We start from the raw sequence: 144179 nt of genomic DNA on the forward strand, positions 1-144179 counted from the left end.
ACTCACCCCTGAGCAGCCTGCATCCCATCCAAACTCACCTCTGAGTAGCCTGCATCCCCATCTGAACTCACCCCTAAGCAGCCTGCATCCCCATCCGAACTCACCTCTGAGTAGCCTGCATCCCCATCTGAACTCACCTCTGAGCAGCCTGCAGTCCCATCCAAACTGACCTCTGAGTATCCTGCATCCTACAGGTGGACCATTTCCATCCCCTTTCTGTAAGCAGCACCCTTTTCCTTCCCCTCACTTTTCTCAGTGGAAGAAGAGGGTTTTGGGGGGAATTTCACACACACACACACACACACACACACACACATATACACACACGCGAGCGTGAATGGGATAAACAAGCAGTAAGAAGGAAACAAATGCCACTTTCTGTCACAAATAAGCACATTCCTCAGCTGCTGAGGAACCAGCGCGCCTCTGCGGACATTGTATTTGTATTATTTCCAGTTACTTGGAAACCTGAGGTAAATCTCACCTTAGACGGCTCAGGTCACAGACACCAACGGTTCCTGTTGCTCCTCCCATCCCTCAAGGCAGTGCCAGATACATAATTTGTGGGGCTCAGTGCAAAATGAAAATGTTGGCTCCCCTTGCTCAAAAAGCAGGGAAAATGTGCCAATAAAAGTACTGAAATATTAAGCCTTTTCTTTTCTTCCACAGTCTCTCTACTTGAGATGGTATTCTTTTTATTTGCTTGCTATTTAATGCTGTTCTAAGTAAAGGCAAATTAAAAATTTAAATTATCATGAATTTTACTTTCCATATTTTAAAATGTTAGTTTTAAATGAAAATAGAATATTTAATTCATATTTGGGATCATTGCAATTACTCAATTTATATTTCGTGGCTCATGCATGCATATATATTTTGTTCTTATTGGAAGTGTGAAAACGCTGCGAAAACCCAACTTAACTTTTTTTATTTTACTTCTTGTTGCATACACATTCTCCCAACACTCTGTGAAAGCCAGTGGCTCCCATAATGTGACCACTTTGAACTTGCTTTGACTTTCACTGAACTCCCACATATTTGGGTAGGTCCGCTGGAGTGCTGTGCTCATGGGATATGGAAAAGGGTAACAAGGAATGGTGGCAGACATGCAGATTACACGTATCTTCCCTTCTCACCTGCATGCTTAAGCAGAAGCTGAAAGAGAAAATTATCAAGAATTTCCAGATAGCGTCAGCAGCAGCAGAGCACTAACCCAGGTTCAAGGCCCTTCTGACCTGGGGCCCCGTGTCACTGCACAGGTCACAAGCCCGTGAAGCCAAATTTACCTCAAGGACAACTAATATCTTACACCAAGACAACGGCCTTCTCTGGAAGTCACAAGGCCTGGTTCTTATGTTCCCCAGCCCCTCATATGTTTCTATGCATCAAAAGTTAGTAGAAGCTGGGCGCAATGGCATACACTGTAGTCCCAGCTACTCCCAGGGCTGAGGTAGGAAGATCACTTGAGGCCAGGAGTTGGAGGTTGCAGTGTGCTGTGATCATACCTGGGAAAAGCCACTGCCAGTCCTGCCTGGGAAACAAAGCAAGACCCTGTATCCTCAAAAAAAAAAAAAAAAAAAAGGTTAGTGTGTTCCCTTATCAGTATACACAAGCCCATTTGTCTTTGTGCAAAGAGGATACTCCAGAATTTGCCTCAATTTCCAGTCATGAGTATACTCTTGGGAACTGAGGTCTCAGGATAAGTTGCTTCCCCTTGGCCTTCAGGCGGCTCAGGCAAGCTCCTGCACTGCCCTCTGCTGGCACCAGCGCAGCAAGTTTAAGTAAAACTTAAAGCCTTGGATTAGGTCAGTGCTTCTCAAACTCTAACTTGTCAGCAAATCACCTGGGGATCTTGTGAAAATGCAGACTTTGAATCAGTAGGTCTGGGGTGGGAACCAGCTTGTCTCAACAGCCAGCATGAGGTTACACATGGAAGGTTGACAAGGCCAGGAGCTCCTGTGGACTAAGAGAAAGTAACCCTCATATCTGGCTTTGCACAAATAAACAGCTTGGATTGGGCCCTTGTGTTGGGACCAGGTAGGGGTACATATAAATAGACCTGGCCCCTCAGATCAGTGAGTTCATTCATTTACCACCTATATTTACCAAGTGCTTACCTATGCTAGGGGTCCCATGCTGGAAGCCACTTATTAAGAACAAACACTGACTACCACGTATGTCCCAGGCTCTGTGCTGAGCTCATTACCTGAAAGGCTTTCTTTTTTTTTTTTTTTTTTTGAGAAGGAGTGTTGCTCTGTCACCCAGGCTGGAGTGCAGTGGCTCGATCTCGGCTCACTGCAAGCTCCGCCTCCCAGGTTCATGCCATTCTCCTGCCTCACCCTCCCAAGTAGCTGGGACTACAGGCGCCCGCCACCACGCCCAGCTAAATTTTTTGGCATTTTTTTAGTAGAGACAGGGTTTCACCATGTTAGCCAGGATGGTCTCGATCTCCTGACCTCGTGATCCGCCGGTCTCGGCCTCCCAAAGTGCTGGGATTACAAGTGTGAGCCACTGCGCCCGGCCATGGCTTTCTTTAAGGAACAGGGCTGTGGGTTTTTTAGAGTGGAAGTGTTTCCAAAAGTCTTCATTGAGGATTTGGACTTTAAATGGTTTCTTTGGCCAAGATAATTTTACACAACTGTTGGTATGATCAAAGCAGCCTTAGAAATGTTCCATCTCTCATTGTCCCTTCTTGTCCAGGAATAAAAAGATCAAGCTCCTCCACAGTGTTCTTGGGCTATCTTCAAGTGCGTTTGTTAAAGTGGCAGCTCCTGCACCTGGAGAGTGTGCTCTCTCTTCCCCACAATTCTTTCTACTCCTCCTCCCCCATCTCTAACCTCCTTAGAAGACTGCATGGTGGGGCAGAGGATGGATTTAGCCCAGAGCCACCTGCACCAGCTGGCAAATGCTAACCACAGGCTCTATTCTCTTTCGCCAGCTGCTCTGCCCAGCCCTTTGCCCCAGTTGAGTGAGTGAGAGCCCACTCCTTTTGCCTGGTCCCCTCCCCCAACTCCAGCCTGCCTGTCTTTCCTCCTGTCTCCTCCACCATCTTCTCCTCCTACAAATTTTTGTCACCATCATGTTCTATTCCCATCATCTTTCCATCTCTCATTTTTCTGTTCCTCTGTCTCACCCCATCCTGCTGATTATTTTTTTTCATAACTCCCACTTTTCACCCAGACCTCACCATGCCAATTCTGCCTCTGATGTTCCAGCTGCCCATGAGGGTCTGCACATCCCCTGACAGGCAGTGCCTTGGTTTGTTTCCTTCCTCCTTTACTGACATAGGAAACACAGTCCCCTCAACAAGTGTCTCCTATCCCCGTGACTAACTTGGTCAGAGACTTCTAAGGAGCCGACAACGCAGCAAACACATTGGTTGGTTCTCTCAACAGATATTTGCAATAGCATTTCCAAAGGCACTTTTCCTAATGCCTCATATTTAGAGCTAGGACAAAAAGACTTCACATTCTAGAAAGCTGCAAATAAATTGGGGCAGCACCACCTCTAGGGCTTAGGAAGGGGTGACTGAACTGGTTCTACTACCCCAGTGTTATTCACCCCCACTCTATATAAACAGAGGACTAGGGAGAGAAGAGAGAAAGAGGATCATCAGGATCAAAAGTGTTGGAGTTTGGGGAATCCTGCAGCTTTCCCCTTCCCTTCCTATGGGTAAGGTTCTCCACCCATAGTGCCACATGAAAGAGACCTCCAAGAGTGCCACGTGAGAGGTTCAAGGTATGCAAAAGAAAGGGAGACTAAGGTCTCAATTCTCGGTTGGGTAGTGGATCTGTTGATTTTCTTCATGGTAGAAACATGACATTGCAGCAAGATCGGGAGCAGCCTGCATACTCACTGTTTGGCATGGCAAAGATGTAGTGGTTTCCACAGTGGACGCTGCAGGCATAGTCAGGCTTCACTTGTCTTGCCACCCTGGCCACCAGGTAAGCAGATCTCCAGCAGCAAGAGGTTTTATTGATACATCATTGGTGGGAGCTGAGTGGGAGGAGGGCCGGAAGAGGCCAAGCCAGAGATCTCCCACATCAGCGCACTACTCAGTGGAGAGTTCCCCACCCCCACCCTGAAAGCCGTTACACCTGTGCTCTACAAAAAACGGAGACAACCACCAGCAGCCAGGTAACTAAGACACAGTTTGTTCCCCTCCTCCTGGTCCTATATGATTTGAGAAGCTGGAACTAGATGAGGTAAAATAGAAGGGGAAAGATCAGACCACACCCTCTTCCCTATTACAGATTTTTAGATCATGAGACAAGCTTGGGCTGAAGTGACAGGAACAAGTAAAAGGGGAGTTTTACATCTGAGCCGTACTGTTAAGTTACTGGAAGTGATAGAAATGAAAGTGAATGATTTTCCCAAAGCCTCCTTAAGTGATAGGAGGCAGATTTGACACAGTCCTCATGTGAATGGGGGAAAATAGTTCTTTGATGTTAGCTCCCAACACACCAAGTTCAGACTGTTCAAAAAACTGGTTAGATGTATTCATTGAGCAGCTGCTATGAGTCAAACGCCTTTCCAAATTTAACACTGAGAATGGCAGGGATAGTTCTTGTCTTCCTACATGTTTCATTCTGGTCTGGAAGATAGTCATAAGGAAAATTAGTAATTTAATCCCAATGATGTCAATGGCTGCATGTGTCAAATATGACAATTGCTAGATGGAAGAACTATTTCAGACTGAGATAAGTCAGGAAGATTGAATCTTCTTTTGAGGGTCAGATTCCTTTTGGAATCGAGACTGAAAAAGGAGAGGTGTTAGATAGCTCAGAGGAGTATGTGTGGAAAAGCCTTCAAGGAGGAGGAAGTAGGAGAATGCAAGGATAGCCGAGAAGGACAAAACAATCTGGCTGCTGGAAAGATTTGCATAAAAAGGTATCTAAATAAAGCTGTTGCCTAATTTCTAGACGGTAAATAGCTATCTTGACTAGTGGCTCTGGAAAAGTAAACCAGTTCTCAAAGTATGAAATATTATTTGTCATAATAATTCTGGGGTTATGATTTCACAAAATCAGAGTCATATTAATGAGAGAAATCTCTTTTCCTAACGTAACTGAGGCCTGCTTATTTATTTAGAAACCTAGTGAGAAAATCTCACCGGTAGGGAGATTCAGCTAGAATGCAGTGGACCCATCTTCTCCCTAATCCTTTACACCCGTGTTTACCTTTCCCCAGTTTAAAATCAGCTTTGAGTGAGCAAAGGAGAATTTCACTTAGCATCTGGCCAAAGATGAGGCATTTGCATTTGTAAAAGATGAGAAAGGATGAAAAGGACAGAAACTGTGCCTCCTATATCAGCTGGTTGTATGCAAGATACCCAGATAAATACAGGTGGGGAAGAATTTTATGGGAAAGGTTTTGTAGTAACTTGAAGAATCAAGAGAAAAGCTAAATATTAGCATCTAGATAGCAAGATTTAATGTGCAAAACTTTAGAATTCTTCATCAAGCTGAATCAGCCCCAATTGTTTTCCAGGCTTGTGATACTATGCTTCATTATGCAAATTTTTATAACCTTTGTTCTTTCTCAAGTTCCCTGTTCTTTTGAGATCTACTGAACAATTCAGTAAAGAACCTTATATATATATTCATGCTAAAGTGGGGTGTATTTTTTTCTAAGGAAAAACTAGTAAGGCAAGAGACACTGAAAAAGGTCAGTGATCCCTCCCCAGTCTCTTGCAAGGGCTTTGGAGGGGTAAAACTGGAGAATAGTCAGCTCTATTCTTTTGCAAATTTCCAGGTAAAGTCAAAGATAGTTACTGGTAGCACTGGCCAGGTCCTCAGGCCATATATACGTACACAACATAGCCACTTCATTATTATTATTATTGTGTGTATACATTTAGTTTTATTGTAACAAAGAAATCTGTACACTTTTAATGTTTAAAACTGAGCATCATCTTTCCTTTCCAGTGAAACAAAAAGAAAATTTAAAAATAAACATGCCAAAGGAGAAGCCATGTTGTTAAAATGCCCACTTAACCCACCCAAACATCTCATACCCACCCTTTGATGACTTTCTATAACCTCATTTTTTACAGGTTTTTTTTTTCTTTTTTTAAACAAGAGAAAGTAGACAGATACATGTTGATAAATGATGGTCCATATTCACACAGAGACACACTGTACTCTCTGAACCCAATATACAGAGAAAGGAGAAAAGAAGCTAGAATTCTATGCACTGCTACACAGGGGTCTGGCACTCTCCAGCTTCCAGCAGAGCAAAGGGAGAAGGTTTTTCTTTTCTCCCACAGAGCTTGGTGGTGTTGATTCCATACAGTTTTTGTTCAGACAGGAAGAGATAAGAATGAATTCTGAAGAGAAAGGGGTAGAGAATCTTTTCCCATTGTATTATGCTCAAGGCATTTCCCCCCAAATAAGTTGAAAACCATGGTGTAGAGAAAAGAGACCTCAAGAACAGCGCGACTGAGCACAAGAGGGGAAAAAAAGAAAAAAGACTGCAACTTGCTCCCAGGGACTGGAGAAAATTTTAAAAAAAATTGTTCAGAACATCAGTGTTCTGTTAGTCATCTTCTCCTTCATCCTCCTCTCCTTCCTCAACTTCATCATCATCTTCCTCTTCTTTGCCTTCATCCTCATCCCCTTCTTCATCAATATCTTATAATCCTTCCTCTTCTTCATCATCATCATCATCTTGTTCTTCTCCTTCTTCTTCATCATCCACATTGGGAACCAAGCAGCACTGTTATGGGTTTGGCCAAGTACTACCTGTGATGACCTCTCATAACTCACCAGCACCTGCATCAGAATGGTCAGTAAAGCAGGTCAAGAAGCTCTCTGGTGCCTCAGGCTGCCTCTTCCTACTGGCTTTATTCTTCGTTCGACTTGAACGATTCGTTACATCCTTTCAAGATTTCCATTTGATTTCAGTGGACTTTGAAGATGGATCGCCACTCTCATTTAGATGAAATTCTTTGGAGAGGAGTTTATTTTCAAAGTAAGGATGTTCATCAAAATAAAAATCTATTCTGTAACCTGATTTAGTATCTTCAAATTATGTCACTTCAACTCTGGTCAAATAATGCAGTGCCTCTTCATCCTCCTCCACAAGCAGTGCAGACACTCGTGGGTGGTTGACAAATGATGTTACCCAAAAATGTGGGATTTGGGCAATCAATGATCAATTCTGACCTCTTCTGAAAAAATGATTGGCAGAGTTTGTTCTATTTCTGTTCTACTTTCAAATTCTCCTCACTGGCTTGTTCATGAAGTCTGTTTCATTTTGTACTTCACCAATGTGTTCAATTGCTGCTTGCTATTCTTTTTCTGAGGTCTCGTCTGCCCGGTTGCGGTTGGAGTTGAGCTCCTTTCTACTGACTTTAGCCGTTGGCACAGACTTGGTGCTGCTCGGAGTCGGGGGGCGGGGGGCGGGGGGCGGGGTGTGGTGGTGGGGGAGAGAAACGGGAACGGGGAGAGAAGGAATGGGGAAGCGGGTCGGGGGTAGGCGGCTTCCCCTAACTCCACACTCGCTGGCGCTCGCTCGGTCAGGCCGCCTCCGCTCCCCATTCACTCGCTCTCCCAGCGCTTGCTTGCGTGTGCTGCCCTGGCATATCATACATAAAATGTATATAAAAGACAATATAAGTATAGTTTTTGTTTGTAATTTTTTTCTCTTATCTGATTTAAAAGACAATTTTATAGAACAATAATTATAAATCTGTGTTAATGACACATGTATAAAGATGTAATTTGTATGACAATAACAGCAAAAAATGTGGGCAGGAGAAAAAGCTGTGTGAGAACAAAGTATTATATTATTGCAATTAAGATCATTGTAATCTCCAAACCAACTATGAAGAAAATAAATACAGTAAAAAAAAAAGACAAGGAAACTTAAGTGTACAGTAGAAAAAATATATTTAATACAAAAGAGGGCACTAATAAAGAAAGAGAAGAACACACACACAAAAAAAACCTATAGAAAACTAATAGGAAAATGGCAAACATAAATCCTACCATATCAGAAATTACATTAAATATAAAGGGATTAAACATTACAAATAAAAGGCAGAGGTTATTAGAGTGGATTAAAAAAAATGGGTCCACTATATGTTTTGTACAAAGGACACAGTTTAGATTCAAATACACCTATAGGTTGAAAGTAAAAGGTGGAAAAAGGTATATTATGTTATGGAAGCAATAACCAAAAGAGAGCTGGGTTTAGAAACTGAGATCAGTCAAAATATGATTTAAGACAAAAATTGTTGTAAAGACAAAGAAGGACATTTTATAATAATAAGAGTTAATGCATCAAGAAGATATAACAATTATTAATATATATGCACAGAGCCCCAAAATACATGAAGCAAAAACCTACTGAATTGAAGGGATAAATAGACAATTCAACAATAATAACTGGGGAATTCAATATCCCATTTTCAATAATGGATTGAACAACTATACATAAAATCAACAAGGAAATAGAAGACTTAAACAACATTATAAACCAACTAAACTTAACCAAAGTCTATAGGACACTTTACCCAACAGCAGCAGAATATGTGTTTGTTGTTCTCAAATGCACATGGAACATTCTCCAGGATAGACTATATGTTGGGCTATAAAACAAGTCTCAACAAATATGAAATGACTAAAATTACAGAAATGTCAAAAGTATGTTTTTAACCACAATGGAGTGAAATTATAGATCAATCACAGAAGGATATTTGGAAAATTCATCAAGCTACATACTTCTAAATCAAGCTACATACTTCTAAAACAATGAGTCAAAGAATAAATCATAGGGGAAATTACAAAATACTTTGAGATGAACAAAACTAAAAATATTACATATCAAAAACTTATGAGATGCAGGAAATCAATGCTTAGAGAAACTTTTATAGCTGTAAATGCCTAAATTAAAACAGAAAGATCTCAAATCAATAATCTAACCTTCTACCTTAAGAAACTATAGGCTGGGATTAGTGGCTCATTCTTGTAACCCTAACACTTTGAGAAGCTGAGGCAGGAGGATCACTTGACCTCAGGAGTTCAAGACCAGCAACGTAGTGAGACCTTGTTTCTACAAAAAAATTTTAAAAATTAGCCAGGTGTGGTGGCTCATGCCTGTAGTCCCAGCTACTTTGGTGGCTGAGGTAGGAGGATTGCTTGAACCTAGGAGATCAAGGCTGCAGTGAGCTGTGATTGTGCCACTGTACTCCAGCCTGAGTGACACAGTGAGACCCTGTCTTAAAAGAAAGAAAGAAAGAAAGAAAGAAAGAAAGAAAGAAAGAAAGAAAGAAAGAAAGAAAGAAAAAATAAACTATAAAAAGAAGAACTAAGTTCATTAAGAAACTATAAAAAGAAGAATACACTAAGCTCAAAGCAAGCAAGAGGGAGAAAATAATAAAGATAAAAATGGAAAGAAATGAAGGAGAGAATACAAAAATAAGAGAAAAACAAATTTAAAATTTGGTTATTTGAAAAGATCAGCAAAACTGACAAATGTTTAGGTAGACTGATAAAATGAAAAACGGAGAAGACTCAAAGGACCAAAATCAAGAATTAAAAGGGGATATTGCTGTTGACTTTAAAGGAATAAAAATGATTACAGGGGGGATAGTATGAACAACTGTATGGAAATAAATTAGATGAAATGGAAAAATTTCAAGAATCACACAGACTACCAAAACTGACTAGAGAAGACAGATGCGATAGATCAGATAGATAAAGGGAGGGTTCTTGCTTGCAATAGAATGCCAAATATGGAGTGAGGTGCTAAAGTGAAGAAAGTTATTATTTTGCAACTGTCACAATTAAGACAGGCTCAGGCAAAAATTATCAATGGATGCTAAATCTCAGAGGAAATTTTGATGAGGAGTAAGATGTCTGCATGGCCTTCCACTGTATGCCAACACATAGTTATTAGTTAAAATCAAAAAAGAAAAAGTAACTATACAATAGAGAAATCTGGCAATGTGTTAGCAATATATTGGCCAGGTGATTAAAATTAACATTATCGATGAGAAGACATCAAGGGTCTCTAGATGTGATACCTTGAGGGTACAACGTCACTTGTGTAGTACCTAGTCTGGGAATGCATAATGTGAATCTAATCATAAGGAAATACCAAAAAACCCCAAGTGAGGAATTTGCTATTAAAAAAGGCTGTAATCCCAGGACTTTGGGAGGCTGAGGCAGGCGGATCATGAGGTCAGGAATTTGAGACCAGCCTGACCAACATGGTGAAACCCCATCTCTACTAAAAATACAAATACAAAAAAATTAGCTGGGTGTGGTGGTGCATGCCAGCTACTCAGGAGGCTGAGGCAGGAGAATCGCTTGAACCCGGGAGGTGGAGATTGCAGTGAGCCGAGATTGCACCACTGCACTCCAGCCTGGGTGACAGAGCAAGACTCCATCTCAAAAAAAAAAAAAAAAAAAAAAAAAAAAAAAAAAGAAAGGGTGGGAAGACTGCATTCTTCAAATATATCCATGTCATAAAGGAGAAGATATAGCTGTGGAAATGTTACAGTTGAAGGATACTAAAGAGATACAACAACTAAATGCAATACCTGATACTGGACTGGATTGTGACCTGGAGGGAAAAATATGGTTACAAAGGGTCAACCGACAAAATTGAAATGCAAACAGTAGGTTAGACAAGAATATTGTTATCAATGTAAAATTTACTTAAGTGATAACTATATTGTAGTTGTGTCAGAAATTATCCTAATTCTTTACACTGATGTATTTAAGATAAAGAGCCATGACATATGCAACCTACCCTATAATAGTTCAAATAGAGACAGAAAGAGAGAGAGAGAGCTAGCTAATATTAAAGCAAAATGGGCAAAACATTACAGAGAGGTATTCACAGTCACAGCCAACTTGTAGCCCCCTCCCTACAGGATATTTATAAGCGTGTTCTTTGTACTATTATTAATAATAATTTTTTCTTGCAGCTCTTTTGACATTATTTTCAAATAAAAAGTTAACTACACAGATTAATGAAAGGTCTGCAATACTTATTTCCCCTTGATGGTCCTTCAAGATGCTGAGGGTCTGTTCTGCATTTACCACATCCTCTTCTTTCCTTGTATAGGCCTCTCCTTTTATAGACCTGTGAGTTCTTAGAGTACATTATCATTTTCAACCTTGAATTCCCATTGAATCCCTTGAATTCCCATTGAATCATCTGCCAAAGACGACAGTTTATTTTTCTGTTGATCCAATCAAGAAAAGGAGAAAGCTTCCATGAATAACAAACAGATGGGGACTACAAGTTCCTGTGACTCTGCCGGGCTCTGCCCAATGTGTCTCTTCATTCTGGCTCCCAGGCTGCAGGAGCACAGCCTCTGTCAGTCTTGCTATCTCTGGCAGAGGACAGCAACACAGAGCAGAAGGACCTCTTTAAAGCCTAGGTTTAATAATGACAACATTTTCATGCTTAAATCCTTCAAGGATAGGCTCGTTGGAGAGCCTACAGGGTTCTACTGATCCTTATGTGGCTTGGTTTCTGTGATTTTCTCCTGTCCAATTTCTAGTTTGGCCCCTCCTTTGCACTGAATGCTGCAACCTTCCTGAACTGCTAGCAATTCCCCGAATTTGCTCAAGCTTTTACACTTCCTGGAATCCCCTCCCACTCCTCGTTGACCTAACAAACTCCCACTCATTTGTTAAGACTCAAACCAACTGTTGCCTCTCCAAAGTCCAAGAACCACTTCTTAGGAATAGGACTCTCTCCCTGGTCCATAATCACCGTTTCCCACCCTCTTTGTGATAGGAATGATTATTACAAAGAAGACTTAGAAATCGTCAGAAGGGAAGCCCATAAAATTTGCATTTCCTAATTTTCTGTAATCTTGGTGGAGGACAGGAAGGAAGTGGCCAGGCCAAGGCCATCTGGCAAGTTACCAGCAGGGCTGAGGCTGGAAGTCAAATACACGTTCTCGTTTCTTTGTTGATACTACTGGGTACTCCCTGGGGCTTGACCCATTGCCATTCTTATGTTCGAAAGTGTCTTCTGGACTCTGTCAAACCCTAGACAACTCAATTTTGCAGGACCTTCTAGGGGGGCAATGTTGGAGGGCTTTTTGGCTCCTAGAGAGAGCACTGGAATGAGCATGTTTGGTTGGTCTTCAAGCTTATACCTAGTACCCAGAACCACATTTCAAGCTTCTGGGAGGTTGCGTGGTATAGGGGAAGGAGCATGACCTTTGGAGCCAGACAGCCTTGAGTTTGAGTTCCAGAACCATCATTTACCAGCTTCTGAACCTCAGGAAAAGTAAACTTTCTAAACCTCGGTTTCCATATGTGGATGATTTTTAAAATCAGGATTAAATGAGATAACCTCAATAAATCATTCCACATAAAGTCTGCCATACAGTAAGTGCTCAATAAGTATTAGTTGCCTTCCTCTGTCCCAAACTTCTCCTTCCTCTCTTCTGGGCTGGAAACTCTAATTTTAATGAATTAAGACAAGATCTCTTAGCCTAAGTTTCCCCAAGTGTAAAATAAGAGGGAAATGATTGTATAACTCATATGACCCAGATCACGGCTTCTTTCTATTTTGCTTTTATCAATCTTCTCAATCAGGTCTGTGTACTGAGCACAAAGGCTGCCCATGGGTGTGACATGAACAACGGAGGTTTTGCTCTCAGAGGAAGTGGAGAGGGGTTGGGAGGTACCTGGGGAAATGCAAATTTCATGGCTAAGTAGGACTTCCCTAGGTCTGCTGACTTCCAAGATGCTTCTGAAGTATAATTCCAGTGATGATGTGAAGATGTGGGGCCAGTTCTACCCCCACCAAAAAAGGCCACAATCAGTATATTCATTCCACAAACATTTTTAGCACTTGCTGTATGCCAGGCATTGTTAGATTGGGGAACCATGAAGGTAAATAGAGCATAATGAAACTCAATCAGGATATGGGTGGATTGACCTAAACCCAAGAGATTTGGTTTCTGGTTACGGCTTTTCAAAAACTAGCCATATGGTAAGTCCCTTAGAAGTTTTAGTCTCTAAGTATTAGCTTTCTTGGGGTGAAATGAAGGAGTTGAAAATATGACTTCTAAATTTGTTTGCTTTCCTTCAGATTATACTTCTCCTCTCAAAGTCAGCTCTGTGTTTTCAAATAGCCCCTGGAAATCTCCATATGCATGAACCGTAAACATTTAAACTGACCATATCCCAAGCCAACAAATAATCTTATACCCCTTGCTCTCAATTTTGCCCCTAAGTTATCTCCACCTCTTATATTTCCTTTCTTAGAGAATGGCATTGCCATCTACTGGGAAACTGAACTGGAAGTTTAAAGGCCATAGTATATAGGCCACTCTCCTTCACAGCCCACATTCAATTAGTCACCAAACCCTGAAAAATCCACCTATGAGATAACTCTCCAATGGACCTCCTTCTCTCCCACCTCATTGCCACTTCTCCAGTTAAAGACCCATCATTTCTTCAAATCTCTTCCTAGCCTGTAGGTCTACCTAAATTTCTCTCACACTAAGGCCAAAGTAATCTTTTCTTTTCTTTCTTTTTTTTTTTTTTTTTTTTTTTTTTGACAGATTTTCACTCTTGTTGCCCCAGGCTGGAGTGCAATGGTGCAATCTTGGCTTACTGCAACCTCCGCCTCCCAGGTTCAAGTGATTCTCCCATCTCAGGCTCCCAAGTAGTGGGATTACAGGCACATGCTACCAGGCCTGGCTAATTTTTGTATTTTTAGTAGAGATGGGGCTTCATCATATTGGTCAGGCTGGTCTCAAACTCCTGAACTCAGATGATCTGCCCACCTCAGCCTCCCAAAGTGCTGGGATTACAGGTATGTAATCCCACCACATCCAGGCAAGGTAATCTTTCCAAAGAAAAAATATGAACAGGTCACTCAGCTGCTTAAGACTTTTGGTGGCTTCCATCAAAGAATGAATGGCTTTCCAAGAATGTGTTTAATTATTTGTGCGCAAAAAGGAGTTTGGATCAGGTGAAAGGGGAGACACTGCCTCCTATGGAAAGTCCTGGGTTGTGTATCCTTGCAGGAATGAAAGAAAAACAGATCAAAACAATGAGGAAGAGAAGAGAATAGCAAATATTGAGTGTTCACAATATAGCAAATACTGTACTTTATATACACTGCTGTTTTAACATTCAAAAGGCATATTAGGTATCTTTGCTCAGGTTTTCAAAAATCAGACTCTGAGATGGAGATTTGGGTGTGAAAAGTTTATGGAGGAGTGCCCATGAAATAATCAATACCTGTGAGGGAGTGAGGGAAGTAAGAGTGAGCAGAGGAAGAAGTTGAGCTGTGGATGCAGTTGCAACAAAGTCCTCAGCTGACTCAGTGAGGAGCCCTGGAGCTGGAATGACCCTCAGAGCTGTTGCAAATTGAGGCAAAAGGGGACTGGACTTTTATATCCTTTCATCAACCAGTTGGCCCAGTTGTTTGATGTGGGTTCCTCAGGGAAGGAACTGGCTAAGGGCAGTTCCTGGGGAGGAACTCAGCTGAGAGCTGTCAGCCACCAATACTTCCTGCATGGGGAATGACTGCTTTGGTCTTGAGGGGGAGATCTGAACAGCACATCATAGCATCCACTATGTGAGATAACTTGTAGTGCATTATTTTATAGATAAGAAAACTGATTTTCACCAACACCATGACTTATCCAAAGTCGTACAAGTAATGAGTGAAATCCCTGTGGTTCTAATTCATATTTGTCTTCATGTTCCTTTAGCTACTGTAGAGGTGAGTTGCCCCTACACACCTGTGGGTCTTTCTCGTAAGGTGGAACGAGAGACTTAGGAAAGAAAAAGACACAGAGACAAAGTATAGAGAAAGAAATAAGGGGACCCGGGGAACCAGCGTTCAGCATATGGAGGATCCCGCCAGCCTCTGAGTTCCCTTAGTATTTATTGATCATTCGTGGGTGCTTCTCGAAAAGGGGGTTGTGTCAGGGTCACAAGACAATAGTGGGGAGAGGGTCAGCAGACAAACACGTGAACAAAGGTCTTTGCATCATAGACAATGTAAAGGATTAAGTGCTGTGCTTTTAGATATGCATACACATAAACATCTCAATGCTTTACAAAGCAGTATTGCTGCCCGCAGGTCCCACCTCCAGCCCTAAGGCGGTTTTTCCCTATCTCAGTAGATGGAGCATACAATCGGGTTTTATACCGCGACATTCCATTGCCCAGGGACAGGCAGGAGACAGATGCCTTCCTCTTGTCTCAACTGCAAGAGGCATGCCTTCCTCTTATACTAATCCTCCTCAGCACAGACCCTTTACGGGTGTCGGGCTGGGGGACGGTCAGGTCTTTCCCTTCCCATGAGGCCATATTTCAGACTATCACATGGGGAGAAACCTTGGACAATACCTGGCTTTCCTAGGCAGAGGTCCCTGCGGCCTTCCGCAGTTTTTGTGTCCCTAGGTACTTGAGATTAGGGAGTGGTGATGACTCTTAAGGAGCATGCTGCCTTCAAGCATCTGTTTAACAAAGCACATCTTGCACCGCCCTTAATCCATTTAACTCTGAGTTGACACAGCACATGTTTCAGAGAGCAGGGGGTTGGGGGTAAGGTTATAGATTAACAGAATCTCAAGGCAGAGGAATTTTTCTTAGTACAGAACAAAATGGAGTCTCCTATGTCTACTTCTTTCTATACAGACACAGCAACAATCTGATCTCTCTTGCTTTTCCCCACAGCTACATATAACCATGCAATGATAACCTTTTTTGATGAAGCTAGCAGAAGAAAAGAAATAACTAAAATCAGAGCAAAAATAAATGAACCTGAGACAAAAAAAAAAAAAACCTCACACAAAGGATCAAAAAAATAAAGTTGGTTGTTTGAGAGGATGAATAAGATTGATAGACTGCTAACTAGAATAACCAAGAAAAAAAAAAAAGAAAAGATCCCAAATAAGCACAATCAGAAATGACAAAGGTGACATTACAATTAATATTGCAGAAATACAAAAGATCCTCAGAGACCACTATGAACAGCTCTATGCACACAAACTAGAAAATCTAAAGGAAATGGATAAATTCCTGGAAACCCATAATCTCCTAAGATTGATCCAGGAAGAAACTGAAATTATTAACAGACCAATAATGAGTTGCAAAACTGAATCAGTAATAAAAAAAAAACTACCAACCAAAAAATGCCCAGAACTAGACGGACTCACAGTGGAAATCTACCAGATGTACAAAGAACAGCTGGTACCAATCTTACTAAAACTATTCCAAGAAATTGAGGAGGAGGGATTCTTCCTCAATTCATTCTATAAAGCCAGTATCATCCTCATATCAAAGTCTGGCAAGGGCACGACAGATAAAGAAAACTACAAGTTAATACTCCTGATGAACATAGATGCAAAAACCCTCAACAAAATACTAGCAAACTGAATTCAGCAGCACATCAAAAAGACAATTCATCAGGATTAAGTTGGCTTTACTTCTGGGATGCAGACATAATTCAGCATACACAAATCAATAAATGTGATTCACCACATAAACAGAATTAAAAACAAAAACCATATGATCATCTCAATAAATGCAGAAAAAGCATTCAATAAAATTCAACATCTCTTCATGAGAAAAACCCTCAACAAACTAGGCACTAAAGGAACATACCTCAAAATAATAACAATCCATGACAAAAACCACAGCTAACATCCTATAGAATGGGCAAAATTTATAAGCATTCCCCTTAAGAATTGGAACAAGACAAGGATGTCCACTTTCACCACTTGTATTTAATTTAGTACTGGAAACCCTAGTCAGAACAATCAGGCAAGAAAAAGAAATAAAAGGCATTCAAATAGGAAAAAATAAAGTCAAATTATCTCTGTTCACTGACAACATGATCCTGTACCTAGAAGGCCCTAAAGATTATTCTAAAAGGCTCCTAGACCTGATAAAGAACCTCAGTAAAGGTTCAGGATACAAAATCAACATACAAAAATCAGTAGCATTTCTATACACCAATCACATTCAAGCTGAGAACCAAATCAATAACTCAATCCCATTTACAATAGCCACAAAATATAAAATACCTAAGAATACATTTGACTAACGAGGTGAAAGATCTCTATGAGGAGAGCTACAATACATGGATGACAGAAATCACAGATGAGACAGCAAATGGAAAAACAGTCCATGCTCATGGATTGGAAGAGTCAATATCATTTAAATGACCATGCTTCCCAAAACAATCTATGAATTAACAGAATTCTTATCAAATTACCATCATTTTTCACAGAATTAGAAAAAAAACAATTCTAAAATTCACATGGAACCAAAATGAGCCTGGCTAGCCAAAGCAATCCTAAGCAAAAGAACAAAGCCAGAGGTACCACATTACCCAACTTCAAACTATACTACAAGGTCATAGTAACCCAAACAGCATGGTACTGGTACAAAAATGAACACATAGATCAATAGAACAGAACATGAAACCCAGAAATAAAGCCATAAACCTACAACCAACTGATCTTTGACAAAGTCGACAAAAGTGAACAATTGGGCGAGGACACTCTATTCAATAAATGGTTCTGGGAAAGCAGTCTAGTCATGTGCAGAAGAATGAAAGTGAACCCCTACCCCTCCCCATATACAAAAATTAAGTCAAGATGAATTAAAGACTTAAATGTTAGACTTCAAACTATAATAATCCTAGAAGAAAAGCTAGGAAAAACTCTTCTAGACATTAATCTAGGCAAAGAATTTATGACTAATATCTCAAACACAAATACAGCAAAAACAAAAATTGACAAATGGGAGTTAATTAAACTAAAGAGCTCCTGCACAGCAAAAGAAAAAAAAAATCAACAGAGTAAATACAACCTACAGAAAGGGGGAAAATATTTGCAAACTATGCATCCACCAAAGGACTAATATCCAGAATCTGTAAGGAACTTAAGCAAATCAACAAGAAAGAAACAAATAACCCCATGGTGTTAGTCCATTTTGCATTGCTATGAAAGAATGCCTGAGACTGGGTAATTTATAAAGAAAAGAGGTTTTTTTTGGCTGATAGTTCTGCAGGCCGTACAAACATGGCACCAGCATCTGGTGAGGCCTCAGGAAGCTTACAATCATAGTAGAAGGTGATGGGAAGCAGGCATGTCACATGGCAAGAGAGGGAGTGAGAGAGATGCCATGCTCTTTTACACAACCAGCTCTTCCATGAACTCATTATTGTGGGGCAGACACCAAGCCATTCATGAGTGATCTGCCTCTACGACCCAAACACCTCCCGCTAGGCTCCACCTCCAACACTGGGAATTACATTTCAACATTTGGAGGTGAAAAACATCCATTTATATCAACCATTAAGAAGTGGGCAAAAGACATGAAGAGACACTTCTCAAAAGAAGTTAGCAAATGGCCAACAAACATATGAAAAAGGCTCAGTATCACTAATAATCAGAGAAATGCAAATTAAAACCACAATGAAATACCATCTCACACATGCTAGAGTGGCTATTCTTAAAAAGTGAAAAAATAACAAATGTTGGCAAGGATGTGGAGAAAAAGGGACACTATACACTGTTGGTGGGAATGTAAATAAGTTCAACCCCTATGGAAAACAGTATGGAGATTTTTCAAAGTTATTTTAGAACTACCACTTGATTCAGCAATTCCACTACTGGGCATCTACTGAAAGGAAAAGAAGTAGTTTTATCAAAAAGACACCTGTACTCATATGTTTATTGCAGCACTACTCACAATAGCAAAGTCATGGAATCAATTTAGGTGCCCATCAACAGTGGGGTGGATAAAGAAAATGTGGTATGTGTACACAGTGGAATACTATGCAGCTGTAAAAAAGAATGAAATCATATCTTCTGCAGCAACATGGATGCAGCTTGAGGCCATTATCCTAAGTAAATTAACACAAAAACAGAAAATTAATGATCACATGTCCTCACTTGCAAGTGGGAGCTAAATAATGGGTACATACAGACATAAAGACGGAAACAATAGACAGACACTGGGGACCCCAAGAGTGAGGAGCAAGGGAGTAGGGTAAGGGTTGGAAACTACCTATTGGGTATTATATTCACTATGTGAGTGATGGGTTCAATAGAAGTCCAAATCCCAGCATTGCACAATATACCCATGTAACAAATCTACACTTGCACCCCTTGAATCTAAAACATAAAAAGAAGAAACTTACTTGGCATAAAAATTTTATTAGCATAAGGTCAAACTTGAACCCTCAGGTTCTTTGGGTGGCAGTATAAATTGTCCAAACATTAATCATTCAAGGAAGAGCAGAACTGGGCAATAGTGGAGCCAAATATCTAAGATCCCAAATAGAGAGCCATGAGTCTGTCAAATAGTGGAAGTAAAGTAGGAGGTGGGACTTGACTCTGGAAGCAGGGCTCAGACACAGGACCAAGTTGAGGACTAGCTGAAACAGGGCTGGAGTGGAAGCAGTTTTCCATAAGACAAACCCACCAGTGTACCATGTCAGTTTACCATTGCTATGGCAACACTCAGAAATTACCGCCCCTTTCCCTGGCAATGACCTGACAACCAGGAAGTTACCACCCTTTTCCTAAAAATTTCTGCATAAATTGCCCCTTAATTTGCATATAATTAAAAGTGGGTATAAATGTGAGTGCATAACTGCCTCTGACCTGCTACTCTGGGCACACAGCCTATGGGGTAGGCTTGCTCTGCAAGGAACAGTATATGTCCTGCTGCTGCACACTGTCACTTCGTAAAAGTTGTTGTTTAACACCACCAGCTCACGCTTGAATTCTTTCTTGGGCAAAGCCAAGAGGCTTCCTGGGCTAAGCCCCAATTTTGGATCTCACCTGTCTTGCATCAGAAATATCAAGGCCTGTGGAGCCTCAGTGTATAACTCAGGATAAGAAGAGCAGAATCATGCTTACGGCAGGCCCCTGGTGAGTCTGTTTGTTGACCTAGGCCAGTGGCAAGAAATCTCCTGGGAGCTAGACAGGTCAAAGGGCGGAAAGGAGTGGGGAGAAAGAGAGCGCCCCAGGCCAAGGCTGGAGCAGTTTCTAAGAAGACGGGAGAGACTAAAGGAAGTCAAGAGTTAAAAATTCTTAATGATAAGTAGATTAGGATATGGGGCAAGAGCTTAGAAGGAATGTCATAAAGGGAGGGCATAGGACCACTGCTATTCTCTTTCCCTGGTCTCTCCTTATCTGGCCTTCTTGCCCCTAGATATGAAGGACTCCGATAATGGCTTTGCTAAACAGCATGTATCCTGGGCCAGTGTGGTAAGAGGCAGTAGAGATTATATCCAAGTACTGCGTCTGCTATTTATTTACTGCGTCACCTCAAGCAAGTTATTTAACTCTCTAAGCTTCAGTTTCCTCATCTGTGAATTACCTGTGGATTATAGTAAGGTTAAACCTGGTGCTGAGCTCTTGGAAAAGTTCAGCTGTACTGCTGTAGAATTCTCATCTTCTTGTAGTCCCATGACATACCATACTTCTGTGAGCAAGCCAAATTAAGGACCCATGTTCTTAAAACAGATTCTTGTGTTTTAAAGAGTTCAGTAAACAATATAGGAAGCAACGGTAATTGCTTGTCTTTCTCCCAGCCCTCTGTTCCAGGGAAGGATTTTCTCATGGAGTGGGAGTCTCATCCAGGAGAAATAGTAGATATTCTAAGCTGCAGGGGAAATGTCTCCACAGAAACTTTTGCTGGAGGTTCTGGCTGGAGGGAAATCCAAGAAGGACGGCTGGGTCTCAAAATGCCATCTGAGCATGCAGCACAATATCCCAGCCAGTTGGGGCCCAGACAAGACCAGAGTTCATGTTAATAGTCTTTATCCAGGTTCCGTCATCAGAACTGGGCACCATGAGCCGTCCTTCTTAAAGACAAATACAACAGAAAAAGAGGCTGCCTCTTAACTGACTTATTCACCTCTGGGAAAATTTCTTAAGATAAAACGTACTCCTTGTTGTTTTAACTCTATTGTCTTGCTCAACAAAGCAAAATTTAGAAACAATAAAACTAAAGAAGGAAGTGTCTATCTCTGAGTATGATCTTTACTTCTTTTACTCCATAGAACGCTTTTCAAAATTTGACATTTTAAACAATCTCATGATCTTCATTTGTTCTTTTTTCAAGGAGAGATAATGAACACAATGTTCTTTAAGAAATTGTTCTTCATTAAACTAGGCAACAACATGTGAGTCATTGTAACGTATTATGTTAAATTTAAAAAAATACAAAACTATGTGCAACCCAGTGACTGTAGTTACAAATGTTCTTCTGGAATGAATAGCCCACTGAGGCAAGAAAAAACTTCACTTAAGCCGCTGCTTAGTAAAAGGCACTTGGTGTCTATCCCAGGCACCAGAATCTTAACTGTAATTATTATTTGAGATTAGCCTATCAGATGTTTACTTACGATGATACCCAGAGGCATTTTTTACTTGAAATTGTATAATAAAGCAAAAAGATAAATTGAAGCGACGAAGCCCACCATACAGAATGAGAACCTCAGAGGTATTTTATACAATGAAAATCAACACTAACTGCATTTACTGTACTGTGTGATTTTGGTATTGTCTTCCAATCCCTCCACACGTGTATTCTGTGAAACTGCATTAGGTGTGGCCAAGGGTTCAGTTCACATTTTCATTCTGTTTCACATTTTCTGTTCTGATTCATAGTCTACATATATAACTCTTCCTGTTACATATTATACACTGATATTTTCTTTATGAAATGTGATAGTCTATGCTGAGAAATTTCAGTTTTTTTATAACAGGACTTTAAAACACTTATCACATCAAATCCATCTCTCTCTTCAATTGCTAAAAGGTCTTAATAGTCTATAGTGTGTTTTTGTCCCTAATTTATGTTGCAAAGTTATTGTTGCCTCCAATAGAGATGCCCAGGAATGACATTCGTTTGTAGGGTGCCTGAAGCATTCTGCTCCATGTCTCTGAGGAGTGTCCTTGATCTTGACCACACAGCAGAACTTCCTGTGCATCCCCAGCTCCAGCTTTATGGGGTTCGTCATTTAATTAATCATGACCACCTCGGGAAACCATAAAAAGTGATAGACACCAAATGCAAAATGGCTTTCACATGTCAGGCGCTGCAATGAACATCTTACTTGTATTTATGCCATTTACTTCTCCCAACAATCCTATGAGATTTTTTTTCATCTTAACTCTGTTACTGATGAGGCAAGTGTGGCTTAGAGAGATTAAATAACTTACCTAACATGGGATGATTTATAAATAACAGAATGGGGACGTGGGCCCAGGACTATCTGACCATGTAGCCAGAGTTCTAAACTCGTCTGCTGCCTTATAAAGAAAGGTTTGGAAAATTGCAAACTTGAAAGCAGTTGTGATGGTTAAAAAATGATGGCAGATTTTCCTTTCTTTCTTTTTTTTTTTTGACAGGGTCTCACTATGTCACCTAGGCTGGACTGCATGGTACAAACATAGCTCACTGTAATCTTGAACTTCCGGGCTCAAGCAATTCTCCCATCTCTGCCTCCTAAGTAGCTGGGACTACAGGCATGTGCCACCATGCTTGGCTAATTAAAAAAAAATTTTTTTTTGTAGAGCTGGGGTCTCATTATGTTGCCCAGGCTGATCTTAAACTCTTGGCCTCAAATGATCCTCCTGCTTTGGCCTCCCAAAGTGTTAGGAGTACAGGCATAAGCCACCATACCTGGATCACATTTTATTTTCTTTCTTTTAAAGACATTTCCTTCAGTGCTATATTACATTTGTGATTTTTAAAAGAGGAGATGAATATTAGTTAGGGTTCTCCAGAGAAACAGAATCAACAGGATATATATACATAAAAAGATTTATTATGAGGAATTGGCTCATGTGATTATGGAGACTGAGAAGTTTCATGACCTGCTGTCTGCAAGCTGGAGATCCAGGAAAGCCAGTGGTGTAATTCCAGTTCGAGTTTGAAGGCCTGAGAACCAGGGGAGCTGATGGTGTAAATCCCAGTACAAGGGCTCAACAGGCAGGCAGGAAGCAAAAGGGACAAATTCCTCTTTCTGCCTTTTTGTTCTAGTCAGGCCCTCAATGAATTGGATGATGCCCACCACATTGAGGAGGGCAATCTACTTTCCTGAGTCCATGATTCAAATGCTAATCTCATCCAGAACACCCTCACAGACACATTCAGAAATACTGCTTAATCTGGCCACTTCGTAATGCCATCTAGTTGACACATAAAATTAACCATTGGAGGATGGAGCCGTAAAGTCAAAAAAAGACTACAATTCCTAAATATTTTTCTCTTAACTAGCAGTGCTATCTGATAAAGTCATTAAGTGGTAGACAATTAGATTAGTTACTCCTTGTAAGTATATATATATATCATTAAAGGATGTTTAGAATCACTATATTTTAAACCAATGAAATGGTTTTCTCATGGTCAGTGCTGGGGCAGGCAGGTAGATGGAGAAGAGGGGGGTGGATGGAGTAGAAGTAAGTGGATGGAGAAGCAGGTGGACTGGGCTTCCACCACTCGGCTTCATCTGGAGTTACCTTCCACAATTCACCTCTCTCTCCAGTGGTCCCAGTTAGAATTCTTCATTGAAGATTTCTACCCTATAGCTAGCTTTTCCAAGCAGCTTAAGTGTCCTAGCTCTCCCCTCTTTCCTGGACTCACTTCAGGTCAGCCCACCTCTTTGGTGTGACGGTGCAGGAATCGCTGCTCTGGACTGCATAAATGGCCCATGAGTATCTCAGAGGGTCATTAAATGACTTCATGGAGCACACAGCCCCCATTTCCCCAGCTGTCTCTGTTTCTCAGGGAGGTCATTGGTTAGTTAAGGACCAGAACTATTCAGAGACAGAAATGAATTCTGCTTCCAATAGTGGTTATCCAGGGTTTCCAGGGTACTTTGCAAATTATCTTCTATCTACCACTCTGTCTAAGAATGCAGACCAGGGTTATGGGAGGCAGTTTTTGGAGCACAGAAAAGATCTGAGGCTGGTGACTCAATAGCCACTGTCACCAGTTCCTGAACCCTATTCCTTCCTAGAGGAGTAGAGTGGCATGGGCATTTCCCTTTCTTTAACAATGTATGCCAGTAAAAAGCAGGCTAGCAAATTACATGACTGCCGCATGAGGTCATTTGAAAGGTAGTAGGAAGCACCCCATTCCTACCATGAATGCTTCTAAAAATGCTGTGGAGAGAGTCTGTGAAGCAGTGACTCTTTCTCAGTCACAGTCACCCCTTAAGGGACATGAAGAATTCAGAGTCAGTTCAGCGCAGGCCCCAGGAAGGCAGGGATCCCCACATATTGGGTCTGGGGTCTGGAAGGATGGAGGAGCATCAGTGGAAATGACAGCAGTTTGAGAGGAAGTCCTCAGATGGCAAAGACCCTCAGATGTCTCTCCACTTCCAGACTCCAGTTCCCTAAAGCAGGTCTGAACTGCTGGAGGAGGTACTGATGTGAGACACCTGGTGAGGGCCTTGCAGTGGGCAATCCCAGCACCATAGACAGGATATGGGGAAGAAGGCACTGCCAGTGGGATTTTCAGCCCTCCTCCCCAGGCCTGATCACTCAGCTCATCCATCTGGCCAGGGAGCTGATGGCAGGCATGAACATTCAGCATAAAGGAGCTGAGTAGAGCCTGGGCCTGGATCTGGGCTAGAGCCACTTCAAAGCCCAGTTTTCTTTCCACTCTCCCCTCAACCCTAACAGCCCCAGCGCCACAACAGGGCTATCTGGTTGACTAGTCTGCTCAGCCTCCATATCAGCCATCTGCCCTGTGCGCTTCCTCATCTTACCCAGCAGGGCGGACCCCAGGGTGTTTTTTCCCAGTGCTTTCCCCAGGCCAGTTTTAGACTCTTCAGTCAGGTCTACTAGGAGAGGTTTCGGAGTTTGGGGAAATTCTGTATTTTCATTTTGGTATTGCAGGTTTTTTTTTTTTCCTTATCCAGATAAATGTGCTCATGATGAGCTCCATGTGGCCAGGTTATCTGGCCTTAGTGGCCCTTCTCTGTGGGGTCAGTTCATGCTATAGGGGACCTCTGGTCAGATGCTGTGATGATGATGACCTTTGGCTGGGAAGCCAAGACACTCAGGAGCAGTCCAGACCAGACACTGTCAGGCAGGTGACGTTGGTGCCCGTAGCGACAGCGTCAGGAGAGAGAGTGGCAAGGCTTAGGGACACATTGAAGAGTTTAAGAGGTAGGAGATGGCTTCCATGCATAACCCACTTAAGGTTTTTTGGGGAAGGCTATTTTCTACAGAAATATAGTCCTCCTCATTCTCAGGTTGGGGCTCTGCATCACCAAAGGGAAAGAATGGTGCTGAGCCACAGACACGGGAGGCCAGGATGGGAAATAGTGCTCACCTAGGATTCTCCTACTGCCCACGCTGTGGCCTGTGCCAGAAGGAACGTTTCACAGATAATGAGCCATTGGCCAATAAGAGCCTGAAGACTGTCTAAGATTCTTGCTTGGTGAAGGGGTGGCCTGCCCCTCCACACCTGTGGGTGTTTCTCGTCGGGTGGAATGAGAGACTTGAGAAAAGAAAGAGACACAGAGACAAAGTATAGAGAAAGAAAAGTGGGCCCAGGGGACCGGCGCTCAGCATACGGAGGACCCGCACCAGCACCAATCTCTGAGTTCCCTTAGTATTTATTGATCATTATCGGGTGTTTCTCAGAGAGGGGAATGTGGCAGGACAATAGGGTAATAGTGGAGACAGGGCCAGCAGGAAAACATGTGAACAAATGTCTCTGCATCATAAACAAGGTAAAGAAAAAAGCGCTGTGCTTTTGAGGTGCATATACATAAACATCTCAATGCCTTAAAGACCAGTATTGCCTCCAGCATGTCTCACCTCCAGCCCTAAGGTGGCTTTCTCCTATCTCAGTAGATGGAATATACAATCAGCTTTTACACCGAGACATTCCATTGCCCAGGGACGAGCAGGAGACACATGCTTTTCTCTTATCTCAACTGCAAAGAGGCCTTCCTCTTTTACTAATCCTCCTCAGCACAGACCCTTTACAGGTGTCACGCTGGGGGATGGTCAGGTCTTTCCCTTCCCGCAAGGCCATATTTCAGACTATCACTTGGGGAGAAACCTTGAACAATACCTGGCTTTCCTAGGCAGAGGTCCCTGCGGGCTTCCGCAGTGTACTGTGTCTCTGGGTACTTGAGAGTAGGGAGTGGTGACGACTTTCAACAAGCATGCTGCCTTCTAGCATTTGTTTAACAAAGCACATCCTGCACAGCCCTTAATCCATTTAACCTTGAGTTGACACAGCACGTGTTTCAGCGAGCACAGGGTTGGGGGTAGGGTTACAGATTAACAGCATCTCAAGGCAGAAGAATTTTTCTTAGTACAGAACAAAATGGAGTCTCTTATGTCTACTTCTTTCTACATAGACACAGTAACAGTCTGATCTCTCTTTCTTTTCCCCACACTTGGTATAATGCAAGTGGTATGGTGAATGGATAGAGCACAGACTCTGGAGTCAGATAATCCAGGGTTTGAATCCAACTCTTGCATTTTTTTTGGCTCTGAGCCATTGAGCAAGTTATTTAGCAGCACTGTACTTCAATTTGTAAAATGGGGATAACTACTCCTGCTTCTTACTGCTACCAAGATTAATGAAGTAACACTGTGGAAACCCCAGGCATCCAGGGAGTTCAATAGCAAGATTTCCTTCCTCCTTATTCTCTTGAGTATTCATGGTGATACTCACCAGGAAAAAGGAAAGAGCTCTGATCAGTGTCAGGATTCCCAAGTTTGGTTCAGATCCTGCCTTACAAACACCACCAGCTCCTTTGCAGGGCTGTTAGGAGGATCAAATAAGGCTGTGAATGTGAAGGCTTTTGAAAATGGCTTTGTAACTACAAGGCACTATCATCTGTGTATCTTCTGTTGTTGGTCTGTTGACATCTGCTCTTAATAGCTGAAGGAAGAAGCTCAGTATACTAAAATGTACTAACTGCAAATCTCTGGTTAGTCACATTGCCCCTCAGGTCCTGTATTAGTTTCCTGTGGCTGCTGTAAAAAATTATCACAAGCCTGATGACTTAAAACAACAGAAATTCATTCTCCCACCGTTCTGTAGGCCCAAGGTCTAAAATTAACATATTGGCAGGACCTGCTCCTTCTGAAAGCTCCAGGGGAGAGTCTTTCTCTGCCTCTTCCACCGTCTGGTGGTCTCTGGTGTTCCTTGAATTGTGGCTGCATAGCTCTAGTCTCTGCTTTGTCTTTTCACATAGCCATCTTCTTTGTGTCTCTGTGTGTCCTTTTTCTATTTCTTATAAAGATGCACTACTCTCATTGGATTTGGGGATCACTCTGATTCACCCAGTATAATCTCATCTCAATTCTTACCTTAATTACATCTGAAAGATCCTGATTCCAAATAAGGCCACATTCTGACGTTCCAGGTGAAGAAGAATTTGGGGGCAGGGAGGACTCTATATAGAATCCACTCTAGAACCTCAGAACCTTCATCTAAACCATTTCTGACCCTCATCCAATGTATGTTTTTATTTAGTTCTAGATTGCACCAAACAGGAAAACTCTTCAGATAGTGCCTAGCATTAGCTCAGTTATCTGTGTAGAGGGGATCCAGGAGATCAGAGTGGAGAGGCCTCATGGCGAGGCTAGAGAAGGTCTAATTCTGGAAATGAGAGGAAGGGCAAAGTAAACAAGAGAATAAGTGTCTGTCTTTGAGAGAGAAAGGTTTGACATGAATAGACAGCATGCATTCCAGGAGCCGTGCAGCTTGAGGAGAGAACACCAGTCTTGAAATCAGACCTGGATCATTGGTTTCCCATTTTTACAGGATGCCAATATTCTCACATCATTTAGTTATTTCAACTGATATTTTATGAATACGTAGACAGTATTCCGTTCACTCCACCATTTGGATTCTCAGTTATTGTAACAGTGGTGTGTTGGTAAATGGTTAAGAGCCAGATCTCTGAAAAATAATATATGCATATATGTAAATGAGCTTGTTATAAATTTTGCTTATACGAAGAACGTGTAACACTCAATTTATAAAATAAAATTTATTGTATTTTAATAAAATGTACAATCCTCTTTATTGTAAATTCCATATAGCCACAGATCTCACAGGCTGTTTGCTTTCATATTGGCTTAATTCATATCCACAGCCAAACTGTGTTTACAAGTGACAAAGGAATGTAGTTCCAACATGAATGTTGGTTAATGTCTTTTTTGAAGTTAAAGAAATGTGAAACAACAAAAACATATGTTGGAACATCACTTGCTCATCAGTGACACTAGTGACTTTTTGCTGAATCAGATGATAGTTTTTGAATACTGGAAAAATGTTTCCTCAATTTTTTATGCTAATCCTAATGTAAGGGCCATAGTCATGGCACACGTTTAAGTTTACTCTGCATCACTATGTTTTCTCTATTACTTTCTTACATTTAGACAATCAACAAAACAGTAAAGTTCTGATTTATATTGCTTGCTGATTTCCATGGCATAAACTCTCACCATGGCCAGTTTCAAGCTCCCAACACTATGCCATTGAATGCAGAGTGGGGAAGAGAGGTCCAGAAGCACCAATGTTCCAGTATTTAATTTCCACTGTAGACACATAAGAGATGTCAATTACCTCAAGAACACAGATATCAGTAATGTCATAAAATAATTAAGAAACAATGAGCTTTGAGATTTTATTCCCTCTATTTAATATAATTTATTTAGTTGTGAAGTTTTTTTTAAAGGCAGGGCTTTGCTCTGTTGCCCAGGCTGGAGTGCAGTGGCTATTCACAGGTGTATTAGTCCACTCTCACACTGCTATAAAGATACTACCCAAGACTGGGTAATTTATAAAGGAAAAAGGTTTAATCGACTTGCAGTTCCACATGGCTAAGGAGGCCCCAGGAAACTTACAATCATGGTGGAAGGCAAAGGAGAAGCAAGGACCTTCTTCACATCACAGTAGGAGAGAGAAGAGCAGCCAAGAGCAGAAAATACTGCCTTATAAAAACCATCCAATCTTGTGAGAACTCACTCACTGTCTTAAGACCGGCATGGAGGGGAAACTGCCCCCATGATCCAATCACCTCCCACCTTGTCCCTTTCTCAACACTTGGGGATTATGGGGATTACAATTCGAGATAAAATTTGGGTTGGGACACAGCGGCAAACCACACCAACAGGCATGATCATGATAGTCCGTTTTCACACTGCTATAAAGATACTACAGCCTCAAACTCTTGGGCTCAAGGGGTCCTCATGCTTCAGCCTCTCGAGTAGCTGGGACTACAGGCATGTACCACCATGCCCAGCTTAACTGTAAGTTTATATAATTTAATTTAATTTTGTATGTTTAATAATGGCCATGTTCATCAAGCACCTCACAAGATTCCTGAAAATCTATTTTTTATTTTTATCAAAAAAAATTGTTTGTAGACATGAGGTCTCACTCTATTGCCCAGACTATTTTCAAACTCTTGGCCTCAAAAATTCTCCCACCTAGGCCTCCACAAATGGTGGGGTTACAGGCGTGCCACTGTGCCCATCCAGATTCCTGAAAATTTAACAATTTTATGAGTTGGTACATGCTGACTCGAGCACACACCACTGGGAATAGTTGTGAGGAGGACAGTTGAGTGCTGGGGAAAGGAAGGAAGAAAACAGTAAGGATAAAGTTCACATATCTCACCAGCTTTCATTACCTGATCCCCATGGGGAGGCCCATCAGAGAGTGCCTATGACCTGTTACAATGGACTCTAAAAACACTTCCCTACTCTTTCAAGTCTCCCTGTGAGCATTGGTTACACTTCCAGTATCCCATTCTTATAGTTTAACTCATGAAAAAGGGCGGGATCCTCCTTCTGCCAATACTAGTTCCTTCTCCTCAATGAAAAGTTAGACACAAACTCCAAAATAAAGGCAACTCCCAGAATACAACACAGCCCCAATTAAATTAAAATGGCTTTTATCCAAAAGACAGGTAATAACAAATGCTGACAAGGATGTGGAGAAAAGGTACCCTTGTACGCTGTTGTTGGGAATATAAATTAGTACAACCACTGTGGAGAATGGTTTGAAGTTTCCTCAAAAAACTAAAAATAGAGCTACCATATGATCCACAATCTCACTGGTAGGTATACACCTAAAAGAAAAGAAATCAGTATATTGAAGAGATATCTGTACTCCCATGTTTATTACAGCACTATTCACAATAGCCAAGGTTGGAAGCGACCTAAGTGTCTATCACCGATGAGTGGATAAAGAAAATGTGGTATATATACACAATGAAGTACTATTCAGCTACAAAAGAATTAGATCCTGTCATTCACAATGACATGGATGGAACTGAAGATCATTATGTTACGTGAAATAAGCCAGGCACAGACAGACAAACTTTGCACGTTCTCACTTGCTTGTGAGAGGTAAAAATTAAAACAATTGAACTTGTGGGCACAGAGAATAGAAGGATGGTTACCAGAGGCTGAAGGGTAGTGGGGGTTGGGGAAGAAGTGGGGATGGTTAATGGGTACAAAAAAATAGAAAGAATGAATAAGAACTAGTATTTGATAACACAACAGTGTGACTATAGTCAATAATAATTTAATTGCACATTTAAAAATAAAAATATAATTGCACTGTTTGTAACACAAAGGATAAATATTTGAGGTGATGGATATCCCATTTACCCTGTGTGATTATTACATATTGCATGCCTCTATCAACATATCTCATATACCCCATACATATATATGCATACCCCATACATATATATATACATATATATACACACACACACACACATATATATATGTATACGTACTATGTACCCACAGACGTTAAAAATTAGAGGAAAAAAACACACACACAACAAGGAGACTGAGCTGGAAGGATGGAGCTCTGGGATAGATTTGTCCTACATCCCTGCCTGGGAGGGAATCCACACACATGCAAGAAGACAAACTAGGAGCATGGGCTACTAAATTATACCACATTGCACTCATCGGGGTCACAGGGTTTCTTCCAAGTGACCCGCACTTGCCCTTCCCATCTCTCTGTGACAGTGGCACCTGCACCAGACTGCATGTTGAGGTGTCATCTGAAATTATGAAATAAAACAGAAGTAAGAGGTCTATTAGCTCATCAAAATGCAGTTATCTAAGTTCAGCTGTGAACTACCAAATTTGAGGAGTGATCCGATGAAACATCTTTTCTTTGCAATCCAAGAAGACTTACCGGAGAGAACTGCTCAGAGAATCTGCAACATCCGGTTCCTGGAGACAGCTAAGGAAAGAAGCTGGGGCGCATGTTTCTGCCCAAAGCCGGGTTTTGGCCGAGGTGACTACACACCCCCTTTCCTGGCTCCCATAGGCTAAGTGCCTGGCTTCTTGAGAACAAAAAAAGTGATTTAAAGCCTCATGGGAGATGAGCAATCCTCAAGACACAAGCAGAAAAAGTCCCAGTGATACAGGAAGCGGGTTCAGGAACCTGCTGGTTCCTGATACATAAATCAGACAGCCTCTGCTGCATGACACGAAGCTTGCTTCTGCCTGGCGTCTGTGAGTAGCTGCCAGGCTCTGGCCAGGATCCCTTCCTTCTCCTCACTGGCTGATGGATCCCAAGGGGCTCCTCTCCTTGATCTTCATGCTGTTTCTCTCCCTGGCTTTTGGGGCAAGCTACGGAACAGGTGAGTGTTCATCTGCCTGATGGTTTGAGTCCCATGTTAGCTGCCAGGAATCAGCGTATCTTCATGGATGGAGAGAAGGTGCAGGGCTGGATATTGTGTTTGGTCACTCTTCCTTAGGGACTGGCTGTCAGTTTCAACTGCCTCTTTCAAAGAGGAAGGAACATTGTAAGTTCCTGGGCCCTTGGGTTTCCAAGACTCAGCCCCACCAACCCCAGTTTCCAAGGAAATGAGGGGCTATAAGCCAAAGGCTCCAGTCACTTTTCTGACCAGTCTTAGGGTGACAGGCCCTGGTAGAAGTCTTGCTTGAGTGGTTGGTTTTACATGGGCATCTTCTGGCAAAGACCCAGCCTAGAGAGACTGAGCTGGATGGACTGAGCTCTGGGAGGTGATTTGCCCTACATCCCTGCCCTGAGAGGGAATCTGTGCACATGCAGGCTGACAAACCAGGAGCATGGGTCAACAGAAAGCATTGGCTAGAGTGGTAAGAGAGTAGAAGTGAAAACTCCAGGCTTTTGGCTGAGAACCAGCAGTGGCCACAGTGCGGTCATACTGGTGTGTATTTTCTTGGAAGAGAAGGTCCAAGAAAGCAAGAGGGAAGAAGTTGGGATTTCTGAAGGCTAGGGCTGGTTACAGTATGTGGGAAATGCAAATTGGGAACCCTCAGAGAGTAGCTCCAGCAGGAAGGCCAGACAAGAGCTACCTTTGGATCTGGACTCTGTTCCTGTCTTTCTGGCTATCTTCTTCCCAAGGCAGGCTATTGCTTTCTGTTTAGAAGTATCAGGGCTATGAGAAAAGGTATTTGAGAAAGAAAAAGCCAAGCAAGAAGTGGACTTTGGACTGCCTGTGTGAGTGGGGTGAGAATCTCCTTCTGCTTATTTGTTTAGACTGTGGGAGGTAGCATGGAGTAGAAGAGGTGGCATTACGGACACGGGGGGAAATCCTGAGGCCCAGGGTGTTTTAAGCTTGGGGTTTTCAAGACCGCAAATCCAATATGGACTTTTCCAGGAAAAGCACCGTGATATGCCAGGGATGTGGGGGTGCTGCACAATGGATGTGTCTTTTACCAGACAGCCAGATGAACAGGGCTTGCTCAGCCCACTTTCTTTTGGAATCTGCAGATCCATGGCTCGTACTTCCCAAGGTCTAGGAGAGGAAGAACTGAGCTCAGGGCTCAGAAAACCAAATCGAGCCACTTTAAGTGGTCACAGGGAAAGCCAAGCCTCCGTTGTTGCAACCAATTTGTGACTGCACCATTTTTGGAGCACCTCTTGGTGACTGTAAGGAGTGATGGAGTGATGGTGCTGAACTGTGAACTGGACTTTTCCAACTCTGTCCTTGCTAGCCTCTTGGCCAGCCTGGCCCATAGCATCTTAGGCACTGCTGACCAATAGCTCATCTTACTGAGGCTTTGGAAGTCGCCGGTCAGGGAGAAGCAGCCCAGCCCCACAAGGCAAGTCTATCCAATCGGAGGCTGCTCACTTCATTGCATGTTTTCTTCTTTGAATCTTCACAAAAGTTTTTCAGTGTTTTTATTTTTAAATACACACCCTTTTGTGAAGCCCCAATAAAACACAGACAGAAATGCTTTGCAAATGGGGCAGGTTAGTCATGACAGATTTGCCCAAGCAAGAAGCTTGATTCTTGTAAAACTGGCATCCACTCCCATTCTCATTTCTACTCAGCTCAACTTCTAATTCCCAGTCAGAATTGTAAAAATCAAAAAGTCCACATGTCCCTTCCCCAAGTAAAGTGAATTTTTCATTTCCCCCAATGAGATTTGTTTTAATAGACTTTATTTTTTAGGGCAGTTTTAGGTTCACAGCAAAGTTGGGCAGAAAGAACAGAGATTTCCCATACATACATAGCCCTCTGCCCCATACATACATAGCCTCCCCTATTATCAATATCCCCCACCAGGATGGTACATTTGTTATAACTGATGACCTTATGTCAATGAGGATTTTTTATTCCTCCATGCAGGTCCTCTGCACCCCCTTCACACACTTTGGGGGAAGGTGAGGGACAAGTGCGTGGGTTCTAGACTTGGCCTAACCTTGCGTGTTCAGTGGCCCATTCTATCCCAAGATGTCAATCTAGGCACTTCTATTTCTCAAAAATGTTAATACTGTGATGTGATGCTGTCACTTTCACTGTCTCCCTCACTGGACTGGAAATCAGAGTATCAGGGCTAATTGGTTTAATCCATAGATTTGACTTTGAATGATCCCATTCAGCAACTATTAAGGACACATGATGTGGCAGCCACTGTGCAAGGGTGCAAGGTGTGGGGAAAACAAAATGAACAACAGCCACTGCCCAGCACCTGACACTGTGTCTGTACTGAGAGCCTGTCCACAAATATTTGTTGAGTGAATAATACTGGTATATACTGCATACTTGCTATATACCAGGCACTGTTCTAAATGCTTTATATGTGTCAGTCATTTCATTTTCACACCAACCCTATAAGAAATGTATGTATTATTGGTACCATTACAACTTTATAAATGAGGAAAGGGGCACAGAGTAGTTTAGCAATTTCTCTGCGCTCACATAGCCACCTGACTCCAGAGGCCTCAATGAGTAAAACTGGACAAGCCTATGTTTGGGAAGCAGGGGTGGAGAGAATGCCAAAATTTGTATCCAGCTCCCATGGTAAAAATTAGAATGTGCTGTCTATAATTGAAAAATATGAGTTGAATTGAATTGGAATAAATTGAAGTATAGAAATGTTCAAAAGGTGAGAGACTGATGAAAATCACAGAAGAACGTAGAGGGCATATAAGAAGTATTTGACCTGGAATTTGGAAAATGAAAACTTTTTTTCATCATGCAAATGTTCATTTAATTTTTTTTGTTAACTAGTTTGTTTATTGATTATCACATCTATAAAACATGTCATGTCTATGAAACTTCAACAGTACACAAGAGTATTTAGTGAAGACTAATTTCCCTTCCATACCTCATGCCGGAGGCAACCACTGTGACCAGTTTCTTGTGTGTCTTTCCAAATGTATAGGTCTTCGTGTTTGATAGATCAGTAGGGTGACTATAGTTAACAATAATCTGTTGTACATATCAAAATAACTGGAAGAGAATAATTCAAATGTTCTTAGCATAAAGAAAAGAGAAATACTCAAGGTGATACATATCCCAATTACCCCGATTTGATCTTTACACAACATGTGAGTGTATCAGATAGCACATGTGCCCTGAAAATATGTACATCTATTATGTATCAATTTTTTAACATGGCAGAGAAGAAATCAGAGATAAAGAGGGTGGGGAAATAAAACTTCTCTGGACTTTTCAGTGTCCTGGTGAAGAGCACTAGCTTCCTGACACTTTTTCATACCATAAGAATTAAATCTGTAGTTATTTGTATAGGTAATTGCTCTGATCCAAACGAATAATAAAATTTTTCCTGAGAGGAGCAAATGGTTATAGCCTGAACAAGGTCCCTAGGTAGAGCGCCCAGGGTGCCATGAAGCCTGGAGTCACTATCTTCCTAAGCAGGCCAGCATAAGTTTGTGCCATCATTATGCAACATGCAAGAAGGAATGAGCCCCAGAACTTGGAGTCAAGTCCCAGGACTTGCCATAAAAGCCAAGACATGTAACGGACTATCTGGCTCCTGGAGAGATTTATTTACCTACCAAAGTGTTGGAATAAGGAGCAGACCTTTAAGAAGGGGAGGGGGGATAGCTGCCTCCTTCCTCTTTTATAGGTAGGGAAAATAATTTGTCCTTGTTTCTTACCTATGGAGTGTCTGTTTACTCACATAGAGCAATTGACCTTGCTCTTATCACATCATCCTAGGGGGAAGGGGGGGCCAAAGCATTTACTATTTAATGTGAGTCATTTAATAAGAAATTTAACTCTAATCCAGTATATCTCATGTGCACATTTGGGATAAAGTTAATAAAAATGAATATTAAAAACTTAGCCCCAAATAAATGGGTCCGATGGGCTTGATTTTTATGGAACTTGAGAAGGAGCGTTCTAGAAGGAGGCACAAATGCAGAGGTAAAGGGTTGCAAGTGTTCCTGGCAAGTTGTCTGTTGTACCTGAAACCTAGGGTTTATATTTAAGGCACTTCCATGTCCTCAGCTGGCAAGTGGGGAAAAGGGTCCCCACCACTTTCCTCCATAATATACCTCTTAGGGATACTATAAAGGCAAATCAGAGTACATTCTGCTTTTAGAGGGAGGAGAACTTGGACTCTGTGTTGTCATTTGCTCATTTTTCATTCATCCCATTCTGTTTTATTAATTCACTTGGGCAACAAGGATTTACTGAGCTCCTACTATGTCCCAGGTGGGTGTTAGGGATACTGTAGTGAATAAAACAGACACAGTCCCTACTCTTGGAAGCTTATAAGAGTGGGGGATTACAGGCATTGAACCAGAGTTGAACACGTGATGAATGATATGAAGGAGTATGTTCATTGTCCATTGGAAGCCTGTGACAGGAAAACCCAACCTAAGTCAGGAGTCAGGAAATTCTTCCCTATGAAAGAGATGTCAAAATGGAGACCAGAAAGATGGAAGTTGTTAGCTAGGCAAATAAAGAGTGGTTATAGCCTCTAAGGCTAGGAAAGGTACATACTAATAGTCTAAGATAGAAAGACCCAGCAGTGCCAAATAATAAAAATAGGACTTTGACTGATGGGGATACAGTTTAAAAAGCAAACACAGACAAGATGTCTTTTCTTTCTGAGCCTAAATTTACCAAAAGAACTGTGGGGTCTATAAGTTCTGTTCCTTCTGTACCTGAAAGAATACTGTAGCAAGATGCTAAAAGCACATATGAAAGTGTCAGGGCTAGGCAAAAAAATATAATGCAATAAAACAAAAAGAGTTATCATTAGGTAGAAGCCCATCTTGTGAGAGGGTTGGCTAAATCCTACTATTAATAATTTTTGACCAAACTCCATAGGCCCATGTGAATCACTCATTTTTCGAAGTAGAATTACCCATGAAGGAAAGTGAGTTGGTGTTAACAGCTACAAATGTTTCCTCCCAGACTCTTTTAGTAAATAAGGGCTGGCTGAATCACAGACACACTGGAAAACACTCATCAGGCAGCAGGATGTTTCAGGAGCAGGGACGCCACTCGAGGGGTTTTATGAACCACTTTAAAGCCCCCACTTATTTTTCCACCTTGTGCTTATGTGAGGGTGATCTCAAGTACCCCCTCCAGACCCCAACACTCACACACTCAGGTATTGCGTCATCATTCTTTATGTGGGTTGTGGGGTATAAGGGTCTCTTCCTGATGAAGTTTTGGTTCCACTCTTCATGACTGAGTGTGCATCAACCACTCAGCCTCTCTCATCTACCCCTCCCTTTTCCTCTTCCTCTTTCTCCTTCTATGTTCTTTCGTTTATTTTTTATTTTTATTTTTATTTTTGGTTATTCCCTACCTCTCTTATATCCCTCTTTCTCCTCCCCCAATCAACTCCAAGTTCTGAAAGCAACCATGGCGCAAAGAGTATGCAAGGTTAGGTGGGGAAGGGGTGCATGGGAGCCATTTTGGGGAGTGGTGGCAATGGGTTATGGCCTGAAAATGGGATTTTTTATTCTTTTTTTCTCCCTATCAAAGTTGGCCTTTAAAAATCAACACTATGCTAGCAATTTTTAATCTTGTTTTGAATCTCAGATCCCTTTAAGAGATGGCATTTATGGATGTGCTCCCAGAAAAATATGTATACGCTCATCTACACAGCTTTTTATACAAAAGTCTGGAAGTTCATACTTGCACATATGGCTTTAAATTTTTTCCAATTTCTTTATACACAGAAGTTTAGGTTCAGGATTCAAGAAGTTACTCTCTTAGGTACTGTGCCTACAATTCAGGTATGTGGCCACCAAAGGGGTCACATTATCTAGACAGTCAGGCATCCATAAGTGTGGTGGAAGAAAATCCAACATGCTTCCCAGTATATTAATGTAAAAACAACCACCACCACCACAATAACTATAGTGTTCCTCATGTCATCAAGCAGCAGGGGAGAGCACTCTGTTTTAAGCTTAATATATTCGCAATATTTTAAAAGACAAATGCCTAATTGCCTTTCTCACTTTTCCTCAACAATTACGAATTTCAATCACTCTAGTCCAGATTTTAGCCCAGATAGACTTCTTTTTCTTCTTCCTCAATCACTGAATCTCTAGTCTACTATTAGCTGAGCCCTTTACTGAGCAACATGGGGATTTCGGGGTATTTTGGTGACAAGAATATTTGGGCCAGTGTGTCCAATTTTCCAATAGCTCATCTTAGCCACAAGTCAGTTGTGAAAGAGTCTCTTCTAGGTAGCTGCATTACTTAAGCTGATGGTTCTATTTTACTCTCTGACTTTCTTATCAGCTAGAATAATCTATGCTCTCTTTGAGTCATGGGCTCCTTCTTTTATGAACACTAGCTTATGGTTAAGTTCAGATATATATATATGAGTGTGTATATATATATATATATATATATATATATATATATATATATGACAAACCTAATAACCTAAATAAGAGGCTTTGGTCAGGTATTATGGTTTTCAGCATTCATACATTGAACAGATATTTATTAAATGCCTCCTATATGCTAAGCACATAGCACCTGTTGGTAGGTCTTGGGGTCAAAATAGTGAACAAAATGAAGTTCTTCCTCTTGAGGCTTTTGCATTCTAGTGGGAGAGACAAAAATAAAACAAACAAATATACAGTATAATATAATGCAGTGATAAGTGCAGAAAGAAACACAAAGCTATTTTAGATAGATGGTCAGAGGAGGCCTCTTGGAGGAGAAACTGTTTTGAGCAGATACCTAAAATAAAGTGAAAGAATGAGCTACCCAGGTATGGAAGGGAAGAAATTCTTCAGAGAGAGGAACAGCAAAAGCAAAAGTTCTGAGACAGGAATGTTCTTGGTGGGTTTAAGAAACAGCCAGGAGCCAGTGTGGCCGTAGCACAGTGAGCAAAGAGGAGGGCAGGAAATGGAGTTGGAACAGTGCCACGGACTGGGCATGCAGGGCCTTTGAAGCCATATCAATAATGGACTATGGTTTTATTCTATCGGTGCTAGAAAGCCACAGAAATTTAAAAGCAGGAGAGAGACAAAATAGGACATGGTTTTTAAAGATGATTCTATCTATTGTATGAATGCAGGGAGATCAGCTGGAAGAAGACGGCAGCACCCAGGCCTGGGATGATGGTGGTGGAAATGCAGGAGGTGCAAAGGGTTCAGATACCAGACATATTTTGAAGTCAGAGCCAGGAGGATTTGCTGTTAAAATGAGTGTGGAGTATGGCTGGGCACAGTGGCTCATGCCTGTAATCCCAGCACTTTGGGAGGCCGAGGCGGGCAGATCACTTGAGGTCAGGAGTTCGAAACCAGCCTGGCCAACATGGTGAAACCCCGTCTTTACTAAAAATACAAAAAATTAGCAGGGCATGGTGGCAGGCACCTGTAATCCCAGCTACCCAGGAGACTGAGGCAGGGGACTTGCTTGAGCCTGGGAGGCAGAGGTTGCAGTGAGCCGAGATCGCAACATTGCACTCCAGCCTGGGCGACAGCACAAGACTCCGTCTCAAAAAAAAAAACTGAGTTTGGAGTATGCGAGAAAGAAAGGAGTCAAGGATGTTTCCAGTGTTTTGGCCTGACAAATTGGCTGAATTATAATGTTTGCAGAAGGTGTTCTGGAACCAAGAGTTTGTTTGCTAAGTTTGAAATACCCTTTAGACCTCCAAGTCCTGTCTTGTGTAGGCAGTTGGGAGTGCAGTGAAGGGTTTGGTTGGGAGATATAACCCTGTAGCATCCCAGAAATATGTCAGACTGTGCAATTGGGTGAGAAACTGGATGAGTGTGGATGAGAATGAGAACTCCGAGTACTGAGATGCTCCAGTATTTAGAAGTCCAGAAGAGCAGAAGGCTCCTGCCAAGAAAACTGAGCAGAGGCAACCTATAGGATAGGAGAAAAACCTGGAGAGTATGTTGTTCCCTGAGCCAAATGATGACAGCGTTTGAAGGAGGGATGGATGAACTATGTCAAGTACCCCTGAGAAAGCAAGTAAGATAAGAACTTTGACTTGGCTTAGTGGAGTAGACAGTGACCTTGACAAAGGTGGTTCCAACGAGCAGTGGGGAAGAACACCTGTTTATAGTGGGTCCAAGGAAAAATGGGTCTGGAAATGGGAAAAGAAACTATAAACACACATTAAAGCACTTTGCTGTAAAGGAAAACAGAAATGGAGAGGTATCTGGGGATGGACCTGGGATCAGGGGAGATAGTTTTAATATAAGGAAACTACAAGTTTATATGTTGTGTATTGATGGAAATAACCTAGTTAAAAAAACCTGATAATGTGAGGGACAGAGGCAATTGCCAAAACAAAGCCTTGAAGTAGGTGAGTGCTCCGTGGAGGAAGAGGCTCGACTTAAGTGGGAATGCAGACCATCCATCCAGGTAGGTAGGTTGATTTAGTGGTGGTAATAAGTGGAAGTTCTCTTTTTGTGTTTTCTATTTTATACTTCAGTGAAACAAAAAGCAAAGTTGTCACATGAGAGAGGAGGGGGAAAGGCAGGTTGTGGGTTTGAGGAGAGAGGAGGTGTGAAATAATCAGCAGCAGGAACCCTCATAGTGGTTTGAAAGGCTCTTGGTATTTTTTTTTTTTTTAACCTTGTTGTTGGCTCAGCTTTTTTGGAAAAGAGAAATACAGTAATATCTCACTGTCGACATTATTAACTATCTCAGGGTGTTTGGAGAGAGAGGATTCCACAGTTTGAACACTGGGCTTATCACTTCCTGACTGCACATTCCTCAGATTTTTCTGTTTTCCTCATGATCTGAAATGCTTCCTGGGCTCATGAGCTCAGAATCACTTTCATTTGCTCTCCGTCCTTCATCCTGTATATTCAATGGTGGAAAAAACCCTGGTAGAGGAATTAGCAGAACTGAATTCTAATCCTGACTCTGCCACTTACTAGTTAGGGAAGCCATTTAACTTCTCTGTGCTTTTTAGATGCCTGAACAATAAATCTGAGTTGTTAAAGACCCAGTACTCTAGTTAATCTATACAACTCTATCCTAAGTAATTTGAAGATTTCTATTGACAGTTTTGAAGTATTGAGAATATAGTGGGGATCCTCAAGGCAGTTCTTATAGACCACGAAGGACTTGGCAACCCCAGGGATAGCCAAAGAGGAAGAGGGAGAGCCTCCAGTCTGTCCTTCCTGATCTGCTGACACGATGTTGTCTAAAGGCCTTAATAATAAGGGACTCTCTTCTCCTCCCTCCCACAGGTGGGCGCATGATGAACTGCCCAAAGATTCTCCGGCAGTTGGGAAGCAAAGTGCTGCTGCCCCTGACATATGAAAGGATAAATAAGAGCATGAACAAAAGTATCCACATTGTCGTCACAATGGCAAAATCACTGGAGAACAGTGTCGAGAACAAAATAGTGTCTCTTGATCCATCCGAAGCAGGCCCTCCACGTTATCTAGGAGATCGCTACAAGTTTTATCTGGAGAATCTCACCCTGGGGATACGGGAAAGCAGGAAGGAGGATGAGGGATGGTACCTTATGACCCTGGAGAAAAATGTTTCAGTTCAGCGCTTTTGCCTGCAGTTGAGGCTTTATGGTAATAATGGCGGCTTCCCCAGTCCACACTAAAGGGCCAAGGTGCTCCTTTGACCAAGAATTTAGGTCTCTCCTAAAAGCAAAGGGTATTCAGAATTAGAAGTAACTAGAATGATCTTCTAGTTTGGGGGTATTTAAACCTGCTGCGTGGAAGACGTTTTAAAGGTTGACATTGTTTTTTCCAAATTGCATATTGATGGTAGCTGATTAAGCATTAGTTACTCTTACTCCCATTTCCCAAAGGAAAGGGGCACAGCTCCTTGTGGGCTGGAGGGCCGATAGCCCCAAGGATCTTGGTTTGCAAGTAATATTTTATTTGAAAATAGGATTTTTTTCTGATTAAAAGAAGTTGAATACCACAGATCAAACCCAGTCTCTCCTACATGAGGACAGTGAAATCTAACCAGAAGCGGTTAGCACATTTACACACATTTGTGTAGGTGTTTCACTGCACTGGGGGTTCTGGATAAAGACGGCTAAAATTCAGCCCACACACCACTTGTTAAGCCCTGCATTCCGGCACCAGATCACACCTACTTGGTGGAAGAAGTGCCTTTTGGCATTTAAACAAAGGCTTTGGTTATAAAGTCTTTTAGTTGCTGTACTTAAACTAGGAACCAAGTCCACCTGAATCCAAGGCCAGTGCTTTTTTGAGCCTCTTTAACTACCAGTCCCTCTTGAGTGCACCCAGGGATTGTGTCTCTTAGGCCCAGAGGCTCATCTGAATTCCCAGGGATCCTGATAGCCACATGGGGCTTTCCTGCTTCTTCAAAATGACTTCCTTATCTCTGGGGATGCGACAGGAATTCCCACCTAACCAGCATTTCTTTGAAATTCTCAAATGTCTAGAGGGAAGGCAGCAATACTCTCACCAATCCTCCCTCAACCCAGCATTCCCTTTCCTTCAAACAGTGCCTGCGGAATTCCCATGGCCCTCCCCCAGGTACCTGAGAGTCATTTCCAGCAGTGGCTCCAGGCACGATTGCCATGAGCATGGAGGCTGCACATGATGCATTTTCCAAAACGGTGTGGATGCCAGACATTCTGTCCTTTGGTTCCTATGTTTCCTGTTTTTGTCACATCTTGTGATCAAATTCTTACTTTGGAAAATGTGGTCTCTGCAACCATGGCATTTTTCTCAAGCCAAAGGAAGAGTTTGGATTTTGAAGTCAGACAGACCTAGGTTCAGATCTTAACTTGGCCACTTAGAAGCTGTGAGATGTAAGACATTCCACCTCCCTGGGACTTGGCTTTCTCATCTATAAAATGGGGAATAATGACAACTAGAGTTATAATTGTTGAGAAGATTAAAAAAGATGATGAGGCTGGGCACGGTGGCTCACGCCTGTAATCTCAGCACTTTGGGAGGTCGAGGCGGGCGGATCACGAGGTCAGGAGATCGAGACCATCCTGGCTATGGCAGTGAAACCCCATCTCTACTAAAAATACAAAAAAAAAAAAAAAGAAAAGCTCAGCATGGTGGTGGGCACCTGTAGTCCCAGCTACTCGGGAGGCTGAGGCAGGAGAATGGCATGAACCCAGGAGGTGGAGCTTGCAGTGAGCTGAGATTGTGCCACTGCACTCCAGCTTAGGTGACAGAGCGAGACTCTGTCTCAAAAAAAAAAAAAAAGATGATGAATGTGAAACACCAGCATTGTGCTTGTCCTATAATAGTTGCTAAATAAGCAAGAATTTACCTTTTATGTGGCCTATTTCATGGCCTTAGAGTGGGATAGATTGATGAGGCCTATGGTTATAATTTAGGACCTATCACTATCTCAGACACACAAAAGCACTTACTACACACCCACCCACTCACTCACCCATGCGCCCGTGTACATGCGTGCATGCGCGCGCGCACACACACACACACACACCCTCCCACACACATCACGATAGATGAAATCCCACCACTAAAAAGCCATTCTTTTAGGTCTAGGAAGTAACAACGTAAGCCAACTAAAAACCATGGTGGATTTGTTGACAGCAAACTCCACTGATAGGAGACAGGAGAATAGCAACTTAGGTCAAGGACATCAGGAAGGGCGAGTGGAGCCCTAACAATATTGGTAGAAGAGGCCTAAAAAGCAAATTCTTATTTTCTATTTTATCCCAAGGTGGTCTTAGAAAGGATGTAGTGGGGCATGATGGACAGTGTGAAGCAATAGATTCCCCACTAGAAATAAATCACATTGAGGGGGAGGGAAAATGCCATTAGGCTGTACTTTGTTCTAACAAAAAGGTCAAGTGAGAATTCCCAGGGGTTCACTCAGTGATGGCTCCCTTCCTCCCACTCCTGACAGAGCAGGTCTCCACGCCAGAAATTAAAGTTTTAAACAAGACCCAGGAGAACGGGACCTGCACCTTGATACTGGGCTGCACAGTGGAGAAGGGGGACCACGTGGCTTACAGCTGGAGTGAAAAGGCGGGCACCCACCCACTGAACCCAGCCAACAGCTCCCACCTCCTGTCCCTCACCCTCGGCCCCCAGCATGCTGACAATATCTACATCTGCACCGTGAGCAACCCTATCAGCAACAATTCCCAGACCTTCAGCCCGTGGCCCGGATGCAGGACAGACCCCTCAGGTGAGTACACTGGTGGCAGCCTGTGTGCCACCTTAATGAGCATGGGCTCAGTCTTCACATGGTCCAATTGCTCCCCAGCCATGGCATTCACCTTAGTAACAATACTTTACATTTTCTTTACAGTTTGCAAAAGTTTACCATGTGCATTTAGTGAGCTCACTCTCATATTGACCAGGGTGGCATTTTTATGCTCAGTTCACAGTTGACGAAACCAACAGGAGGTGATAGAGCCAGACCCAGAGCCTAAGTCTCCAAGGCGTAGCCTTCTCTGCCTCTTGCCTTGACTCCAACCTGCAAGGTTGGCTGGGTGAGGGATTGCAGGTGGGAGGGCCTGGCTCCCAAGTCTATGCTCCACTAATGCTGGGGCAGTTCTACACCGTCAATTAGTATTTACTGATCACCTACCTAGTAAGAAATTGTGAATAAATATGATATGTGATCTCTCCTCTCTAACGATTCATTGTAAAGATAAGACGTAAAACATTGCTAATAATGAAACACAGGATATAGTGAAGGGCCTCGTTTTATGGAATGGACTGTGAATCCCATACCAGGGCCAGGGGAGTCAGAAAGAGAGACTAAGACCTGGACTGTGAAGTTTGAGGAATAATGATAAATTGCATAGCGCTTCATCATTAGCAAAGCACTCTCAACTGTGTAATCTCTTTTGATCCTCACAATAACCTTGCCAGATAGGTGTTATTATACTTTCATTTTACAGATGAGGAAATTGACGTTCATACCATTTAAGTACCCTCTTCAAGTTTCTTTGGCATGTAAATAGTGGAGTTAACCCCTAAACCTACATCTTCTGACTGTTCTTCCTCTAGAAAGAAAAGCATCATTATTCTGTCAGCAAAAGGAAGACAGAACTTATTAAGTAAGCCCATTTAACCACTTGGATACAGGACAGAACACAGGCCCTTTTCACTAACAGATCTTGTGTCCCTGACTCAAGCAGGTTCAGGGACTGTAGGACCAGGGTGTTGCTCTGCAAGGCATCGCTTACACCCTGACATTCTCCTCTCTGCATCCACTGGGGGGACATAGGAATCATTCCAATGGGTCTTCTGCCTACAGTAGCCATGGTGTCCATGTGGAAGGCTTTCCCAGGTGGTCATGGTTGAGGGACAGGGGAACTCAGCCAAGTAATGCCCTTCCACATAGCACTGCCTGTCACAGAGACTCCCCTGGAGTATTCCCAGATGGACTGCTGGGAAAATCCCACCTGGCCTCCAGTGTGCCCCTGGGAGTTCTTGAATGAGTCTAACCCCCTGCATGTTTCCTCCTCAGACATTTCATAGCCAGAGTCCCCCGTCCTCTCACTTACTGGCTATGTCTGGCTGCTTGCCCACCTTGCATACAAACCACATTCAGAGGCTACCCCCCAGTTCAGAGCGCTCTCCCCACCCACAGTCATTTAGAAGGTGCTGGCAGGACAAGCAAGCCCTGCAGCATAGTGGGTAGCTTACAGAATGTGGCCCCAGAAGTCCTAGAGCCAATGCTGCCCTTTCTACTTACAAGGGCAAGTCCCTCAATCCCTCTGAGATTTAGATTCTTCATCTCTAAATAACAGCAACTGGTGGGTCATCATGGTTTACTATGTGCCAGTTATGTGGCATCTCAGTTAATCCTCACAGCAACAAAATAATATTGATAGTATCCCCACTTCACAGATGAGGAAACAAAGCTATAACATGGTTAAGTAAGGTCACACACAGAGCAAGTGATGGAGCTAGGCTTTCTGATTCTGGAAGCCTCATAGGTATTAGTGAAAGAGATATAGTACTTAAAATGCCTTATAAACCATAATAAAAATGTAATTTTTATTATAAAAGCTATAAAAATATAATGTATTTTTTAATTGTAAATGAGGAAGCAGTAACCCTTACCTCAGCACAGCCCTCTCTGGGTATAGCTGCCCTATTAGAGTACAAAAACAGGGCACTGAATATTTTACCCTGGCCTAACCCAAAAAAGGGGCAGAACTTTCTTCATGCTCCTCAATGTAGTTTAAAAAGAATTTAGTTAGGGCATACCAAAGTGTTGGTGGGCCATAAAGCTTATACTAAGGGCACTCAGCTCAGGACGTTCTAAGAAAACATGTGAAGATGGACTTACCCATCTAAGCCACTCTGAGGACCAAGAATGCACCAGTGGGAACCAGATTTACTGAGTAGGAAGCAGGTTCTTGTGAGGAGTGGAGGGACAGGAAGCAGTAGAAACCTGGCACCACAGGAAGGGCCCTGTCAGGATCTCGGCTCAGTTTGTAAGAGAACTGTCCAGCCGTTTCCCTCTCTTGGGTCTCTGTTTCATCCCCAGTAAAATGAAAAGGGCGAACAAATTAAGTCCCTCCCAGAGTAGACAGTCCTTGATTCAGTGTATGTGTGTGTCAATAAGAACTGCAAATAGAGGCTTGCCACTGTGTATGAGTTTGCTAAGGCTGCTGTAACAAAGGACGACACACTGAGTGGCTTAAACAATCAAAATGTATTGGCTCTCAGTTCTGGAGGCTAGAAGTCTAAAGTCAAGGTGTCAGCAGGATTGTTTTTCTCTGAGGGCTGTCAGAGAAGGATCTCTCCCAGGCGCCTCTCCCTGGCTTGTAAATGGCTGTCTTCTCCTTGTCTCTTCATATCATCTTCTCTCTACGTGTATTTCTGTGTCCAAATTTCCTCTTCTCATAAGGACAACAGTCATATTGGATTAGGGCCCACCTGTCTCAGTTTGCTAGGGCTGCCATAAAAAAGTACAACAGATTGGGTAGTTTAAATAACAGAAATTTATTTTTCTCCTAGTTCTGGAGGCTAGAAGTTTGAGGTCAAGGTGTTGGCAGGTTTGGTGTCTTCTGAGGTCTCTCTCCTTAGCTTGCATATGGCTACCTTCTCACTGTGTTCTCACCTGGTCTTTCCTTTGTGTACTCACACCCTGATCTCTCTCTCTCTCTCTTTCTTTTTCCTGGTGTCTCTTTGTGTGTCCAGATTTCCTCTTCTTATAAGGACACCAGTTAGGTTAGATTAGGGGCCACCCTAATGACCTCATTTTAACTTAATAACCTTTAAAGACCTTGCCTCCAAATACGGTCATATTCTGAGGTCCTTGGGGTTAGAGCTTCAACATAGAAATTTGGGGGAGGGGAGACAAAATTCAGCCCATAACATCACCCTAATGACCTCAGTTTTACTCAATTAACTCTGTGAAGATGCTACGTCCAAATAAGGAAATCAACATACGAATTTGGGAAAACACAATTCAACATGTAATAAAAGTAGAGATGCTCCTCCCCACCCTGCCAGCCTGCAGGGATAGGGGACCAGACCTTCCCTGCCTCAGAACCAGATCACACAGCTGGTTTGTGGCCTGCCCTTCACAGTATACCAGATTGCCTAAATACTGAAAACAGAATTGTATTAGTACCTTGATTTGTGTTTGCGCATGAGTAATGAATACTACCTGTTCTTAAAACACTGCACTTAGTTTGACAAAACATTTACCGAGGCTCTACTATATTCCAGCATTGTGCTAGGGGCCAGTACACAAAGATAAAAAAGACATGATCCTTGCCTTAAGGCAGAAGACAGCTGTATAAGTAAACAATGATCCGAGATTAGACAGTGTGACGGATGTAAAATGGAAATATATGCAAGGCAACAAACAGGAGGGAATTATTAACACTGTCTCGCGGGATTAGAGAGAGCATCCCAGAGAATGTGACATAAACTGGGTTTTAAAAATAAGTAGAAATTACCCAAGTTGATGAAAGACATTCCAGGCAGAGGGAGGAGCAGATACAGCTGGGTCTTGCTCTGTATTATCTTGTAGGTGATAGGAACTAATAAAGAGTTTTAGATAGAGGAGTGACACCATCAGTCTTGCTTTTCAAAGAGGAACTCCAGTAGTATAGAGAACAGACTGGGGCAGGGAAGTGGGGAAGAAAGAGAAACTAGTTCCTGGGGGCCATTATTGCAGTCATCCATCAAAATGATTCGACCCGAGCCAAAGCAGCAACTGTCAGTTAACAAATATTTTTTTCCTAGGGCATACAAAGGAAAACCCCAGCCTTGGGATGAAAGGGTGGGGTCCGAGGGTTTATTAGAGGTTGCTTTGCCATCTGTCATCAGGACAGTGATTTTAAGACATTTTTCATTTTCATTAATGAAAACCTCACAGCGGTTAATGATGTGATGAGACGGAATGCAATGTGATGTGAGCACTGAATCTTGACAGGACTCACTTAAGCGAAACTGTGCAAAAACTTATATGTTTCTTGAAATCTTTTTCTTTAGGTGACATTTGTTCAGGTCATGTATTCATCCTTGTTCCAATTGCCATTTCAGTGTGTTAATGTCTATCATAATGAAGCATCTTTATTGCAAAGTCCAATTCTTAGGGTGCTATGAAGTACTCTGGCTAGGTCATGTGAAGCCAGTGGATGTGGGTCAGCTCTGGACAGTGTGTGACTTGCTGCCATCCTCCATGACTGTATTCTGAAATAGATATGGCTGTGCTAGAATGAAGGAATCTAGAAAGGAATGCCCCTGGAAGCTCATCTTGAGGAGAGGATCTTTTTCAGCAGATCAGCAAAACGCTGGCTCAGCACCTCTGAGTTAGCTCAGTGAAAGAAAAGGCTGACGCCTGCCAGTGAGCTCCGGAGGCTTCCCCTTTCTAACAAGGTCATTTCTTCAAATAGGGAGTTCCCATTGTTTCAGAGTCACTTAGATGTTCCAGGCACAAAGACAGGTCTCTTTCTAGGGTCTTCCCAATTTAGCGAGCGTAACAACAATGGTGGAAAGAAAAAACCTGGAAACTTTGCACAGCCCAGAGCCTGGTCATGGGCCACACCCGCTATAAGGGAAGCTGAGACACATAGCTCCTAGCTGAGCAGCTACATGCCCAGAAAAGACTCGTATTACCACGAAAGCATGAGCGCAATCGCACTGGAGCTAGTAGCCTCTGCAATGCTGGGTGGGATAGGCAGGTTGTAAGTAATTTTTCTGGAAGCTGTGAACTCCGTAAAAATGTTTACTTGGATGGTCCCAGAACTTAATTTGTATATGGTTCATGAGCATCCTTCCCCACCCCCAGTTCTGAATGGAAACTGCCACGAACAAGAATGTATCTCTTGAAGATGGCAGCCTTTGCTGACAGAACCACATGAAAGGCAGGAAGGAGATCCGGCACGCTCCCACCGTTACGCTAACATCGCAGTATCTCTTGGGTGAACTGCATTTGTTTCTCAGATTCTTTTTAGTTTTCTTTTTCATCTTCCCTAAAAAAATATTAATAATAAGATTTTGGGACTTGAGAAGAGAGAGAGAGAGAGAGAGACACGCTTCTGTGTTTCTGTGACAACACTTTCAGAGACAAGAAAAAAAAAGCTCTCTGGCTTTTTCCTTGGATGTGTGACTGTCTGCCAAGTTATCACGTTTAAACCACAGCCAATAGGTGGGGAGGGCCCAGGGTGGAGACTCGAGCAAAGCACTCTTCCCAAAGCGCATGTGAGTTCTTGACCAGCCTGCTCGGCCGCCTCTAAGAGCCTCGGGAGTAGGGGGAGTTCCAAACCTCTGGTTCAGAAATGTTCAGGTACCATTTCTTTGTGAATGAAGGAGTCAGGAGCTTGTAGACCCCAAGACAACTTTGATTTCTCAGCATCACCATCCAGAGAGGCCTCACTACATGACTGAGCAAAGAGAAGAAGAGCTGGAGCTTCTGCCACAGGAAACGGTGGTTTGAAAATGGGAGCACAGGTGAAGCGCCGATGGCACAGACACACACTTGCCTCCTGGCTCCATCTTGTTATTGTAAAGTATAAGCCAAGCGGGTCACTGCTCCTTCCCTTTGATTCCTGGCTTGGGCCATTCAGCAGGTGACCCTGCATTCCTTCTGGTAATTTTTAAACAGAAAGCTACGTGACAGTCTTTTTCTAGATCCATTTTTGTGGACTCTCATTTAATTTAACTTAGTTCATCGAGTGCATATTGAGTGCCCTCCTGCCCTATATTGTTTCCGTTGGAATGGAGGATACAAATAAAGAGTAAGGTACAGGGCCTACCTTCATGGAATTTGCAATCAAAGTGGGACTTCTACATCTTACTAGGTAGAAAAATATAATATTTAAAGAAACATATTATAATCAAGGAACTGCTACTAGAATTCCTCTTTGAAAAGGAATTGTATTTGTTTATGATAGTACCTTAATAAATGCTAGAAGGCAGGTGGAGACCCCCGAGGAATCTGGGTGTGGGTTGGATGGTTCTGTATGAGAATGGAGGAAGATGATACTTGTGCAGAAACGGGAAGAGAAAGAGAGAGTCTGAACCTGCTAGGTGGTGAAAGCTGCCTGGTTCACAATGGAATTTGCTCCCTGGGACCCTTCAATCTTCAGTAGAGAACTTAAACCCACAAAATTATTGGTGTAAGTTTTTAAAAAAAAGTTTTTTTGGTTTGTTTGTGGAAACTGATTGTATTAGTCCGCTCTCATCCTGCCAATAAAGACATACCTGAGACTGGGTGATTTATAAAGGAAAGAGGTTTAATTGACTCATAGTTCCACATGGCTGGAGAGGCCTCACAATCATGGTTGAAGGCGAATGAGGAGCAAAATCATGTCTTACGTGGCAGCAGGCAAGAGAGTTTGTGCAGGGGAGCTCCCATTTATAAAACCATCAGATCTTGTGAGACTTATTCACTCCCATGAGAACAACATGGGGGAAACCACCCCATGATTCAATTATCTCCACCTGGCCCCACCCTTGACACATGGGGATTATTACAAATCAAGGTGAGATTTGGGTGGGGGCGTGGCCAAACCATATCACTGATGAAGGGACTAAACCTTGCACCCAAGGAAGCACAGAGTAGAGCAAGCAGAGTTATAGGAGCAAAGACTTAGAGAACCATAAGGAAATTACTCCCAGAAATTACAGAAATCATGTGCAGCTTGACCTGAACAAACTGTAATAGTAGCACTTTTTTCATATTTATCCAAATTTCTAAGAGCATGGGGTCTCTGACATTTGATTTCCATCTAAATATAATTAAAGAATAGCAACAAATGAATGAGCACCAAGTGTAAAAATACTTGGGCCTACTATACACATAGGGAAACTAAGCCATAAGTAATGAACGGATAGGACTGAAGCATCTCTGGACACTGGTGAAGAGACTCCTTTGGACTTAAGATCAAACTCATTTTCTTGTTTTTCCAATCAATCAACAAGAATTTACTGAGACTCTATTATGTACTGAGTACTAAGAGAGCTGTTAAAGTAGTGTAAGAGATGGTCTCTGGCCTCCTAGAACCTAGCAACTATTTGGAGAATTGAGGCTAGCAGAAGTAATTGACACTTACTGACCACATGATGGATTCCAGATATTGCTCTGGGCACTTTCCATACATTACTGTATGGGTTTCTCAGAACAACACTGTGAACTTATTGTTATGCTCATTTTACAGATGAGGAAGTTGAAGCCACAGAGGGTATGAGTAGCTTATCTGTAGTCACAGAGCTATCAAGTGGTAGACCCAGAATTTGAACCTATCTATCTGGCTCTAAATACCATCACTGAAAATGGTCTGCATGGTAAAGATGATGTTGCCAAAACTCAGGTTCTAAGATACATGACATAAACCACAGGTGCTGCAGGAGTCCAAGGGACAGGGAAGAACAAGAGCTGGGATGGTCAGGAAAGGTGACACAAAGAAAGGAAGATTGGCCTGGGCATCAAGGCTAGGCAGGCATGGTGGACAGCTTAGGGTGCAGCAGGAAGGAGAGTATGGAGTGGAGCCTGGGGCCAGGAATGAGCATGTGTTGGATGGAGGATGATGAAGGATGGGTTGGCTGCTCAGAGGGCTTTTGACTCAAAAGGTTTGAGTCAAAAGGGCTTTGACATCACTATTGCCTTCTTTATGGGGACCGCATCTCCAGAGGCTAAAGCACAAACCACAAAATCTGCAGTTCCCATCTTATCCAGCTCTGCCACTGACTTTTTCTATGACTCTGGATACTCCTGAGTCTCAGTGTCCTCAAAATAAAATTAGTGGGTTGGGTGAAATAAGCACTATACTATAGTTCCCTTAAGGTTAAAAAGGTCTATGGTTCATATTTGTATCCAAAGATTAGGAAAAAAATTAGAGTTTATGAAATATCTTTCAGGACCATGGCCAACTTGTCTCTCAGATCTAGATGGACTGGCAGAAGCTTGTCATAGGACAAAGGTAGCAGATTGCTTTCATCCTCTAGAGACCCTAGAAAAGATAGAGAGGGCCAGCGTTGTCATGTCCTGAAGCCTTGGTGCTGCACCCAGTCATCGTTAGTTTCTGTGAGTTGGTGGGCAGCAGAGCAACCGGCGTCGGGCGCGAGGGAGAGGAGGCTGACTCACCAGGCATTACTGATGCAGTTTTGTCTTTTATTTTCCAGTTCAGAGGTACTACTTTGTCTGTTGGTTTTATTTTTTTAATCTCAAGTGAAATTGGAGAGAAATATTATCTTTTAAAATGATATAAATGGTGGGGGTGTTTCTTCTCAAATCAACTGTTGTACTGGAAGTTCCCAAAGTATCTATGATAGAAGAAGAAAGAGGAACTAGTCAAAATAGTAAGTGCTACTATAATGGTTTGCTGGATCAGTTCCATAGGCTGACGAAACACAAAGTTCAGGCTATTGGCTTTGCTTCTTATCCTAGTATTAGAGTGATTTCTCCACTGGTTCCTAGTGTCGATATCATAAACCTTGAATGACTCAATCTGTCTCAAACACACACATACACACATACACACACACACACACACATACACACACACACACACACACACACTCCTGCACAGAGGGTTCTCAGTGACCATAAGTCACTCAGAGTGGAGCTGCTCCTTCCTCCAGCATCAGCAATGATTCAAAATGTCATGCTTTACACAAATTCAGAACTCTCTGCCTGCCTCCTAATTTTTTTTTTTAATCAGAGCATAAGACTGTTGAAGTTGGTATCTGGCAAAATTAAAACATTTAATTTAGGGGATAGAACCTATAACCAAGGTGTTTGCAAAGTCAGTTCAGTGAGATTCCTTGGGCTAACTTGATGTGTGAAAGGCCTAAGGAGAAAAAGAATCTTTTCAAACCCAGAAGGCAACTTCTTGTCAGCTATCAGGCTGGAGGCCCCTTTGGATCTTGTGGGCTGCATTTTATGAATTCATTGAGACTGTCTGTATCTTTGGTCAACTCTGTAAACATCTGATTGTGTCCACCATGATTCTTTCCTTTGGAACCCAACTATTTTTCTTTCAATTTCTGCCCCACAAATTCCTCACAGGTTCAACAACAGGCAGGCTTATTCCACAATCATCCTTATAAGTTTCCCTTACACATTAATGTTAACATCTGGTGTTACTCTATTTAGAACCTTAGTGCGAATATTCTACTTAGAACCCTAGGGCTTCAGCTTGGTCCCCACTGTTCATTACCCCGGTATAACTTTTTCCAAGCCCATAAGTCTCTCTAACTCTCCAAGAAGTCTGTCTTTAGTATTCAGCCACATTTCTACTACTAAACCAAGCTCTAGTTCTTGAGGTTCTCCAGGCTGTTTTGCTTCTCCATAAAATGAGAATAATGAGTGTACCTACCTTGTAAGATTATTGTGAGGATTAAATATGTTAGTACACATGATGCACTAAAAATATGTGGCCCATTGCAAATGCTCAATAATTGTTCATTATTATCTTATTGAGCTACTTGTCTTGTTTACTGGGGGTGATAGTTCTCATTCACTGTTTGTCAAAGTGTTGCTCCTAATTCAAAAGGATTTGATAAAGTGGGTAAAGGAGAGAAAACAATAAAAGTTTTCTCCTGATTTTGAGCCTTGATGATTAGTTCTCGGGCTAATTTTAAACATGAAGATGATTTAGAGGAAAGACTAAATACTTTCCTTTCAGTTCAGGTCTGCTGGGTTCAACCCAGTTATTTGCATGAAAGGACAACAATAGCACTATTATGTTTATTTTTAAAAAAGATAAGTACATCTTTCTTCCTCCCAGTGTCTCATGAGAATAGTGTGAATTCACAGGGACAGCACATGGAACCATTATATTCTCTTTACCCAAAATGGATACAGGACACATTAGCAATCTTAAGATGGAGAAACTGGGCAGAGAGATTGACTTAGGAGAGATGAAGATAATTTAATGTTAGACATGTGGTAGTTGAGTTAAAAATAAAGAATTTTGATAGAAAAATCTTCATGAAATTAAGAATGTGAAAGTATAGTGAGAGAAATTAGAATAAGAAAACAGATACAAAAATTTTCAGTGGTCTAAAGCTGACCTCTAAAACCATGAAAACAAACGTCTCCCTTGGGAGAGAATGCAGAAATAGAACATGAGGCTCCATTATCCCACTTTCATGTAAGATGTTTTAAAGCTCAGAATACTTTTGAGATTGCTCTTTGACTTCTTTTTTTTTCCAGAAACAAAACCATGGGCAGTGTATGCTGGGCTGTTAGGGGGTGTCATCATGATTCTCATCATGGTGGTAATACTACAGTTGAGAAGAAGAGGTAGGTGTCTGGTAATAAATAGATTCTTATCACACTCTCTGTGGTAAGCAGGGGACCTCTCTCCACAGGCTTGGACTTGCTCTCACCACTTTGGCTTTCTGCATGGGGCCACCTTTGCAAAAATAGTAGATAAACATATCCTGGGACCTTGCTTAATTCAGTCTAATTCAACATGTCTTGATCCCCTCTACTAGGCTATGGAAAGAAATAGAAGAGCCACAGGTTTCTAATGTGAGAGACATTATTCAGATAATTTCAGTTTAGTGTGACTAGCACTGCCAACAGGGTAAACACAGGATGCTGAAGAAGTGTACAAGAGGTTTAAGAGTATTCACTGGGAACAGAATTCAGAAAATTATTGGATCTCATCCAAAAAGTCACCAGGGTTAGAATGAAACCAATAAGGCACAATTATTCCCCTGCAGTTGAAGTGCCTAGAGGTACCATCACCTGTTCTCTCTTCCAAATTTCCCTATGATTCAATATCTCAGGGCATTGTGCTCCCCTCAGCCACCTTGACTACTACCAACCAATACTGGAGTCAAAATGTCCTGACCCAAGACCAGGAGAGATGCTCCGGCTGCCTTCCCATGGTAAGGATAGAACTTGATCCTCATAACACTGAGCTGATGACTGATTTCATTCTCAAGTAGATCAATGTCATCTACACGCAACCTTCTTAGAAAAGCCCTTACCTCAGCACTCTGATGTTGGTTTTGCTTATATAAAAAAAATCTAGATCATAGCACAGCGACCTACTTGTGTCTCATTTCCTCCATCTAAGAGTTAGCCAGGTGGGAGGGATGGGTGATTCAGATAGAAATTAGGTTGACAGCCTATGGGGCTGGGGATAGGGCAATCACATTTAGCTCATACTATAAGGAAATAGTGAGATACCCAGGATGAGAAAACTGAACTTAACCTATCCACATTAACCTACCTAGTAAAATTGCTGGGATCCTACACCATACTCTTTCCTCAACCACACTTGGCTTATCACATGGTTGTGCTCTAAGGGAATAGTGCTCCCCATCCCACAATTCCCCATTACCTTCCCCGACACACATACCCATCCTCACCTCAACCCCATTCACCATTTGTCCCTTGTAAGTTAGCAACACACAAAACTCTGCCTCAAACTTGCGGTAAAATTTATATTTAGTTGCTGCACCTTTCACAAAACCTTGCTAAAGAAATTATATTGGCAGCTTCTAATGCTATAATCATCAGAATGCAGCCTGACGCTGAAGGCTTTTCAATGGACTCTTCAGCAATTTCATGTCCAGGAGAATACACTGATAAAGAATGTGGGTATAGGCATTAGACAAACTTACATTCAGATGTAGATTTTGCTACTGACAAGCTGTGTGGTCAAATGACTTAACTTCTCATCTGCAAAACAGGGGTAATACTATGTACTTCATGGTATTGTGGTGGAGATTGGTATCAATACACAGAAAACACTGAACACAGTGGTTCCCATCGATGGGTGATAGATAGATAGGTACATGGACAGATAGATACATAGACAGATAGACAAATCTCCTAGTGTAGATGAATTAAAAGGGCACTGTTTAAGTGCTATGGCCAGGAGAAGCTGCACTGGAAGCATCTGGAAACAATACCTAGAACAGATTGAAAATATTTTAAGTCATGGTAACATAAGACTTTATGCTTCAGGTAAAAGCTGAAAAGGATATTAGATACTCTATGCCCTCATTTTACAGTTATGGTAAGAGAAAAGACCCATTGAGATGACGTGATTTGTCCAATGCCACACAGCTAATGATGGCTACAATGTAGATGTCCTAATTTTAAGGCCAAGACTTTTTCCTTAGAGCCTAAGACCTTGCTGACTTGGAGCCGAGTTAAGCTTACTCCTAAAAACCTGTTCTTGCACTGGGGAAAATAACCTGAGACTAAATTATCTTGGTCCAATGGTCCTTTTAAGCAGCAACAATCAACCTCACCTCTTCCATCTGTCTGACCATTTAGGACTGTCCTTCCAGTTCTACATTTAACTCTGAGCTGACCTGCAAGACTGAAAGTCTTTGAGGACTGTAGTCTGTTCTCTACTCTATTTGTAGCCACTACAGCACCTAGGAGAGTGCTGGGCAGGCATGTCTTACTTTGCAAACACTCGTGGGGACTAACTTGAACCTCCTCTGCTACCTCCAACTGCTTCTTGAGTCCTCTCCTCCATTTTACACACACACACACACACACACACGCACTCATGCACACTCCTCAGTCAGGATCAACTCTGACCAAAAAAGCGAAGTTGAAACCACTAGGCACACCGTGCTCATACCCACACATAAAAAATCCCATGTTGACTTTCCTTGAATTCCTGGAACTTCATCAGTGTCTGCCCCCATTTCCTCCCCAAGACTCACACCCTCACGCAGCACATTCCACCATGCTCACCACATACACACTGGGCCTTTCCCTTCCAAAGAAAAATGTGCCTCTCCTAAAAATGCTATTTCCTCAGAGATGTGCCTTTTTTTTCTTTTCTTTTTTTTTTTTTTGAGACAGATTCTTGCTCTGTCACTCAGGCTGGAGTGCAATGGCATGATCTCGGCTCACTGCAACCTCTGTCTCCTGGGCTCAAGCAGTTCTTCTGTCTCAGCCTCCTGAGTAGCTGAAATTATAAGTGCGTGCCACCATGCCTGGCTAATTTTTGTATTTTTAGTAGAGACAGGGTTTCCCCATGTTGGCCAGGCTGGTCTCAAACTCCTGACCTCGTGATCTGCCCACCTCGGCCTCCCATAGTGCTGGGATTACAGGCGTGAGCCACTGTGCCCAGCCCAGTTTTTTAAGAGAATAAATTAACTGGTGTTAAAATAAGTCTACCTTAAAGGCTGTGATTTTCTGGGTCTAGCCTCCATTGCCTCTGCCTGGATTTGCAATAATCCCATAATAAACCTCCATCCTTCAGTCTGCCACTTTCCCACCATCCTTACTGCTGCATGATGTATACAAAGGATACTGTGCAACTTTAGAAAGAATGAGATAGGTCTACTGTGCTAACATGAAAAATGTCCTCAAGACATTTTAAGTGAAAAGATCAAGTTACAGAGAAGTGTGTGCAGAATGACACCTCTTGTGTGAAAAAAAGTCTATATAAGTATAGCAAATATCCAAAACTGCATTGTCTAATATGGTAGTCACTAGCCACATGTGGCTTTTTAAATTTAAATTAATTTGAATTAAATAAAATTTAAAATTCAGTGACATTAGTCACAGTTCAGGTGCTCCATAGCCCCGTGTCTGTAAGCTGTATTAGACACTGCAGATATGGAACATTTCCATCATCTCAGAAAGTTCTGTTGCACAGAGCTGATCTACAGGGATATACATCAAACTTTTAAAAATGGTTTCTTCTTTTTTTTCCCCACTTCTTTTCACAGGTATTGAAAAATACGGTTTCTTTTGGGAATGAAATTGGGTTGGTTAATGGGAGAAGGGGATTTATACTTTATACTTTATATATTTCTTCACAATTTTTATTTTATGATGAGAATAAATTACTCCTATAATTTAAAAAGAAAGCTTTTTAAAATTGGCTAAAAATTAAAATATTCTGCAACTTATTAATTTCCAGAGACCCTAGGCCCTGAGCAAAATTTCCAGATGGTGGGCAACAGAATGACGTTGTTGCTTTATTTTCTAAATAGTCCCAGGTGGAACATCCCTCTTACACGTCCCCCCACCCTTACCTCCCACACATCAATTCCCCCAGAAATAGGGAGGTGAGAAAGCTGCGAGTGAAGCAACATACTACCAGCTGGAAAATACAAAAGAGGTATAAACAACTAGCCCTGCCCTCAAAGAACTTAGAATCCTATTAGGAGACCAGGTATGCACATTGAGCAACAGAGATTAAAGTAATTGAATGGTACACCAATGAGAAAAACACCTAATGCGTATTGGGCATTTGTTATGCACCAGGCAATGTTCTAAACACTTTACAAGTGGTATCTCATTTAATTATCACAACAGCCCCATAAGGCAGGTATTTCAAATCCCATTTCACAGATAGGCCTAGAGTGATCAAGTAACTAACCTAAGACAATATGACAAACGCGCAGGGGGGGCTGGGACTCAGGGCTTTATTTCCATTGTGCCCTTGGGGAAAGTGGGTATGCAAAGGACAGTAAAGACCAGACAGGTCTGAGTAAGGAGCTCCTGCTGGGGACCAGAGGGAGATAACCATTATGGTTTCTTTTCACCAGGTAAAACGAACCATTACCAGACAACAGTGGAAAAAAAAAGCCTTACGATCTATGCCCAAGTCCAGAAACCAGGTGTAAGTTCTACATTTTGTTTGAGATGAACCTGTCATGTTTCCTAGAGGATTCCTGGCCAGTCTACCTTGCCTGTTGGACATTCACAATTTTCCATCCAAAGTAGAGGAAAGTAGGGAACAGGAGTCAAGAACAAGAGTTCTCCTAAAGGTCACTAAACGTCAGTGTTTGAAATAATGGGCAACACTGGATAATTTTCTGGTCATGATTCTTCATAGGAAAAAAATGAAGAAGCTGGAAATACATACTGTATGACTCTTTCCAGCTCTGGCATTGTAGCAGTCTAGGGTTCCATGTTACTCAATTATTTCCTTTTCTAGGGAAAAGAGTGCAGGCTTGAGGAGACAGGAGAAGGTTTGGAAAAGCTATTGTGTGACATGTTGGACTGATCTAAGTTTAGGATTTACTAAGTGCAAAAGTGACAAGGAAGGTAGGATCTTCAAAATTCTAGCTAGAGTGTGGTTAAAGAGATGAAAGATGAGATGGAAGAAAGAAAACTGTGATAGAGTGATCACTGGACTAAGAAGTGAAGGATGGAAAAACTGGATGCATGGTGAAGTTGAGAAGCAGATATGCTTGAAGGAAGGGATAGAGACGCTAAAAGGATCGTGGTTAGATGTAGAGACACTGTAGTTTTTCAACATGACGGCAATTCTTGGTATTGTATAGGCCAGAATCTGGCCATTTGGGGTGTAGGAAGAGGCAAATTCTTGAGTAAAGGATGTGAAGGTAAAGACGGTTTTGATAGTACCTTAGAAAATTGCATGAAAAGACAGCAAATGCACTTCTGAGAACCCGGAGATGGACTCTTGAACAAAGTTCTTATTTCTGCTGTCCCCTAGTGGCCTGGAGGGCTTATTACACAACCCAGCTCCATCCTTCCCCCAGCTAAACTCCGTTTAAATAGATGAGAATCCCAAGAGTAACCCTTTCACCCCACGCTCTCATCTGCCTGTTTAGTTTAGGTAACCAGGTTCATCTTTACCATAGTGTCTTCCCTCACTACTCTATCCTATGCTGCTAGCATCCCTCTTTTTTACTGTGAAGCATGACATATGGTAGTCACTAGTCACATGTAGCTTTTTAAATTTAAATTAATTTGAATTAAATAAAATTTAAAATTCAGTGGCATTCATCAGTTCAGGACCGTCCTCCCAGTTCTACATTTAAGTCTGAGCTGACCTGCAAGACTGAAAGTCTTTGAGGACTGGAGTCTGTTCTCTACTCTATTTGTAGCCACTATACACCTAGGAGAGTGCTGGGCAGGCATGTCTTACTTTGCAAACACTCGAGGGGACTAACGTCCACCTCCTCTGCTACTTCCAGCTGCTTCTAATCACACTTTTAGTCCTCTCCTCCATTTTACACACACACACACACACACACTCACATACACACACTCTCACATACACACACTCATGCATACCCACTCCTCCGTAAGGATCAACTCTGACCAAAAAAGTACACAACACATTAATGTCAGCTCAGTGAATTACCCTTAAACACACATATCTCGATATTTGGTAAAGCAAGTCTTCCTAATTTGTTTTTCTGCAAAAGTTTTTGGCTATTCTTGTTCCTTTGTACTTTCATATGTATTTTAGAATCAACTTATCAAGTACCACAAAAAGAAAAAAAATTATTAGAATTGTATTGAGTCTACAGATCTATATGAGGAGAAATTACATTTTTCAGTGTTGCGTGTTTTTTGTTTTTTGTTTTTTGTTTTTTGACAGAGTCTTGCTTTATCGCCCAGGCTGGAGTGCAGTGGTGTGATCTGGGCTCACTACAACCTCCGCCTCCTGGGTTCAAGTGATTCTCCTGCCTCAGCCTTCCAAGTAGCTGAGATTACAGGCACCTGCCACCACACTCGGCTAATTTTTGTATCTTTAGTAGAGATGGGGTTTCACCATGTTGGCCAGGCTGGTCTCAAACTACTAACCTCAAGTGATCTGCCCACCTCAGCCTCCCAAAGTGCTGGGATTACAGATGTGAGCCACTGTGCCTGGCCTCAGTATTGAGTCTTCTAATACCATAAAACTACCACTCAGATCAAAGACTAGAACATTGCCCGTACTTCCTGAAGGCCTCCTGTGCCACTTCCCAATCATTACTTCCTCTCTCCTCCCCAAAGATAACCACTATCCTGACTTCTAGAAAAATAGGTTAGCTTTTTCCTTTTTTATTTTTGAACTTTATAAAAATTGAATTCTTTATTCTTTTTTCTCTCATTTCTGATTTATTTTGCTCAGTATTATCTTTATGAGATTCGTACATGTCTTTGAATTTAGATATAATGCATTCTTTTTCATTGCTTCATAGAATATAAATGTATGAATATACTAGAGTTTATTTATCCAGTTGACTATTGATGGACATGTGGGTTATTTCCAGTTTGAGGCTATTATGAAAGTTGCAGCTGTGAACATTCATATGCAAGCTGTTAAGTGGACATGTGCACATATTTTTGTTGGGTATATACCTAGATATACCTAGAAGTAGAATTGCTGAATCGTAGAGTATGCGTATCTCCAAATTGACTAGATAAGGCCGAGCTGTTTTTCAAAGTGGGCGTATCCATTTACTTTTCTATCAGCTACATATGAGAGTCTCAATTGCTATGCCTTTTTTTTTTATTTTTATTTTTTGAGACAGAGTTTCACTCTGTTGCCTAGGCTGGGGTGCAGTGGCATGATCTTGTCTCACTGCAACCTCCGCCTCCTGGGTTCAAGCCATTCTCCTGTCTCGGCCTCCCAAGCAACTGGGATTACAGGTGCACACCACCACACCCGGCTTATTGTTGTATTTTTAGTAGAGACAGGATTTCACCATGTTGGCCAGGGTGGTCTCGAACTCCTGATCTCAGGAGATCTGCCCGCCTCAGCATCCCAAAGTGCTGGGATTACAGGCATGAGCCACCACTCCTGGCCTCAATTGCTATGCATTCTAACGAAAACTTGGTATTAACAGTCTAATTTTAGTCCTACTGTTGGATGTGTCTTATTATGCTTTTATTCCACATCTCTGTAATTATTAAGGAAGTTGAACAACTTTTCATATGTTTATTGGCCATATTAAAATTCTTTCTTAAAGTGCCCATTTAATCTCTTGCCCGTTTCCCTTTGAGGTTTAGTCTTTCTTTTATGGACTAGTATATGCTTTTCATATATTTTGGATATGTGCCCTTTGGCAGATATGTTAGCAAATACCTTCACCCATCTGTAGCTTGCCTTTGGAATTTCTCAGAGATACCTACTGATAAAGAGAAGGTCTTAATTTTGTTGTAGACCAATTTAGTCTAGTCCTTTTTAAGCATTACTGGATTTTATTTGCTAATATTTTGTTAAGAGTTTGGTTTTCCACTTATGTTTCTGAGTGAAATTGGCCTGTAATTCTCTTGTATAATGCCTTTTTTTTTTTAAGAAGGCACTGCAGTGGCTGGTATATAGCATTCTTGTGAATATATCTAACTGGGATACAAGTTGAGGTAGAAATATTTCAAATGTCCTTAAAAAAATAAGTAACAGAGTTCTTCCTGGACTCTTCTTTAATCACAAGCCTCAGATTGATCTCAAAATGACACACAGCTACTCTCCCTAATACCCACATCATGGTAAAGTTCGTCGCTCTCCTGTTAAAAATTCAGACTTTAAGAACTGGAAGGGACCTGGGTAGTCATGCCCAACCAGTGGGGTTTTGATATAAAGATTTATGCTAATTCACAAAAGGAGTTGGGGTATATGTTAGTTTCCTAGGGCTGCCTTAACAAATTACTGGAAACTTGGTGGCTTAAAACAACAGAAATTTATTCTCTAACAGTTCTGGAGGTCAGAAGTCCAAAATCAAGGAGGCACATCCTCAGGGCCACACTCCCTCTGGAGGCTTTATGAGAAAATCCTCTTTGCCTCTTCCAGCATCTGGTGGCTCCAGGCCCTCCGTGGCATTTGTTGGCTTGTAGTTGTGTATCTGCAATTTTTGCCTTCATCTTCACATGACCTCCCTCTCTGTGTCTTCTTCTTTTCCATCTCTTGTAAGGACACTCGTCATCAGACTTAGGACTTATTCTAATCCAGGATGACCTTATTTTGAAATCCTTATCTTGACATCTGTGAAGACCTTTATTCAAATAAAGTCACATTTTGAAATTCTGCCTGGAGATATCTTTTGGGGCCACAGTTCAACCCACCACAGGGTGCATTTCCTTTTTGTTATTCTCTGCGATATTTGGGTAGGATGTCTTATTTCTCCCCTTAAATATTTGGTAGAAATTGCTAGTAAAGCTATCTGAGACTGGGGTTTCTTTGGTGGAAATTTTTTTAAGTTATATTTTTATTATTCAATTTTCTCCTCTACATATTAGTGAACAACTTTTTTCTGTCTTTTTAGTGGCTACCCCAGAAATTATAAAATACAACTTTGACTTACCGAAGTCTAAGGTTTACTTCCCTCCTGCATAATACTTTAAGTCCACAATAATTTCACCTCTTGATTTAAGTGACCGTTTTGTCATTATTTGAATTTCATATATATTTTAAACACACAAGACATAATTATTATTGTTTTATATATAAAAATAGATAATTAGACTTACCCACATTTTCACAATTTTCTTTGTTCATATTTGCGATGTCTTTATTATATCATTATAAAGACTGTAATAATGTAGACAATTATTTAAAAACTAACAATGCCTTTATTCTTATTTTTAATGGCTATAAAATAATCTTATAAAGAATATAATAACATGAAAATCACTTAACAAATGTTTACTATGTGCTAGGAACTCTTCTAGGACTTATCAGAGCTAGTATCTTGCAGAATTAATTCCAGTGGCCACCATTCACAAAAATTATGTGAAAATAATGCCCCTGGAGTTGCTTGTAAACGATGCTCCCTAAAGATGTACAAATCAGTGGTCCTAACAGAAGACAACAAGATACAAAAATATACTAACTTATTATATTTATGTTTAAAATAATTCCCTATGCCTGGATAAAAATCCTGAAGCGAACATTTAAGCACACACAGAGTCTTAATAGGACCATGGGTGACTTCTTTTACATATTTTTCTCCTTTCTAAAACTTCTGAATTAATGTTAAAAATGTAAGTTATTTGCCTCCTTCTGCCTCTAGGTCAGGTTATGCTAAAGTTCTCCCAAACAGGAAGACCAGCAGAGGTTGCATCTGTTGATAAAGGTCTCTCTTTTTTTTTTTTTTTTTTTTTTTTGTGAGGCGGAGTCTCACTCTGTCGCCAGGCTAGAGTGCTGTGGCGCCATCTCAGCTCACTGCAACCTCCAACTCCCTGGTTCAAGGGATTCTCCTGCCTCCGCCTCCTGAGTAGCTGGGATTACGGGCATGCACCATCATTCCTGGCTAATTTTTGTATTTTTAGTAGAGATGGGGTTTCACTATGTTGGCCAGGATGGTCTCGATCTCCTGACCTCGTGATCCACCCACCTCAGCCTCCCAAAGTGCTGGGATTACAGGCGTGAGCCACCACGTCCGGCCAAAGGTCTCTTAATAAACTGTTTTGATAGCCTCTTTATCTCATCACTGCAAGAAATTCTTTCTTAAACTCAAAATTTCTTCAAAATGTATTTAAGAATTGTATGGGATCTTGAAAGTCATCTATCTGAACCACCCAATTACTGCTTGAATTATCTGCTACAACATTACTTCCAAAGTGTTGCCTAGCTCCTTTTTACTGAAATATAGTTTGTGAACAAGCAGCATCAGCATCACCTGGGACTTTATTAGAAATGCAGAATCAGGCCCTGCTCCAGATCTTCCAAAATAGAATCAACCCTTTAACAAGATCCCCAAGTAATTCATATGCATAATAAAAGTCAGCAGCACTGGTCTAGACCATGCCCAAGCACTTATAACTATAGGAGCTCATTGCCTGCCAAGGCAATTCATCCCACATTTGAACATCTTTTACTATTAGAAAGATCTTCATTATATTGAATCAAAATATTTTCCCCAAATCCGAATCTTGGTTTAAACCTGAGATACTTTATAGGCAAATTGAATTCCTTTTCTATATGGCAATTCATCAAATATATGAAGAGAAAAATTATGTCCCATCTCTTTTTCCTCCAATAAACTTTCCTAATTCCTTAACCCTTCCATCACATGATAAAATTCCAAGTTTTCTCGCATTAAAACACATGTGGTGTGGCTTCAAGTCTGGCTCTCTACCCAGGGAGAGTGGACAGCAGCATTATCCCATAACCAGTGTCCCCGAAATGTGTTCAATTAATGACTTCCCTATTGTAAGTGATGGCATCTGCATCTTACAAGGATGTGGTCTCAATTTATTTTGAGGTCTTTGTCCAGGAATTGTGGATTTTAATTCGTTCAAAGTAACATCAACAAATATCAACTGAAGAGTTTATTTTTATGTGTCCAATACTGTTCTGTGGGGAGTACAAAAATATATAGCTTATTTCTCAAGGAATGTATAGACTGGAGAAACAACACATAAATATATCAGAATGTTTTAAATATAGCATAGAGTGCCATAAAGTGTAAATTAGACTTTAAATACCTGAGGAATTTAAGTAAGGGATAGGTCATTATAAGTTGAGTGACCAAAAAAGAATAGTGATAAAAAGGACATGCACCTTAAGTTAAAAGAGCTTAAGGCAGGGGACTCCTGGCTTTGACACTTCTTGCATGTACACATTAGGAAAACATTTGATCTTTCTGAGCTGTAGCTTCATCATCAGTGAAGTGTGAGTAACAACAGTATTTAACACATAGAGTGGTTGTGAGGCAAATGAGAAGACATATGTGAGGAGGAGGAAGAGTAGGAATGGCAGTGTAGGATGCAAGAACTCTGCATGTAGCCGGTGATATGAGTGAGACGGACTAAATTCTGTTGCTATTCTGTCCCCTCCAGCTGCCCCTGTAAGAGCCACACCAATTTCAGTTTCTTGTGAGGAAGACATTTAAAACATCTGGGAAGCACTGACAATGGATGAGGCTGCCTTGGGAGGTTGTGCACCCCAAGACGCCACTTGGGGAGTCCAAGCAAAGCCTGGGGAATTGAGTTCCAGAGACTTTGGGGGAGAATTCCCACCTGAGAAGGAGGCTGGACCAAATGACTCAAAGGAACTTTCTGCCTCAAGGCTTCTTGAGTCTGTGCTTCTCTATCGGAGAGTTGGGTGAGAACTAGCTCTCTCTGTTCAGCTAATCTGCTTTCTTTGCTTCTCTTGTAGCCTCTTCAGAAGAAACTTGACTCCTTCCCAGCTCAGGACCCTTGCACCACCATATATGTTGCTGCCACAGAGCCTGTCCCAGAGTCTGTCCAGGTGAGGCATCTCTCTGCCTACTCTCCGTAGAGAGGGAATACATGAAGGAGGGGAAAATGAGGAAGTTTTTTTCTTTTTTAGGGTGGGAGGAGGGAGAGGATCAGGGAAAATAGCTATTGGGCACTAGGCTTCATACCTAGGTAACAAAATAATGTGTATAATAAATCCTCATGACACAAGTTTACCTATGTAACAAACCAGCACATGTACGCCTGAACTTAAAATAAAAGTAAAAAAAAAAAAAAATTAAAACAAAAACAAATTAAATGAAACAGATTGATGAGTCCTGGACTGGGGAAGGCAGGCCACAGCATGCAGACAAAAAGGAGTCTGTGTGGCTTTGGTTTTCCAGTTTCCATGAAGCCCCCAATACCTGCTCACACGGGGCCACTGCTAACCCCCTGCTGGCCAGTGTTTCCCTGAGAGTTGTCCAAGGACCACATCAGAATCAGCCAGCATACTTGTTAAAAATAAAGATTCCTAGGGCCTTCTACCTAGGATTCTGTTAAATGAAAATGTCTATGGAGAGTAGCCATGGACCTACATATTTAAAAAAACCCACACCCCAGGTAATTCTGATACACACTCAAGTTTAAGAACAGCAGCTGGAGTCCAGGAGTTCTCAACTCCAGCTACAAAACAGAATCACCAGGGAAGCGTTGTAAAAATGCTCATGCCTAGACTCTGTGCAGCCCCATTTAATCAGAATATTTAGGGGTGGAGCTCTGCATAGGTGTTAAGCCTAGAAGAGAATACGGGGTGCAGCTCAAAATGAGACTTGCATATTCTACCCTATTGCAAGATCAGCAGGGACTAAGTTTACTTCTGACAGGAATCTTTCCTTTACTGAATGAATAGAAATAAATTCTGGACTGAAATCTTTGCTCCATTTGGGCTCTTTCAGAAGAGAGCCCAGGATGATAGAGGCACAAAGGTCGCACAAATGCCTGCATCCACCTTATTTTTCAAAGCTCCTACCGCACACACACTCATCCAGAAATGCCTGGGCAGGTGCCCTATTTCAAGATGAAATCGATCTTCAACTTGAGGTCCATTCTCACTTCACTGTCATATCTAAGAAGGAAGTAAAAAATATAAACCTGACTTCAAAGCTTCAAAAAATATATAGATTTTTAATGAAGTTTACTTAAGGACAAAAACAGTATGCTATAGCTAACATTTTATGGCAAAACCCTTAAATTCTATTTTCTTTGTTTCTTTGACATGAGAGATCTTTGCGCATAACCCTCTTCTCCCCTTCCTCTCTCCTGCCAATACTTTTCTCTTCTCCCTTTGAGTCCCACTAGACTTTTTAAAAACTCAATAATTTACAACTCTCTTGGCTTCCCAGATTGTGACCCATATGTAACAGCAAAACAAATGGTTTTCCTTACAAGGGGATGGAAGGGGAGAGGGCAAAGAGGGAGACAGGGCACTGAGTGCTGGTCCTCAGATCATGCTCCCCATAATGGCATGCTTATGCTTGGAAGGGAGCTGTGGCCCTTGTTGCAGGTGGAGAAGCAGTGTGGGAACCCTAGTGCTGTCCCAGCAAGGCCTTGTCTGTGACAGACCCTGCACAAGCCATGATCTCTAAGACCCTTTCCTTTTCCTCAGCAGTGCTGTTTTCATTTGCATTCTGTGAAGTGAGTACCCAGTCCCTCTACTCACAGACTTCTGCTTTGTCCCCAGGAAACAAATTCCATCACAGTCTATGCTAGTGTGACACTTCCAGAGAGCTGACATCAGAGACCCAACAAAGGGACTTTCTGAAGGAAAATGGAAAAACCAAAATGAACACTGAACTTGGCCGCAGGCCCCAAGTTTCCTCTGACAGACATACTGCACGTCTGTACCCTTCTCAGATCAACTCCCTGGTGATGTTTCTTCCACATACATCTGTGAAATGAACAAGGAAGTGAGGCTTCCCAAGAATTTAGCTTGCTGTGCAGTGGCTGCAGGCGCAGAACAGAGCGTTACTTGATAACAGCGTTCCATCTTTGTGTTGTAGCAGATGAAATGGACAGTAATGTGAGTTCAGACTTTGGGCATCTTGCTCTTGGCTGGAACTGGATAATAAAAATCAGATTGAAAGCCAGGACATCTGAGTACCTATCTCACACACTGGACCACCAGTCACAAAGTCTGGAAAAGTTTACATTTTGGCTATCTTTACTTTGTTCTGGGAGCTGATCATGATAACCTGCAGACCTGATCAAGCCTCTGTGCCTCAGTTTCTCTCTCAGGATAAAGAGTGAATAGAGGCTGAAGGGTGAATTTCTTATTATACATAGAACACTCTGATATTATTGTATAAAGGAAGCTAAGAATATTATTTTATTTGCAAAACCCAGAAGCTAAAAAGTCAATAAACAGAAAGAATGATTTTGAGATCTCTGAGTTTTGAACAGTGGACTGGAAACCATGTAAGAGCCTTAAAAGTACAGTTCTGTGCAAATGGCATTCAGTTTTAAAGAAAAAAGTAGCAAATGTTTGATGGTGCTGTTACAAAGGAGCTTGGAATACTCAGAGGAACTTGTCCCATGGTGATTTTTCACTTCTCAAAATGATGTTTAAATCCCAGTTCTCTGTTGATTCCCTTGAACAACAAACCTGGAACCTCAGCTAAGACTCTCTGTGACCAGATTCTGGACCTCTTATATCCAGGGCTTCAAGGGGTATTGCAGGTCAAGGTCTTTCCTAGGCACTTTCTACTCCCTGCATACCTCTCCTCACACTAAATTTATCCTCTAGTAGAAAATTAAGTTATTTTGGTCTAACAGCTTCAAATCATTGAATGCTCAATAACTTATTTTGCAAGCTGCAGGCAGAAAGAGACTTTTTAAGTAAAGTCCTATGTTTTTTCCTATTCTCTGCTTTCAGACAGGCTGTCTTCAATTTAAGCCCTTCTTTTTCTTATTGGTTCTTATATAAACTTGGTAAGTACTGTAAGAAACAGCCACTATCATACCATTGCATAATAAGGGGCACCAACTTCCCAGCTCAAAACTCAGGTCCTTATTGCCTTGTACCTTACCTCCTCTATGAGGTCAATTCACATTGTAAGCCTGTTGCTTAGTGCATCTCGTTTCCTGGTACCAGCTTCTTCAACAGAGTTCTTAGTTGCAATCAACAGAAGCTGGCTTTGGCTTTTTTATGTAGAAAAGGAACCTATTGAAAAGATACTGATTGGTTCCAATAACTGCTAGAAGGTTCTGCAAAACCATGCTTTGAAAGTGAGCAGGAAAAGAGGAGACTAGGCTGTGGCTGGGAGCACAGCCAAAATTAAAAACCAGCCCAGGGATGATGATCCTGTTCATGCACAGCCACTGTCCCCAGCACTAGGCACAGACTCTACCACTGCCTCACTGTCTCTGCTGGACTTGGAAACTTGATATTACTGTTACTGCTGCACTGTCTGCCATGAAAATGAATTCTCCAGGGTCCCTTCTTCATCCTTTCGTCTCTAGCTTATAATTCAAAGTCTGGGATTGACTGGCCAATCCTAGGTCACATGTCCATGTCCTGTCTCCAAGGGAGGCTGGGAATTGAATATCTGGCATTTTCCACTTTCACTTCTTATGAATTAAGGAATTCTACAAATAATAGAAGTGGGATTCAGGTGGTAGGCAGACAAAAAGCCTCACAATTATCCACTACGCCACCCTTGTATAACCTTACCCTCATTCACTGTCTACTCTCAAAACTGTGGAGCTACTAATGAAGATTTGTAAACCCTGGGCTTATGAGCACCCATTCCTTTACTACAACTCAGATTGCTCTAGAAGCTCAGTTCCCAGCACTTGGATTTTTCCAGTAGCTGAATTCTACCTGATGGAAGGGCAGAAACAAAGGGTGAAGAAGAGGCCATCACTTCCAAGTATCCTGAACCCCTGGGCTCAAGACCTCACTGGGAAGGGAGTCTTTTGGGCCACCCACCAAACAGCACTGGCATTATGCCTCTCACCCTAGACCATGGTTACAAGTGGTAAAACAACCCCTTCTGGTGATACATTCACCACTCTCTAGTTTCCCCCAGATGGCACTATGGGGAGCGGGAGCTTGCCTTTTCCTCAGACTTAAAACAGTAAGTTTTCCCCGTGTTTCCCCTCTAATGCTGTTTTCTTTTGACCAAGCATGTCTGAATTCTAGAGAAGTCAGGAGGAACACACCCATTCTCGGTTTGAAGGGACTGATGTTCTGAAGTACAACTGGGCACAGTCCCAGGCTCTTCAGGACGCTTCCTCCATTCACACAGCGGGGATGTGATTGTTACAGCGGGTGGTGTGTGCTGGCTGAGAAGCCACTGTGAATTGATTCTTCTTCTGAAGTTTATGTTTCTACTTTTTGGAAATGAATAAATTACAGCCAGTCCATCAAGGAAATTGCACTTTTGTCTTGTGTTTCCTAAAGGATTTATAACACAGTAGTATGGCATGATGTGTTTCCTGGCCTTATGTCTCCATGCCATAGTTATGAAATGCTAAAGGAGGCAGATTTGATCAGATAGGATGTGAGGTTGTCCCTTTCCTGGAGGTGGACAAGGGTTAGCTTGGCATCCCCTTCACCAAAGGTCAGGAACCACCCTCCACATGGAGAACTGTGTTGAAAGGATTGTTTAATTTTTGTCACTGCCAGAGTAATTCCCTTCCCTGAACTCTGCCAAATTCCCCTTGTGGACAAAATCTAGAGCAGGGTTTCTCAGCTGCCACACTATTGACATTTGGGGCTGGATAATTTTTTTGTCATGGGGCTGTCCTGTGCACTGTAGGGTGTTTAACAGCATCCCTGGCCTCTGCCCACTGGGTGTATGGCACATGCCCTGTCCTTGATTGTGACAATCAAGTGTCTCCAAACACTACCAAATGTCCCCTGCTTGGCAAAATCTCCCCCAGTTGAGAAGCACTGATCTAGAGATATGCTGACCCCCTGGTGAGCTCTGAGAAAACTAAATACACTTCTATATACCAAGAAGTAGATCTGTCAAAGGTGGCCACCTGGTCACTTAAGCATGGCCCAAACCTGCCAATAACACCCAAGGTTACCTAAATATTAGAATTACCCGGGAAACTTTTTAAAAAATAGTGATGACCAAATCTAACCTGAAACCAAAATGAGATCTCGGTTGAGATTTATAGAACTACTTATACCACAGAAAGGATTTCGTGATGAGTTTCACACACCAGCCACAAGAGGGTGATATAGCAACACAATCCACCCAACCTTAGCATCCCCACCACTTCCTTGTATCTAAAGGATGTGGACTTAGTCACAGACTGGATGAAACTGTGTCTGGTTTCTCAGCTCTTACAGGCTGAAAGGAGATAAGGAGGCCAATGTGGATTGATGACAGGCTCTAAAAGGTTAAGTGTACTAAGTTTATTTCACAGAAGACTTCTAGTTCTACTCAATGCTTCACTCATTCAACAAAGTTATTAAGTTCCTACTAAGTGTTTGGCTTGTCATCCAGCAGGAGATACAAAGAACACAGGCAATTGAAGTATTATAACAGGTAGATCACTATGTGATCTACTGAGAACCATTGGAAAATAAAAGAAGATGCTATTAATAATTACCCTGGGGCAGGGGATGGCAGCTAGGAGGCAGGACTAACTTGCAACTCTCACTCAGATGAACATGTGTGGAGACTCACATCATGAACTTTTGTTCCAAGAACCGCTGTAGGAACATACCAGGAAAACTGAAAGAGTTCACCAGCCCTTTGAAAGAAGTGGCTTGCCACTGCAAACTCTGTGAAATAGCTGAAAAACTGTGAGTGTCTAAAGTGTGAGAGGGGGAAAGTCTACCTCTGAACACACATCTTCACTGGGGAAACCTGAAAATCCAAATAACAGGAGAAGAATTTAACTTTACCTAGAGCTGAAATGAATTTAGAGAGCCAAGCAAAATACAAAAGTAGAAGAAGCAGTGGGAAGAGCCCTACAGGCACTCCTGGTCCCCCAGGAAGTCCAGGGAAGTCATTTCTGACTTTATCTCACAGGGTTCCTTGGGGAGGGCTGCCAGTGGGATTGGGAAAGGGCCACAGGGAGAAGGAAACTTCCAGCTGAACTTTGTAATAATTTTGACTGAGTACGAATTGTCCTGGTCAGGATCTGTGGAGATGAATAGAAAGTGCAGATATGAGCACAGAAGCCACAGCAGGCAGGGAGGGGTGAGGCCTGAAAGCCCTGCTTGCCTTCTTAGCAGAGAGGCTAGTATCCCAGGGCAACATCCCAGCCCTGCATACCAGAGGCTTGGATATAAATTTGGCTCTTTGGGGAGCATGACAGGAGTGAGACTGGCCTTGCTGGCTGTGTGGGAGTGGGGAGAGGCCTGTCACCACTGACTTTTCCCCACTTCCCTGGCTACCTGTATAAAGCAGCAGAGGCAGCCATAATCCCCCTGGGAACATAACTCCATTGGCCTAAGAACCACACCCCCATACCCCACAGTTGCCACAGCAAGCCCTGCCCAAGGATAGTCTGAGCTCAGACATGCTCAACTCTGCCCCCACCTGATGGTCTTTTTCTGCCAGCCCTGGTAGCTGAAGACAAAAGACATAATCTTGTGGGAGCCCTATGGCCCTGCCCATCATCTGAGAAACCCAAATACTTATCCAGGTGACCTTAGGGCAAGCTTGTATTCCCCCTGTACTGCTGCAGCTGATGCTCTCTTGAAATCGCCACCTTCTGGCTGGAGGCCAATCAAGTCAAGCCATTATAGCAACTCATAACAAAACAGCCCTGCTCCAAGGAAGGAGAAAACAACAGCTAATTCCACCACTTGTAACGTCCTGGCTAACCAGAGGTCCTGAGTCTGTCCATGTGACAACTTCACTGTTAGCATAACCAGCATTTGAGAAAACCTGTGCACTAAACAAAACTACAACCAAGGACTCTCACAGAATCCACTTCACTGCCCTGCTACCTCCACTGGCGTAGGTGCTCGTATCCGTGGTTGAGAGACCTGAAAATAGATCACAACACAGGACTCTTTGCAGACACTCCCCAGTACCAGCCTGGAGCCTGGTAGGTCCACTAGGTGGCTCTACCCAGAAAAGCAATAACAATCACTGCAGTTCAGCTCTTGGGAAGCCCCATCTGTAGGGGAAAGGGGAGAGCACCACATCAAAGGATCACCCTGTGGGACAAAAGAATGTGAACAGCAGCCCTTGAGTCCTAGACCTTTCCTCTGACATAATTGACCCAAATGAGAAAGAACCAGAAAAACAATTCTGGCAATATAATTAAACAAAGTTCTATCACACCACCAAAAGATCACACTAGCTCACCAGTAATGGATCCAAACCAAGAAGAAATCTCTGAATTGCCAGAAAAAGAATTCAGAAGGTTGATTATTAAGCTACTCAAGTAGGCACCAGAGAAAGGTGAAAACCAACTTAAAGAAATTTTTAAAATAATACAAGATATGGACAAAAATACTGTAAAGAAATAGATATTATAAATAAAAAACAATAAGAACTTCTGGAAATAACAGACATGCTTAGAGAAATGCAAAATACACTGAAAAGTTTTAACAAGAGAATTGAACAAGTAGAAGAAAGAACCTCAGAGCTCAAAGACAATGCTGTTGAATTAACCCAATCTAACACAGACAAAGAAAAAAAAATTTTTTAATGAACAAAGCCTCCAGCCAATTTGGGATTATGTTAAATGACCAAACCTAAGAATAATTTGTGTTCCTGAGGAACTCAAAGAACACCCAGGAAATTCATTGCAAAAAGATAATTACCTAAACACACAGGTTTAGGTAATCTAAACCATCAGGTTATCTAAAGTCAAGATGAAGGAATGAATCTTAAGAGCTGTGAGGCAAAAGCATCAGGTAACCTATAAAGGAAAACCTGTAAGATTAACAGCAGATTCCACAGCAGAAATCCTACAAGCTAGAAGGGATTGGGGTCCTATCTTTCATATCCTTAAACTAAGTAATTATCCTTACTTTAGCCTCCTTAAAAGAATAATTATCAGCCAAGAATTTTGTATCTGGCAAAACTAAGCTTCATATATGAAGGGAAGATAAAGTCTTTTTCAGACAAGCAAATGCTGAATGTATCACTACCAAGAGAATTTGCCACTACAAAGTCAGCACCATAAGAACTGCTAAAAGAAATTCTAAATCTTGAAACAAAACCTCAAAATACACCAAAATAGAAACTTCTTAAAACATAAATCTCACAGGACCTATGAAACAATAACACAATGAAAAAAAAAAAACCAAGCTATTCAGTCAACAACTAGCACAATGAATAGAATAGTACCTCATATCTCAATACTGACATTAAAAGTAAATGGCCTAAACGCTCCACTTACAAGATCCAGAGTGTCAGAATGAATAAGAATTCACCAACCAAGTATCTGCTGTCTTTAAGAGACTTGCCTAACACATAAGGACTAACATAAACTTAAGGTAAAGGGGTGGAAAAATATATTGCATTCAAATGGACACAAAATTGAGCAGGAGTAACTATTCTTATATCAGACAAAACAGACTTTAAAGCAAGAATAGTTTTAAAAGACAAAGAGGGACATTACATAACAATAAAAGGACTAGTCCAGCAGGAAAATATTACAATCCTAAATATATATGCACCTAACACTGGAGTTCCCAAATTTATAAGACAATCACTGCTAGATGTAAGAAATGAAATAGACAGGAACACAATAATAGTGGGGGGCTTCAATACTCCACTGACAGAACTAGAAAGCATCAAGACAGAAAATAAAGAAATTATACACTAGAATAAATGGACTTAACAAATATTTACAGCACATTCTACTCAACAACTGTGAAATATATATTCTACTTGTCAGAACATGGAACACAGGCCAAAAATCAAGTCTCGATAAATTTAAGAAAATCAAAGTTATATCAAGTACTCTGTCAGACCACAGTGGAATAAAATTGGAAATCAACTCCAAAAGGAACCCTCAAAACTATGCAAATATAATGGAAATTAAATAATCTGCTCCTGAATGATCTTTGCATCAGCAATGGAATCAAGATAGAAATTTAAAAGTTATTTGAAATGAATGATAATAGTGACACAACCTATCAAAACTTCTGTGATACAGCAAAAGCAGTTCAAAGAGAAAAGTTCACAGGATTAAATGCCTACATCAAAAAATCTGAAGGAGTACAAATAGACAATCTAAGGTCACATCTCAAGGAACTAGAGAAGCCTGAACAAACCAAACCCAAACCCAGCAAAAGAAAAGAAACAACCAAGATGAGAGCAGAACTAAATGACATTCAAACAAACAAAAAACAATACCAAAGATAAATGAAATGAAAACCTGGTCCATTGACAAGAGAAAGAAAATGGATAGACCATTAGTGAGATTAACCATGAAAAGAAGAGAGAAGATCCAAATAAGCTCAGTTAGAAACAAAATGGGAGATATTACAACCAATACGACAGAAACACAAAAGACCATTCAAGGCTATTATGAACACCTTTATGTGCACAAACTAGAAAACTGAGAGGAGATAGATAAATTGCTGAAAACATACAGCCCTCCTAGATTAAACCAGGAAGAAATAGAAACTTTGGGCTGGGCGCGGTGGCTCACGTCTGTAATCCCAGCACTTTGGGAGGCTGAGGTGGGCAGATCACAAGGTCAGGAGATCGAAACCATCCTGGCTAACATGGTAAAACCCCATCTCTACTAAAAATACAAAAAATTAGCCAGGTACAGTGGCAGGTGCCTGTAGTCCCAGCTACTCAGGAGGCTAAGGCAGGAGAATGGCATGAACTAAGGAGGCAGAGCTTGCAGTGAGCCGAGATAGTGCCACTGCACTCTGGCCTGGGCGAAAGAGTGAGACTCCTTCTCAAAAAAAAAAAAAAAAAGAAAAAAAAATAGAAACTTTGAACAGACCAATAACAAGCAGCAAGATAAAAATAATGGTAATTTAAAAATTGCCAACAACAAGAAAGTTCAGGACCAGATGGATTCACAGCTGAATTCTATCAGGAATTCAAAGAAGAATTGGTAACAATCTTATTGAAACTATTCCAAAAGACAGAGAAAGAAGGAATCCTTCCTAAATCATTCTATGAAGCCAGTATCACCCTAATACCAAAACCAGGAAAGGACATAACAAAAAAAGAAAACTACAGACTAATATCCCTGATGAACATAGTTGCAAAAATCCTCAACAAAATACTAGCTAACTGAATCCAACAGCATATCAGAAAGATAATCCACCATGATCAAGTGGGTTTCATATCAGGGATGCAGGGATGATTTAATATACACAAGTCAATAAATGTGACACACCACATAAACAGAGTTAAAAACAAAAATCATATGCTCATCTCATTAGACACAGAGAAAGCATTTGACAAAATCCAGCATCCATTCATGATTAAAACTCTCAGCAAAATTGGCATAGATGGGACATAACTTAAGGTAATAAAAGCCATCTATGACAAACCCACAGCCAACATTATACTGAACAGGGAAAAGCTGAAAGCATTCCCCCACCCTGAGAACTGGAAGAAGGCAAGGATGCCCACTTTCACCACTTTTATTCAACATAGTACTAGAAGTCCTAGCCAAAGCAATCAGACAGGAGAAAGGAATAAAGGGCATCAAAATTGGTAAAAAGGAAGTAAAACTGTTGCTGTTCACCAATGGTATAATTGTAGAAGGTATCAAACCCTACTCATCCAAAAAACTCCTAGATGTGATAAATGAATTCAGTAAAGTTTCAGGACACAAAATCAATATACACAAGCGAATAACACTGCTATACACCAATGGTGACCAAACTGAGAATCAAATCAAGAATTATCCCCTTTTTACAATAGCTGCAAAAAAATTAAAATACTTAGAAATTCACCTAACTAAGGAGGTGAAAGACCTCTACAAGGAAAACTACAAAACACTGCTGAAAGAAATCATAGATGATACAAACAAATGGAAATATATCCCATGCTCATGGATGGGTAGACTCAATATTGTGAAAATGACCATACTGCCAAAAGCAGTCTGCAAATTCAATGCAATTCCCATGAAAATACCATCATCATTCTTCATGGAACTAGAGAAAACAATCCTAAAATTAATATGGAACCCAAAAAGAGCCTACATAGCCAAAGCAAGACTAAGCAAAAAGAACAAATCTGGAGGCATCACATTACCTGACTTTAAACTATACTACAAGGCTATAGTAATCAAAACAGCATGGTACTGGTATAAAAATGGGCACATAGACCAATGAAATAGAATAGAGAACCCAGAAAGAAAGAGAGAAAGAGACAGAGAGAGGGAGGGAGGGAGGGAAGGAAGAAAGGGAAAAATATAGGCCCATACACTTAAATAAATGGAATCAGAATTTTTGATAATCTAACCCCTACCTCAATGTAGACATCCTTTTCAAGTGGAAGCACTTCAGCTTGAGTGACATTCCACGCCTGGCCTCTCCCCTACTCATTTACTCCACTATCAGGGAAATTCACACCTGATATTTCACGTAGGTTCTTTTCTATTTTCCTTAAGTGTTGGCTGGTCTGAGAAATAAAGGGAAAGAGTACAAAAGAGAGAAATTTTAAAGCTGGGTGTCTGGGGGAGACATCACATGTCAGCAGGTTCCATGATGCCCCCCAAACCACAAAACTAGCAAGTTGTTATTAGTGATTTTCAAAAGGGGAGGGAGTGTACGAATAGGATGTGGGTGACAGAGATCACATGCTTCACAAGGTAATAAAATATCACAAGGCAAATGGAGGCAGGACAAGATCACAGGACTAGGGTGAAATTAAAATTGCCAATGAAGTTTCAGGCACACATTGTCATTGATAACATCTTATCAGGAGGCAGGGTTTGAGAGCAGACAACCAGTCTGACCAAAATGTATTAGGTGGGAATTTCCTTGTCCTAATAAGTCTGGGAGTGCTACAGGAGACTGGGGCTTATTTCATCCCTTATCTGCAACTGTAAAAGACAGACATCCCTAGAGCGGCCATTTCAGAGGCTTACCCCTAGGAATGCATTCTCTTTCTCAGGGCTGTTCCTTGCTGAGAAAAAGAATTCAGCGATATTTCTCCTATTTGCTTTTGAAAGAAGAGAAATATGGCTCTGTTCCGCCCAGCCCATAGGCAGCCAGACTTTAAGGTTATCTCCCTTGTTCCCTGAACATCCCTGTTATCCTGTTCTTTTTTCACGGTGCCCAGATTTCATAATGTTTAAACAATTTGTGCAGTTACCGCAATCATCACAGGGTCCTGAGGCGACATTCATCCTCAGCTTACAAAGATGATGGGATTAAGAGATTAAAATAAAGACAGGCATAGGAAATCACAAGAGTATTGACTGGGGAAGTGATAAGTGTCCATGAAATCTTCACAATTTATGTTCAGAGATTGCAGTAAAGACAGGCGTAAGAAGTTATAAAAGTATTAATTTGGGGAACTAATAAATGTCCATGAAATCTTCACAATTTATGTTCTTCTGCCATGGCTTCAGCCGGTCCCTCTGTTTGGGGTCCCTGACTTCCCGCAACACTTCACCTCAGGAAAGAGAGGTGCATAAACTATTCTGTGAGTTTGGGAAATAACTGAGCAACCTCCACTCAATGCCTTCTCAGCTGTCTTTCTTGGAACCAGCCTTTTTGTAGGAGGCAGATATTCTTGTCTATTCCTACCTGCTCACAATGGCAGACTCTACTCTCTTGTTGGGGGGGTTTGCCCACTTGTGGCCTCTTCCTTCTCCTCCTCCTACATTCCCCACCTCCTCCTGATTATAATGATAGTGATAGTCAACATTTATCAAGTGCTTTCTAAGTGCCAAGTATGGTCCTGAGTGTGAATCATGCATTAACTTGCCTAAAGACACATTTGCCAACCAGCTTTATCAATAACAGAGCTGACACTTTTTCTCCATCTGTATGAATCTTCTGTCTATCTTAAAATTGATTCCAAATCAGGAGTAGAGGAAGCATAATTAGTTGCTCCTTCCCTCTAACCCCAACACCTCCTCTGGCCAAACTCCCTTGCCAAACATCCTCCATGTCTTCCCTGAACTTCTCTCTCACAACAGTTTCTCATGTTCCATTGTTACAGAGCTAACAAAGGTACATGTTCCATTGTTAGAGAGGTTTCTCATGTTTCATTGTTAGAGAGGTTCCATTGCTAGAGTCAAGTTTTTGTACATTAAAATACTTCTTGGAACTTGCCTACTTTCTCCTAGTGGTTTTCTCTGAATAACCTAATTCCTCTTCTGCATAATAATTTTTCAAATATCTGAAAATAACTGTCATTTCTATGCAACTTGTGATCACTAAAGGAAACAAAAAAAAATTCACTCCCAAATACACTTTTTGACATATTTCAAGATGGCTGTTCAGATGACCTGAAGATGGGAATAGCCCTGCAAAGCTGCTTTTTGTGGAGGAGATTTGCCTCTGTAGAGAAAATCTGCATTGGTGAAATAAACAGCCAGGCTTTCTCTGCCCCATTCTGTCTAGATCTAGGAAGGATAGGCTCCTGGGAGAGAGACTGAAAGTCTGACACCTTATGGGGGCTGACAGAAACATTTTTTCTGAGAGCTGTGTTGTCCAAAAGATCATCAGGATGGCTAAATAGTAGGAAGGAGAGCATTAGTAGTGATATTGGTTTGGAAACCCAAAAGAGACAGTCTCAAATATGTGCCTAAGCTGGTGTCTCTTCAAAGAGAAGAAGGACGGTTGGGTATTACATGACAAAGGGTCCATATGGTTTGTGTTTTTTTTTTTTCCTATCTCTTATAATATCCAATTCACTTTTCTGTCCTTTTTTTTTTCTTTTCTTTCTTTCTTTCTTTTTTTTTTAAGACAGGGTTTCACTTTGTTGCCCAGGCTGGAGTGAAGTGGCATGATCATGGCTCACTGCAGCCTTGACCTCCCAGGCTCAAGCAATCTTCCCACCTCAGTCTCCCTGGTAGCTGGAACTACAGACACATGTAACAATGCCCAGACAATTTCTGTATTTTTTGTAGAGACAGGGTTTTGCCATGTTTCCCAGGCTGGTCTTGAGTTCCTGGGCTGTAGCAATCTGCCTATCTTAGCCTCCCAAAGTGCTGGGATTACAGGAGTGAGCCACTGTGTTTGGCCTCATTTTTCAATAAATTCAAAATCTCTGTTGAAATTTTCTACAGAAAATTTTCACCTATTGTGTATATCTTTTCACCTATTGTGTATATCTTTTCCGCTATTCTCTTCAAAACATTAATTATAGCTATTTAAACATCCTTGCATCCTAATCTAATATCTATAGGTCTGTTTCTAAAGTCTTTTTCCTCTTGTTAATCAGTCATATTTTTGTCTGCCTGGTATTTTTTAAATTTAGTGCTGTGCATTATATATAAAAGAACCAGAGACGCTTAAAGTTATACTTTCTTCCACCAGATAGTGTTTTCCCTTCTTTCTGTTAGGCAGATATAAGAGACTGATCACCTCATGGCAGTCAGGGATCCAGCTTCATTGGCCTGGATTTCAATTTATATAAGGTGGCCTCCTGGGCCTTTGATTAAGACACTGTCAGGCATCCATCTCCTCCAATCTGAAAGACAATAGGGAGAGCTAGCCCTTCTTTTCAGTTTCTCGGCCCAGCTCCTCAGCCTCCCATACTATATAGCTTCAAAATTTGGCAAATCAACTAAGGGAGAAACCACCAGGGCAGGTCTCTTTCACGATATGCAGGACTGTGAAAGATTTCACTCTACTTTTAGAAGACATCTGTCTAGAACACCAGACTCTCATGCACTCCTATAAACTAGTAAATATCCTGTGAGAAAATCAGCCATGTGTTAGGGACCACCTCAGGTTTCTTAGTCCATTTGTGCTGCTATAACAGAAGACCTGAGACTGGGTAATTTATAAAGAATAGAAATTCATTTTCTCACAGTTCTGGAGCCTGGGAAATTAAAAATCAGGGTGCTGGGGTCTTTTGAGGGCCTACTTGCTGCATCCTCACATGGCAGAAGACAGAAGGGCCATAAAGTTTTTTCACATGGCAGAAGAGCAGAAGAGAATGAACTTATTCCCACAAGCCCTTTTTATAATGTCAGCTCTCCATTCTTGAATGTAGAGCCCTCACGACCTAAACACTTCCCATTAGGCCCCACCTCCCTATACTGTTGCATTGGAGATTACGTTTCCAACATACAAATTTTGGGTGATGCATTCAGACTATAGCAGCTTCCAAATTTTCCCTCTACACTAACACAGTCAAGAAAATTTTTATTGTTCTTTCCTCCTCAGCCTAGACTAAGCTCAATATTCAGCTCATGTCTAGAATCAGCAAATCTCCCCCCAACTCTCCCCTCAAGGTAAAAAATGGTTGATGATGTCAGGTCATCTGAAAAAGGTTCTGCCTCTCTGGAATTTTGGGTGATGATATCCCATTACTTCCTTTTTAAAGACTCTTTGATGCCTTTAAAAATAAGGACTTTGTAATTCCTCTGGCCTTCATTATTATTATTATTATACTTTAAGTTTTGGGACATATGTGCAGAACATGCAAGTTTGTTACATAGGGATACACATGCCATGGTGGTTTGCTGCACCCATCAACCCGTCATCTACATTAGGTATTTTTCCTAATGCCATCCCTCCCCTAGCCCCCTACTCACTGACAGGCCCCAGTGTGTGATGTTCTCCTCCCTGTGTCCATGTGTTCTCATTGTTCAACTCCCACTTATCAGTGAGAACACGAGTTGTTTGGTTTTCTGTTCCTGTGTTAGTTTGCTGAGAATGATGGTTTCCAACTTAATCCATGTCCCTGCAAAGGACATGAACTCATCCTTTTTTATGTCTGCATAGTACTCCATGGTACTATATGCCACATTTTCTTTATCCAGTCTGTCATTGATGGGCATTTGGGTTGGTTCCAAGTTTTTGCTATTGTGAACAGTGCTGCAATAAACATACTTGTGCATGTGTCTTCGTAGTAGAATGATTTGTAATCCTTTGGGTATATGCCCAGTAATGGGATTGCTGGGGTCAAATGGTATTTCTAGTTCTAGATGCTTGATGAATTGCCACACCGTCTTCCACAATGGTTGAACTAATTTACACGTCCACCAACAGTGTAAAAGCGTTCCTACTTCTCCACATCCTCTCCAGCATCTGTTGTTTCCTAATTTTTTAATGATAGCCATTCTAACTGGTGTGAGATGGCATCTCATTGTGGTTTAGACTTGCATTTTTCCAATGACAAATGATGATGAGCTTTTTTTCTTATGTTTCTTGGACACATAAATGTCTTCTTTTGAATACCTAACAGACGTCTACAGAACTCTCCACCCCAAATCAACAGAATATACATTCTTCTGAGCACCACATTCCACTTATTCTAAAATTGACCACATAATTGGAAGTAAAACACTCCTCAGCAAATGCAAAACAACAGAAATGTCTCTTCATATCCTTCACCCACTTTTTGTTGGAGTTGTTTATTTTTTTCTGGTAAATTTGTTTAAGTTCTTTATAGATTCTGGATATTAGCCCTTTGTCAGATGGATAGATTGCAAAACTTTTCTCCCATTCTGTAGGTTGCCTGTTCACTCTGACGACAGTTTCTTTTGCTGTGCAGAAGCTCTTTAGTTTAATTAGATCCCATTTGTCAATTTTGGCTTTTGTTGCCATTGCTTTGGTGTTTTAGTCATGAAGTCTTTGCTCATGCCTATGTCCTGAATGGTATTGCCTAGGTTTTCTTCTAGGGTTTTTATGGTCCTAGGTCTTATGTTTAAGTCTTTGATCCATCTTGAATTGATTTTTGTATAATGTGTAAGGAAGGGGTCCAGTTTCAGTTTTCTGCATATGGCTAGCCAGTTTTCCCAACATCATTTATTAAATAGGGAATCCTTTCCCCATTGCTTGTGTGTGTCAGGTTTGTCAAAGACCAGATGGTTGTAGATGTGTGGTGTTATTTCTGAGGTTTCTGTTGTGTTCCATTGGTCTATATATCTGTTTTGGTACCAGTACCACATTGTTCTGGTTACTGTAGCGTTGTAGTATAGTTTGAAGTCAGGTAGTGTGATGCCTCCAGCTTTGTTCTTTTTGCTTAGGATTGTCTTGGCTATCCAGGCTCTTTTTTGGTTCCATAGGAAATTTAAAGTAGTTTTTTTAATTCTGTGAAGAAAGTCAATGGTAGCTTGATGGGGATAGCATTGAATCTATAAATTACTTCAGGGAGTAAGCCGTTTTCACCATATTGATTCTTCCTATCCATGAGCATGCAATGTTTTTCCATTTGTTTGTGTCCTCTCTTATTTCCTTGAGCAGTGGTTTGTAGTTCTCTTTGAAGAGATCCTTCACATACCTTGTAAGTTGTATTCCTAGGTATTTTATTCTCTTTGTAGCAATTCTGAATGAGAGTTCAGTCATGATTTGGCTCTCTATTTGTCTATTATTGGTGTATAGGAATGCTTGTGATTTTTGCACATTGATTTTGTATCCTGAGACTTTGCTGAAGTTGATTATCAGCTTAAAGAGATTTTGGGCTGAGACGATGGGGTTTTCTAAATATACAATCATGTCATCTGCAAACAGAGACAATTTGACTTCCTCTCTTCCTATTTCAGTACCCTTTATTTCTTTCTCTTGCCTAATTGCTCTGGCCTGAACTTCCGATACTATGTTGACTAGGAGTGGAGAGAGGGGGTATCCTTGCCTTGTGCCAGTTTTCAAAGGGAATGCTTCCAGCTTTTGCCCATTCAGTATGATATTGGCTCTGGGTTTGTCACAAAGAGCTCTTATTATTTTGAGATATGTTCCATCAATACCTAGTTTCAATGAGACAGAAAATTAATAAGGATATTCAGGACTTGAACTTAGCCCTGGACCTAATAGATGTCTACAGAACTCTCCACCCCAAATCAACAGAATATACATTCTTCTGAGCACCACATTCCACTTGTTCTAAAATTGACTACATAATTGAAAGTAAAACACTCCTCAGCAAATGCAAAAGAACTGAAATCATAACAGTTTTTCAGACAACAGTTCAATCAAATTAGAACTCAGGATTAAGAAACTCACTCAAAACCACACAACTACATGGAAACTGAACAACCTGCTCCTGAATGGCTACAGGGTAAATAACAAAATTAAGACAGAAATAAAGATGTTCTTTGAAACCAATGAGAGCAAAGACACAACATACCAGAATCTCTGGGACACAACTAAAGCAGAGTTTAGAGGGAAATTCATAGCACTAAATGCCTACAGGAGAAAGCGGGAAAGATCTAAAATTGACACCCTAACAACACAATTAAAAGAACTAGAGAAGCAAGAGCAAACAAATTCAAAAGCTAGCAGATGACAGGAAATAACTAAGATCAGGGCAGAACTGAAGGAGATAGAGACACAAAAACCCTTCAAAAAATCCGTGAGTCCAGGAGCTTGTTTTTTGAAAAGATTAACAAAATAGATAGACAAATAGCCAGGCTAATAAAAAAGAAAAGAGAGAAGAGTCAAATAGACACAATAAAAAATGATAAAGGGGATATCACCATGGGACCCACAGAAATACAAACTACCATCAGAGAATACTATAAACATCTCTACACAAATAAACTAGAAAATCTAGAAGAAATGGATAAATTCCTGGACATATGCACCCTCCCAAGACTAAACCTGGAAGAAGTCAAATCCCTGAATAGGCCAAAAACAAGTTCTGAAATTGAGGCAATAATTAATAGCCTACCAACCAAAAAAAGTCCAGGACCAGATGGATTCACAGCTGAATTCTACCAGAGGTACAAAGAGGAGCTGGTACCATTCCTTCTGAAACTATTCCAAACAATAAAAAGAGAGGGACTCCTCCCCAACTCATTTTATGCAGCCAGCATCATCCTGATACCAAAACCTGGCAGAGACACAACAAAAAAAGAAAATTTCAGGCCAATATCCCTGATGAACATCAATGTGAATATCCTCAATAGAATACTGGCAAATTGAATCCAGCAACACATCAAAAACTTATCCACCACTATCAAGTCAGCTTCATCCCTGGGATGCAAGGTTCATTCAACATATGGAAATCAATAAACACAACCCATCACATAAACAGAACTGATAACAAAAACCACATGATTATCTCAATAGATGCAGAAAAGGCCTTTGATAAATTTCAACTCCCTTCAAGCTAAAAACTCTCTATTAACAAGGACACAATTTTATTTACAATATCATTTAAAAAATACCTGGGAGTAAATTTAAATGAGGAAGTGAAGAATGTGTATACTGAAAACTATAAAACATTGATGAAAAAATTGAAGATGACACAAATAAAATTGAAAGCTATCCCATGTTCATGGATTGGAAGAATTAATATTGTTTAAATGTCCATACTACCCAAATCTACAGATTCAATGCTCTCCCTATCAAAATTCCAATGTCATTCTTCACAGAAATAGAAAAACAATCCTAAATTCATATGGAAACACAAAAGACCCTGAATAGCCAAAGAGATCTTAATCAACAACAACAAAACTGAAAGCATTACACTACAGGATTTCAAAATGTATTTCAAAGTTATAGCAGTGAAAACAACTTGATAGTGGGATAAAAACAGACTCATCAACCAATGGAATAGGAGAGAGAGCCCAGAAATAAACTGGGCTCACACATCTATGGTCAATTGATTTTTGACAAATGTGCCAGTAATGCACAATGAGAAAAGGATAGTCTCTTCAAGAAGTGGTGTTGGGAAACTGAATATCTACTTACGGAAGAATGAAAATGAATCCTATCTCACCCCTTATGTAAGAATCAACTCAAAATGGATTAAGACTTAAATGTAAAACCTGAAACTCTAAAACTAATAGAAGAAAACATAGAGAAAATGCTCCTTAATATTGGCCTGGGCAGTGATATCTTAGAAATGATACCAAAAGAATAGGCAACAAAAGCAAAAGTGGATAAATGGGATTGCATCAAACTAAAAAGCTTCTGCACAGCAAAGGAAACAATTAACAGAGTGAAGAGACAAACTACAGATAGGGAGAATATATTGGTAACATACATTGGATAAGGGGTTAAAAATCCAAAATATATATAAGGAACTCAAACTACTCAATAAGAAGAAACAAATAAGCCTATTAAAAATGAGCAAATGACTTGAGTAGACATTTCTTTAAAAAAGACATACAAATGGTCAACAGATACATGAAAAACCACACAACATCTCTCATCATAAGAGAAATGCAAGTTAAAAACACAGTGAGCAATCACCTCATTCATACCTGTTAGATTGGCTATTACCAAAGAGACGAAAGATAAGTGTTGGCAAGGATGTAGAAAAAGGGAATACTTATACACTGTTGGTGGTATTGTAAATTTTTTCTCCAGCCATTTTAGAAGACAGTACAAAGTTTCCTCAAAAAAACTAAATAGAAAATTAACACATGATTCAGCAATCTCACTACTGGGCACATACTCAAAGGAACTGAAATCAGTATATCAAAGAGATGTCTGCATTCCCATATCCATTGCAGCATTGATCACAATAGCCAAGATATGGAAACAACTTACGTGTCCATCAGTGCACAAATAGATTTTTAAAATGTGCTACATATACACAATAGAATACTATTCCACCCCCCAAAAAACAAACAAAACAAAACAAAAAGAACAGAAAATTCTGTCATGAACCTAGAGGACATTATGTTAAGTGATATAAGCCAGGTGCAGAGGGATAAATGCCATATGATCTCACTTATATGTGGAATCTAAAAAAGGTGAACTCATAGAAGTAGAGAGTAGAATAGTGGTTATCAGAGACTGGGGATTGTGGGAGTTGATGGGGAAAAGGAAGATGTTGGTCAATGGGAACAAAGTTTTAGTTAGCAGTAATAAATTCTGGTGCTCTATTGCACAGCACAGTGACTATAATAATAATATATTGTCCCTGGCTAACACGGTGAAACCCTGTCTCTACTAAAAATACAAAAAACTAGCTGGGCGTGGTGGTGGGAGCCTGTAGTTCCAGCTACTCAGGAGGCTGAGGCAGGAGAATGGCGTGAACCCAGAAGGCGGAGCTTGCAGTGAGTCGAGATTGTGTCACTGTACTCCAGCCTGGGTGACAGAGCAAGAATCCATTTCAAAAAAATAAAAAATAAAAAAATAATAATATATTGTTTATCTCAAAATAGCTAAAACAGGATTTCAAATGTTCTCACCACAAAGAAATGATAAATATTTGAGGTGATGGATATGCTAATTAGCTTAAATTCATAGCTCCATATTGTATATATGTATTAAAACACCACATTGTACTTTATAATATATGTAATTATTATTTGTCAATTTAAAATAAAATGAAACTTTAAAAAAAATAGATAAAAGAGACCCCAGAAAGCTAGCTCTTCTCCTCTACCATGTGAGGACACAGAGAGAAGGTGTTTTCTATGAGAAAATAGGCTCGCACTAGGCACTGAATCTGCCAACCCCTATCTTGGACTTCCCAACCTCTAGAACTGTGAGAAGTAAATGTTTGTTGTTTACAAGCCACTCGGTTTATAGTATTTTGTTAGAGCAGCCCAAACAGACTAAAATACAGAATATCTTCCGTTTAGCAGAATTTACTTGGAGCTTACCAAGTACCCCAGCACTTACAGAGAAATTAGTTTCTCAATTTAAAATATTGAGTCTATAAAGAAGAGCCATTTAAGGCACCAATACATTTGTCCAGCAAAGTTATCTCTCCCCAAGCCCTGGCTATAGGCTGCACCACTGCCTCTGCAACTGTGACCTTGGCTCCAGCCACCATGCTTCCTCACACACCAGGCACCAGCTACTTAGTCTGCAGGAGGGTGAAGGGCTCTGCGAGGCAAGTGGAAAATCTAGCTCACCACAGAATGGTGGCTGCCATTAAATAACCACAAAATGCAAATTTGAAGAAGCTTACAGGTAATTTTATAAGATAATTAAAGTAATAAGATCAAAGTTAGTTAAAAAGTACATTTTTAGAAAAATAATCCAGTGACTTTGTATGAGAGACAGATATGGCTAAAAAACTGCAACTGTGTGCCTATGTACCAGGAATAATTATTCTATTTATGTTGCTGTTGATGTGCAGATGACCAATAATATAAATATAGTTTAATATATAAGTAGTAATAAATAAAATTTTGATTTTACCTCAATAAACATAAATATATTTTGTTTATTTTTAGAAATAATTTTATTTATGAAAATGTCTTTAATAAAACTATTTTACCAGTTTACCAATTTAATAAAAATATATTTTTCACCTAATATATTAATATTTCAAAAAATCAAATAACAATTAGTTTAGTGCTTCTTTATCCCAAACATCTCCTTGTTTGGATAATAAATTGTATGTTTACTCTAGGCCAGGCACAGTGGCTCACTCCTGTAATCCCAGCACTTTGGGAGGCCAAGGCAGGTGGATACTTGAGGTCAGGAGTTTGAGACCAGCCTGGCCAACATGGTGAAACCCCGTCTCTACTAAAAATACAAAAATTAGCTAGGTGTGGTGGCGGGTGCCTGTAGTCCCAGCTACTGAGGAGGCTGAGGCAGGAGAATCACATGAACATGGGAGGTGGAGGTTGCAGTGAGCCAAGATCACACCATTGCACTCCATCCTGGGTGACTGAGCATGACTCTGTCTCAAAAAAAAGAAAAAAAAATTATATTTACTCTAGAAAGAGGAGAATAAAGAACTGACCAATAGAGTTCTATAGAGATCACTGATAAACTTGACAAAAGGAGCCTTAGTGGACTCAGGAGCTGTATTGGAGAAGACTAAAAATAAAATAAAGTGAAGTAAGGAAGTGGAGAGATGACAATATATTTATTTTTAAATATGTTTTGCTTTTAATAAGAGCAAAGAAAATGAGACAGTGTATAGTGGAAGAAGAGAGGTCAGGAGATATTATTTTTGCAACTAGGTTATAAAGTATATAGCTATGTGTGTTTGTGTTGTTGCCCAGTAATGAGGCAGCAATTGATGATGCAGGATGGAGGTAAAGGGATAGAGTCCAACTAACCAGAAGATTGACTTTTCATTCAAAGCCACATTTGCAACCTTCTGGTAGACACGTTAGTTTTTCTCTTCCTTATTCTGCTTAATTCCCATATTATTAGATCTTTATTTGTCTTTTTTGTAAGCATAAATAGTAACATAAATAGAATAACAAAAATAGAATAATTCTGGTACATAGTTGTATTAGTTTTTCAGCTATATCTCTCTATACAAGATTACTGGAATTATTAAGAATGTCTTTTTAAACTAACATGAGTCTTATTAATTTGGTTATCTTCTTTTCAAATCAGTTTTGAAAAAATAGGAATGCAAAAGAGGAAGCGAGAGGAGGAAGAAGGAAGGGAAAAATGTTTTTATTTAAAAGCAGAACCTTTCTCTATGCTTTGAAGATACAGATTAGATGCTAATAATTGTCTCTGAGCAAATAACCTAAGAAATGTGTGTGCGCATATGTGTTTGTGTGTGTTTGTGTGTGTGTGTGTGTGTGTGTGTGTGTGTGTAGGGGACTTGCTGTTCTTTTCATTGTTTACCCTAAGTAATTGGAGAAAATGCTAGTAAGCCTTAGCTGACATTTCATGGTCTTTCTGACCAACAGTTAAATCCAAGCTTCTTTGTTTTACATTACCCCAAAATAGATTTCCTTATGCTGATACAGAGAAAGTAATTAGGTCCTTCAATTCAGCTTGCATGTTGAGAATACCAAAATTGTCACAAAATTTAGCCCTTCCCGTCCTGATATTTATCATGTTAGGTTATTCACATGCTGCTGCTGATCGTGTTTTTGAGTCAACTAGAAAAGCACAATCCATTAGATAAACAACCTCTAAGATCATGACCCCATACACTAGGTAGTTGAGAAAACTGCATAAGAATGAAAACATTTTGGCTGGGCGCAGTGGCTCATGCCTGTAATCCCAACACTTTAGGAGGCCGAGGTGGGCAGATCACCTGAGATCAGGAGTTCAGGACTAGCCTGACCAAGAGGGCGAAACCCCATCTCTACTAACAATGCAAAAATTAGCCGGACGTGGTGGTGCACATCTGTAATCCCAGCTACTCAGGAAGCTGAGGCAGGAGAATCGCCTGAATCAGGAGGCAGAGGTTCCAGTGAGCCGAGATCATGCCAGTGCACTCCAGCCTGGACAACAGAGTGAGACCGTGTTTATTTTTGGACATTCAAGATTCAACCACACAATGAGAAATTCCCACAATAACATATATGTCAAAGGTCCATCCAGTCTTGGCTTTAACTGTTGATTCTGGGATGACTACAATTGTTAGGGGGAAATCTGTATGTTGAAATGCTCTACTTTCCTGGAGCAACATTTATGGTTTACTAGTTCTGTCCATGGAGACCCCTTGACACCAAACACCAGCATTTCAAATACCTGGCTGTAATTATCACACTGATCCACATGATGCCTTAATCACAGCCCCCTCACTAGGTTTTCTTTTTTCCGGGCCAATGAATCCCAATTCTTTCACTGTTTGTCATATGGAAGTGTTGAACATAGCCCTGGAAACAAACCTAGTACTCAATAAATCATAATTTTGTCTGTCTTATTGTTCCGTGACCAGTCTTTTACAATCTGTTGCCCTCTGGTGGATAGTTTTCCAGATCATTAATGTCCAAATGGTGTATTATAATTAATCTATTAGTGATAATACTATTAAGAACGAACATTTACTAAAAGCTTATAATGTGCCAAGCACTTTGCTAAGTGTTTTCAGACATTCTCATTTAATACTCAAAACAAACTTAACACGCTAATATGGCAATTCTTATTTTATGGATGAGGAAAACAAGACTTAGAACAGTTAAGAAACCTGATCAGGGTGGCACCGTTGAGGGGTGGGGGGCAGTGATCCTTCCCCTTTTCTCCCAAGCCTTCATTTACTTGCATCAGAGTGCCATCTTATAACTTTACATTGGTTCTCATCTAAACTGTGGTTTCCTCCCTTCCCTTTCCTCATGACAGGTTTTTTTTTTTGTTTTTTCAGTTTTGTTTTTTGTTTTTTTTTAATGTTCCAATAAAACTTTACATTTATATGCTGGGCGCGGTGGCTCACGCCTGTGATCCCAGCGCTTTGGGATGCCGAGGTGGGTGGATCACCTGAGGTCAGGAGTTCCAGACCAGCCTGGCCAACATGGTGAAACTCTGTCTCTACTAAAAATACAAAAATTAGCTGGGTGTGGTGGTGCATGCCTGTAATTCCAGCTACTCGGGTGGCTGAAACAGGAGAATCGCTTGAACTCAGGAGGCGGAGGTTGCAGTGAGTCGAGATCACGCCACTGCACTCCAGCCTGAGCTACAGAGTGAGACTCGGTCTCAAAAACAAACAAACAAACAAACACACAAACAAAACTTTACATTCATAAACAGGCAACAGAAAGGCTGTATTTTGATGATTCCTGTATTAGTTAGTTTAAATTTGTTTTCCCATTCAATTATCCTAAATAAACTTTAGATAAGAAATCAGGCCGGGCGCGGTGGCTCAGGCCTGTAATCCCAGCACTTTGGGAGGCCGAGGCAGGTGGATCACCTGAGGTCAGGAGTTCAAGACCATCCTGGCCAACATGGTGAAACCCTTTCTCTACTAAAAATACACAAATTAGCTGGGCATGGTGGTGTGCACCTGTAATCCCAGCTACTCGAGTGGCTGAGGCAGGAGAATCACTTGAACCTGGGAGGCAGAGGTTGCAGCAAGCCGAGACTGTGCCATTGCACTGGGCAACAAGAGCGAAAACTCTGTCAAAAAAAAAAAAAAAAAGAATTCACAGGTTATTCAACTTGACCACCTGATATTGAGACAAGTATTCAACTTGACCACCTGACATTAATACAAGTATTCCACTCAATAAGTAGGAAAACTGAATTCGAAACTCAAGTTTTGTGACTCCAACACTTGAGAGTGTGTAATCTTCTTTTTTAAAGATTTAATTAATTTTTTAAATTGACAAATAATAATTGTACATATTCATGAGTTACATAGTGGTGTCTTGATATATATAATTTATAGTGATCAAATCAGAGTAGTTAGCTTATTCATCCTGATGGTTTTATTGTAAAGCTCAAAGCTTTGGTCACAGAGGCAAATGTTTTTGGAGTCTTTTTATGCTATTTGGTTTTTTGTATTGCTTGCTCAGAGCCTAAACTTTGCTTGACACTACAAAAATTGCATGTACTCTTTCATTTCCCTTTTAATTACTTGCAGAATTAAAAATGTTTTCATATTTCTCTTATTCAAACCCTTCATTGTTTTGCTTTCATGACATCAACTCTCCTGTTTTCCTCCTATTGCTTTAACAATTCTTTCTTTCTTCTCTTTTCTGTCAGTTATAGTTGTTTTCCAGAGTTTTATTCTTATGTTTTGTTTTTTAATTTACCCTTTCTCTAGTATAGAGAATTTTTCAACATGGAATTAAAGATAATTATGAATCAGGTACAACTGAAGACTATGAAAAGACTTGGAAATGAAAGCATATTACCAAAGTTTAAAACTCAAGCAAATAGCTGAAAACTGTAAACATAGCTGAGAACCCATGTTTGGAAGACATTCTATAGGGTGTCTATAAGGAACTCTATCAGTATGTAATGCAAGAAGACAAAGAGAAAATCAGGAGATATTAATTTAGCAATATAGAGGATAGCTTTAAATATTTAGGAGGTCTTTTAGGAAGAGCAAGTAGAAAGGCCAAAAAGGAAGCCATAATCAAAGAAACAGAAGAAAAATTTCCTTTCATAAAGAAAGATTTGAACCATCAGACTGAAAATACAACTGATTCCAGCCAGAAATATGCCATGCAAACACACCAGGACACATCCTTGTAAAATCTTGAATTTCTGTGATAAAGGGAAAATCTTAAGTGTTTCCAGATGGAAAAGTTAAAGAACAAGAATAAAACTAGTATATGTTTTCTCGTTGCAAACCTAAATGCTGGAACCAATTTAGAACTTTCATTTGGTTCCTTTCTGGGTTTTTATTTCTGTCCAGAAATACCAATCTCTTCAATCTCAGACTTCAAACATTTATGAAAAATGAAATTTAAAAAGAAAAACTAAAAATGTAAACTTTATTTCTCAATAGAAGCTCCATCAAGTTCAAAACACTTTTGAAAGTGATGATACCAACCATTTAGAACATCCCTGAAGGACTGAGTGTCCTGGATACTTAACTATGTTAATGTAGTATTTTTACATTATTAACTGAACAAAAATGGGTGTCCTTTAAAGATTTTTTAAAGATTAGGTAACTAAAAGAAGTCAGAAGAAGCCAAATAAGGACAGTAAAGTTGATCCTAAAGATTTCCTATTGAAAAATGAGCAGGAGCTTTGTTGTAGAGAAAGACTCTAGCAAAGCTTTTCTGGGCATTTTTCTGCTAAAGCTTTGCCTAACTTTCTCAAAATACTTTCATAATAAGCAAAAGTTATTGTTCTTTGGTCCTTTAGAAAGTCAACAAACAAAATGCCTTGAGCATCACAAAAAACTGTTCCAATGACCTTTGCTCTTGACTGGTTCACTTTCGCTTTGACTGGACAGCTTCCACCACTTGGTGGCCATTCCTTTGATTGTGCATTGTCTTCAGGATTATACTGATAAAGCCAGGTTACATCTCCTGTTATAATTCTTTGAAGAAATGCTTCTACAAAGCATTTTCAAAGTGGGATCATCCTGCTTCTTTAAAATTTCCATTGAAAGCTTTGCTCTTGCCTTCAGCTGATCTGAGAGCAACAACTTTGGCATTCATTGAGTGATAAGTTCGCCCAATTTTAATTTCTCAGTCAGAATTGTGTAATTGGTTCAATACATGGAAATCAATAAAAGTAATCCATCACATAAACAGAACCAATGACAAAAACCACATGATTATCTCAATAGATGCAGAAAAGGCCTTTGAAAAAATTCAACAGCCTTTCATGCTAAAAACTCTCAATAAACTAGGTATTGATGGAACATATCTCAAAATAATAAGAGCTCTTTATGACAAACCCACAGCCAGTATCATACTGAATGGGGAAAAAACCTGGAAGCATTCCCTTTGAAAACCAGCACAAGGCGAGGATGCCCTCTCTCACCACTCCTATTCAACATAGTATTGGAAGTTCTGGCCAGGGCAATCAAGCAAGAGAAAGAAATACAGGTATTCAGATAGGAAGAGAGGAAGTCAAATTGTCTCTGTTTGCAGATGATATGATTGTATATTTAGTAAACCTCATTGTCTCAGCCCAAAACCTCCTTAAGCTGATAAGCAACTTCAGCAAAGTCTCAGGATACAAAATCAATGTGCGAAAATGGCAAGCATTCCTATACACCAATAACGGACAACAGAGAGCCAAATCATGAGTGAACTCTCATTCACAATTGCTACAAAGAGAATAAAATACCTAGGAATACAACTTACAAGGGATATGAAGGACCTCTTCAAAAACCACTGCTCAAGGAAATAAGAGAGGACACAAACAAATGGAAAAACGTTGCATGCTCATGGATAGGAAGAATCAGTATCATGAAAATGGCCTTACTGCCCAAAGTAATTTATAGATTCAATGCTCTCCCCATCCAGCTACCGCTGACTTTCTTCACAGAATTGGAAAAAACTATTTTAAACTTCATATGGAACCAAAAAAAAGCCCACATAGCCAAGAAAATCCTGGGCAAGAAGAACAAAGCTGGAGGCATCATGCTACCTGACTTCAAACTATACTACAAGTCTACAGTAACCAAAACAGCATGGCACTGGTATCAAAACAGATATATAGACCAATGGAACAGAACAGAGGCCTCAGAAATAACACCACACATTTACTGCCATCTGATCTTTGACAAACCTGACACACACAAGCAATGGGGAAAGGATTCCCTATTTAATAAATGGTGTTGGGAAAGCTGGCTAGCCATATGCAGAAAACTGAAACTGGACCCCTTCCTTACACATTATACAAAAATCAACTCAAGATTGATCAAAGACTTAAACATAAGACCTAGGACCATAAAAATCCTAGAAGAAAACCTAGACAGTACCATTCAGGACATAGGCATGGGAAAAGGCTTCATGTCTAAAACACCAAAAACAATGGCAAAGAAAGTTAAAATTGACAAATGGGATCTAATTAAACTAAAGAGCTTCTGCACAGCGAAAGAAACCATCATCATCATCAGAGTGAACAGGCAACCTACAGAATGGGAGAAGATTTTTGCAATCTGTCCATCTGACAAAGGGCTAATATCCAGAAGCTACAAAGAACTGAAAGAAATTTACAAGAAAAAAGGCAACAACCCCATCAAAAAATGGGCAAAGGATATGAACAGACACTTTTCAAAAGAAGACATTTACGTAGCCAAGAGATGTATGAAAAAATGCTTATCATCACTGGTCATTAGAGAAATGCAAATGAAAACCACAATGAGACCATCTCATGCCAGTTAGAATGGCAATCATTAAAATGTCAGGAAACAACAGATGCTGGAGAGGTTGTGGAAAAATAGGAACACTTTTACACTGTTGGTGGGAGTGTAAATTAGTTCAACCATTGTGGAATACAGTGTGGCAATTCCTAAAGGATCTAAAACTAGAAATACCATTCGACCCAGCAATCCCATTACTGGGCATATATCCAAAGGATTATAAATCAATCTGCGATAAAGACACATGCACACATATTTATTTATTTATTTATTTGCAGCACTATTCACAATAGCAAAGACTTGGACAAATGTCCATCAATGATAGACTGGATTAAGAAAATGTGGCACATATACACCATGGAATACTATGCAGACATAAAAAAGGATGAGTTCATGTCCTTTGCAGGGACATGGATGAAGCTGGAAACCATCATTCTCAGCAAACTATCACAAGATCAGAAAACCAAACAACTCATGTTCTCACTGATAAGTGGGAGTTGAACAATGAGAACACATGGACACAGGGAGGAGAACATCACACACTGGGGCCTGTGGGGGACGTGGGGGCTAGAGGAAGGACAGCATTAGGAGAAATACCTAATGTAGGTGACGGGTTGATGGGTGCAGCAAACAACCATGGCACGTGTATACCTATGTAACAAAACTGCACGTTCTGCACATGTAATCCAGAACTTAAAGTAGAATAATAAAAAAATTAAGTTACATAAACGTAAAATAAAATACACAGTATTAAAAAAAATCTTGTAATACCATTTCCACATAAGAAATTCGTCTCTCCAGTAAATTACATATCACCATAAACAAAAATATACAGGAACTGAGAGAAATCAATAACTCTACTGTTTTGTGCAAATGCAGTTGAGTTTATGATCACAACTGCCCTTATCTATAAATCTGCTAACCCTTGAGCCTTGAAGGGAAAAGATAAACACCAGCAGCCAGTGTTTTAATTGTACCACAAGAAGGCCTGAACAACAAGAACATTTTTCCTGCATTGGTTTCATCAATACCCTGTCATTGAAGTCAGGAAATACCTTGCCAGTAAGGGACTGCGTTTTAAAGTTATTTTGATATTGGACAGTGTCCCTGGCCACCCAGAGCCCCAGGAGTTCAACAGCAAAGGCACTGAAATGGTATACTTCTCCCCAGACATGTTTCTAATTCAGCCTCTAGAACAGGGGGTCATAAGGACCTTTAAGGCTCATTATATACGTACTCTATGGAAAGAATTGTCAATGCCTAGGAAGACAACCCCAGGAGAGGGCCATCATGAAAGTCTAGAAAGATTACACCATTAAAGATGCTATCATTGTTGCAGAAAAAGTGGTGAAAGCCATTAAGCCTGAGACAATAAACTCTGCTTGAGGAAATTGTGTCCAAATGTTGTGCGTGACTTCACAGGATTTATGACAGAACTAATCAAGGAAATTATGAAAGATATTGTGGATATGGCAAAAAATAGGTTAGGTAAAAGGTTTCAAGAAATAGATCTTGGCAAAATTCAAGAGCTAATAGACACCACACCAGAGGAATTAATGGAAGATGACTTGATGGAGAAGAATGCATCTAAGCCAGGATCAAACAATGCGGAAGAAAACATAGAAGCAGCAGTGCCAGAAAACAAGCTGACATTAGACAGTCTGACAGAAGGCTTCTGACTATTCGGGACCGCTTTTGACTTCTTTTATGATATGGGCCCATCTATAGTATGATACAGGCACTAAAACTAAAACAAATGGTAGAAGTAAGAAGGGGTACCGTATAGAAACATTTTTAGAGAAATGAACAAGCAAAAAAGTCAGATAAAGATTAAATATATTTCTGAAAAGTTACACCGACTGTGCCTGTCTCTTCCACCTTCCCTTCAACCTCCTCTATCTCTTCTTCCCCAGGGACCCCTGAGATAGCAAGACCAACTCCTCCTTATCCTCCTCCTCCTTAGCCTACTTAACATGAAGGTGATGAGGATAAAGACCTTTATGATGATCTAATTCCACTTAATGAACAGTAAATATATTTTGTCTTCATTATGATTTTCTTAATACCATTTTATTTTCTCTAGCTTACTTTCCTGCAATAATATGGGAAATAATGTATATGACACATAGAATATGTGTTAATCAACTGTGTTGTTGGTAAGGCTTCCTGTCAACAGTAGGCTATTAGTAGTTGAGTTTAGGGGTGTCAAAAGTTACACATGGATTTTCGACTGGTTGAGGGGACAGCACTCCAAACCCCTGCATTGTTCAAGGGTCAACTATATTCAGTATTATGTAAGTATATATGGGAAATGATCAGCAGGATTGTTTAATGAGTGACTCTAGAGGCCAGGTTACCTAGAAATGAGCTAGCTAGCATGAGGACTCGTCTCAGTTAAAAAAAAAGCTGTACACATCCTCCAGGTCTCAGGGGTAGTGTCCCCAGGCTTCTCATTACTCCCCAAAACAGCTGAGTCAAGCTTAAATATTCATTTCTATCCCCATTCCCAGACAACATCTCCTATACACACATTACACAATCACTCTTATTCTTGTTAACCAAGATGAAGACCCTCTACAAGAAATAGTCCTGTTACATGTAGCTCAACTCCACCTAAGCACGCCTCAGCACCTGCTGTCTCTCATGCCCAGGAGTCACAGTCTTTGCTAAGTGACACTGCTGGCTTTTAACTCAGTTCCCTAATTCACTGTGTGATATAGGGAAAAGTCACTTCCTCTCCTTCTGAGCCAGTTTCTCCATCTGCAAAATAGATTCAATAGTCTAAAAATCCCTTCTGACTTCATTTTTATCGAACACTTTTTGTGTCCCTAATAAGGTGTGATCATAATCATAATGTTTCATGATGATATCATGGAATTATACATAATTATATGTATGTAGTTATACTATATTATATATTAATATATTATATAATTATATATTATTGTATCATATATAAATATAATTATATATTATTAATATAATACTTAATATTGATTATGTTAAATAATATCACATGTTGATTATACATTATAATACATAATCATGTACTTGTGATCATTTTATATAACTATAATTATGTGATTTTAATTGCTATGTTTTTTTAAGCTCCTACCATATGTCAAAACATTTTTCCTCTTTCATATCCCCCACCGCCATTCACCTAATAATGGTAATTCATTCTTTGAGCCTGTCTCAGGTTGGTTGTCAGTTTCTTTAGGAAGCCTACTCCAACTTTTCTTAGCCTGAGTTAGATGCCCCTATTCCTCTCATAGTTCCCTGTATTTTTCCTATTGCAATGCTTATTACATTATATTGGAACTGCTTAGAGAGTTGTTGATTACTCCAAGAAAGAGTATAAATGCCATGAAAGGAGGGTGATCAATTGTTTTGTTGTTCTGTATATTTCCAGCACCCAGAAGAGGGCCTGGCACATAGTAGGCACACAATAAATATTTGTTGAATAAATAATTAATGCTAGGCACTTTAAATTGGAAAAAACTAGCACAGTAATACAAAGACCAATGTTAACTAAATCAGTTAACATGCACTTCCTTTCTTAAATGTGGTTATAAAAAGGAGGAAGAAAACTCAAGTGAAACTGACTCTGCTAGAACAGTGCCGTGCTTTTCCACAGAAGGTTAGACCCTGAGAGAGATGGCTCAGCACCACCTATGGATCTTGCTCCTTTGCCTGCAAACCTGTGAGTTCTGACCCTTGCTGATCGCCTCCTAGTTTTCCATAAAGTTTTAAAAATTGCCCTTAAGGAAGACACTGAACTGTCTTTTTGATCTGTGTTTAGCAGAACACCCTGGGTCTCAGTATCTACTGCACTCAACAGGATCCAACTGGCTGGGGAGAGACTTAAAATTCAAACCTAAGTGTTTAGGTTCAGCTTTAAAGTTTATATTTCTGAGTTATATTTCTGAGATCTGGAGATCTCAGTTTCCAAAGGTCTGAGGCAAATCCTTCTCAGAGGAATCAGCACTTGGTAAACCCACCCACAAAGCCTGGCAAAAGAAAGATCTTCTAAAAGCTTGAATGACTTACAAGCAATTTCTTCTTGGCATTCAACTGTGATGGCGTTTGAGAGAGAAAAATGTCTTTCCTAATTATAGTTGATTGTTCTATCAGGTTAGAGTGATGGATGACTCATCGTTATCACTGTTGAGGCTCATCTCTATAAACTCCCTTTATTTTCAAAACACAGAGCTATTACTCTGCTTTTATCCTCAAGAAACTCTGAAATAAATGAGGAAGAGATTACTATCCCATTTTTTACAAATAGTCTCAAAAAAGAGTTGGAGAACTTGAATTAAAAACCCTATTTTTCTTACTTATGGCATAACAGTAAACTAAAAGAACAACATGAATATTGATTGTTATTGGTACAAAGAAAATTGTAACATTAACACAGATCTGGGAGTGCTGTGTCATTGTACATGTTATCTCCTTAAATACAAACAATTGCTCTAACAGAAATTTACTATGTTTGGAACTTCTAAATCTACTTCTAGTATCTCTTGCCAGTTCTGAAAATGCACTAGCAAAATTCTGGCATGAGTTAGAACCCTGGGAACCTAGTACGTTTGGATTTTCTGTAAAGGTAGAATCTCTGGTTCCCTTGGCCATTTCAAACTATGGCTCCTTTAATTTGAACTTCATGGAGATTGTAACCACTAATCAGACCAAATTTTTGGAGCCTCTGCTGGTCGCTCTAGAATGGCAGACAGAAAATGCAAGTAGATGAGGAATGGTACTAGGGATGTCCCTAATCTTCCAGAGAGAGACCAGACAAGGTAGCATTTGATACCACTTAATTTGCAAAACATTCTACAATGTTTGTGCCTACATTCTTATGTCATCCATATGAAAACCATTGAGATGAGCAAGATAGATGTTATTAACCCCATTATGCAAGAAAAATAATAAATTAAGATTTAGGGGTTTAAAAATTCACCTGAAATTTCACTACCTAAATTGGTAGAGCTGGAAATAGACATTGGTTTTTCTAATTCCAAGGTTAATCCCAATCCCATTGGGATTGGGTTCTTCTTTCTGCTCCACCTGACCTCTTCACTCATTGCTTTCAAATTTTTGATGCTCTTCAAAAGGTTAATACCTGCTAAGATAAAAGGTAGCTCTAGGATACACTTCTTTCATCTACTGAAACTGAAATAAAGTTGTCAAATCAGCTAGTAGTGAATTGTTTACGAGTTTTGTGACCTAGACGAAGTTACATTCCTCCTCTGACTCTTGTTTCAGCTTCAAAATGGGGAGGGTATTAATACAGTAGAATTGTTTTGAGAATCAAAATGATGATAATGCATGTACAACACTTGCCATGGTACCCGAATATAGTAAGTGTTTAACAGATATCAGCTAATGCTACTATTTTTCACACTCACTTTTCATGCATTATTAGGAAGAGCCATGGCTTTACCACACAGAGATCCTGGGCAGGACTCCTCTGTCAGGGAATTGTCCAAAGAACATAAACAGGAGAAAAGGTGGTGGGAGTTTGAGCTTAGGTGTTGGTTGTCAGGGTTCTGGAAAAGGAAACTAGGAGTGAGATATTCATTTCATCAAGGATCCATGAAAGGGGAATGGGAGCTTGTTTTTATAAAAGTGAAGCCAGGAGTACTTTTTACATACTGTCCACCTTTACTGAATTATCTGTTTGCCTCTTAAGGATTATTCAGCAAACCTTTTCTGAGCACAAAAATATACCGTGAATTCCTCCTGCTGCTGTTCCTGGTACAGGTAGTCCTTTACATTCAGTATTGGGCTTAGGAGTCTACACTTTACGCATTTCCCTGGAATTCAGAGCAGTTGAAGAGGCTGAGAAGCAGTGGAGAGATGCAGGGAGAAATCCCCATTTCCCCTCAGAAATCACCGACATAAGGAAAGTCTGAGTGTGCAAACTTATGACCGTTCCATGTTGGAAAAGTTTTCTCTGAGTCAAAATTCACAGTCTTATGCTCTGATGCCAACCTTCTGATCATGACTTTGGAAACGCCGTGACTCTGACTATCTCTCCACATACCCTAGGAGACACTCCCACTCTGGGGGTAGGAGATGAAGGAGTCCACCAGTTTTAATCTTTGCCCATCCCCTCTACATATTCTGTCTCATACTCTTAATTCTTCCTTTTCTCTGCCCCATTCTTATTTCTGTTTCTTCAACTCCCTGTCTTGTCTCCCATCAATAATAGTAATAAATAACCATTTATGGAGCAATCACTGCATATTCAGCATTACTCTAAGTAGTCTACAGTTATTATTTTGTTTAATCCTTACAACACACTATGAGATAGGTACGGTTTATGTGCACATATACAGATGAAAGCATTGATACACAGAGAGTCAAAGGTCACTTAACCAAAAAGTGAAAGAAGTAGAATTTAAGCTTCAGAGTCCTTAGACTTCACCTCTGAGTCATGCTGCCTCCACCCACATTGATGCTGAAGTGGAGTAAATTACTCTCCCCACTATTAATGTTTGGGAATATGTCAGTAAAGAGTGATGATTTATTTATTTCTGTCAAGACAGGATTATTCGGATAGAAACTGTGCCTTTCTCTATACCCACCCACAGAGGAGGAAGGAGCTGTTGGCAGGTCCTTGCCAATAACGGAAGTTTAGGCAGGGCAGTGAGGCAGAATACCCAAGCAAATAACCATCTCCAGACATGTTTCAAATACCGTTCACTTTAATATTATTCAAATGTGATTTGAATTAGTTTCTTTAAACAAATAAAAGTCCAATATCAGCATGATGTTGATGTCTTGTTGGATGTTAAACATGGTCATGGGCGTTTCAGCAGTTGAGACTTAAAATTCTAAGAAATGAGTGGGCCCACTATGGGTAACTGGACCCCAACCATCATCCTGGGGCTCGGAGACAGGAAGCATACCTGTGGAAGTATGCTGACAAAACAACCTGCCACTGATCTGAAGTCCTTGCATCGAGGGGTCTTCAAGATAAGGACAAGGCCTCTGTATTAGAATGAGATTTAAGCAGATGACTACCATAGACATTCAGAAAAGGGCTCAAAAGCAGAAATCCAGTTATAGAAATGGAAATATATTATTTATGGGTAAAACTGGTTATCAAAAACCAAGCTTCCAAACAGAGGGTGGGAAGCTGTTCCCCCTGTGATAACCCAGGCCTTCAGTGGAAGGCAGTGGAGGCCTATCTTGTCAGCTCCAACTGCTGAAGCTGTCCTGGAGATTAATATGGAGGCCAACAAGGCAGCCAGAGCACCTTCACTACAGGAGCCTGATGGTCAGTGCCAAGCCATTCAGGCTACTGGAGTATTCCTACATCAAACCTTTCTTGTCTTGGACCTTAGGAGAGGGATGGACCTGTAAGTTTGGAGATCACTGGGCTCATCTATGTGAAACTTGGAAAGAGGTATGAGCAATCAGCTGGGGGCTGATATAGGTGGAACTGACTAGATACTCTTGTTTCCTTTGTTATACTCAGTGTTCAAGTACACGCTAATAGAGGGCAGCAATGTTAAAAAGGATGGCCATGATCTCATGTCTGTTTTGAGATTTTGTGTGTGTGTGTGTGTGTGTGTGTGTTTTGAAGGAACTGATTCAAGTAAACCTAAATCCCAATAAAGGTGATATAAAGTAAAACTCCCAGGGGAAAACAATGTACTATTGCATTGGGGTAGTAGGTTCCTTTTTCTTAAAACCTCATGATCAAGGACTTTCCGTCGCTTTGGAGAATGACACAAAATTTCTGCCTGCCCAGCCCCGTGCTTCCTCTTCCCCTCTATGTCCCTTCACTCAGTGTGAGCAGTTATAATGGACTCTCTTTTGGGTACCACATGCTAAAGCTACCTCTGGTCACTATCCCAGACCTACAATACTCAGCGATATTCCACCCCCCACTTTTTGACTCTAGGAGGCAGTGGGTGGAGAAGAGGAGGGGAAGTTTAGCTAGTGCCACAAAAAAAAGAACAAGAAATGTTTGTCTGGAGGATCCTAAGAAAGTAAGGGGGTGGAGGTGTCTGTTAAGCAACTGTGCAGTCTTCCCCATTTCCACTCTTATTAATAGCTACTTGCTGACTTTAACATCTCCCCAATACCCCAACTCTAATTTTTCCCTTCATAGTTGTCTGAGGTGTTATTTTAGTCTCTTTGAAGATGTTTATTTGTTTTACATAGCAAACATATATAGTGCCTAGTATATGCCAGGCACTATTCTAAGAGGTCTACAAATATCAATTCATTTAACCCTCATAATATTTTTATGAGGCCAAATATTGTGCTACTATTACCTTCACTAATGTGCTAATATTACTTTCATTTTAAAACTGAGGAAACCGAGGCACAGAGAGGTTACTGACTTTCCCTGGGGTTCATGGCCAGTCCCTGACAGAGCCAGGATTCTAGCCCAGGCAGACTAGGTCTCAGTGACTAACCCATGGTGACACACAGGTGATTCCACAAGGCAAGGCTCTCCTTGGGACCACTAGACTCTTCTCCATTAGTACACACACTTGAGAGCACCCTCATGTCATTTAATCCTAATAATTCCTCAAAGTGGCAGGACAGCTCTGTTTTATTTCTTTTACCAACTAGAACCCTCTGACTTAGCAAGTAAGTGACATTCATGGCCATTTAGCTAGTCAACAACAGACCCTAGACTCAAACATGTTTCCTAATCCCTGATTCAGGACACTTTTACTAACTATGCTGTGGGTCCCCTTTTTGTGGATCTAAAAAATTTTCTTCACAAACAGTATAGAATATAGAAAGAAATTGCAGTTAGTCATCTGATTCTTGTTAATAATCAGTTTAAATACTTGACCTTTCACATCAAGACCCAGAGATCAGTAAAGAGTCCTCTCTTGCCTTCACTCTTTCTCTTGCTGAGATTTTCTGCCTTGTTTTTCTATTTTTGGAAAAGATTAATTGAGTCAGTTGCAAAAAAAAAAATTCTTTGGTTTTTTTGTTTGTTTTTGTTTTTTGTTTTGAGACAGAGTCTTGCCCTGTCACCCAGGCTGGAGGGCAGTAGCACAATCGTGGTTCATGGCAGCCTTGACTTCCCAGGCTCAAGTGATCCTCCTGTCTCAGCCTCCCAAGTAGCTGAGACTACAGGCATGCATTACCATGCCTGATTAATTTTTTTTATTTTCTTTTTCATAGAGATGGGATCCCATTGTGTTTCCCAGGCTGGTGTTCATTTTTTCAACAAACATTTAATAATCATCCACTAGTTACTGGAGGAACAGTAGTGATTGAAACAGACAAAGACTCACATTCTTGATAACTGCATTATAGTAGCAGTGTATTGAGGGGATGGGTTGGGAGACAATCAATAAATAAGCACAGGCAATGCTTTAGTGGTGATAACTGCAGTGAAGAGAAGGATAGTAAGGCAAGGCAAGAGAGAAGGATGGGGTGGGGATTGCTATTTTAGGCACAGTGACCAGGAAAGCTCTTTCTAATGAGATGATGTTGGGAGAAAAACCTGAACAATGTGGGGGGCTGCTGAAAAGAGTGTGGTAGGAAAAGAGGAGAACAACAGGTGCAAAAGCTCTAAGGCAAAGTGCCCTTGGCCTGTTTACAGGACAGAGGGAGCTGATGTGGTTGGAGTAGGGGAAGATCAGGCAGAGCCTAGTAGTGATGGTAAAGATTATGAAAGGAGAATAGAGAGCTCCCCAGACTCCAAGGGTACACTGTGTTCATTTTTAATAGAATCTAAGGAGAATTATGGGGTTTTAGGTCTGTATAACCTCTCCATTGTCATCCATATTTGACTTTGGATTCCACCCAAAACATCAGTAAGTTTTGCTTGCCCAGCCTTGAAGAATTTTCCTCTCACCAGTTAAAAGCCTCACACCCCAACAATCTTTATACAATCTATATATATATGGGTTTTTGATTCTTTTCTATTTGTTTTTTTGTTTTTTCAAATATTCTTCTTTTTCTCATGATCCCTATTGTCTTCTTCTAGTCAGTGGCTTTGAGCTGCCTAACCATTAAATGTACATTTGTAAAATCCATCCATATCCCTAGGATCATCCAGGGAAACAGGGTTATCATCTTAGACACAGAAAGGTGTATTGCATTGGGAAGGGTGCCCCAGCCCAATCCAGGAGGGGAAGGCAACCTCCAGTGAGCAACCAGTCCTCAGTGATCTCTTTCAACACTGGTCATCCTGCCCCCTGAGTCCTGGGCTCCCTCTTTGCCATAGCTACCTAAGAGTCACAGTGAACAGGTTTTTCCATCTAAGCCTCCACCCCAGGGTTTCAGCCTTTTCTTGCCTTTGGTTCTCCTCTGGAGGTATGGACTTTCTCCTACCTTTCCCATTTGTGTTCTGGCATAAGAAGTTCACAAAATCACACTCTTTGGAAAAGGTTGTAAATGTGGGTTACCACTTCTTCACTGGGCTCTCAAGGGTACTTAACAAACACTTGATCGCCTTCATCAATCTCTTGTTGACTCCCTATGGTGTTCCTTATAGTAACATTCCCCCCCCAATTTTTACATTCACCAAAATAATAGCAACTACCATTTATATGTGCCAGGCATTGTGCTAAGTGCTTTATCTTCGCAATTGCGTTTAATAATTATCCACACTTTACAGATGAGGCACCTGAGGAACAGTGAATTTCAATAATTTTCTCAAGATAACACAGCTAGGTTCAAATATTCCTAGATTCAAAATCTGCACCTTTAGTCTGTATACCTCCTAGCTGGTCCCACTCTTGCCTCCTCACTGTTGCCAGTTAGTCTCCCCTCCTACATTACTGAAGAGATGAAGGCCACCAAGAATGATTATCTTCCATTTTATCCTATCTATTCCGAAATGTCCACTGTGTATTAAGCACCTTCTATGTGTCCTCAAAACAATTCTATAAGGCAGGCATTATTATAGCCCATCTTGTAGTCAAGTAAGATCAGGGCCTCAGCAAATGTCAGGGATTGAACATGAGCACAAGCCCACCTGGCTCAAATCTATGCTCACTCTACTTCACCAAGCAGCCTCTTCCTATCACCATCTTTAATAACATCTCAAAATACCTTTGCTCTTTCACTCATCCTTTCCTTTCCCCTTTCCACTTCAGGTGAGGGTGTGACCCTCTTTAAACCTACAGCTTCCACTGCCTGCCCTTTCCTTTCCATCTTTTGTTCCATGACAAGCATTAGTAGCCTGTGTATCTTGTGCTGTTCTGCATACCAGAGGTTTAAGGCAAGGCCCGTGGACTCAGTCATTCACAGTGTCCAGAACACAGACACGCAGATTGATGACCACCACACAATGTGACAAGTGCTATGAGAGGGAAACCTGGAGTTCCAGAGAGGCCATGAGCAGGAGCATCTAACCTAGAGCAGGCCCACTGGGGACATCTCTCTCTGCTCACCCTCCCTAGCACCTCCCCCCCAACCCCCAGTCTCTTCTATTTTAAAACAAAAATAAATTAGTTTTACCTGACCTTCTAGCTACTGTCCTATCTCATCACCCTTCTTTCACTGTCAAGTTTTTCCTCCACGCTTTACCACCTACTCTGTCAGTCCCCTAGACTCTGGCCTTCCATCGAGTTGTCTTACTTGTACTACATTCTCAAAGGCCATCAATAACCTCGTAACGGGCAAACCTAGGGCCATTTTCAGTCTTTATTCCATTGAACACTGAATCATTAGACATCAGTGGCAATCTCCTCCTTGAGACTCTTTCTCCTCTCTGTGATATGGCCCACTATTGGTGCCTCTCTTGCACTCTTACTGCTTGGTCTCTTCTGTTTCTTTTGATGGTGTCTCTTCCATAAATGTGAGCACTCTCGCAGGGCTCAGTCGTGGACTTCAGGCTTACTCTTCCTGAATGACCCTCCCCTCCTTCACCCATGCCATTTCTGTGGATGATCTCTAAACCCGCTGGATTTCAGTATTACAGTAAGTACCAGAGACACTAAAATAAGAATGGCTTAAACAAGAAAGAGGTTTATTTCTTGCTCATGTAAAAAAGTGTGGAGTTGGCAGTTCACAGTCAGTAGAATAGTTCACAAGGTCATTGGGGTTCCGACTTCTATCTTCCTGCTCCACCATCCTCAGAACTTGGCTTCCTCCTCATGACTCAGAATGTCTGTCTAAGATCCAGCTGTCATGACCTTCTGGCCTGCAAAAGCAAGGAAGAGATGAAAACAGCAAATTTCCCTCTTTTTATGTATTTATTTATTTATTGGTTTTTTTCTGAGACAGGGTCTCACTCTGTCACCCAGGCTGGAGTGCAGTGGTGTGGTCTTGGCTTACTGCAACCTTGACCCCCTCGGGCTCAGGTGATCCCCTCACCTCAGCCTCCTGGTCAGCTGGGACTACAGGTGTGCACCATCATGCCCAGGTATATTTTGTACTTTTTTGTAGAGACAGGGTTTTGCCATGTTACCCAGGCTGGTCTCGCACTCCTGGACTCAAGCGATCCACCTGCCTTGGCCTCCCAAAGTGTTGGGATTACAGATGTGAGCCACCGCGACAGGTTCCCCACTCTTCTTAAAGACATAGAAGTCATATACAACACTTCCATTTTTATTCTGTTGGGCTGAACTTAGTCATATGACCAACGTTAGCTAGAAGAAAGCAGGACAATATAGTCTTTACTCTGGGTGGCTCTATGCCCTGCTAAAAATTAGTGATTCTGTTACTAAGAATGAAGGAGGGAACAAATATTGGAAAACAGCTAGCAGATTCTGCCACAGTGCCCCAAATAATACTTCAAGTCCATTCTCTCTCCTTATCTTCCATCCTTCCAACAGCTTACTTACATGGTTCACCGTCATCTGAAGTTTAATATTTCTAAGACTAAACTTTCTTCCCCCTTTGACTTCCTTCCATCATAAACTTTATGAGTTTTTCAATGACATAAAGTAGAAACTCAAAATATATTGATAAACAATTGAATTCTAGCAGATGCCACTTTATTTCTTGCCTTTCTTTGTGTTATCATCAAATCCAGCCCTTCCTTTCCATTCCCATTATCGTCCCCTGGTTCATGCCCAGATGACTACAGTATCCCTAAATGGCCTCTCTGATGCAGCCTCTCCTTCCTGTTTTCCTCCCCACACGTCATTACTACATTACAATGACTAAAACATTATTTTAATCTTCACTCGCAAAAACCTTAATAGTTCCCCTCTGCCTCTGATGGAGACCTCAAACTCAAGGCTGTCTCAAATCTAAACCTAATTTGTATCTCCAGCTGTACCTCTCCCCACTCTGATATGCAAATCTATATTCATCCAATTAACATCACAGGTTCTGCTTCTAAACTTTTATTCAGGATCCGAGGACTTGAGACACCCTTCCTTTCCCTTTCCATCAAGTAGAATTCTATTCAGCCTTCAAAATCCTCCTCAAATTCTACTTTCTTTGAGATGTTTTTTCTAACCACTACAGCTCAGCAATCTCTCCCTTCTTAGAATTCCTACCGTAATCACTGTTTCTACCATTCACTTGAATTTATTATTCACTATCTCATATTGCAAAGGAGAATTGTGTGTGTGTGTGTGTATGTGTGTGTGTGTGTATGTGTGTGTGTGTGTGTGTGTGTGTATCTTATTTCCCTAACCGGGTATCAAATTCCCCCCAAAAGGCAGAGAACCTGTCTTTGCCATAGACTAGCATAGTGCATTTCATGGTAAGTCCTCAAGATGTTTTTGTGCCACAAGTTATCTCTGAAATTAGGTTTTACTAAGGTCACTTCCAGTGATAACATAATGTTAGAGTCCCTTTAGCACCTAGAAAAATAAATATTGGGATTGATTGATATGGACATTCTTTCTTTTAAATCTTAAAGTCTTTTAAGAGCAGAATAAAGTCTATCCAGGGTACCTGAAACTGTCCCTCCAGGCTTTACTTGAATTAGCCCTTAAAAATGGCTTTTGATATATGCTCCAGTATGGCCCCGGCATCACCAACACCATCATAAGGGTGGCCTAGGGCAGGCCCAAAGGGCATGTACCAATTGTTAAAGTGATGATAAAGAACATACGATGAATGTTAATATATCAGTATCAACTCCAGAAATAACTAACATTTATTTTACCTTGATGATCAGCAAAGCATTTCTACTCATATTACATCATTTGCTGCTCACCAAACAGGACAAATAGCATAATTATTATTTTCATTCTATGGATGAAGAAACTGAGGTTCAGAAAGTTTTTGTGACCTGTAATCCCAGCATTTTGGGAGGCTGAGGCGGGCAGAGCATTTGAGGTCAGGAGTTCGAGATCAGCCTGGCCAACATGGTGAAACCCCGTCTCTACTAAAAATACAAAAACTAGCTAGCCGTGATGGCATGCACCTGTAATCCCAGCTACTCGGGTGGCTGAGGCAGGAGAACTGCCTGAACCCGGGAGGTGGAAGTTGCAGTGAGCCAAGATCACTCCACTGCACTCCAGCCTGGATGACAGTGAGAGTGAGACTTTGTCTAAAAATAAACAAATAAATAAGAAAGGTTTTGTGACCTCGTTAAGGTTGTCCAGTTCATAAGTAGAAGTACTTGCACCTACACCTTCTGCCTCCCTATCTTTCCACTGCATGCAATGGTTTTGCAGCTGCTTCTCTCAGAGCACAGTTGGAGTGTTTGAAGGTGGCAGAATCTTCATCTTAAACATGTGCAACCCCTTTGCCTTTTCCAGCAAGCAAAGTATTCTTGCCAACAACACCAGCAGCACAAATAACAGCTTCCCCCAGCTTTGCCTACCCACCACCCCCACTGCCTGATTGCTCTTTGATACCCCACCAACACTTCCTGAATGACTTGCTGCAGGAGATGAGACATACTTTTAAAACTGCACCACACACCAACCACTGTGGCTGCTCAACGGCCCTAATATTAAGAAGGTCTCAGCCTTAACAATCTACCTACATACTTCCTGGGGTTTAGTGAGAGAACCCAGCAAAATTATGAGTCTGTGGAACCTATGTTCTCTCTCTCTCCTCACACCTAATCTCAATCCACAGAGTGGTGTGGCAATTAAGCACTAGGGCCTGACTTCAAAAAAGACTTGAGACGTGGGAGATCTGAGACCAGGACTGGCTAGATAATTTGCGAGGCCCAGTGCAAAATGAAAATGGAGGGCCCCTTGTTTAAATAGTATGTAGAATTTAAAGGTGGCAACGAAGCATTAAGTCCAGTTCAGGGTCCTTTTGAGCTCAGGGTTCTGTGCAACTGCATAGATCACATGCCCATGCCTGGACCATCCAGGGATTCAGGCTGGGACACTCCAAATACCCCTCTCCTAGAACTCATCAGCCCAGAAAAACAGTTTATCTGGGAAGAATTAATGTTCTTGAATTTTGGCAAGCTATGACTCTTACCACCAAAGGCAGCATTAGCCTCTTTCTGACCCGCTACCCCAATGGCTTATTTCTATTGCTTTTACCATTTAGCACTCATCGTGTTGTATTGTCTTTCACTTGTGTCCACATCTGTCTTATTTTCTGGGCTGTGAGCTCCTCAGGGCTGCAACGATGTCTTGTTTATCCCTGTGTCCCTAACACAGCATCTGACACATAATTAGCAGTTAATAAATGTTTGCAGATAAGGGTTCCCAATTTCCCCCTTCCTACTCCCACCCCACATACTCCCCACCCTGTTATATCTTCTGTACTTAGCCAACCCCCAACTAAATCCTCAGGCCTTGTCCTGGATACTGCTCCTAAGGGAAAATCTCTGTTGGTCAGAAAAGAAAGAGCTTTACATCAGCTGCTCCTGGGGCTCTTTCAGTGGTTGCTGAGCTGAAGAGCAAGGGTAGCCATAGTGAGACAACACCATCAGGTTAAGAAATCGCTTTTTTTGTGCCACTTTCAAGTGACGTGTATACTTTATGATCCTTATTCTTCCATATACCAAGCCTTGGATAAACTTTAGGGTCAGCCTGAACCCACTTACGTGGAAAACTGATGTCTGGTCATCAGAGCCTACGTGCAACCAGTACACACCAGAACCGCTCAACTAGTTTGTTTATGGCTAACACCCTTTCTGATTGGTCAAGGCCCACGTCACATTGGTTATTAAATACTTTGGATATCATCCATGCTTGCCCCAAACAGTGTTCTCACTAAAGAGCCCTCATTGAGAATTATAGGATAATGAAGAAGAGAAGGAGAAAGAGCAGAAAAATAATGTCTTGAAATTACATTGTCTCTCATTTTACAAACTATATATTAAATCAGTTTATCTTCAAAAGTGATAGAGGAGAGAAAAGGGAGGAGAAAATAAGCTTTTCATCTTCCCATGTTACATTTTAAAAGTATTCATCGTTAAGTTTTCACTAGGAAATGTTCCCTGGATTCCCAGAACAGATCAAGCCCCCTTGCTGGTCTCTCTCAAATCACCATAATGCTTACATATTTTGTGCCTATCCATTTGTTTCTATGGTTATCTGATCAACATTGGTATCTTCCTCTGATTGTAAGTCTCAAAGAGCAAGAATTATATCTGTTTCTTCTCGCCGTTGTATCCCCAGCTCCTCGTATCTTGTTTAAAAGAGTAGATGTCCAACAAACACTTATATTATAAATTAAATTAACAAATACCCACCATAGTATCTCGAACAAAACTGATTCTGAATAAATACATGCAACCATTCACAAATGTATGAATGAATAAACGAAACTTGCTTACTTCAGAAGTTGTTCCAAGAGAGTCTAGGAAACTCATGAGTAAATTCTATCAATTAATTCCACAAATATTTATTAAGCCCCTTCTCTGTGTTAGGCACTCTTCTAGAGACTAGGAATATGGAAGTAAACAGAAAAATATCCCTAAAAATCACCAACTTAGGGAATATTTTCTCCAGAGACTCCAAAGCACTCTCTGCTTGTATCTTCCAAGAAAAGAGACAAAAGTGTTATTTGCTTTTTGCAGAGACCACAGGAAAATAAAAAGCAATGACCCAAGAGTCCATCAGCCAAGATATTCCAGGTTCTTGTTCTAGCTCTTCCACCACTTGGCAATATGATCTTCGGAAAGAAGTGCACCTAATATCTTAGACTACGTGGAGGCTTGTGGCCTTCACCTCTCAAATGCCTTCTAGCTTTCAGAGTCTATAAGTCTAGGTAAAAATATTTTTAGCAAAATGGATCTCTAGTGAGAAACTTAGTTTTTGAATGAGAATGCGTTAGAAAATTTAGTTGTGATAACATATCAAATACACCTAGAGTAGAATGCCAAAAATAAAGGCATCCTCAAGAAACTGGGTGAACTGCATTTGTGGCAGCTCCTCAGGGAGCTCCAAGGCCAAAAAGATTAGGAAGTGAAAAAGCTGCAACAGTCAGATGGCTACAGTTTTCTTTTTATGTTCTCAGGGCCGGAAGCAGCTGGAAAAGACTCAGAAATCTTCACAGTGAATGGGATTCTGGGAGAGTCAGTCACTTTCCCTGTAAATATCCAAGACCCACGGCAAGTTAAAATCATTGCTTGGACTTCTAAAACATCTGTTGCTTATGTAACACCAGGAGACTCAGAAACAGCACCCATAGTTACTGTGACCCACAGAAATTATTATGAACGGATACATGCCTTAGGTCCGAACTACAATCTGGTCATTAGCGATCTGAGGATGGAAGACGCAGGAGACTACAAAGCAGACATAAATACACAGGCTGATCCCTACACCACCACCAAGCGCTACAACCTGCAAGTCTATCGTAAGTCATGGGAAGACGGAGAGCTTGTGTTTTATTTTTACTTTGCAAGTTTGCTATCTGAAACACATCTACATTTCTGATAATTGAGTCCCCTAAATCTTTTTATATCTATAAATACTAATATATTGACACATCAATACTTATAAGAGGATGTAGTCTTATTTCAGTCCTGACTTTGCCAGTTTTTAGCTATGTAATCTTCCATCAGTAGTTGGTCCCCTGGGCCTTGGTTTTCTTTTTTACATAATGTCAATGATCATACTACTCACTTCCCAGGGTTATCATGAAGATCAAATGAGATAGTGTATGCAAAGTGCTTTAAAGAAACTTTTCATTTTGAGATCATGATAGATGCAAAGAAGGTACAAATAAATATACAGGGAGGTTCTATGTACCCTTCACCCCGTGTTAACACCTTGCATAACTATAGCACAATATCAAAAACAGGAAATTGACATTAGCACAATCTATAGAGCTTATTTAGGTTTCACCACGTATGCATGCATTCATTTATGTGTGAGTATGTGTGTAGCTCTGTACAATTTAATCACATGGGTAGCCACTACCATAATCAAGATTAACCATCACAAGATTCCCTCATACTCTCCCTTTATAGCCACATCTCCATCTTTCCCTTCCCCAGTCCCTGAAAAACAACCAGTTTGTTCATATCTACAACTATGTCATTTCACACATGTTATGTAGATGGAATAATGAAGGATGTATCTTTTTGAGGTTGGGTATTTTTCACTTAGCATAATGTCACTGAGATTCATCCAAACTCTTGTGTGTACTAATAATACCTTTTTATTGCTAGATAGTATTCCATGGTATGGATGCACTAGGTTGTTTAACCATTCACCTCTTGAGGAACATTTTAGTTCTTTCCAGTTTGGGGCTATTACAAATAAAGCTGCTGTGAATATAAGTGTACACATTTCTGCATGAAATAAGTTTTTATTTCTCTGGGATAAATGCTCAAGAATGTAATTTTATGATAAGTCCATTTACAGCTTTAAAAGAAACTGATAAACTATTTTCAACTTTCCATTCTCACCAGGAATGTATGAGTGATCCAGTTTCTCTACATCCTCACTAGCATTTGGTGTTATTATTTTTCATTTTGGCCATTCTGATGGGTGTGCAGTGATAACTCAATTTAGTTTTAATTTGAATTTCTAGTAGTTAATGCAAAGTGCTTTTGAAAGGTAAAATATTATAACTACTTGTTATCATCATTATAATTGCCACAATTCACTGGGAGATGTGCGTGCTTTGTTTTGCAAGCTACCCCAAGTGTGGTCTGTAGACTGGCAGTATCAGCATCAACTGGGAGCTTTTTGGAAATGCGAATGTTCAGGTCCTCCCCCTGACCTTGTGAATGAATGAAGTCCAGGAATCTGTGTTTAATGTTATCTCTGGATTATTCCCACCTGTGCCAAAGTTTGAGAAAGTACGGACCTAGTGCTGCCCTGTTCAGTATGGTAGCCTCTAGACACATGCAGCTCTTGAGAGCATCTGAAATGTGGTGAGTCCAAATTGAGATGTGCTGTAAGTGTAAAATTCATACCAGATCTTGAAATCTTAGCACCAAAAAAATATATAAAATATCTCAATAATTTTCTTTTTTTTCTTCAATGTTTATTTTAAGTTCAGGGGTACATGTGCAGGATGTCAAAGTTTGTTACATAGGTAAATGTGTGCCATGGTGGTTTGCTGCACAGATCATTCCATCATCTAGGTATTAAGACCAACATCCATTAGCTAACCTTCCTGATCCTCTCTCTCCCCCAACCCCTCTCCAACAGGTCCCAGTGTGTGTTGTTCCCCTCCATGTGTCCATGTGTTCTCATCATTCATCTCCCACTTATAAGTGAGAACATGTGGTGTTTAGTTTTCTGTTCCTGCATTAGTTTGCTGAGGGTAATGGCTTCCAACTCCATCCATGTCCCTGAAAAGGACATGATCTTGTTCCTTTTTATGGCTGCATAGTATTCCACGGCATATATGTACCACATTTTCTTTATCCAATCTATCATTGATGGGCATTTGGGTTGATTCCATATCTTAGCTATCGTGAACAGTGCTGCAATGAACATACATGTGCAAGTATCTTTATAATAGAATGATTTATATTCTTTGGGGTATATACCCAATAATGGGTTTGCTGGAACAAATGGTATTTCTGCCTCTAGGTTTCTGAGGAATGGCCACACTGTCTTCCACAATGGTTGGAATTAACTAATTTACACTCCCACCAACACTATGAAACCATTTCTTTTTCCCTGCAATCTTGCCAGCATCTGTTGTTTCTTGACTTTATTAATAATTGCCATTCTGATGGTCAGGAGATGGTATCTCATTGTGGTTTTGATTTGCATTTTTCTAATGATCAGTGATGTTGAGCTTTTTTTCAGATGTTTGTTGGCTGCATGAATGTCTTCTTTTGAGAAGTGTCTGTTCATGGTTTTTGCCCACTTTTTAATGGGGCTGTGTGTGGTTTTTTTTTCCTGTTTGTTTTTTCCTTAAACGTTTGTTTAAGTTCCTTGTGGACTCTGGATATTAGACCTTTGTCAGACGGATAGACTGGAAAAATTTTCTCCCATTCTGTAGGTTGTTTGTTCACTCTGATGATAGTTTCTTTTGCTGTGCAGAAGCTCTTTAGTTTAATCAGATCCCATTTGTCAATTTTTGCTTTTGTTGCAATTGCTTTTGACATTTTCATCATGAAATCTTTGCCCGTGCCTATGTCCTGAATGGTATTGCCCAGATTTTCTTATAGGGTTTTTATACTTTGGGGCTTTACATTTAAGTCTTTAATTCACCTTGAATTAATTTTTGTTTAAGGTATAAGGGAGTGGTCCAGTTTCAATTTTCTGCATGTGGCTAGCCAGTTCTCCCTGCACCATTTTTAAATAGGGAATCCTTTTCCCATTGTTTTTGTCAGGTTTGTCGAAAATCTGATAATTGCAGGTGTGTGGTCTTATTTTTGAGTTCTTTATTCTGTTCCATTGGTCTATGTGTCTGTTTTTGTACCAGTACCGTGCTGTTTTGGTTATACCTTGGCCTTGTAGTATAGTTTGAAGTTGGGTAGTGTGATGCCTCCAGTTTTGTTCTTTTTGCTTAGGACTGTCTTGGCTATTCAGGCTCTTTTTCATCCATATGAATTTTAAAGTAGTTTTTTCTAATTCTATGAAGAATGTCAATAGTACTCTAATGTGAATAGCTTAGAATCTATAAATTACTTTGGGCAGTATGGCCATTTTCACGATATTGATTCTTCCTATCCATGAGCATGGAATGTTTTTCCGCTTATTTGTGTCCTCTCTGATTTCTTTGAGCAGTGGTTTGTAGTTCCCCTTGAAGAGGTCCTTCACTTTCCTTGTTAGCTGTATTCCTAGGCATATTAATCTTTTTGTAGCAATTGTGAATGGGAGTTCATTAATTATTTGGCTCTCTGCTTGCCTGCTGTTGGTGTATAGGAACATTAGTGATATTTGCCCATTGATTTTGTATCCTTGAGGATTGCTGAAGTTGTTTATCAGCTTAAGAAGCTATTGGCCTGAGATGATGGGGTTTTCTAGATATAGGATCATGTCATCTGCAAATGGAGACAGTTTGACTTCCTCTCTCCCTATTCGAATACCCTTTATTTCTTTCTCTTGCCTGATTGCTCTTGCCAGAACTTCCAATACTATGTTGAATAGGAGTGATGAAAGAGGGCATTCTTGTCCTGTGCTGGTTTTCACAGGGAATGCTTCCTGCTTTTGCCCATTCAGTATGATATTGGCATGAGTTTGTCATATGTGGGTCTTATTATTTTGAGGTATGTTCCTTCAATACCTAAGTTATGGAGAGTGTTTAACATGAAGGGATGTAGAATTTTATTGAAGGCCCTTCTGCCTCAGTTGAGATGATCTGCGGGTTTTGTCTTCAGTACTATTTATGTGACGAATCACACTTACTGATTTGGATATGTTGAACCAAACTTGCATCCTAGGGATGAAGCCAGCTTGGTCGTGGTGGATAAGCTTTATGATGTGCTGCTGGTTTTGGTTTGCCAGCATTTTACTGAGGACTTTTGCATCAATGTTCATTAAGGATATTGGCCTGAAGTTTCCTTTTTTGGTTTTATCTCTACCAGGTTTTGGTATCAGGATGATGATGGCCTCAGAATGAGTTAAGGAGGAGTTCCTCCTTTTCAATTTTTTGGAATAATTTTAGTAGAAATGATGCCAGCTCTTCTTTGTACTACTTGTAGAACTCAGCTGTGAATCTGTCTGGTCCTGGCTTTTGTTTTGTTTTGTTTTGTTTTTGGTTGGTAGGCTATTTATTACTGCCTCAATTTCAGAACTTGTTATTGGTCTGTTCAAAAATTCAACTTCTTCCTGGCTCAGTCTTGGGAGTGTGTAAGTGTCCAGGAATTTATCCATTTCTTCTATATTTTCTAGTTTATGTACATAGAGATATTTATAGTATTCTCTGATGGTTGTTTGTATTGCTTTGGGGTCAGTGGTGATATCCCCTTTATCATTTTTTATTGTATTTATTTGATTCTTCTCTCTTTTCTTCTTTACTAGTCTAGCTAGCAGTCTATCTATTTTTTTTATTTTTTCAAAAAGCCAACTTCTGGATTTGTTGATTTTTTGAAGGGTTTTTTGTGTCTCTGTCTCCTTCAGTTCAGCCCTGATCTTTGTTATTTCTCATCTTCTGCTAGCTTTGGGGTTTGTTTCCTTTTGGTTCTATAGTTCTTTTAGTTGCGATGTTAGGTTGTTAACTTGAGATCTTTCTAGCTTTTTGATGTGGGCATTTAGTGCTGTAAGTTTCCCTCTTAACAATCCTTTAGCCTGCCTTGCAGAGATTCTGGTACATTGTCTCTTTGTTCTCATTAGTTTCAAAGAACTTGATTTCTGCCTTAATTTCATTGTTTACCCAAGAGTCATTCAGGAACAGATTGTTCAATTTCCATGTAATTGTGTGGTTATGAGTGAATTTCTTAATTTTGAGCTCTAATTTGATTGTGCTATGATCTGAGAGACTGTTTCCCTGAATGATTTCAGGTCTTTCACATTTGCTGAGGAGTGTTTTACTTCCTATTGTGTGATAAATTTTAAAGTAAGTGCATACAGTGTTGAGAAGAATATATATTCTGTGGAATTCGGGTGGAGAGTTCTGTAGAGGTCTACAGGTATACTTGATCCAGAGCTGAGTTTAGGTTCTGAATATCTTTGTAAACTTTCTGCCTCAATGGTCTGTCTAATATGGTAAGTAGGGTGTTTAACTCTCCCATTATTATTGTGTGAGAGTCTAAGTCCTTTTGTAGATCTCTAAGAACTTGCTTTATGGATTTGAGTGCTCCTGTATTGTGTGCATATATATTTAGGGTAGTTAGCTCTTCTTGTTTAATTGAACCCTTTACCATCATGTAATGTCCTTCTTTGTCTTTTTTTATCTTTGTTGCTTTAAAGTCTGTTTTGTCAGAAACTAGGATTGTAACTCCTGCTTTTTTCTGTTTTCCATTTGCTTTGTAAATTTTTCCCTATCCCTTTATTTTGAGCCAATGTGTGTCTTTGCATGTGAGATGGGTCTCTTGAAGACAGCATACAGATGGGTCTCAGCATACCAGTTTGCCATTCTGTGATTTTTTAAATTGGGGGCATTTAGCGCATTTACACTTAAGGTTAGTATTGTTATGTGTGAATTTGATCCTGTCATCATGATGCTAGCTGGTTATTTTGCAGACTTGTTTATGTAGTTGCTTCATAGTGTCACTGGTCTGCATACTTCAGTGTGTTTTTGTAGTGGCTGGTATCTATTTTCCCTTTCCTTATTTAGTGCTTCCTTCAGGAGCTCTTGCAAGGCAGGCCTGGTGGTTGCAAATTCCTTCAGCATTTGCTTGTTTGGAAAGGATTTTATTTCTTCTTCACTTATGAAGCTTAGTTTGGCCAGATATGAAATTCTGGGTTGAAAATGGTTTTCTTTAATAATGTTGACTATTGGCCCCCAATCTCTTCTGGCTTGTAGAGTTTCTACTGAGAGGTACACTTTTAGTCTGATGTGCTTCCCTTTATAGGTGACCTGGCCTTTCTCTCTGGTTGCCTTAACATTTTTTCTTTCATTTTGACCTTGAAGAATCTGATGATTACGTGTCCTGGGGTTGATTTTCTCATGGAGTATCTCACTTGTGTTCTCTGCATTTCCTGAATCTGAAGGTTGGCCTGTCTTGCTAGGCTGGGGAAGTTCTCCTGGATGATATCTTGAAATATGTTTTCCAACTTAGTTCCATTCTCCCCATCTCTTTCAGCTACCCCAATTGGTAATAGGTTTGGTCTCTTTACATAACTCCATATGGCTTGGAGGTTTCGTTCATTCCTTTTCATTCTTTTTTCTTTTTTCTTGTCTGCCTGTCTTATTTCAGAAAGATAGTCCTCAAGTTCTATGATTCTTTCCTCCACTTGGTCTATTCTGCTGTTGATACTTGTGATCAATATCTCGTGTGTGGTTTTCAGCTCCATCAGGTCGGTTATGTTCCTCTCTAAACTGGCTATTCTGGCTATCAGCTCCTGTATTTTCTTATCATAATTCTTAGCTTCTTTGCATTGAGTTAGAACATGCTCCTTTAGCTCAGCAAAGTTTGTTATTACCCACCTTCTGAAGCCTACTTATGTCAATGCAGCCATCTCAGCCTCAGCCCAGTTCTTTGCTTTTGCTGGAGATGTATTGTGGTCATTTGGAGAAGAAGAGGCATCCTGGCTTTTTGAGTTTTCAGCATTTTTGCATTAATTCTTTATTATCTTTGTGGACTTATCTACTTTTTATCTTTGAGGTCACTGACCTTCGAATGGGGTTTTTCTGAGGTCTTTTTTGTTGATGCTGTTGTTTTCTGTTTGTTGGTTTTTCTTTCAATAGTCAGGCTACTCTTCTGTGGGGCTGTTGCAGTTTGCTGAGGGTCCACTCCAGACCCTAATTGCCTCAGTTTTTCCTGTACCTGTAGGTATCACCAGTGAAGTCTGCAAAACAGCAAAGATGGCAGCCTGCTCCTTTTTCTGGAAGCTCCATCCCAGGGGTGTACTGAACTGTTGCCAGCCTGAATACATCTGTAGGAGGTGGCTAGGGACCTCTGTTGGGAGGTCTCAACCTGTCAGGAGGAACAGGATCAGGGACCCACAAAAAGAATCAGTCTGGCTGCTTTTTGATAGAGCAGGTATGCTGCATTGGAGGCTCCCTTCCTTGTCCAGACTCTCTGGACTCTCCAAAGCCAGCAGGCTGGAACAGCTGAGTTGACTGAATGGCAGAGATGGTGGCCGCCCCTCTCCATAGGAGCTCTGTCCCAGGGAGAATTCAAAATTCTGTCTGTATAACCCTGGCTAGAGTGGCTGAAGCCCCTGCAGGGAGGTCCCACCCAGTGAGAGTAAAGCAGCAGTCTGATCTGGCAAAGCAGCTGTGCTGCGTTGTAGGGGACCCTTCCTGCTCCAGATCATTTGAACTCTCCAAAGCTGGTAGGCTGGAATGGCTGAAGCTACTGAACCACAGAGATGGCAGACGCCCCCTCCCCAGTAATTTTCATATTAGGGAAATGAAATTTTTGTTATATTGGGTTAAATATAATGCATAATTTAAATTAATATTACGTGCTTGTTTTGACTTTTGAAATGTGATTATTAGAAAATTTAAAATTACATAAGTGACTCACATTACATTTCTTTTGGGCAACACTAGTTTCTAGCATAGAGAACACCTTGGCCATTTCTCAAAGATTTCACTGTTCATCTGCCTCATTGCAGAAAAACACAGAAATGTGGGTAATCCATGTTGTGACAGATGCAATTCAGGTATATAGGTCACCCACTAAAATGCAAGTTCCATAAAGGCAGGGACTTTGTATATTGTTTATCACTGTATTCCCAGCGCCAACATCATCAGGTACATAGTGGATGCTCCAGAAGTATTTGTTGAAAAAGAATGAATGAACAGTATTATTTCCAGGTTTCACAGTGCTTACACTTAGCAATTGTGAATGTTCGATTAATATAAGATGATTGAATCAGATTCTATACCGATGGACAGCATAGTGGAAAGAACACTAATGTTGGGATTAGGCATACTTTGCCAGCTGCATGATCTTGGGCAAGTTGTTTAACCTCTCTGGTCGAAGTTTCCTCACTTATAGAATGTAGATCGTAATTGATGGTATTAAATGAGATAATGGTAGTTGAGCTCCTAGTATAGTGCCTGCCTTAAAGTAAATGCTCAATAACTAGTAATCATTAATTTTTTAATCCTTATCCCTTAAAAAAAATCTCATTATGAAGGACTTCCTAGATGAAGAAGGCTCTGAACTAGGCTTGAATGATGTAGTCAAAGAGCCGTACCCAAATGTCAACCCTTTAGAAAATATTTAACTCATTCAAGAACTTTAGCTGAGAAAATAAAGATCGTATTCAATTTTAATATATTTATTTTTATCCCTTTATATGTTTAATTTTGCCTACCCAATCTTCAGAAAGTCTTCTACCAGTGCAATTAGGACACAGTACAGTAATATCTTAGAGAAAGCTGTACTGTATATACAATAAAATCTGTACCTTATGGGTAGTTAGCTGGGAAAATAAAGAGAAGGAAACTAACATTTATTGAACACCATTTATGTGTTTGGCATTCTAGTATCTATTTTAAAAATATGTAGACTATACATATTTAAGCACTGTATGCACAAAAAGAGCAAAAGATAATACGATGAGATGGAACTCTCTCTTCTCAGAGGCAGTGGCTGTAGCCAGCTTACTCTGTGTCTTCTTCCATAGATAATTAATGTGCATACCAGCATAGACAGACAGATAGATGATAGATAAGTAAATAGGTAATTAGAGTAATCTGTATCTTCAAAATCTCATTTAATCCTCACAACAATTGTATTTAGGGAAAAATTTTTACCCTCATGTTATAAATAAGGGAGCTGAAGCTCCATGAATCTGTATACCTTCTCCATTATTCCATAGCTAGAGAGCAGTAGAGCCTGGATTCTGAACCAGGTCTCCAGTGGCTTCCACAATCTTGGCTTGGGAGGATGAAGATCTGTCAGCCATGACTCTGACTTTCTCTTCCCAGCATCTTTGTGCAGGTAACACCTCTGTTCCTGCTGAGAAAAGTGAGATAGGATCCTCTTCTTTACCACTGTCCCCTACCTCAACACCTACCCTAAAAAATTGGTAAACACCAAGCACTCCCTAGGCATTTTTGTAAATCAAATTTCTAAAGAAACACACACACACACACACACACAAAATTTTGTTCACTTTCTACTAATTGATATCGTATCAGTCACTATTATAGTTAATCCAGGTCTGTACCCCAAACTTGTTTTGGGTTTATTCCAAGTCTTCACTAATTCTAATATGGAATAGATCCCTCTAAAAGATTGTTAGGACCAGAATTTCTGGCTAGCTTGGAATCAAACATTTTTACAGCTTCTTACTGTTCATGTTGAGTTCCCTCACAAACGCAAGATAATGGTTCTTATATCTTGTGTCTACACTTCTAAATTTATTGCCTTTCTAGACTCCACATTAATTAGAAAGTTGTGCACCAGTTCCTTCTGACTCCTCTATTCCCTTCCTCACATAGCTACAGTGGAAGAAACAAACCCCACCACAGCAACTTTGCTGAGAGGGCGCTGAAATTAACTCCAAATGTGGTCATTTTCTTATTCCTGGTAAAAGAAAAGACCTTAACATTTCCCCATGCCAGCTCCAGTCCTAGCTATCACTTGAATTATTATTGTTCTTTAGTAACCCTTTACTAGCCTTCAACTTTTATAGTTTACTTTTTGATTGCTTAAGTAAAAACATTTTAATGAACTTTTAAAGAAATTGTAGCTTTCCACCGTGGATAGTTTTTAAAAAATAAAGAAAATATACATACACCAGAAAACAGAATGAAAAAAAATTTTAAAGATTATTTCGGCTGGGTGCGGTGGCTCACACCTGTCATCCCAGCACTTTGGGAGGCCGAGGCGGGCGGATCACGAGGTCAGGAGATCGAGACCATCCTAGCTAACACGATGAAACCCCATCTCTACTAAAAATACAAAAACAAAATTAGTCAGGCGTGGTGGTGGGCACCTGTAGTCCCAGCTACTCCTCGGGAGGCTGAGGCAGGAGAATGGCTTGAACCCAGGAGGCGGAGCTTGCAGTGAGCCGAGATCATGCCACTGCACTCCAGCCTGGGTGACAGAGCGAGATTCCGTCTCAAAAAAAAAAAAAAAAAAAAGATTATTTCATGTAGTTGTGTGCTGATAAATGTTCAATTAGCTCTTAATTGGGTGTGTGTATTCATATATATATATATAAAATTTATGTTTAGTACAAATTTTATTGACTTGAAGGATGTGTAGCACACAGTTTCATTAATGATAATAAATATATAATAGTCTTTATTGTAAATTCTATATGGAATTTATTTTGCTGAGAGAGCACTAGAGGATAAATTCCAATTATTCTCACAGAATGCTTTCATTGATTTTTGCTAAGCATTTATATCCCTAATCAGCTTATAGTTGTAATTGATGTATGAATATAGTTCCAACACGAACATTGGTTGATATTTTCATTTCAGTTAAATAATAAGAAAAAAGTGATTCAACAAAGACATATATATTGGAGTTTCGTTTGTTTATCAATGACATGAGCGACTTCTTTGCTGAATTGGATAATGGTTTCCAAATACCAGAATACTTCCTATTTTTGTGCTATTCACAATGTAATGGCTACAGATATTATACAATTTTAAGTTTCATCTGCATTCCTCCATTGCTATCTTAAGTCTAGAGCAACAATCATCAAAACAGTAAATCGAGTCCTAGCTTATAGCAATTGCAAATTTCTGTGGGGTAAATACTCCTACCATGGCTGATTTTAAGACATGCAGAATTAGAAAGACAGATACTCCATTAACAAAGGACAGATACAATAGATGTAGATAACCTCAAGAGCATAGACAGCAGGAAAATGTCAAAAAAAAGGATTAGAAAGTGATGAGTTTTGAGTATTTATTATCTTTATTTTTAACATAATTTATTTAATTATGTTTTTACGATTTAATTTTTAATGATGGCTTGCAAATTTCTGAGAATTTAACAATTGGCTCCCACAAACTAGTACAAGCCAGCTCCAGCTCACTATTGGCTCATGTGTTTGCCTCCACAGGTCGGCTTGGGAAACCAAAAATTACACAGAGTTTAATGGCATCTGTGAACAGCACCTGTAATGTCACACTGACATGCTCTGTAGAGAAAGAAGAAAAGAATGTGACATACAACTGGAGTCCCCTGGGAGAAGAGGGTAACGTCCTTCAAATCTTCCAGACTCCTGAGGACCAAGAGCTGACTTACACGTGTACAGCCCAGAACCCTGTCAGCAACAATTCTGACTCCATCTCTGCCCGGCAGCTCTGCGCAGGTAACCAGCTCTGCCCATCTCTCCTGGTGAGTCTCAGAGATCACTCTGAGGAGCTGCAAGGTCTGAATGTGGGCCACATTCTCTAGGGAGATGTGCTTCCTTTATCTTTGGCCTGGTCACTGAGGGCATCACCTCCCAAGAAGCCTACTGGGAAAGAGGCCAAAGCCTTCTGAGAGATGCTAGACATTTCTGGGTGTTCTGTGGCAGCCCCTGATCAACTCTCTGATTCAATTTCTCTTCCTGGCTTTTAATAGCAGAAAGTTTAGTTTCCCTAGGAGCTTTGGCACTCCTTCGGAGGGCACCCAATTTTCATAATGCCCCTGACTGTGGGCAAACCTGCCCAGCCTCTTGGGCCTATTTCCTGAGAATCAAGACTCACTGCATCTTCTATTTCCAGACATCGCAATGGGCTTCCGTACTCACCGCACCGGGTTGCTGAGCGTGCTGGCTATGCTCTTTCTGCTTGTTCTCATTCTGTCTTCAGTGTTTTTGTTCCGTTTGTTCAAGAGAAGACAAGGTAGGATTTTCCCAGAAGGTAAAATGTGGAAACTCACCTTCTCTCCTCCTGGGACTGAAGCCATTTATCCAAGGTTTAGCTGAAAGGTCCATTGTTCCAGGGAATCTGCCTTTTTCCAATCTCCACCCCACCACCTCCCAGAATGATGGCTCTGAGGATGGTATGACATTACCCTGAATGGTCTTCAGAATCCATTCCTGAGATCACCAGTAGCTGGTGGGCCCAGAACATGGGTTCGAGCTTAGTACGTACATGAACAAGCTGTGCTTCACTGTACGAGTGTGTTCACCTCTCCAGCTCAGGGCCCTCACATGTGAAATGTTTGGACTAGAGGATCTCCAGGGTCACTTCCAATTTCATTGTATTTTGATTATGACTATTGGAGAGTCATTGAGAAACATATACTAATCCTGTACTCCATGGTTGTCACTAGGTCCCTCTGAATCCCTCTGGATCATTCTGTAGTTGTGCCATTCTCCATTCAGAAAACCTGATCTTAGACCCTCAAGGAATCATTATACCCTCCGATTCACCCACATCCCATGTCCACCCAAGAACTTCCTTTTCCCACCAATCACAATAAAAAACATGGAACTTCTGCTTCCATGTTCCTGACTCTCCTTTGGGTCTGATTCCTCAGGTTCCTGCTTGAACACCTTCACTAAAAACCCTTGTAAGTTCTCAGCCACAAAGTTCCTTGAATAATAATTGGGAGGGATGGGGAGTTCCCAACAGAGTGGTTAAGACTAAGCATGTGATTTGCAGTCAGTCTAGGCATGAAAGTCCCAGCTTGACCATTTATCAGCTACCAGTTTTTTTTATCATTGTAAGCTTCCATTTTCTCAGTTGTAAAATATTCACAGTAATAAGGTGTGCTGTATATACTTATTAAGTAGATTAAATGGAATTAGAAATACAAAATACTTGGCCCAATTCCCAGTACATAGTAAGTACTTGATAAATGTTAGCTAGTATACTGATAACTGATTGGCCTGGGGCATGGTACGGAGGAGGCATTCTAGGGGGAAGGGGATTTGTGACGTGTGCCATACTCAAATGGCCTCACAATGGGGAGAAGGCACAGCCTGCTTGAACCACAGGTGATCTGCAAGGTCCCTCAAAGAGATATTGTCTTCAATCCCTCACTGACTCTTGGGAAGAGAAAGGGCTATTCTTTGCATCTATAAATGAGACAAGAGAGAGCACTCAGTTTGTCTCATACTCACCAAATAAGTGATAGGACTAAACTCTGAATGTTGGAGCCCTGTAATACTGCTCAGCTCAGACCTGTTATTTGTAGGTATGTTGGTGCCCTGGATTATGAAGGCCCAAAATTCTGGCCTTCTTTTTTCACCTTGACCCTAAAATGTTCTGTGTTAGTACCAAAGCAAAGGAGTACACTGACGTGAATGTCTCTTCTAGCCTATACATTCTTAAAAGGAAAGACTTATCTACTGTCTTTTCTTCTCTGGGGCCTCACACAGAGCCTGGCACATAGAAGGAGCTTAATAAATGTTTATTAACTGTGTGAACTGGCAGGGTGCTGTGGCTCATGCCTGTAATCCCAGCGCTTTGGGAGATCAAGGCATGTGGATCGGCTGAGCTCAGGAGTTCGAGACCAACCTGGGCAACATGGTGAAACCCTGTCTCTACCAAAAATACAAAAAATTTGCTGGATGTGGTGGCACATACCTGTGGTCCCAGCTACACAGAAGGCTGAGGTGGGAGGATCACTTGAGTCCAGAAGATAGAGGTTGCAGTGAGCCATGAGGTGGTGCACCACTGCACTCCAACGTGGGTGACAGAGTGAGAACTTGTCTCAAAAACAAACAAAAACACACTGTGAATCAATCAAACAAGCAGTAAATGTTCATGAAACATCTACTATGGGCTTAACATTGAGACGGTTCCAGCAAGGTCTGCACCAAAAGAATGTAAAACAGTATATAACTAGAAAGAATCAATCAAGTTAAAAAACTAAGACCGTGACATGGAAAGTCAACTAGCCATGCAAGACAGTCAGTGGTAAGTGTCAGAAACATGAAGGGAGCTACATTTGACTGGCCACACAGGGAGGGGTTGGGGAAATTGTCTTTGGCCTAATCTGGACTCTAGAGTAGAAGAGAATTCCCACTGACCTGTGGGTGAGGCCTCAGCCAAGTGACTCCTGAGACATTCTGAGGATCCAAGCATCCATTTCAAAGGATGGCAGCCATTTAACCCCTGGCGGCTTCCTTTCTTCATCTTAAAAAGAGAACATTGGAATAGATCATTGCTAAAAAAAACCACCTTTCACAGACTGTGGGTCTATATTTATTTGTGAGACAGATGCTGCCTCAAAGAAAACCATATACACATATATCATGGCTTCAAGGAACACCCAGCCAGCAGAGTCCAGAATCTATGATGAAATCCCGCAGTCCAAGGTGAGCTGATGCAATTCATGGACACCCCTGTGCCACCATCTCCATGACAGGGAGTCATGGGCAGCCATTGCCTCTGCTTGTTGTTGTCTAGAAAGCAGCCACGGCCAAGAGTCCAGAGGTTCCAACCAGGAAATACCATGTCAGGGAAGTGATGCCACGGATCTTTCTATGAGGACAGGAACGTGACCCATTGTCACCCCATGGCAGCCTCCATGGGCTGAGGCCCTGAGTGTCCCACAGTGGGCCCGGCTCCAGGTTAGATGAGCCATGACTAGGAGCAAGGCGCCCCCTAGAGGGGCCACACAACAGAGGAGCTACTGGAGTGAGGTGAGGGCTGCTATGTGACTACCAACGTGGTGAACAGGTTGCTAAGGGGGCTCCGAGGCAACAGAACTGACAGACAAGTTCCCTTGAATGCCCCTCCTGGTCTAGCAGCAGCGGCTTGCTTTCCTCAGACTCAGAGTCACTGTTCCACACCCCTCCTCCCATCTGCCCTTTACCTGCCTGCCCCTCCCTCCCCTCCACCCTGGATCACCCTCTTCTGTGTCCCCACCAGCCTGCCTCCTTAAAGTCTGCAAGGAATCAAGGGGGAGACTGAGGTCTGCCTGGTCAGTCTAGCACTGTGCTTGGACTGATAGGGCAGCTGGATCCATAGAACCCATGGAAAGCTAAAATCCTGACTGAGCAGGACTCATCCTGAACCATGGGATCCCTCCTCTTGGCCCCTGAGGTTTTTCACCCCCGAGACCCTGCCCAACTGCTACCCATTCACCCCCACCTTATCCCTTCCTGATCCTAAGCCTCTCCAGAGTTGGATGGAGCCAGAACTGAGGCCAAAGGGGAGGCCACCTAGTAAATGTGGGACCAGGGAAGGATGGTGGGTAGAGGCAGAATTAGGAAAGGGGACTTGTAAGATTGGGCCTGGGCTCCCTCACTGAGGGGAAGATGTGTGTTTTACAGGCGTTTCCCTCCAAGGAAGAGCTGGTGAACACAGTTTATTCCGAAGTGCAGTTTGCTGATAAGGTAACCCCTTTCTGGCTTTTTATCCTTGCTTTCCTATCTCTTCCAGCCATTCTGGTGTACCCAGTGCATCCAACCAGGGGCTAGCTGGTTCCTCTGGGACTCCTTGTAGTTCTCAGGACCCACTGCCTAGGTTTTTGGTCTGTATGTACTTCCACCCATGCACAAAGCCCCACTCCCTAGGTCAATGGCCATCCACGAGTTATCCCACTTGGGATGCTGATCCCACCCTTCAAATGCAGAAGTCCCTATGCCTCTGAACTACGGTATGGGAACTCCATCCCGTATAATACCTGGGGTCACTGCTAGCTCACAGTGTGAAAATGAGAAAACAGGTGCTTCCCTCTGAGCAAACACAGGCCCATGCCAGATGCCCAGATGGGTGCAATGGAGCAGAAGCTGAATTTCAGTTCATTTGCTCCCTCAGCTGCTCTTTTACTACACGCAGCCTACACAACCATTTGTAGTGTCAAGTGCCTTGTGCCTTATGCCTGTGCCTTATGTCCTTCTCTGTCATATGCAAAGCCCTCTGACAGGACTTTAACTTTTGGGGATCTAAGGAGGGATTGTCACTATCTGAAGGTCCTCACTGCTGCTACAGTCAGGACAGCTTTAGGGTTGCTTAAAGAATCATGTTTTCTAAGTATTCCTGTTTAATAGCTGAGTTACCAAGCAGGAAGCTAAACTGAGTACGAGTTGAGAGTGATCCTATAAGGCAACAGGGAGCACATCTATGAGCTCGATGAGCAGGGCAGTGCTACTTCCTTTTAAGGAGGACTTGAAGCACAGGGAAGTTTGCTTGAAAAGATAAGCCAAATGGACTGGACAACCAGATAGAGGGACATTTACTTTCTTAGTGATCAGGAGAGGGAAGGAGGGAAAGAAAAAGAAGGGGAGGAATGAGGAAAGAAGAGGAGAAGAAAAGGAGGACAGGCAAGAAGTGAGGGTCAGGGTGCCCAGCATATTTGTGCCGGGATCTCAAGGAGAGTTGGAGGAACAAGAGTAACTTAACTTAGAAGGAGATAAAAATTTGAGGGATTAATCATGGAATCCTGGATTGTGACATCTCAAGATAAATCCTTAAAGACAAGTTAGATAACAATTATTGGGTCAGTATTTAATTGAAAACCTAAGACTCCTCAAACCAATGGGAAGATTGTTTGCAGCCCTCTAAATGCCTAGAGCACAGGAGATGCTGGCAGTGAGTCCCCACTATGTATGGGTGAAAGTGGAGTTATTGGGATACAAAAAAACTAGGGGTCAACTAGGAACAAGGAATGCAGGTAGCTTGAACCTGAATGTTGCCTCAAGCCTATAAACAAAATCCATTCCAAATGTGCCCCCCGCCCCCATTCCCTCCCATCGCTCTTTTCTGGGCTAAGAAGTTAATTGCTCAGGGCCTCCCAAATGTGGAGTAGCTGGGGCAGACATGAGGGACTCAGCAAAGAACAAGGCCCTGCTACCCCAGATTTCCCCAGCATGAGGCAAATCTAAGGCATCCCCCCGTGCCATTTGCTTAACTCCTCTGGGAACTTGCAGGACTGGAGTTCCCCAGCAGCACCTCTCAGTTAACATTTTCTCACGCTTCTCTCCTGCACAGATGGGGAAGGCCAGCACACAGGACAGTAAACCTCCTGGGACTTCAAGCTATGAAATTGTGATCTAGGCTGCTGGGCTGAATTCTCCCTCTGGAAACTGAGTTACAACCACCAATACTGGCAGGTTCCCTGGATCCAGATCTTCTCTGCCCAGCTCTTACTGGGAGATTGCAAACTGCCACATCTCAGCCTGTAAGCAAAGCAGGAAACCTTCTGCTGGGCATAGCTTGTGCCTAAATGGACAAATGGATGCATACCCTTCCTGAAATGACTCCTTTCTGAATGAATGACAAAGCAGGTTACCTAGTATAGTTTTCCCAAACTTCTTCCCATCATAGCACATGTAGAAAATAATATTTTTATGGCACACTGGGATAAACAATCAAGATTGCTCACTTCTGGAAGCTGCATATGACTAGAGGCCTCTTGTGACTGGAGGTAACAACCCTGCCCAGTAACTGTGGGAGAAGGGGATCAATATTTTGCACACCTGTAATAGGCCATGGCACACCAGCCAAGATGCTCTGCTCACAGTCAGTATGTGTGCAGATCCCTGGTGCGTGGCCTTCACCACGCATCTTGAGCAAATTAGGAAAACGTACCCTTCGCTTGAGGCAGATGCAGCCCTTCCCCTGAGTGCATGGCTTGGAGAGCAGAATGTGGGCTGCATATAAGCACACTCATCCATTTGTCTGGGAATCTTTGTGCAGGGCACAACAGGCTTAGTAAGTCCAAACACAGGTGACAGTGCTGTGTGGGTCTCTGTCAGAGTTGTGGCTCTCAGCCATGTAGACACACTCTCCAAATGGAGTGTTGGAAAATGTTCTTTCTGCAGGGTCTAGAGACTGCTGGGACACTTTTCTTGGAGTGCTACTTCAGAAGCCTTATAGGATTTTCTTTCTGGCCAAGATTTCCTTCTGTATCACTCCAAGCAGCCTCAGCAGAAGAAGCAGCCATGCCCAGTATTCCCACTCTCCAAAAGGAACTGACCAGCTTATATTTCTCACACTTCTGGGGAACTGGGTATAATCCAACCATCAAAATAGAAGACCTTGCAAGAAGCAGAGTCATTCTCCAGAAGGAACTTGGGAGATGATGGTGCAGATGATGAAACTGGGTTCATTCCAGTTCCAAAGGCTCAGAGAACTAGAGTTTAAGCTGAGGCAGAGTGCCCCCACCCTGGCATGCCCCACAAACAGAACACCAGCCAGCTTACACAGGCATTAACTCTCCGCAATGAGGAAGAATCATTCACAACTGAGCAAGACATTCATATGATCATTTAAGGAAGTGTTTCCCTTATGTGTTAGCAAATATAATCGGCTAACTCCTAAATCCCAACGAATAGTCCTAGGCTGGACAGCAACGGGCTGCAATTAGGCAGATAAAGACATCAGTCCCAGTAAATGAATCCATAGACTCATCTAGCACCAACTACCATTAGCACTATGTTAGGAGCTGCAAGGCCCCAAAGTAGAAGATGTGCATAATGTCTGCCCTTGTGTAGCTCAGGAGACAATTCCAGCACAGATACTACAGTTAACGCTGAACTGCAGCTGCATGTAATAGCATGAACAGTCAAAAAAAATACCTTATGAGGGGGCAGGGCTGAAGCTGGGCCTTGAAGGATGGATGAAATTTGGATAGAGAATGAGGAAGACAGAGGGCCTCCAAGTGAGAGAAGCATGAAAAATGAGCAGGGGCCTGGATCAGTGGGGTGTATTCAGAGCACCTCTCCAGATGCACCATGCATGCTCACAGTCCCTTGCCTATGTGTGGCAGAGTGTCCCAGCCAGATGTGTGCCCTCACCCCAGGTCCATTTACATGTCCTTCAATGCCCACCTCAAAAGGTACCTCTTCTGTAAAGCTTTCCCTGGTATCAGGAGTCAAAATTAATCAGGGATCTTTTCACACTGCTGTTTTTTCCTCTTTGGTCCTTCTATCACTAAAACTCATCTCATTCAGCCTTACAGCATAACTAATTATTTGTTTTCCTCACTACATTGTACATGTGGGAATTACAGATAAACAGAAGCCGGCTGGGGTGGTGGCTCACGCCTGTAATCCCAACACTTTGGGAGGCCAAGGCAGGCAGATCACCTGAGGTCAGGAGTTTGAGATTAGTCTGGCCAACATGGTGAAACCCCATCTCTACTAAAAATACAAAATTAGCCAGGTGTGGTGGCACACATCTGTAGTCCCAGCTACTCTGGAGGCTGAGACAGGAGAATCGCTTGAACCCAGGAAGTGGAGGTTGCAGCGAGCTGAGATCACACCACTGCACTCCAGCCTGGGAGAGACAGAGTGAGACTCCATCTCGGAAAAAAAAAAAAAGATAGAAGCCAATAAGCATGGTGCAATCAAATTCTGACAAGCATTAAATATCAGGATGCAGCTGGGCACAGTGGCTCACACCTGTAATCCCAGCACTTTGGGAGGCCAAGGTGGGCGGATCACTTGAGGTCAGGAATTTGAGAGGAGCCTGGCCAGCATGGCGAAACCCCATCTGTACTTAAAATACAAAAAAATTAGCTGGGTGTGGTGGTGCACACCTGTAATCCCAGCTACTTGGGAGGCTGAGGTGGGAGAATCGCTTGAACCTGGGAGGTGGAGGTTGCAGTGAGCTGAGATCCTGCCACTGTACTCCAGCCTGGGCAACAGAGTGAGACCATGTCTCAAAAAATAAAAATAAAATTAAATAATATCAGGATGCATACATCAGAGGCTGTTCCTAGTGTAAAGGCACTTTGGAGGGAGAAGACTTTCAGAGTTAGGCAGACCAACTAAGAGGTCAGCTGAAGCACCTAACCAGTTGTAAGGAGGTGAAAGGCAGCACCCCAAGAAGAGACGTGCAGGAAGGAGGAAAGAGGCTTGGTCATAAAGGATGGAGGAATTCCAAAGTGACACTGAACAGGCTGCGTTTATCCTAAAATAAAACCACTCCTCACTCTGTGGATGCATTGAAGACTCATTCCCAAACATCTTTATTCTCTAACTTGCCCTCTTCCTCTTCCTAATATGTTCACTCAAGTAAAATTACTAGTGTCCTAATGCCCCTATGCATATTGTCAAAAATAAAAATCAGAAGCAGGTTAGATCTGTTAGGTCTTCCAGAAGAGCAAACCTGGGATGAAGCCAGAGCCCAGGAATTCTGAATGTGGCCTTTGGACTCAGGACAGCCTACTCTTGTCTCTCCTCTCAGTTTCTCTCCTATGAATCTCCTGACTCATGAACACGTTATCTGTTCACCCTTCTCTCTAGGGCTTAGTTCTTAGATTTTCCTTCTGTAAAATGCATGTGATCTTATTTTCCCCTCCACAACTTTCCAGATGAACTAGACTGTGACCAAGAGGTCTATAAAATCAAAGCATCATGGAACAGGATCTTGTATCAGACCAAAGGGTGCCAGTTTTTAAAAATGTGCATCAAAATGGAAGTCTCAGAGACAGAGCCCTCTGGTGGAAAGTTCTAGTAGGTCAGGACGGTCCTTCTGCCTGCAGACACCTTGGGCTTTACTGAGGGACTCAACTGAGAAAATGAGGAATGTTGCAGCTCATGATTCTTAGAAGAAGAAAGTGAAGCTTGTTTAAAATATGATTTAAAAAATCTGTAGAACACTGTAAACTACACAGGCTACGAGGGAATAGCCTGGTTGGGCCAGCTTGGAAACCAGTCACAGGCAGGAAGGAGCCTGTCCGGTTTGGGCTGTGTCCACAGAGAGCACTTCTTAGGTCCTGCCTGGAGAGAAGGAATGGCTGGGCTATATTTTCTTCCAGACTCATTATTTTTCTTCTGTTTGACTTTTCTCTGAATTTCCCTTGATTTGTATAAAATTTCTCAATAATTAGTGACAGTCTCTACTGATTGTAAAATGAAGCTTGAAGGCCAGGCGCAGTGGCTCATGCCTGTCATCCTAGAATTTTGGGAGGCCAAGGCGGGTGGATCACAAGGAGTTCGAGACCAGCCTGGCCAACGTTGTGAAACCGCGTCTCTACTAAAAATACAAAAAAATTAGCCGGGCATGGTGGCACGTGCCTGTAGTCCCAGCTACTCAGGAAGCTGAGGCAACAGAATCACTTGAACCTGGGAGGTGGAGGTTGCAGTGAGCCGAGATCACGCCACTGCACTCCAGCCTGGGCGAGAGAGTGAGACTCCGTCTCAAAAAAAAAAAAAAGTTTGAAGAACAAAGACAATAAGAGGAAGTATAATGAGTGGTCATAAATGTGGGCTCTGATAGTAGAGTGTCTGGGTCTGCATCCTGGTTTCTTAGTCATGTGACCTTAGGCAAGTTACTTTAACCTCGCTGTACCTCAGGTTGTCCATCTATAAAATGGGGATAATAATAGTGCCTGCCTTTTAAGGTTGATGTGGGGATGAAATGAGGTGTTGCTCATACAGGAATGTGCCTGTGCATGGCAAAGTTCGGGAAATTTTTTATAAGCTGTTCTTCTAGGCCTGAAATCTTCAGAAGATGCTAATCTAAATTCATGAAATAAGCTTCTTACAACAGAAATGCTGCTAGTATTATGCAAAATTAATGTTGTATATCAAACTTTTAACTCTCATCCCTCCTTATTCAGATATATTTTGTTATAAGCAATGTTTGTTCCCTCCGTTATTATACCACAGTCTACTTACCTGATGCTATATCTGCCTCCCCAGTTAGACTGAGAGAACAGGGGATATACCTAAATAATAATAATAATAATAATAATAAATAATAATGGAGAGCTCCTTGAAGATAGGGAGCCTGCAAGAATCATTGAGGGCTTATTTTATATACCAACTGCTAAACTAGATGCTTCATACATTGTTGTCAATACTCACGACAGCCTTGTAAAGTAGAAATTAATTCTTCCAGTTAACACTAAGGCTGACATATGAATACCTTGGCAAAGCTGGAAAGCTGGGAAGACAGTATTTGAACTCAAGACTTCTTGTCACCAAGGGCCATGCACTTGTACTCTGCCATGTGGCCCCTTTTTACCTCCTGTGGATTCCCCCTACCTGGCACTTGGCCTTAGGTGTACACACACCTGGCACTTTGCTTGACACATAATAGGTGGACCACAAATATCTACTGGATGAATATTTGCATATACTAATATTTTAAGGTCCTAAAAGCAGCTCAAAGTAAATATATTAATATATTAATTCCATTGCTATCTGGATAACCACTCAACTTTTCTGTTGAAAATGCCCATTTAATTAAAGAAGGTTAGATAGAGCTCTCTATATTCATTTTGGACAGGCAGGGCTTTCAGGTCATAAACATTCTGATGAGTTAATATAAAATGAGAGAAACTGTAAATTTCCACTACTAAAAATCACAAAAATAACAGAAACAAAAGAAGAGATAAGAATTTGGGGAATTGTGCTGAACAATTTAGTGGTTAAAAAAAACAACTGTGCATGTTTAGACTTAAATAAGCCCCCATCCAAGTGTGAGGGATCCAGTAATTTTTCAAAACATATGAAAGTGTTAATACATTTTGACAAAGGACCATTAAAAAAGTCCTGAATTCTGACTTGAGGGAGGAAAGTAATGACTGACACATTCTCTAGAGACTTGCAGACTTTGGGAATTCATAAAGGAATGGATGATAATTATTAACTGTTGCTGGCTGATTGCCCAGACAGTTCTCAACAGCCCTGTACAAGTCTCTGGGTTTGGGATGGATCAATTCTGAGCCTGGAAAATGGCCAAATCTTTGCAAATGAGAAATATTATTCTTATAAGGTCTTATTGTAGGCAAATAATTACATAGATTATTCATCAGAGAATTTTTAAATGCTCATAATCTCAACTCTTTCATTTACAACTTGTATTTCCAATAGTTTATGGGTCATCTCTGCATAGACGTCAGAAGTCACCTCAAGTTTAGTGTGTCCAAAATCGAACTCACAGGTCTGTTTCTGACCTCCCAACTTGCTTTCCTCATGTTTTTCCTATGCTAATGATCCACCATAATCAAAATAATTAACATTTATCCAGTGCCTACTATGTACTATTCCCTGTCCTGTTTTACATTTACTCATTTAAAGTCCATAAGAAACATTAAATCTCATCTGCCTTCTGAAGAAGATACAACCATGCTCTCTTTTACAAAGTAGGAAACTGGGTCACAGAAAGGTGAAGTCTTTAAGGCTGAATCACAGTAGCTCATCCTAGTAAATAGAAAAGCCAGGATTCAACTCCAGGGGCTGGGTGCGGAACTGCTATTCTTCACTGCTTCACCAATCAGCAGCTACCCAAGGCAGAAAACTTTTTCATCCTTGGCTCCTTCATTCTCCCTGTCACCCCAGATCCCCTCTACATCTAGTCAGAGAATAGGTCCTGTCAATTCCAACTTCTCTATATGGCTTCTCTCAGGCATGTGCCCTTAATCGGCCTAATTCTCTAACACACCTTCCCTCTACCTGCTCACTCCCTCAGATCATTGCTTTATCACGTGTTACCTGGGTTGCTATTACATAAAGAGCAATCTTTCTAAAATGAGGATCTTATCACTTCACTTCCACACTAAAATGTTTTTCCTGGGGAACCACACTCCTTAGCAATCTGACCCATCAGACCTTCCAGGCTGTCTCCTGCCTGCTCCCTAGGCTCCAGCCACACAGAATTATCATGGGCCCACACACCCACCAAATCCTCCCATGCCTTTGCCCATGTTGTCTGGGATGCCCTTCTCTTCCTTCTGTCTACATCAAGCATCAGACTGAATATCCCTCTTGTGCGGCCTTCTAAAACCTCCCGTTCAAAGCGAAATATATAGCCCTCTATTTATACTTTTACAGCATTTGGCACACAAGTACAGAGTAGTAGCTTTTTATCACATTCTCTGATAATTATATAGATATGGTATTTCTCAGCTCTCTCTCCAACTGGCTAATAAGTTGTTTTTTGTCTGAGTGCCTAATTTTGTGTTTTGTGTCTGAGTGCCTCAGTTCCTCAAAAAAAAGTTTTTTGATTAGTTCATTATTCATTTGAACATGGAAATTATGCTCACTAGTGGCAAATGCCACTAACCGTATTCTAGAAGCTAGGTGTCATGTGTGCAATAAGATATATTATCCCCTCTACAAGTCACCGTTTATTTCAGGCATCTGTAAATGTCCATTAATAAAGTATGGTTCATAAATTTTACCTTGTAAGTGCCTAAGAAATGAGACTACAAGCTCCATTTCAGCAGGACACAATAAATATTATTTTATAATGCATCTATTTTGTGTTTTACTTTGTTTTGGTTTTTGAGAGCAACAAAAATGAAGTAAACAGATGAAACAGCAAAGGAGACAGTCCACATGATAAAAGCCCTGTGCAGTCTGAAAACCCAGGCCCTGAGTGGACACAAGAGACCAAGGGATTGAGGGTATAAGACAGACAAAGAAAAAAAGAAAAGCTGATGTAGAGAGATGATTGGGACCTTGAGAGGAGACTGAGAAGCTAGAGACAGGAAGGACAAATACCAGAAACAGAAAAAACCCGGAGGGCAGCAGAGGTGCTTGGTTAAGGTGGAGAAGAGAGTTCTGCCTTGGTCAACCTAGAGAGAGGAAATCGAGGACTTAAATCACGTTTTGGGGGTCATCTCCCTCCAGGGAAGAAGCTTTGTCTTATTTGTTTTTCACTCACAGTGCCCTATCACAGGAGCCAATGCCTAGCAGAGCTTAGTAAGTATTTGTTGAACTGAATTTGGATTGGCACCCACATATCAGAAGAGGAAAGAGAGTCCTGGAAACCACATTCAGAGTCCGAGTCCCAAATTGGAGAGTAGAAATTCTCTGTGTCACCCATAGTGCCACTTGGAGGAAAGGGATAAAAAGACTGGGCTTTTAACTGAGGACAATGAGGTTGTGGTTTCCACAGAACTGTAGGTGCAGGGCCTCAGAATGTTTGGTAAACACTGAAGGGGAGATGACTTACTAACAGGCGCTGTGAGATAGCAAATGGTTTTTAGGCCTGAGACAAAACCACTTCCTCTATTCCCTGCTTATCAGAGGCCACAGCTGCTCTGTTGTGAGCCAGCCTTTGCAGATAAGCCTGGTCTTCCAGCTCCCCACCTACATCTTCTTGTGGGGTTGAAATTGACTGCTACCCATGTAGAATTTCGGAGTCCCTGTGTAGAAACTCTGTAGGCAGATACAGCAACCGTTTGAGAAGATAAATTTCGCTAGTGTTTCTCCAGTGCTTTCTGAGGTTTGGCACATTTCATTTCATTTCATCTACACATTAGCCATAGGACTTTCAGCTTGAAATTACCTCCACCTCCTTACCCTCACTACCTCCAATACACAGCTTCACTCACTCACACAATGCCCATTCATTCTTCTGGGATAAGCTCAAGTGTCCCTTCCTGGGGGAAGTTTTCCCTGTTCCTCCAGGCCATATCTGATGCCCGTGTTTTGCGCTCATAGTACAACACCTCTTGCCTTTACAGCAGTTTCCAAATTTGTCTTCAAATATTTCTCCCTGTGATTATTTTATTAATTCCTCTCTTCCGCCACTGGACTGTGAGTTCCATCAGGACACAGATCATGCGTGGTTTTGTCACCATTTGTATCCACAGTGCCTGACCCAGTGCAAGTAGTCCTCAATTTGTAATACTTTAATTATTGAAGATGCAATAGTTTATCAGCCTTTAACTGCATTAGCTGGCATGTTACAATCCTTTGGCATATGTATCAATGACAAAGCCAGGTATACTGTTTATTTCTAAAGTATATTACCTTCATAGATTCTATAAAACCCTTGGTTGGAAATGCACTAGAAAATATTGATTTTACCTGCTATGCAGGAGACACAGAAAAGTTAACACAGCAGGGCTAAAACTGCTGTCCTTTGAAGGGCATGCTTATAAGGTTGGCCCTTGGCTGGTGTCTGAGAACTTGGACTTTGGGACGGTTCCTACCATTCCCTGATAAGAATTCCCTGATAAGGTACTTACACTGTACCTAAACTGTTGGCACAACAATTTGTTTTTTGCTGAATATCTGCTTTCTTTCTTGGATTCTGGAATTTTGGTGCATGCTAGGTAGAGGGTGCCTACGTTACTGCCTGCAGAGAAAAACCCTAAATGCCTAGGCTCCATCGAGCTTCTTTGGTAGATTACATTTCAAACATGACACAACATGTTGTTGAAGGAATTACGTACATCCTGTTTGACTCCACTATGAGAGGACTCTAGAAGCTTGCACCTGGTTTCCTCTGGACTTTGCCCTTTTGCCTTTGCTGATTTTCTTTGTGTTTATTCACTGTAATAAATCGGCCATGACTACGGCTACATGCTGAGTCTTGTGAGTCCTCCTACTGAATGACTGAATCTGGGGGTGGTCCTGAAAACCCCAACACAACTCCTGAATGTCACTACAATCTATCTACCTCTCTTTCACCACTAACTACAGTAGTCCAGGTTGCCATCATCTCTTACCCAGACAATAGCACTTGACCTCTTGCAGTCGTGCCTGCTCCCAGTCCAATCCATTCTCTACACCACAACCAGAGTGATCTTTCCAAAACACAAATAATGGTTATATTGTCCATGCTAATGTCATCTGGTGGCAGAAAGGACCAATGGATTGCTGTGGTATAAGGCTTTGTATATGTAATAACTTATAAGTTGAAAATTTATAATTAAGCCCTGGCACAGTGGCTCACGCCTGTATTGGGAGGCTGAGGTGGGTGGATTTCTTGAGGCCAGGAGTTCAAGACCAGCCTGGTCAACATGGTGAAACCCCGTCTCTACTAAAAATACAAAAAAAAAAAAAAAAAAAAAAAAGCCGGGTGTGGTGGCACACACCTGTAGTCCCAGCTACTCAGAAGGCTGAGGCACAAGAATTGCTTGAACCCGGGAGGTGGAGGTTGCAGTGAGCTGAGATAGTGCCACTGCACTCCAGCCTGGGCAACAGAGCAAGACTCTTTCTCAAAAGAAAGAAAAGAAAGAAAAAAAGAGAAAAGGAAAGAAAGAAAGAAAGAAAGAAAGAAAGAAAGAAAGAAAGAAAGAAAGAAAGAAGAAAGAAAGAAAGAAAGAAGAAAGAAAGAAAGAAGGAAGGAAGGAAAGAAAGAAAGAAAGAGAGAGAGAGTTAGTTTATAATTAGAAGAAATTCTTTAACCTGAAAAAAAATGGAAAGATATTCAGTGGTCTAATTGCCAAAAGTGTACCAGCCTAGATGGTCCTAAGGACTAGTCCTATCACCTACAATGAAAGGATAATTCCCAGTCATCTTAACTGTCTCAAGGCATAGAAAACAGTGGGAAGCTTCCAAATTCATTAAATACTATAATATAACACTGATTCCAAAGCCAGATAAGGATGATCCCCCACAAAGAGATACATAGGCCAGGAGTTAGCAAACTATGGCGTGTGGCCACATCCAGTCTGCCATCTGTTTTTATTTGACCCACGAACTAAGAATAGTTTACATTTTTTAAATGGTTGAAAAGAATTCAAAGAATAATAATAACATGTCTTTGGGACATGTTAAAATTATGTGAAATTCAAATTTCAGCATCCATAAATAAAGTTTTATTAAAACACAGCCAACACGCATTCTTTTATGTGTTTATTATGGCTGCTTCCATACTATAGCAGCAGAGTTGAGTAGTTGCAAAGGAGACTGTATGGTCCACAAAGTCCAATATTCACTACTGGGACCTTTACAGAAAAAGTCTGCCACATCCTGATATAGTCCAATCTCACTTATAAATATAAATGTTAAAAATCTTAAACTTCAGTCAATTTTAAAGCAATGCATTAAAAGAAAAAAAAATGCAACCAAGTAGGATTTTATCCTTAGACTGCCAGGATGATTTATCTTTAAGAAACCATCTATTGTAATTTGCTGTTCAAACAGATTAAAGGAGAGGAAAAAAATAATCATCTTGACATAGTCTACAATATATATTTGATAAAACTGAATACCCATGACTGATTTAAAAAGTTTTCAAGAAGGCTAAAAATAGAATGTGTTTTAGTCAATATCCAATTTTAAAAAACTGAGACCATGTTAAATACTGAAAACTCAGCAAGCTGAATATAGGGAATTGATTCCAAAAGTGATGGAGGAGTAAAACAGGGAAGCTGAGGTTACCAAGCAATTAATAATTCCAGGAAGTTGCTATGGAACTTTGTCCCTATGGAAATTTGTCTTGGGAATCAGTGCTGCCAGCTTTCAAGATTCTAAGAGTTCACAGTCTTGTCAAAACTGTGAGACTCTGGGAGACAAAAATAACTCACCACTGCAGATGCCACCATCAAAGCCTGATCCCACCAGTACCACACTAGCAAGACTTCTGACATGCTTGCTGGAACTGCACTGCTACACCAGGAACCCTGAAGCGGTACTCATCTTCTGCTATCACTGCCACTACTGAAGACATTACCAGAAACCAAGATTATGGAAAAAATATAATTTATTCCTTCCATCCAACTTTAACCAATACCGCCCAGTGATAAAATCTAATCAGAAGCCATCTGACAATGGAAATGATAAATGTAGTTTGCAGACTTCTAACCTTCTGAAAAGCAAAGAGCACAGAAGGGTGGGAATAGAGCTGAGAGCAAATAAGCAAATGGCTGGCTCAGGTTAAACTTTTACAACTTGATACAGCATACGTAGCAAACATTTATTGGAAACATTAGAGGCATTCTTAATAAAGAAATGGATACAAGTAACCATTCTTGTATTCAGTGAATACAAGATCACTGCTACTCTTCAACTGTATTGTATTGAAGATCCTTGTTAGTAAAGTGAGTCAAGAAAAACATATAAGAGGCTATCTCACATCTAGAATCAGTCATTTTTCTAAGGGGCATTGGTTCTTTAGAGAGAATATTATTTATCCACCAAGATCTTGGATAATGTCACTAATTTTTAGTTACTTAAGAAATATGTGAACACATTTCTATCATTTTTTAAAAAATCAATGTAAAAGTATAGAGATAGAGAGAGTGATGTCAGCAAAGTGGTGAACTAGGAAATTCCAAACTCTCTCTTTCCCCCAACTTAGAGTAATAAAAAAACAGCCAAACAAAAAAACCCAAATGGTTGAATTAACCTTATAGGGACTCTGGAAAACAGTCAGAGTTTTATAACAACTAATCAAATGCCCAATGAAGAAAAAGCCACTTTTGAAACGGTAGGAAAAGTTCCACGGCATTTTTCTTGCCCTTGCCCCACCCCCTCCTCATCCCAACAGAAAGCTTGTTTAGAGGAGGCAGGAGTCCACTTCTCAGTTCCCTCTCTTGAATGGGAGGGAACATAACAGATCTTATTTGCAATATTCTAATCTGTCTGGGGAGTCCATGAAGAACTGGTCTCTATTTCACCTAATTCAGATCTCAAGTGGGAAAGTGCCACTACTATGAACACAAAGCTATCAAAATAAAGAAAATAATAAAGATTAGACCAGAGATAAAATAGAGAAAATTGATGAACCCAAAAGTTAGTTACTTAAAAGGATCAATGAAATTGGCAAATTTAGCTAGAGTGGTTATGGAAAAAAAGACGGAGTGCTCAAATTACTAAAATTGGAAATGAAAATGAGGACACTACAACCAATTTTACAGAAATGAATAGAAGAGACTACTACAAACAATTGTACACAAATTGGATAACATAGATGAAGTAGACACAATTTTTACAAAGACTGAATCATGAAGAAATAGAAAATCTGATTAGACCTATAACTACTAAGAATATTAAGTAAATAATTTTAAAACAACTTCCCAACAAGGAGAAGTCCTAGATCAGAAGGCTTCATTGGTCACCAAAGAGTTTTAAAAGATTTTACACTAATCCTTCTTAAACTCTTCCAAACATTGAAGATAAATATATTAATTCACTCTGTCTTCCATGACAAAATACCACAGACTTGGTAGCTTAAACAATTGAAATTTATTTCTCACAGTTCTGAAGGCTTCGATGTCCAAGATCAAGGTGCCAGCTGATTCAAATGCTGGTGAAACTCTCCCTGCCTTGTAGGTGGCCAACTTCTCAATATGCCCTCATGTGGTAGAGAGACAGCAAGAACTTTAGTCTCTCCTTTCTTATCAGTATGCTTATCTCATCATGAGGGTCCCACTCACATGACCTCATCCAAACCTAATTATCTCTCAAAGTCCCCATCTCCAAATATCATCACATTGGGGGTTAGAGCTTGAATATATACATTTTGTAGAAGCATAAACACTCAGTCCTTAACAAGAAGAGACCACTTCCTCATTCACTCTGTGACACCAGCACTACCCTGATACGAAAGCCAAACAAAGAAGACACTAAAAGAAAACAAAACTACAAACCAATATTCCTTATAAATATTTATATAAAAATTCTTACAAAATAAGTAGCAAACAAAATTCAGCAGCATATTTAAAGGATTATACAACATGACAGTGAAATGTATTCCTGGAATGCAAGGATAGTTCAACATACAAAAATCATTCAATGTAATATACTGCATTAACAGAATGAAAGAAAAAAACTGGTCATTTTAATTGACACAGAAAAGACATTTGACAAAGTTCAATATTCTTTCATGATAAAAACTATCCAACAAGCTAGAAATACAAGGGAACTTTTTAACACAATAAAGCCCATATATTAAAAATCCACAGTTAGCATCACATACAATGGTGAAAGACTGTAAGTTTTTCTCCTAAAATTAGGAACAAGACAAGATGCTCACTTTTACCAGTTGTGTTCAGTGTAGCATTAGAAGCTCTAGCTAGAAAAATTAGACAAGAACAAGAAATAAAAGACATCTTAATTAGAAAGGAAGAAGCAAAATGATTTCTGTTCATGGATAATATAATCTCATATATATAAAATCCTAAAGATAATATAATCTCATGTGTATAAAATCCACACAAGCACACACACACAAACTCTTAGGGCTAATTAAAAATTCAGCAAAGTTGCAGGATACAAAATCAACTGTAAAAATCAGTTCCATTTCTACAAACTCACAATAAACAATCCAAAAAATAAGAAAAACAATTTAATTTACAATAACTTCAAAAAGAATAAAATACTTAGGAATAAA

At 40.9% G+C, this 144179-nt stretch overlaps 2 protein-coding genes and 1 pseudogene across 4 annotated transcripts; 2 read left to right on the forward strand and 1 right to left on the reverse strand.

Annotated features, from left to right (window-relative positions):
* Positions 1-6099: 6099 nt before the first annotated feature.
* LOC134758522 (protein SET-like) lies at positions 6100-7590 on the reverse strand (annotated as a pseudogene).
* A 23231-nt stretch (positions 7591-30821) lies between these two features.
* On the forward strand, positions 30822-70407 carry SLAMF1 (signaling lymphocytic activation molecule family member 1). 2 transcript variants are annotated; one of them, XM_019025350.4, is made up of 8 exons: positions 30822-31638; positions 40932-41270; positions 43573-43857; positions 54310-54399; positions 54910-54992; positions 58638-58711; positions 65933-66025; positions 67715-67748. In XM_019025350.4, exons 1-8 carry the CDS (start codon positions 31563-31565, stop codon positions 67746-67748), a joined length of 1074 nt encoding a protein of 357 aa, XP_018880895.1. In that variant the 5' UTR covers positions 30822-31562. The 2 variants fall into 2 exon arrangements, with proteins under 2 accessions (XP_018880895.1, XP_004027768.1); XM_004027719.5 differs by lacking the exon at positions 54910-54992 and having other exon boundaries at positions 67715-70407.
* Positions 70408-99045: 28638 nt separating this feature from the next.
* On the forward strand, positions 99046-137359 carry CD84 (CD84 molecule). Of its 2 annotated transcripts, XM_031005010.3 has the most exons (7): positions 99046-99150; positions 112779-113120; positions 124325-124576; positions 124974-125093; positions 127422-127519; positions 128480-128542; positions 130140-137359. In XM_031005010.3, the coding sequence occupies exons 1-7, from the start codon at positions 99105-99107 to the stop codon at positions 130203-130205; spliced, it is 987 nt and encodes a 328-aa protein (XP_030860870.2). In that variant the 5' UTR covers positions 99046-99104; the 3' UTR covers positions 130206-137359. The 2 variants fall into 2 exon arrangements, with proteins under 2 accessions (XP_030860870.2, XP_030860877.2); XM_031005017.3 differs by lacking the exon at positions 112779-113120.
* The last annotated feature ends 6820 nt before the right edge of the window (positions 137360-144179 follow it).

This window comes from Gorilla gorilla, chromosome 1 (genome assembly GCF_029281585.2).
Source record: "Gorilla gorilla gorilla isolate KB3781 chromosome 1, NHGRI_mGorGor1-v2.1_pri, whole genome shotgun sequence".
Lineage (NCBI taxonomy): Eukaryota > Metazoa > Chordata > Mammalia > Primates > Hominidae > Gorilla > Gorilla gorilla.

Bases quoted from the DNA above. Each gene is read 5' to 3' on its own strand.
- CD84 (XM_031005010.3), top strand. From the start codon at position 99,105: ATGGCTCAGCACCACCTATGGATCTTGCTCCTTTGCCTGCAAACCT. The intron at 99,151-112,778 runs GTGAGTTCTGAC...TTATGTTCTCAG, and splicing joins GCTCCTTTGCCTGCAAACCT to GGCCGGAAGCAGCTGGAAAA. The intron at 128,543-130,139 runs GTAACCCCTTTC...TCTCCTGCACAG, and splicing joins AAGTGCAGTTTGCTGATAAG to ATGGGGAAGGCCAGCACACA.
- SLAMF1 (XM_019025350.4), top strand. From the start codon at position 31,563: ATGGATCCCAAGGGGCTCCTCTCCTTGATCTTCATGCTGTTTCTCTCC. The intron at 31,639-40,931 runs GTGAGTGTTCAT...TCCCTCCCACAG, and splicing joins TGGGGCAAGCTACGGAACAG to GTGGGCGCATGATGAACTGC. The intron at 54,993-58,637 runs GTAAGGATAGAA...TCTTTTCACCAG, and splicing joins GCTCCGGCTGCCTTCCCATG to GTAAAACGAACCATTACCAG.